This window comes from Quercus robur, chromosome 3 (genome assembly GCF_932294415.1).
Source record: "Quercus robur chromosome 3, dhQueRobu3.1, whole genome shotgun sequence".
Classification (NCBI taxonomy): domain Eukaryota; kingdom Viridiplantae; phylum Streptophyta; class Magnoliopsida; order Fagales; family Fagaceae; genus Quercus; species Quercus robur.
Window position 1 is genome coordinate 63472900 of NC_065536.1, and position 106774 is coordinate 63579673.

At 33.5% G+C, this 106774-nt stretch overlaps 6 protein-coding genes and 1 long non-coding RNA gene across 8 annotated transcripts; 1 reads left to right on the forward strand and 6 right to left on the reverse strand.

Annotated features, from left to right (window-relative positions):
- Window positions 1–14042: 14042 nt before the first annotated feature.
- On the reverse strand, window positions 14043–71720 carry LOC126718830 (TMV resistance protein N-like). Its single transcript, XM_050421184.1, has 12 exons — window positions 71244–71720; window positions 69125–69689; window positions 68409–68926; window positions 65822–66962; window positions 65328–65600; window positions 64292–65221; window positions 63637–64181; window positions 18968–19116; window positions 17663–18189; window positions 16889–17479; window positions 15131–16334; window positions 14043–14943 (listed from the first exon to the last, which is right to left on the reverse strand). The coding sequence occupies exons 2-8, from the start codon at window positions 69680–69682 to the stop codon at window positions 19035–19037; spliced, it is 4047 nt and encodes a 1348-aa protein (XP_050277141.1). The 5' UTR covers window positions 69683–69689; window positions 71244–71720; the 3' UTR covers window positions 14043–14943; window positions 15131–16334; window positions 16889–17479; window positions 17663–18189; window positions 18968–19034.
- Window positions 19091–26900, reverse strand: LOC126718831 (disease resistance protein Roq1-like). The gene is made up of 4 exons (XM_050421185.1): window positions 26266–26900; window positions 20351–21449; window positions 19876–20148; window positions 19091–19782 (listed from the first exon to the last, which is right to left on the reverse strand). The coding sequence occupies exons 1-4, from the start codon at window positions 26775–26777 to the stop codon at window positions 19387–19389; spliced, it is 2280 nt and encodes a 759-aa protein (XP_050277142.1). The 5' UTR covers window positions 26778–26900; the 3' UTR covers window positions 19091–19386.
- On the reverse strand, window positions 50391–52039 carry LOC126718839 (uncharacterized). 2 transcript variants are annotated; one of them, XR_007653113.1, is made up of 3 exons: window positions 51880–52039; window positions 51456–51608; window positions 50391–51250 (listed from the first exon to the last, which is right to left on the reverse strand). It is a non-coding gene; the product is annotated as an uncharacterized LOC126718839 (long non-coding RNA). The 2 variants fall into 2 exon arrangements; XR_007653112.1 differs by lacking the exon at window positions 51880–52039 and having other exon boundaries at window positions 51456–51860.
- A 7024-nt stretch (window positions 71721–78744) lies between the features above and the next one.
- LOC126718841 (ribonuclease 3-like) lies at window positions 78745–80382 on the reverse strand. The gene is made up of 2 exons (XM_050421192.1): window positions 80204–80382; window positions 78745–79359 (listed from the first exon to the last, which is right to left on the reverse strand). Exons 1-2 carry the CDS (start codon window positions 80363–80365, stop codon window positions 78934–78936), a joined length of 588 nt encoding a protein of 195 aa, XP_050277149.1. The 5' UTR covers window positions 80366–80382; the 3' UTR covers window positions 78745–78933.
- A 3610-nt stretch (window positions 80383–83992) lies between these two features.
- LOC126719923 (uncharacterized) lies at window positions 83993–84793 on the reverse strand. The gene has a single exon (XM_050422422.1). It carries the CDS (start codon window positions 84791–84793, stop codon window positions 83993–83995), a length of 801 nt encoding a protein of 266 aa, XP_050278379.1.
- A 455-nt stretch (window positions 84794–85248) lies between these two features.
- Window positions 85249–85908, reverse strand: LOC126719925 (uncharacterized mitochondrial protein AtMg00310-like). Its single transcript, XM_050422423.1, has one exon. The coding sequence runs from the start codon at window positions 85906–85908 to the stop codon at window positions 85249–85251; it is 660 nt and encodes a 219-aa protein (XP_050278380.1).
- Window positions 85909–95262: 9354 nt separating this feature from the next.
- On the forward strand, window positions 95263–98239 carry LOC126718842 (ribonuclease 3-like). The gene is made up of 3 exons (XM_050421193.1): window positions 95263–95476; window positions 95579–95734; window positions 97546–98239. The coding sequence occupies exons 1-3, from the start codon at window positions 95375–95377 to the stop codon at window positions 97966–97968; spliced, it is 681 nt and encodes a 226-aa protein (XP_050277150.1). The 5' UTR covers window positions 95263–95374; the 3' UTR covers window positions 97969–98239.
- Window positions 98240–106774: the final 8535 nt, after the last annotated feature.

A 106774-nucleotide genomic window follows, 5' to 3' on the forward strand; every position in this document is an offset into this window, starting at 1 on the left:
CAGTTGTCCTGTTTTGTCCTGTAGTGCTCCAGCTAGCATGACTGTTCATCTTCCAGCATGCTTGGCACGTGTGCAGCTTCTGGCGGCTTGCAGCCGCGAGTCCACCCGCGAGTCCCAGCCGCGACACTCTGTTTTCTTGCACACTCTTGAGCAATCTTCACACTATCTCACTCACTACCCTTACAACAATCCCACCTAAATACAGGGTTACTAAATGCTGAATTACAAGCAAATTTGGCACGGAATAAAGCCAATTAGATGGTTGAATAAATTCAACCTTACAATCTCCCCCTTTGGCTATTCCGTGACAAAACCCTAAAACAAACTCTAGACTTAACATGTGAGTTGGGAACAGTTGATCAAAACTCACTCACACCTAATTCTAGAAGCTGTGAAGCACTTGAATCATATGAACATAAACTCCTGAAACACAACAATACACCATGATCATTGTAAGCAGAAAATTATTAATGCATATGAAACAGGCAAAAAGAGATCAAGCATAAGATGGAGTTAATGAACAAACCATGGCTTGATCAACCAAGTGAACACCACAAAGTAGTGATCACAGTGTTCATTCACACTTGGAATGAACACAAAGACATACAAGTTAACAAGCACAAGGCAAGACACTTGTATGCTCAACACTCAACCAATGCATAGCACACATGGCATATGCATCTAGGAACAATCCTACAAGGGCACAAGAGTGACAGTACATAAACCACAATGCAGAACATTTAGATTTAAAATACTGATTTCACATAGCATAAAGGCTGCACTTAAGCATGGTACATACCACAAAGCCTACAAACTATGCATAGAACATAAACCCTCAAAGCTTACAAAAGCATATGGGTACAAACACAAAATATCCTGAATAACATCAACAACATATATTAAAGATTAAACCAAAAGTATATGAAATGAGTTATGAACAGTTATACACCAAAACCCAGTGTATTAAAACCATAAAAACCATAAAAACACTAATTACTCCCCCTCAAGAGCTGCTTGTCTGCTTCAATTATCAATGAACTTTCTCCCCCTTTTTGACATGGAATGGCCAAAGGGTCACTGGTCATGCTGAGTTGTGAAGCTATCAAGTGTAGCAGCCAAGACATCAATCTGGTCTTGCATGGCTCTCATTCTGTCAGAATGCTCAGTCTGGACTGCCCTGATCCCATCAAGCATTTCCACCTTAGGTAAGGCATCATCAATCTTGACATTTATGGATTCCATCACAGTCTTTGTTCTCTTGTTGAACACTCTATATGCTCGACTTGTAGTAGAGTAGCCAAGAAAAATACCCTCATCACTTCTTGCATCAAACTTCCCAAGATTCTCTCGATCATTTAAGATATAACATTTACTTCCAAATACCCGGAAATACTTCACTTTAGGCTTCTTCTCATTCCATATCTCATATGCAGTCTTCTTTGTACCAGCTCGAAAGAAAATCCTACTGCCAATGTGACACGAGGTGTTGACAGCTTCTCCCCAAAAATTTTGAGGTATTTGCTTATTAAGCAACATGACTCTTGCCATCTCCTGAATCACACGATTTTTTCTCTCTACCACTCCATTTTGTTGTGGAGTTTTGGGAGCTGAAAACTCTCTTTTAATACCACTCTTCTCACAGAAGGACTCGAATCTTGCATTCTCAAATTCTCTCCCATGATCACTTCTAATCTTGGCTATTGGAATCCCCTTTTCATTTTGTAGTTTCTTGCACAGAATCTCTAGCCTCTCACAAGCTTCTGATTTTTCTCTAAGGAATTCAACCCAAGTGTATCTTGAGTAGTCGTCCACAATGACCATGATATATCTTTTTCCCCCTAGGCTTTCAGTTCTGGTGGGCCCCATCAGATCAACATGAAGTAGCTCCAAGCAACGAGAGGTGGCTATCACATTTACCTTGTGATGGCTTGCCTTAGTTTGCTTCCCCATTTGACATGCACCACAAATGGTCTTCTCTACTTTTCCAAACTTAGGAAGTCCCTCGACTGCTTCAAGTTTGGAGACTTTGGCTACTTGTTTGAAGTTGGCATGCCCAAATCTGTGATGCCACAGCTCCAACATATCTACCCGAGCACTTCTACATGATATTGGTGCCGTGGGAACTATTCCATAACAATTATCCGTAGTCCGATTTCCTTCCAAAACCTAAATCCCCTCTTTATTGATGATCAAACATCCTTTCTTGGAGAATTGTACCAGAAAGTTGTCATCACAAATTTGAGTGATGCTCAGCAAATTTGCCTTCAGCCCTTTTATGAACAGCACATCTTTCAACAGAGGCAAACCGGGTATCTCAATGGTTCCTTTGCCTAGGACTTGAGCATGGCTTCCATCCCCAAAGGTCACATAGTCACCCACCTTTTCTTTGAGTGACTTAAACAGTGACTTATCCCCTGTCATATGGCGAGAACACCCACTATCAAGATACCACAGACAAGCATTAAACACCTTTAAAGAGGTATGCACAAATAGGTTCACATGTGACAGACACTCTTGACCTTCAAACACAAACTCATCATCAGATTTCATGCTACTTTTAGATTGATTTTTCTTTTTCAGATTCTCAATCATTTCACACAACATTCTATTCTTTCTTTTATATTTCTTAATCAATGATTTTGATTCAGATATGCTACTGTGTAAGACAAGATTCTGATTCTCAAGAAATTTCAGCATGTGAACAAAAGCTCTAGCATGTTTCTTAGTTTTTAATAACTCTACAAGGTCATCAGTAAGACACCTTTCAGTCATGTGCATAGAGACATTTTCACAAACACTTGAGCTACAATTCAACATGGTATAAACAAGAACAGCAACCACAACACAGGGGTCTAGGATCACACAAATGGTAATGACACCAAACAGCTGTGTACCCGCTCTGATACCAATTGAAAGTTCAAAAACGTGTACAAAAACACTTTTGAACGTTTAGACCCCCAAACACTAATTTAATCAACACACGCAATATGTTAAACAATAGTGTGCGGAAACTTAACATATGCTATAACATGGTATTGATTAAACAACTATCTAAGCCACAACAAAATAAACCACAGCAGATAATGTAAAGGCAGAGATAGAGAGGAAGGAAGATGCAAACACAGCGATAACACCAGATATGTTATCGAAGAGGAAACCGAAGACCTCGGCGAAAAACCTCTCCGCCGCCCTCCAAGCGGTAATCAATCCACTAGAAAATACAGTTGGGATACAAGGACAGCAATAGACCCTCCAAGCCTAATCTACCCAATGCACCTAAGCCCTCCAAGCTTCTTGCTCCAACGAGGTTGCGCCGAACCTTTTTCTTTTCTAGCTTTCCGGATTCCGCTACTACACCGTAGCATCAACCAATGAATATTGGCTCCTTCCTAACTGCTTCCCAGAACTCCAAACGACTGTCTCACAGAGATGATAATGGTGAGAACCAGGTTTGGTATAATGGCCTCTCAAGGATTTGACAATGGAGAGGAAGAGAGTGAGGGATTTTGATGAGACTCTAAGGTAGAGATTGTGGGTAAAACAATCTGGTTTTTTTTTAGGGTTTCTCTCTCAAAATTCTCTCCGGAAGCTCTCTTTCAATCGTGGGTTAAAAGGGTATTTATATTGAAGAGGAGTGGAATGCGAAACGTCAGGTTTTTCCAAAACAGGGGTGGCTCGCGGCTTGACCTCGCGGCTTGACTAAGTCGCGAGTTCCAGTCGCGAGTTAACCGTATGGCCAGTTGTCCTGTTTTGTCCTGTAGTGCTCCAGCTAGCATGACTGTTCATCTTCCAGCATGCTTGGTACGTGTGCAGCTTCTGGCGGCTTGCAGCCGCGAGTCCACCCGCGAGTCCCAGCCGCGACACTCTGTTTTCTTGCACACTCTTGAGCAATCTTCACACTATCTCACTCACTACCCTTACAACAATCCCACCTAAATACAGGGTTACTAAATGCTGAATTACAAGCAAATTTGGCACGGAATAAAGCCAATTAGATGGTTGAATAAATTCAACCTTACAATCTCCCCCTTTGGCTATTCCGTGACAAAACCCTAAAACAGACTCTAGACTTAACATGTGAGTTGGGAACAGTTGATCAAAACTCACTCACACCTAATTCTAGAAGCTGTGAAGCACTTGAATCATATGAACATAAACTCCTGAAACACAACAATACACCATGATCATTGTAAGCAGAAAATTATTAATGCATATGAAACAGGCAAAAAGAGATCAAGCATAAGATGGAGTTAATGAACAAACCATGGCTTGATCAACCAAGTGAACACCACAAAGTAGTGATCACAGTGTTCATTCACACTTGGAATGAACACAAAGACATACAAGTTAACAAGCACAAGGCAAGACACTTGTATGCTCAACACTCAACCAATGCATAGCACACATGGCATATGCATCTAGGAACAATCCTACAAGGGCACAAGAGTGACAGTACATAAACCACAATGCAGAACATTTAGATTTAAAATACTGATTTCACATAGCATAAAGGCTGCACTTAAGCATGGTACATACCACAAGGCCTACAAACTATGCATAGAACATAAACCCTCAAAGCTTACAAAAGCATATGGGTACAAACACAAAATATCCTGAATAACATCAACAACATATATTAAAGATTAAACCAAAAGTATATGAAATGAGTTATGAACAGTTATACACCAAAACCCAGTGTATTAAAACCATAAAAACCATAAAAACACTAATTACTCCCCCTCAAGAGCTGCTTTTCTGCTTCAATTATCAATGAACTTTCTCCCCCTTTTTGACATGGAATGGCCAAAGGGTCACTGGTCATGCTGAGTTGTGAAGCTATCAAGTGTAGCAGCCAAGACATCAATCTGGTCTTGCATGGCTCTCATTCTGTCAGAATGCTCAGTCTGGACTGCCCTGATCCCATCAAGCCTTTCCAGAATGATCTGGAAAGCATCTGGAGGTGCATCTGCAGAAGTTGAAGCTCTGGACCTCTTGCCACTCCTCCTTGGTGTTGAGGTGGATGCATGCCCTGCTGCCTCTGCATCAGTCTCCATTGGGACTTCCTCTCCTTCATCACCTTCATCTTCTTCTCCTGGAAGCCTAACACTGATCCTTTTGCAGGTAAGTTTGTTGATTGCAGAGGGTGTGGACATGTGACTGATGTCTTGAGGAATTTGAACACCCTTCCTTCAAAATATCCTCATTAGGAGACTGGGAAAGATCAGTTTTGGTCTAGATGTTGTTCTTGTCTCATCCACAATGATGTCAAAGATGTGGGAACTTATATCTATGAAGTTCTTCTCTTTGAGATCCATCAGAAAAATTGCTCTAGCACAATTGATTGTGGTCAACTTCCTAATAGGATAAAGGTTAAACATCATGATTATGGTTAGAACCCTCATGTCCACTGGAAAGGCAGTGGTATTCAAACACTTCCCTTCTCTCTGCCCACCTATTCTCTGTTGAACTGTTTCAATAGAGACACTCCTATCCTTGAAATTGACAAACTCCTCATCATCCAAACCCTCAAGCCCTAGTACATCATCTATGACATGTGCATCCAAGATGAATTCTTTCCCTCTAACCCAGCAATTTAACTCATTCTCCTTTATCACAGCATTTGAATAAAATTCTCTAATCAGGGGTTCACACACCAAAGGGAAATCACTTAAAAGTTTGTCCCATCCTCTTCCTTCAAAACAACTGGGAATAAAAGTTTGCCTTAAATCATCCAAATCCACAAATCTCTCTTGAATGATTCCTGCATTCAAGAAGTTATCCTTGTATCTCTCAAAATGGTGAACTGACCTAAACAATCTAGGATCCATCTTAAGTCTTTTGTCAGCCTTCTTCGCAGTAGATTTCTTCTTCTGAGGTGAAGGAGCCATCTGTGAACAATCAGAAAAGGCCACAACAACATATAACAATATATGCGCATAACCAGTCAGTACCATGTAGTTAACAGAGAGAGATATCAATCAAACAAGTGAACTTCAAACACTTAAACAGCAAGCAATTTAGTTCAAACATATGGATAAACCAAGCCTAGGATAGGAAACACATGAACAACATGGTGAAGCTATCCTGAAGGCAGATGAAGGACATTGAGGCAGATTTAAGAAAAAAATGATATGACAAACAAACAATATATTGAACGTAACAGAGTCTTCCCACAGAATATCAATCTAAGACATGCACATCTTGCAAAGGAAAACTCACAACCTCAAACAGAACCAATAGTAACATCTCAACAGCTCAAAGTTCAGATTGAAATGAAAGGAATACTTAGCTAAGCACAAGAGCAATAGGACAATGACTATCATTAACACAACCTATAACAACAGAATCCACAAGCTAAGCAAGAACAAAGAGCAGAGACCGAACCACAAACCCATTTCAAAAACACAATCAAATGCGAAAAATCAAGGGTAAAAGCACAAAATCAAGTAGAAAAGAGTGAAAATCAGAAAACCCATACCTGGAACTCGACGATTTTGGGCTGTAAGGATGCAACACAAGAGATTGGAAAAGGGAGCACGGAGTGTTTGGGAGGGAGAGTGTTTAGAGAGAAGATGAACAGTCACAAAAATTCGAGGGAAAAAACTGAAAAAGTTTAAAAACTGCTCCTGTTTCTGCAAAACACGCGATTTTCGCGACTGGTTCAAGTCGCCACACAGTCGCCAGCTCAAGCCGCCAAAGCACTCAAGAGGAAAATTTTGAAAAATTTTTCTAAGTGTTTTTCGCGACTGGAAGGTCTACCCGCGAGTGAGTCGCGAGCTGAGCCGCGAAAATCTCTGAGTGAATCTCGCGACTGGACCTTCCACTCGCGAACAAGTCGCCAAAACTGACCAGCGAAGATGCGACTGAGGATCGCGACTTGACACACCCGCGACTGAGCCGCCAAAACAGGGCAAAACTGTATTTTTGAAATTTTTCAGATTTTTTTCAGCAAAACACTTTCCAAAAACACCTAAAACACTCAAAAATCTTTTTGTGCTTGAATTAACAAAGATTGAGCATGTGAAAACACATTTTATCAAGTACAATCACACAAATGAATACGGCATTTATCAAACATAAACTTGTGTGTTGTGTGTGGATATCAACAATGAAATAGTCCTTTGTCTAATGTGAAGCTTCAATGATCAATTCAACCAAGGCATACACAATTAGCACTAGATCATGTGACCAATCTCAATTATAGAAATATGAATATATGACTTCCCACACAACTTGATAACATAACTTGGAGCCTTTCATTTGACTCCACTTTCAGCCATAACATTTGATCTTTTGAGGCAATCATCTCTCATTGTGAGAGGGATAGACAACACTTTTCTTTGAAGAACAGGCCTTTGGCCTTTTTGAAAGAAATTTTACTTTTGATATAAGGTCGCTTACCCTTTTTCCTAGTCAAATACTAGAATGTGCGACAGGCTTTTGCAGCTCAATATCTCTTTTCATTTTGAGATTTACATTTAGTGAGCTCTTTTTAGCAAAAAAAAAATAAAAAGTGGGAAGAGATATAGACACAAGTCTATGCATGTTTCAAGATCAACATAACCATTCACTAATCATTCATGACAAGTTTGAAGATCTATTTACAACAATCACATAGATTTCAAAATTTTTCCCATAGTGATATGAGTGCATGAAAACAAGTAATGTTCGAAAATGCACAAAGCCATTAGCACAAAGGTACACGGCAAAACGAGTTTTAAGACAAAAACTCAACAAAGTCAATCAAGCCTTTTGATTTTCAAATTTTTTATGTAATTTTGGATTTTTGACTCAAGAAACAAAAAGATTGATAAAACACAATTAAGAAAAATTCACAAACAAACAAACAAAATCAAAAACAACAAGCATATCAAACAACCATAGTCACAAAGCATAGGAAGTATTAATGCATGGACATGTTGTAATGCTTATGCATGAGTACCCCTTTTCACCCACACGACACTTGCGTTTGGGGTGATTTCCTTAGAGGATTGGGTACGGGAGTTAGGGCTTTCAAACCTTCGTGAGAAGCTTTCCAAGCAGTTGGTGAATGCACCAATCATCTTCATCACGTCCATCATTCCGGGATCTCCATTTTGCTCTCTAGGTTGATCCCCTGCCCAAGTTCTCCTATCAGTTCTTGGTCCTCCTGACCTTTGAGGAGTAGCACTGTTCATTGCCCTCAGCTTTTGGCAATTTGGTCGAGTGTGCCCTTGAAGTCCGCAATAATGGCACACATACATTCCTCTAGGACCTCTTTGTGGTCGTGGACGTGACTTGGCACGAGACTCGGACCTGCCCATAGACTGATTCCGATGATTCAGCATCCGTTGGTCCACCACATTCTTCTTTTTCTCCACCTCGAGGTTCACACTCGTAGAGTCAGCTACAACTGGATCTTTGGACTTCACAAACTTCACTTCTTTGGTGACATTTCCAGTTGAGCTACTTCCTCCGGTATATCCCAGTCCGGATTTGTCTGAGAAGCTCTTTTGAGATGATATAACATCATCAAGCTTCTTGGTGGTGACCCTCTCTATTTTTGCATTTGCTTGAACAACCTCATTCTCAAGGAATCTCACTTTAGTGTAGGCTTCGGACAGCTCACCATTAAGGGTTTCAATCTCGCATTTGGCCTCCCTATACCGGATTAGGAGACTTTTGTAGTCCTCCTCAGCCTTCTTCATCTTTCTCACAGCAGCCTTGGCCACCCTTGTGTATTCGCCAGATTTCTCCAAAAGTGAGTTGTAATTTTCTTGAAGAGTAGCTGTGCTTTCTTCTTCTTCAGCTTCTGATTCTTCAACAATTCCTAGTGAGTCATCCTCACTATGTTCTCCAAGGTCTTGAACAAGCAAATTCAATTCATCCGAAGACTCAACATGAGCAATAGTCATGAAAGCTGAGTAGTTCCCTTCTCCATCACAGCTCTCCTCAGATTCTGAGTCGGACGAATCTGAATCACTCAAAGTCGTGGCGTACACCTTGCCTTTTGATTTCAAATAGTTAGGACATTCCCTCTTGAAGTGTCCATGCCCGTTGCATTCAAAACAAGTAACACCTTGTGTGGATTGGGATTCTTTTCCATCTTTCCTCTTGAAATCCCTCTTCTCCCTTCCAGAATTTTGGAAATTTCTCTTATCATCAAATTTTCCATTGTTTTTGAATTTCAAAAACTTCTTGAAATTTTTAACAAGATAGGCTACATCCTTGTCAACCATATCTTCTCCTGACGAGCCTTAATCTTCTACCTTCTCATTAACGGTCTTTAGAGCAATGGATTTACCCTTCCGTTGATTTGGCAGCGACATTTCATAGGTCTGTAGAGAACCAACCAGCTCCTGCACCTTGATGTCGTCAAGATCCTTGCTCTCTTCAATGGCTGTCACTTTGGCACGGAAGCTTTCCGACAATGATCGAAGGATCTTCCTTACAATCTTAGAATCCTCCATCTTCTCCCCCAAGTTAAACTTGCTGACAACCACTTCATTTAACTTCCCATAGAACGAGTCGAAAGACTCATCCTCACTCATCTTGAGCTCCTCAAACCGAGTGGTCAGCATTTGTAACTTGGTATCTTTCACCTTCTTCGTGCCTTCATAAGTTGTTTCCAGAATCTCCCATGCATCTTTTGCAATAGTAATGTGAGAAATCCTGTGAAATTCATCTGGAGACACACCACAGAAAATAGCATTTAGTGCTTTACTGTTAGCATTAGATGCAGCAAGTGCTGCCTTATCCCATGTGGATTTGGCTGCCTCAGGTTTGGCCCAACCAATCTCAACAGCATCCCACACGGATTCATCAATAGAGCATAAAAAGGCTCTCATACGAACCTTCCAAAATGCATAATTACTTCCATCAAAATATGGAGGTGCATTAAGGGATTGAGACCTATCCATCTCAAAAGAAAGGGAGTCAAGGATCACACAATGGTAATAAAACCAAACAGATGTGTACCCGCTCTGATACCAATTGAAAGTTCAAAAACGTGTACAAAAACACTTTTGAACGTTTAGACCCCCAAAAACCAATTTAATCAACACACGCAATATGTTAAACAAAAGTGTGCGGAAACTTAACATATGCTATAACATGGTATTGATTAAACAACTATCTAAGCCACAACAAAATAAACCACAGCAGATAATGTAAAGGCAGAGATAGAGAGGAAGGAAGATGCAAACACAGCGATAACACCAGATATGTTATCGAAGAGGAAACCGAAAACCTCGGCGAAAAACCTCTCCGCCGCCCTCCAAGCGGTAATCAATCCACTAGAAAATACAGTTGGGATACAAGGACAGCAATAGACCCTCCAAGCCTAATCTACCCAATGCACCTAAGCCCTCCAAGCTTCTTGCTCCAACGAGGTTGCGCCGAACCTTTTTCTTTTCTAGCTTTCCGGATTCCGCTACTACACCGTAGCATCAACCAATGAATATTGGCTCCTTCCTAACTGCTTCCCAGAACTCCAAACGACTGTCTCACAGAGATGATAATGGTGAGAACCAGGTTTGGTATAATGGCCTCTCAAGGATTTGACAATGGAGAGGAAGAGAGTGAGGGATTTTGATGAGACTCTAAGGTAGAGATTGTGGGTAAAACAATCTGGTTTTTCTTTAGGGTTTCTCTCTCAAAATTCTCTCTGGAAGCTCTCTTTCAATCATGGGTTAAAAGGGTATTTATATTGAAGAGGAGTGGAATGCGAAACGTCAGGTTTTTCCAAAACAGGGGTGGCTCGCGGCTTGACTAAGTCGCGAGTTCCAGTCGCGAGTTAACCGTATGGCCAGTTGTCCTGTTTTGTCCTGTAGTGCTCCAGCTAGCATGACTGTTCATCTTCCAGCATGCTTGGCACGTGTGCAGCTTCTGGCGGCTTGCAGCCGCGAGTCCACCCGCGAGTCCCAACCGCGACACTCTGTTTTCTTGCACACTCTTGAGCAATCTTCACACTATCTCACTCACTACCCTTACAACAATCCCACCTAAATACAGGGTTACTAAATGCTGAATTACAAGCAAATTTGGCACGGAATAAAGCCAATTAGATGGTTGAATAAATTCAACCTTACAATATTGTAATACACCAAGTTCATATATGAATGTTTGTTAAAGGAATTTTATTTGGTGAGATTTTGTTGGATTGAATAAAGTGAGAATCAAACACTAGCACGAGAGAGAAGAATGTTAGGCCGATGGAAGAATTTATTTGTCTAATGATGGAAGGCTCATGCTTCTTTTGAGCACTTTGTTGAGCCTTCCCACCTAGTTTCTATCTGTTTTAATTGTTCCAATCCATGTGGCTAATAGCTTAGAGAAGTTGCAACATAATCGGGTGGGACAAATGAAGAAATCAAATTTCACTTGTTTGAATGAAATTGGTGTACTCTGTGAAGTATGGTGAGTTGTTTGGGGTAAGCAAACTGAGTGTCTTTTTGTTAGAAAGCATATTTCACTTTCCAAATCATTGAAGACCAAATCAAGACATTGATTTCAAGAGAAAATTATATAATTGATTACAACAGAAAATTGTTGGATTGAGACAATTAATATGCAATTCAAATTCAAGTTCAAATTTTTTATTTTTTATTTTTATTTTTGTACGCAATCCCATTATAACAATGGATTCTATTGTAACGTATTATCCAAAAAAATGTACAAGAAAATTTGACTTTTTAGGCTCTTGTCCCATGAATATAGGCCACAAAGTCAAACCACGTACACTATTATATTTACTTTCTACTTTTTTTTATTTATCATAATTTCTGCACATATTTAACTAATCTTTGTTGAATAAATGGTCTTAAAGTTTTGTTAGGAGGGAAGGGATAAAATTTGGAGACTTGCAATTATGTTAAAAATATAGAAAGGCTTAAAGTAAATGGGCTACTTAGGAGATATGCAGGCCATATAGAGTAGTTTTTGGAGTAGTATTGAGTAAGAGAGCCAATTTTGTACTAAAGGCCGTTTTGATTTGACTAGGGGAACAAAATATTTCGGTACCAGTTGATATGGATGTTTTGTTTCAAGTTATTACTCTTTGTATACTTATGCACGCGTGTATATATAAAGGTATATATATATATATATATATATATAATATCAAATCCATATATTTTATAAGCTCAAACATTAGCCTAAATACACTAACCCAATGCATTAGCTTAAATAATATTTTCTATGACATTTTTTTATTTTAAAATATCTTTTATTGTATCAATTGAAATATCTATTTTGGGAAAAACACTCGAAAATTGCCAGTACGACCTTATATTTTATCTGATGATACATTTTAGAGGAGTAGCAACCTATTTGATGGCCAATGCAGTATATATTGTCGGTATAGCTGTTACCGGTACAATATTGACTTATTTGGTATTAGGTTTGTTCTTTGCTTTCGTTAATTTGGGATTAGAATTAATATGAGGATTAGGTTTTGCTATAATTTTTTATGCTAGGAACTAAATTTAAACTATGTGTTTCCTAATTTGCTTTTGATTGCCAAGAAGGAAGATGCTTTTGTGTTCTATAATCTTGCCTTGATTCTAAAGAGTTGTTAAGACTTTTTTTTTTTTAAAGAAAAATGAAAAAGAGAGTTGTTAGACTTAGAATCTGTTTAGGAACATTTTACTTAGCTGAAAGTACTGTAAATAAAACTAAAAGGTAGCTGAAATAATACAGTGAGACCATGAATAATACTAAAAAGTGCAATGAGATCCATGAATAGTAGTAAAAATAAACTAAATAGTAAAAAAAACTGAGTTTTTAAGTCAATGCTTAACGCAACCTTAGACTACGCGTTTGGAATCTCAAGTTTATTCGAATTTCGAACCTTTTATGATTGGGAGTTCGAACTTGTTGATTTTCTTATAAACTATGTATTATTATACCTTGTTGCTAGTGAAATTGATTGTATGAGATGGTAGCTAAATAGTAATGGATAATTCAGTGAAGAACATAATGTTAGTATAATATATAAGAGGGAAATAGAATAAAAGTAAAATTGGTGCCTATGAAGTAGAAGCATGAAGCTAGTGGTCCAAATATTCACCTTGATTTGAAAACAATATTCAAAACTCATGGTACCTAAAATTGGACTTGGCTTGGTCCAATGTTCTAGACCGTCAAGATCATGACACGTGGTTAAAAGTGGACACGTGTCATAATTTTGACGAGTCACTGCACAAAGCATTGGATTCAATCTTTATCTATTAATTTACTATGGATGATACACTTGGAAAATGTTAACTTTTATAGGTACATATTGTTTTTCTCTATTATTTTTTTATAATAACTTTTTGTGCCAACACTTGAGAGATGTGTGACAAATTACTTATTAGTTCATCCATCTTCGATTTAAGTTCAAATGAATCAAATCTCTCCTCCAATCAAAAGCTTTGTAGTTCGGTGGTATTGAATGATCTCCTTTATGAGAAGAACCATAATTCAAATCCTCATTCCCTCACTGGTTGTAAAAATTATAAATAAAAAAAAAAAATCCCCTCTCGTCCACTTGGTAACAATTGAATTATTATAAAACTAATTCGAAAAAAAAAAAAAAATTGTCCACCTTTTCTTCCAAGCACAATCTTCTATCCACCATTTTACTTTCCTTTCCCTTCTTATTATTATTATTATTATTGTTTTAAAGCAAACAATAAATTGTTGTTAAAAATCAATAACAATGAACAAAGGAATTTCTTTGGTATTTTCACTATTCGGAAGCACTTATTTCTCAGTAAATGCCTATGCACCTAGGCTACTAACAGAAACCTGACTAAGTGAACAGGCTCCAAATGTTCTTTAAGACGACAACCGTATCCCAATCAGCTACTATATACAAATCCAATTGAGCCTACCTTCTTAACTCTGTGTGGGCAATTATCCCCTTACAGAAAGTGTTTCCAACATGTGTAGAAGACACATTTTATTGTTTATGATAATTTTTTTCTACTCAATTATCTCAGCTAGAGATCACTTTCTAGTGATTACTACATGAACATGCATTTATTCCCTTAAAACGAAGAAAATGTGCAAACAAGGAGTTCATTTTTAATCGTTCCTTCCAATAAAATTCAAGCATATTTTTAACAGCTCACTATTAGTGACAATGCCTTTGTTGCCTCCTATTATTGCAAAAACTAAAGATAGTGCTCAGATTAGTCCAAGGAACAAGATACTTGAGACCAATATTGAGTTAACTAAGCAGCAGAGATTATGAGTGTACAGTTAGATTTGTAATTGAGAACAGAAGGGAGAACCGCTAAGAAAAGCAGCAGAACAATAAGAGGAGATGCTATTCTAGCACATGCTTGCCTTTCTCTTTAAGCATGGAGAGGTTTTGCTTATTTCTTTTTCTACTGTGAGCCGTCAAATGAAGGATGAGACCCCAATTGTTAGACAATGAGGCCAAGCCGTGCATTGTAGTTTGCTTAAACTCTTCCTCATCATTCAGCAAAGAAAAAAAAAAAAAAAAAAAAACTCTTCCTCATCATGCTGATGTACAAGACAGAATCCACACTTCACTGTCAAGTCTGGGCAATTGCTAACAATTGAAGCCTCAATGTGATTACATTGATTCGACCAATCTGGAAATGAGCTACGTGGTATATAGGATAGCCACATGAATCCACCTAGATGTAACAACATGACATCGTCTTTAGTAAGGCAATAGGCATGGAGAGGTTCCAAAGAACCAACATTGCTTTCCAAATGGCAATAAAGATGATGGGCATTTTCTGAATTAAGAATGTCTAGGATGGCAGTAGGATCCTTGATGTTGACTGAGAAAGAAACACATAGAGCGAGTCCCCTCCAAGTACTATCATCATATAAATTTGGAGGTAGATGGATTGTCACTGGTGGCTTGCCACTACGATGGTTGAACCACTCAAGAATTTCACTTGGAGGAAAACAAGAATTATATACCAAACTTCGATCAAATTCCTGTAAAATAGGAACATGATGTTCAATGAGAGAATTTTTCCGAAAATTCAAAATTGTTAAAATCAGTAAAAGAGGGGGTGATTCAACCATGGCTCTCCTTATAAGGGGGATCAGACAATGCCACTGATGACTGAACTAGAAGGGAGCTTAGTAGTAATTTGAAAGGAAATACACATTAATTTGTTACCTGTAAATCACTTTTGCTGAGTTGATTATCAGGGTTTTGATCTTCAAGATAGATGCTATTTCTACTGCTTTGCTCTGGGTAAATGGGTCTTCTCAACCTTCCAAGGTTTGGATCCTTGTATGAACAACCAGCTTCATTCTTTGGCTTATCATTTGGAGAATCACTAGCTACTGATTGATGGATGAGTTCCATATTGTAAAAAGGCACAGTAGAGCACTTAATGATCGTTTGCTCAAACTCTTCCACATCTTGATGGTATAAGAAACGTTGCCCACACATTCACCATCGTGGCACGAGGTATGTAGTATAGCCAAATGAATCCCTGTATATTTAAACACGTGAAGTTCTCTTCAGTGATTTGATAGAGAAGGGGAGATTCTAGGCTACCTTTCTCAGCATCCAAATGACAAATAAGGTGGTGGGATATGTCTGAATCCAGATTATCACTTGTGATAGTTGGATGCTCATGGACTGAAAATGAAGCACATAAAACTAGTCCCATCCAAGTACTAGCATTACTGAAATTTGAAGGTAGCTGGATAGACAGAGAAGGGCCTGTACTTTGATGCCTAAACCATTCTGGAATTTCACTTTGAGGAAAACATTTATTCATAGAGAATGTTTGATTTGAGGATGCTTTTGAGGATGATTTTAATGGTCGGTGTTACACTAAATCTTCATGAATGATGTCCCAATTGTCATAAAGTGAAGTCCTCAAGTGGAATCGAATTTGCCAAAACTCTTGTTCATCTTGTAGGTACACAAGACGAAGTCCACACTTCCGTACAATCCAGCCTGGCCAGTCGCTTGCAATTGAGACCTCTATGTGGTTGCATTGATTTATCTTATCTGAAAGCCACCAATATGGTATATAGGATAGCCAAATGAATCCATGTAGCTGTAACCACCTGAGTTCTTCTTTAAAGGTGTTATATACATGGAGAGGTTTCAAACCACCTATATCCATATCAAACAGACAACTAAGGTGGTGGGGAATTTCAGTTTCCAGATTGTCAAGAAACTCAGTTGGATACTCTTGGACTGAAAATGCAACACATATAGCAAATCCCAGCCAATTAGAATCATTATGCAAATTTGAAGGTAACTGGATTGTCATTGAGGATCCATAAGCGTAATGGCTGAATAACTCTGGAATCTTAGTTGGAGGGAAGCAACGATCACATGGATAGTATAAATGAAATTCCTGTAAAATTGATATATTGATAACTATTCAGTAACACATACAATGTTGGGAAAATTTCAACAAAATATAAATTTGATAATTATAGACTTATAGTAGTCAATATTTGATAAGCGTTTATCAATTGATGGGATAAATATAAGAGGTTTATAAAGAATTTTTATAAAATTTAAATTCAATTAAAAAATACATATTAGAATAATGACGTGGAAAAATATGAACTTCCAAAACGCAAAACCTTTTGTAAAAAAATTTGGACTTTCAAAAATTTATGGGATTATATCAGAATTATAATAAAAAAGCTCTTCACAAGTGCAACATGTGTATTCAAAAGCTAGATGTTTGAAGTTCATTATTTTTTATTTGATCTTATTAGTTTAAGTTTTTTAAACTTATTATAATTAATGTATAAGAGTATTTTGGATCATTTAAAAAATAGACACAAAAAAAGTTGTGCTCTCTTTAACAATGGTATAGAAGGTTATAGATGGTGTAAAGTGTAAATGAAAGTCTTGTAAATTAGACATATAAAGGTCATGAGAGAAACAGAGAGGTACCTTAGAGCGTTCTCAACGCTGACAATAATGGGTTGGCCCCCCCAGCATCAATGAATTTTTGATAGCAAGTTGCACAAACTTTTTCCTGATAATGTGGCACTCTCAATGTCCCATTAGATCCACCAGTTCCACTGGTTTCCCCCTCAACATTGTCATCATCATGGCTCTGCTGCTTTGTTCTAGATTGATGAGCAGTAAATTGATGGATGAGATCGGAATTATCAAAAAACATGGTTGAGCATTGGACTAATGTTTGCACCAACTCTCCCACATTTTGCTGGTACACAAGAATGTAACCACAGTTCTGCACCATCAAGTCTTGGCTATCACTACCAAATAAAGCAGTTAAGAGATTGCTACAATTCAACTTCTCTGAAAATCGAGCATGAGGTACATGCATGATCTTACGTTGCTTTAACCAAATAAATTTGTTGTGTTCAGACTCAGTGATGTAATGTTTATTTGACACTGTCCAGTTGCCCATGTCACTTCTCAAAGAACAAGAAAAGCCATGAGAAATTTCTGTAGCTGAATTGTCAAGAATGAGAGTTGGATGCTTGTGCACTGTGAATGTAGCAAATAGAGCAATTCCTATCCAGTCAGAATTAGTATAAAGATTTGGAATTAGCTGGATTATCAATAAAGAACCACTTTGATGGAAAAACCATTCCGGAATTTCACATTTAGGAAAACAATCATTATAAATATAGCGTTGACTAGAGTAGCCCTGTAAAACAGAAAATATGGAGCTTCATGAGAGAGTGAGAGATAGACCTGAAAGTTGCTTTGAAACCAATGCTCAAGTCCTCTATTGATACAATTAATAAGTTCATTCTCATCCAATACGCTTAACTGAATAGAACTGAAGTTTGAATCTCTTGTAGCACCCCTGATACCTGAGTCTATTCCAGGTAAAGCACAAACCCTCCTTGTTCTCATCAAATATGTTGTTGATGCAGAAAGTTGAATTGAAGCAAGTTCTTAAATGGACAAATGTCTATGGATATTATTTACCTGAGGACAAGTATGCCAAGAGGCAATTCTTTGAGTACTTGAAAGGTTTGTCACTTCTTCCAACTTGAAGGAAACAAAATGTGTCATCCTGTATTTGTAATGCAGCCAAGTCTGGGTCTAAGTGACTTCATCAATGTGCAGAGAAGGAGCTTCAAGTTTACCTCAGTGTAGAGGGCTCATCAAAAGATTTTTTTTTTTTAAAGGTTCCACACAAAATTTGCTTCACTGCCCTTGTCTTCAGTTCACAGAATGCCATGAAGTTTGAGATGCTTATAGCTCATAACCTTCTGCAGAATTCAGAACTGGGTCAACCTATTAAATGCTGATTTTCATTTTCCAACTATCTTTACTACTTGCATAAGACTGACTAGAAATTGAAGCTTTCCTGTTAATGCTTGTCTTGTATTCTCATGGCATTAGGGTGACTCAAACTACTTTGAAAATTTAGTTTGACCTTTAGAGATTTGGCTATAAAATGTGGACAAAGGATCCTAAAGGATAGAAAGATCATTTTAAATGCAAAAACTTAAAAGGAATAAAAGAGTTATAATAGCCACTACAGTTGCTATGCCAACAATAATGAAATCGTGGCCCTGCGATCTTCACTATATCAAATATTCCTATTAATAGAGAGAGAACAAAAAATATTAAAGACCTTCAACCAGCTCTTCAACCAGTCAAATACAAGCTATATCCTTCCAGAGACCCAACCAAAGACATTAAAATGCACAGCCATTTTAATTTTGGGTTAGCATGTCTTAAATGACCAGCTAACCTAGTAAATGATTATAGACCATTTAGGTGTGATGCAAATCATTTACGATTTATCCCAAACAATCTTGTACACAGCCAACAAATTTGATGTAGCTTCTAAAATTCAGAATGATACACATTTTCTACAAAAGTCAGGATTCTAAGCGACTGGTGTACATAATTTTTTAAATCAAGAAACCGATTAAGTCCAAGCGAATGAATAAAACTAGGAAACAATTGCAAGATCTTTCTTCACCATGGTAAGCTAAGCAGAAATTTGAAAAATCTGATCAAAAAAACACAAAATCATACCAGACAGAGCCTGCCAGTGACTTCAACCGCAACCATCCTAGTCAACTGCATATTTCTTCAGAGTTCATCAACGTGTCCTCTGTTTCTTCGACCCACAACCTTTTATAGAATACCCATAATCAACAGCTTCATCTTCTTGAGGAGGACAGGTGCATTCGACGTGGACCCCCCACATTTTTATAGGATAGGTGTCATCTGACTTATATCTAATTGAAATCTTAACACGATTCTGGTCAGTTGGATTTGATTCATTCAAATGACTCTGCAGCAGAGACCACTGAGTTAGAGAATATAAATATTCACGATTTTCATAACCATTGATGGAAATTTCAACAAAGCCATGAAAGCCCTCTGGTCCAGGAACAATACGGACAACCAATTTTGGAAAATTGCGACCAACAAAGAAAAATATGGAGTTATCAACACTTCATTTCTAAATATAAAGTCTGTAAACATTTCATTTCTGGATGAAAATTAGGGAGCTTCTCAAGCCTTGAGCAGCCAGAAAGATAAAAATAATCAAGAGATTTCAACTTGAGCTGGCTTGGAAGAATTTGAAGTTTACTACAACCCCAGAGACCCCATTTTTTAAGCTTTTCAAGAGATCCAAAGCATTCATCAATCTCAACTAAATTTTCACAAAAAGAGAGGTTCAAGTGCTTTAAATTTTGGGCCCCTAATTCAGTTAATTTAACTAAATTTTCACAAAAAGAGAGGTCCAAACTCTCTAAATTTGGGGCCCATAATTTAGGTAATTTCGCAATAAATTCACAACCACTGAAATTGGCATTTATCAAATTTTCTAAGGGACGCTCCTTTAGGAAAAAAAAAATCAAAAGTTAACTACAACAAAATTTGAAATAAAAAATTTAACAAAAATCCCAATTTAAAAATATACATAATCATACCTGCTTGATTAGCTTTGGCAATCTAATGCGACTACCTGGCATCTCAAAAACAACAAGTTGTTCAGGAAAATATTTGAATGGCCAGTGAGAAGGATAATTGGGCCACTTAAGATATATTAGACTGTGGGGAAGAAATTCAAATGGTTCACAAATATGTACATTCTCAACTATTAGAAATTTGAGATTTTCCATCTTTTTAAAAGCTTCCTTGTGTAGTTGCACTTTTACTGGTTGGGGTGAATGCAACATTATGCCTCGAATTTTTCCTGATCCCTAATTGGAGAAGCATCAAGTCAACTCATAATAGAATTTTCCAAATGTATAATGATTTTAAAATTTTAAGCAAAAATAATACCGATGAACTAATATTTTATAAAATGATAGAAAAAAAAAATGAAAGAAAAAATACAATACATCTACCTAGTGAAAAAGATCAAAAAAAAATAAAGAGAAAAATTCTACATAATTAACTTACTGTGTTATTTTCCAGTACATGAAGGACATCATCCTTGAGCCACAACCTACTACGACTACCAGGTTGTTCAGGGGATTCACTATGAACAATTTGCCGACCTAATTCTTGCAGTAAACCATGCATCCACAAATAATTCATGAAGATGGTTATGAGAGATTTTTCCACAAGAACATCTATATCAATGCTTGGCTTGTAACGGGGAGTTTGTAGTATATTTATTACGCGATCTTTATCTTCTCCTTTGAAGAAACAAGCAATATCTAAAAATATTTTTTTCTCTGTTTCTTCCAAGCCATCAAAACTTATCTGGAGTTTATCTAGAATTTTTTTTGGAGGAGCTTCTTTTAGTCTATCTAGGGCACTTTCCCATGCATCAGGTTTTCTACATTTCAAGAAGGAACCCAGAACTTCAAGAGCCAGAGGAAGGCCTCGAGCATAACATATCGCTTTCTTGGACAACTCCACATAACCTTCTGAAGGATGGTCTTTATTGAAGGCTTTTCGACTAAATAATTGAAGAGCTTCATCACTATTCAATTGCTCAGCCTTGTATATTTCAGCTTCAGCCACATCATGTTTGATCAATAGATGTTGATCTCTTGTTGTTATAATGACTCTACTCCCTCGACCAAACCAAACTCGCTCGCCTGCTAACGCTTCTAATTGATCAAGTTGATCCACATCATCAAGAACGATAAGAACACTTTTATAACATAATCTTTTCTCTATCACATTACTTCCCCATTGAACATCTGAAAAATCAATATTTCTTTCAATCAAGATATTAGAAAGAAGCTGTTTTCGTAAATGAACTAAACCATGTTTTCCACATTCTTCTCTAACATTGGCAAGAAAGCTGCTACCTTCAAAACGATGACGAAATTTATCATAAACAACTCGTGCTAGAGTTGTTTTGCCCAATCCCCCCATTCCCCAAATCCCTATAAAGCGAACATCATTCAACCCCATGCCTAATAAATTCACCAGTTCCTCCATACGAGAGTTTATTCCAACAAAATCCTTGTGAACAATTGAGTATGTAGAAGTCAATTTATCCAATATCTTTCCAACTATTTCTTCAACAACTTTTGCCTCATGTCTGCAACGAACGTAGGACAATAATTTTGTTGAGTTAGCAAATGCCATAAAGATAGAAAATATTCAGCAAATCAGTTGTCCTTGCTTATCAAAGCATTCCTACACACACGCACACATATATGTGATCTGAGTAGTGGTCTCATAAAAAAAAATCTACATGGTGGTATTGGGTGAGAATGGTTAAAATATGCCAACATCCTTAAATATGAAATTAATAACCTTCAATAAAGCCTTTGAAATTGAAAATATAATTGCAGTTGTTCTTGGATTTTTTCATCACAACATGTCAAAATTAGACCAGGCAAAATGGGACTTGAGCTCACTAACCTGATTAAACTTTTAAAAAAAAAAAAATATATATATATATATATATATATATAAATATGGGTCGGGTTTTTTTGGACACATAAAAAGACGAGTCAAGTCAATCTTGTGAAAGTCCGGGTCAGGTCGACTTACAGGTTGACTATTTTTTAACAACACATGAACTTTTTATTTTGAGTCCTTTTTTGTCCTTTTTTTCTACTTTTTTTTTTTTTTTTTGTCACTTCTACTTATTTAATTCCCTTTATAGAATAGTCATAGTTATAAAAAATATAGTTCTTTATTGACATGTGTTTATTGAATACTTATTTATATTAAAATTTTATACTGGAGTTGAAAATATTGACAATATTACTCACCAACTTGGTGTACAATTCTCAAGTAAATTGAGATGTAATTCGTATTAATTATTTACTGATTTTTCTTTTCCCCAATATGTTATATTTTATTCGTAACATTTTATACATTTAGTTATCTTTGAAGATAATCTAAGTTCATTTATATTTTGGATGCAATAGGTGCACCTAATGAGGTTGTTAATGTGATATGGTCCAAATCTAGTGTTTGTTTATTTGTTCTTGTGTAATGATGATAAGATTAGTAAACAAGTTTGGACCCTATAACTTTAAATATTTATGTATTATTTAATTTGGACTATGTTCATTTATGACTTTATGTATTATTCAACTCTGTCCAAAAAAAATGATTTTATATGTTATTCAACATTTATTTTTAAGTGATTTTGTTTGTAAGTTCTCTTATTTGTTATAAAAGGAAGAGAAGATAGAATGATTGATTTTTTTTCATTTTATATATATTTTTTAATGTGAAAAGATATGGGTGATATCGGGTCGACCTAGCCCTCAAAAGACTGGGTTAGACATAGGTTTTGTGACCCATTTAGGACAATTGTTTCTAACCCGAAACCAATTTGACCCAAACTCAACTAGGTTGAACCCAAACCTGATCAACCCACCTTGTTTGCCAGGTCTAGTAAAATAATATATAAAAGGATGGGTTCAAATTACATGTTATATGGTTTTACAAGAGTTAAACATTTTCTAAACCCTACAATCCTATTATAGATTTATTGATGAAAATTCAATAGATGAAAATTCATTATTTGTCATATTATAAAAGAAGACTAAATTACAATTTGCATCATCTAACTTAGACCAAAATTCAATTCATTTCTCTAACTTCACTTCCATTCAATTGAGTCCTCTAAATTTTAAATTTTCATATTTATTCAATTAAGGTCTTCAGTTAGGCTTTGTTTGGGAGTTCATAGGAGAATAGAATGGAATGGAAATGAATAATCATAAAGAAATGGAAATGAATGAAATGTATTTAAGTAAGGGAAAGGAAATGAATGAAATTGAATTAAGTAACCTTGTTTGGATATTTTAAAATAAGGGTACGTTTGGTACACTGAATAGAGATTACAACAGGAATTGTAATCTTTATTACTAGTAATAAAGTGTGTTGTAATGTAATAACTAAACATATTCATTAGTTTGGCTGTGAGTTATAACATTAGAATGAAACTTAACATTTATTTTAGGAAATATCTTACTTATATAATTATATCTCCTTAAAAATTGTTATTTTTAAATTTAAGAGAGATATTTGTTATTTTTTATTATTTTTTATTTTTATAATTGTTAGATGTATATGGAAAATTTATTTATTTGGAAATATATTAAAATTTGAACTTATTGCACATACTGAGGAATAACTAATACCACCTTTTAAAGAGGAATAGTTATTCCTCATTTTGTAGAATAGCTATTCATAAGGAATAACTATTCCTTGTAATAAAAACATAACCAAACTAAAGAATAACTAAACCATATGAATAACTATTACATTACAACGCCTATTACAGTCTACCAAACATGCCCTAAATGAATGGAAATAAATGGAATATAAGTAACCTTATTTGGGAGTAATATAAAAGGAAAGAAATGGAATCATTTTATGAAAATATTACGATTAAACCCCTATTTCAAAATAAATGGCTAAATATATGGGAGTATTTTGAGAGTTTTAGTAAAAAAATTAGAATGATTACATTCCCTCCATTAAAACTCTTTCAAATAAAGAAAATGAAGAATATTCTAAAATTATTTTTTTCACTCATTTCCATTTAATTTTATTTTATCCTCCTAAACGAGTGCTTAAGATCATGTTGTTATTGTCACCAAAAACATTTTTTAAAATTAAAAAATCTAAAAAACTAATACAAACTTTTTAAAATGCAAGTGACATCTACGCGATGAAGGTGGTGGACAAGGAGGCTTTGGTGAAGAAGAAGAAGAAGGTGCAGAGAGTGGAGATGGAGAGGAAGATGCTGGACCATCCATCCTTTTTTGCCTAAGCTTCATGCCGAGTTTGAAGCCTTGCATCTCTGTTGCATTGTCATGGAGTTTTGCTCCAGCGGTGACTTGCATCCCTTGTGCCACAAACAAATTGTTGGTGACGAAAAAGGGTGTAATGTGTGGAAGTTGTTTGTTTGTTAGGAAAATTATGGAAAGGTAAAGAAAAGTTGTTTGAGAAAAAATATTGTACAGAAAATTTGTTGGAGTTTTTTTTTTTTTTTTTTGGGGTTAAATATGTATAAATTTTTGTTGCATTTATGTATTCTAGATGGGATTTAAAAAAAAAAAAATTCCTTTCCTTTTTTCCTCTAATTTGGAAAAGAAATGATAAATATTTTTTCCCTGATTTATAATTTTTTTAATTAAAAATTTTCAAAATAACAAAACCACATATTACTGAGCATGAATTGTAATTTAACCTATAAAAATGAGCTATTATTTTGTGTAATTTTGTCTGTAAATTAATTTGGGTCAAAAAATGTAAAAGTGAGTCTTTACACAGACATATCTTTTTTGTAGCATAAGCAATAAGAATGTAGGGCAAGTTTAATACTATAATGGGCCCAAGCCCAGTAAGCTAACATGTATACACTAACAACTGACATGGATAATCTATCCTCACAAATCTAAAGTAATCGTTTAGGTAATTTATTAAAAAAAAAAAAAAAAAAAAAAAAAAAATGATTGATAAAGAAAATATAGTGTAGATGTAAGTTATAGCTTCTTTTTTTTGGTAATTGGTTTCAATTTCTTATTTGAGCCTAGTATTAGAGGGTTTTTTTTTTTTTTTTTTTGGTACAGCACCTAGTAGTATTGGAATTAGTATGACGTAATTGTTATGTTTAAACTACATCATAATTTAAAGCTGACTATAATATATATATATATATATATTTCAAAGAAGTAAACATATAATTTTTTTTTGAGAAGATGTAAAACATATAATTTGAATGCTTAAAAGTGAGATGAAAAATAAATTAACTTGGAAGTATTAATAGTATGGTCATATATTCAAAAAAATTTAAATGTTCTATGTATGTCTTTGATTTTTAACAGTCCTTTAAAAACTATATCGCAATGTACAAAAATGTTTTAAAACAACAAATAAAATTCAAAAAATTGGTTAGAAAAAATTGTGAAAACATACCATGTCATAAGTTTTATGCTACAAATAAGAATTTTTTTTCCTTGATTATATTGGGAGAGTTAAAAGACTAAAGTATATAGCAGTTTCAAAGAATTCCGAAAACAACAACATATAAAAATTGGCAAATTGATTAGGGGATATTGCGATAATATATCATGTTATAATTTTTTTTTTTAAGATAATGACAGAAATTTAATTCAATGTGAATGTATATCATGTTATTATTTTAAGGTTACAAATAATATTTTTTTTGGTATTTTGGAGAGTGTTATATTTTCAATTAAAAATTTTAAATTAAGAATATTTTATACACACAAAACTAAAATCTCAATTTTTGAGAGAACCTGAGGGAATTTAGGGGTGGGGTTGGGGGCAATTGCGCCCACCCTGCTGGTCTGGCTCCACCCCAGATGCAACAAATAAGTTCATCGCCTCTTATAACAACACTTTTATATAATGGAATATTCAATTAGAAAAGTAATGATTTGAGGGGAGATTAACTTATTTGTATTTATAGAATTTCAAGAAAGAAAGCGTCATATCTTGAAATGTTTGGGAATGAGTGTCATCTTGTGAAACCTCAAAGAATATTGGTGCATTACTTTTTTTAAAAATTAAAATATTAAGAATAGGCAAGTTTAGAGGGCATGAATGGAATACTAGCTGTATTTTCTACAATGGAATTGGACAAGAATGGTGGACTTGTGACTTGCTATCTTTAACAAATATACATAAAGTAACTTATTTGTGATCCATATAATATTTTTTACTTGAAAATTTATATGAGAAACTGAAACTCATCAAATTCCCTTTGAAGTGTAATTGAATACATACAAACTTTGCAAAAGTTACTCAATTATCAAAGTTGGAATTTGATTGACTTAAATATCACCAGCCAGTAGAAAATCAAAAGCAAAAAGACGAGAAAAGAAAGTGATCGTATGGTGAAGTGAAGAAATTCTTACTTGTCTCGTAAATCCCATCCAGCAATTTTAGCAACCTTTGTCAAAGCAGCTTTCCATCTATGTACTTCCTCTTCCTCTATGTTATCTTTGTCACGCTCTTCATGTTTAGCAAAGGCGTCTCCAAAAGTCTTTCTCAAATTCCTCACATCACTAGGATCTATGTAGTGAAAAACAGGCAAAATTATAAGCCTCTCCTTTTCCATGCGCTCAACAATCTTTGCTAGTTCAACCAAACACCAACTCGATGAAGCGTAGTCCTGTGAGATAATGACAATAGCAAATCTTGACTCTTCTATTGCTCTCAAGAGCTTTGGAGCAATGAATGTTCCTCGCTCAAGTTTTTCATCATCCCTGAATGTGAATATACCTTTTTGATTCAGAGCAGCATATAGATGGTCTGTAAAAGTTTTACGAGTGTCACTGCCTCTGAAACTAAGAAAGACATCATATTTAAATCCAGATACGGTAGAAGAAGAAGATGAGGATGCGCTTTCTGAGCCCATAAAAGCCATCGGATGTTAATTTGGTGATTCTTGAACTACAAAACAGATATGGATCAAGTATAATGAAGCCAAAAACAGGGAGAAAGAGAGAGAGAAGGCGAAGGTGTCACTGCCGGCTCCCCCGTAGTTGAATTAGCGCTATATATATGCAATTAGTTCCCCGCGTACGCGTTGTGGTTAAAAAATAAGTGACTTTTAGGTAATTTACTTAGTTAAATGCACTTTTTATTTCGAACATTAGAAAATAAGCTAATAGAAAAAATATATAATTGTTCATAAAATATATATATATATATATAATTATTATATATATTATATTATATATATGGGAGGGTATCATAATAGTACTCTCACACTGACACAGACAAACTTTTCTTTACTAGTTTTTGAGGTGGGTCACAGACACAAACCTGACAACCCAATACCTTTCTTTTTCTTTTTCTTTTTACAGGAAAAACAGTAGAGTACAAAAGACTCCTCCTTCCAAGAAGGTAACACTGTAAAGGACGCTTCTAAAGACATATAGAGAAGAGAGTGTGAACGCATTGAAAAAGAAGAGTAGTGGGTTTTCTGTGTCAGTGTAACAGGCGTTTTCCACGAAGTTACTGTACAGTTGTCTCCTCACTTTCCTCTAATTTTCCACAATACATGCCAGAAACTTTACCACTCTTTCTACAGTACATGCCTTCTCTTTTTCACTGAAAATTATGAACACAGTGTGAACGCATTGAAAAAATATATTGCAATCAATTCCATGTCATTTTTTTTTAAAAGTAAATCAAGTCAAGTAAATATTTTTATATTAAATTTCTATTTGTTGAAGATATCTAACTATAAACAAACAAAACACAAAAAATTGATGAAGAAGTTTGCCCACAAATTGAAAAGAAAGTTCAAGAATCTTTAAGTTGTCCAATACGGTTCTTATAAGTCATCACATGTCGAGAACACTTCTACATCTCCAAAATACCAAATTGAAAGGAAAGCACCTGCTTTTACAAGTTGAAAATAAAAGTTTTGATAGGTAATACATAAATAGAGCTTATAAGATAGAGCTTATAAGATGACACTTTCCCCACATCCACAAAATACCAAATTTTGGAGCTTCATATGCATGGTGCATTTTCTTTGCCATCCTCACTTCATTTTTTATTATTATATATGCCTCCATGTATATATGTTTTTGTAAGTTCAAATTATCGTGTTAATGATAGGTGTAAACATTCCATTTCATTTTGACCTATGCCCGAGCCCCTCAATACCAATGATAAGAAATCAATCTGCTATCAAAATTATCAGCATTGTGTGTGGAGTCTAATGAGCAAATTAACCCAAAAGTGGCCTAATACAATCTAAACTCAAGCCCAACTAAGACCCAAGAACTAAGCACAAAAACCCATTTATGACTTAATTTGGACGAGGCTTACAGAAAGTGCATACTCTGGGTATATGATGCGTATGCATCCAATCTATGGGGTACACACCTTCAGTAATATTTATAGTCTAATAGCAAATATCTCTTAGATATATATATATATATAAATAGGTAAAGTTGAGAGAAAAATCCAATTAGATTTCAAGTTAAAATTCAATTAGAGTCTAATTTTGGGCCACGTGTCCCATCTAATCCAAGCTTTTAAATTTTTGTGTCAACTGAGTTAATTCAATGCCAAAATTGGATTTCAATTAGAGTTTAATTTTGCGCCACGTGTCCCATTTAGTCTAAGTTTTTAAATTTTTTTTGCCAAGTGAGTTAATTCGGTGTAAAAATTAGATTTCAATTAAAGTTTATTTTGCTCCACATGTCTCATCTAATCTAAGTTTTTTTTAAATTTTTGTGCCAAGTAAGTTAATTCAGTGTAGAAAAAGATGAGTTCAATATAAATAAATTATAAAAAACACTTTTTTTTTTATAGAATTATAAAAAACACTTAATCATATATTTAACTCTATATATAAAATTAGAGGAAAAAAGAGTTTGGATGATTTTATATTTATGGGCCATTTTTTTGTGTAACTAAAAATAATTCAAATTTATAAGTTATTTGTGTAATATACCATGACTATATACGGTCCATTACTAACTAGGTAATGTGTATATATATTCAATTAGAATCAAATTGGATTTCGTTTTTGTTAGCTTTCCATAAAAATTAAATTGTTTAGATTTTTTATGTTATTTTTTCTCTAAACTAATGAACATATTTTTTATACTATTGTTTATTAAGATATTTTGTATGCAAAGATCTTGAACCTAAAAAATTGTAATTAAACTAAACGATCTCATGCACCTATCTCCATTAAATTTAGGAGATACTATTGAACTAATCCATTTTCTTTTATTTTGAGTTGTATTTAGTAGAATTTCACGTACAATAATTGCAAATTGATATTGTATATGTAGTATCCAATAATTCAAAATTATATAGATAATAGTAATGTAATGAGAAACTTGACATAACTAATATCATGAAAATTGCAAGAAAAAACCATTTTAGTACCTCTAAATGTCCTAGTCGAATTAATATCCTATATATTTAATAACTCAAGCTAACATCAATAACCACTTTAATTTATGCACAGGTTACATACTAGTAAGTTATAAAAAATATACCAAATCAACCATGTTTTTCACTACTAGTTCTTGTAGTCTCGCCTACAATACTAGTAACAATTCTTACAAGGAATACTTTTACTTTCGGTCTTTTCTTTCTATGTTTCATAGCATGGGATGTAAAAGTAAAAAATTTTCCCTTAAAAACAAGTAATTTATTTCTTAAATTATTTAATTGTTACAATTATTGGAAAATGGGAGTTTGAACTTTGGTTCTTTTCATAAGGAAATTAGTAAATATCTCTAAACTATAAAACTCTTGAAGTTGCAACTAAAAGTAAATTATTAATGTGACATAAATCAATATAATTTATGCCAATGATTGCATTGTTACATAATAAATCAATTGTGATGAGTGACGACTTTATTTTACGTCAATAGTTATCGACCAAGTGAATCATTAAAATTCTAATTGAGTATTTTTTTTTAAAAAAAAAAAGTTCAAGCAGCTCTTATGATCTAGCTACCAACAAATAGTCAAATTTATACTTACCCTTTTGTTGATTTCATGTTGAAATTAACAGGCTCATATCTAAACTAAATAATTAAAACCTCAATGAGTTGGTATAATGGTTCTTAAAACATCACAAAATCCATGAGGTGTTGGGTTCAAAACCCCTAACCCTATCTCCTAAAGGATTCCTCCAATTAATTAAGCTAATTTATTCTAATTTAGATTGGGATAAGAATAAGATTAACTCATATTTAAATATTCAACTTTCTTTCAATTTTTATCAATTTTTACCAGCAGAGGACCAAGAAATTATTTGGCCTTGTACATCTGTAACAGTCACAATGGTATTGTTCCCATAAATAATAATAATAATAATAATTAAAAAAAAAAAGATAGTTCCTAAAGCCCTAAAATTAAACATTCGATATTTTAAAAACAAAATGTTAATTTAAACATATCAAGAAAATCTATTTTGTAAAATATATGAATGAGTTTCCTATAATAAATAAAATACAAAATATTTGGATTTAAATATTAATTCTAAACACCCCATCACATCAAGAAAGGGGATCCGAATCTTAAGGATTTTTTAATTGTGATCTTTTTTGGAGATATCAGGACTAGCCTCACACCAGATTCCTTATGATCTTTTAGGTAATTTACTTAGTTAAATGCACTTTTTATTTCGAACATTAGAAAAATAAGCTAATGGAAAGAAAAAAAAATATATATATAAATTATATTATATATATGAGAGGGTACCGTAATAGTACTCTACACACAGACAAACTTTTCTTTACTATTTTTTGAGGTGGGTCACAGACAGAAACCCAACAACCCACCGCCCTTCTTTTTCTTTTTCTTTTTACAGGAAAAATAGCAGTAAACAGTGTAACACGCTACTAAGGTAACATGTACCTGTTTGGTTTCAGCTGAAAGTGGCGTCAAGCGTTTTCAGTTTTTTTTTTTTTTTTTCACATGAACAGTAAAATTACATGATTTTACTGTATAGAAGACAAAAATACTGTCCACACACTGTTCATATACTGTTTATGTACTATTCATGTGTTGTCAAGTTTGTGTCTGTGAGTACTACCATGATACCATCCCATGTATAGATATATTTTTGTTTTCTAATATTTGAAATAAATAGTGCTTTAAAATAAATGGCTGGCTTACTTAAAAAAAAAGAAGAAGTTTATTTTGGTTATTTTTTATTATTATTAAATGGTGAGATAAATAGATTTAAGCACTTAAGCAAGGGAATACAAAGAAATGCACTAAAGTTGTTATGAACCTAATTGGTGCATTGGTTGCTTCGAGGGAACTAAGACCTCTTAATTGATAAATAGGTGTGCGTTTGGATGGTGCTGAAAAGCACTATCTTGCGTCTGCATTTTTTTTTTTTGAGAAGTCAGTTTTCTTGTGATTATGCACTATTCAGTGGGTCACATGCACTGTTCACGGAACTCACAAACCTCTTTTTGTTCAACAAAACTTTTATTAAAAATGGATCTCACGGCACTATTCACACATTTAAAAATTATTTTGCTACAGTGTTTTCAGTTTTCAGTAAAATAAGAGATATCCAAACGGACCCTAGATTACTTCAAAGCAGTCTAGCTAACAATTTATCCCATCATTATCTAATTAACCAATTCTTCATAACAGTCTGTGTTTTGTATCCAAGAGTTAAACCCTTTTGGATATACAATACAGTCAGTTTTTTTAAAACCTTCTTCTCTCTTCTCAAGTGTGTTAAAAATACTTAGTATTCTAAAAAAAATCCTAATAACAAAAATAAAATCTTAAATAATAAAATTAAATAAAAACTAAGCACATAATAGAAGTGCATTAGCTTTAAGAGGTTTTTAAAACAACTTTAGAGGTTAAAAAAAATAATTACATTTTTTGGTTTGTCGTTTTTTATATAAGATTATGATAGTTTAAGATTACAAAATACTTCACATTATTCTAATCTCATCACCTCATTAAATGTTGGTAATCTTATATGGGTCCGATTAATATATGCCTTTTAGGGCATACATTAACAAATCCGTTTTTGGAAAAATTTTATCGGAAATTGAAAAAACTGTCAAAATTTTTTTAATTTTCAATAAAACTTTTTTCAAAAATGGTATACTATTGTGTGCTCTTAAGGCACACGTTGGTAAAATCCATCTTATATTACTAATTGGTGAAGATAAAATAATTTATATTAAAAAAATTGTACATACTAATAAATTTATTATACTTATAAAAATGATTAAAATACAAAAAAAAAAAAAAAAAAAACCTAAAATACATCAAAACCACTAAAAAGAGAATGTCATTGTTTGAAGTAAACTGTAAACTGCAATGGTATGTAGCACTGTAAACCCGTGTTTTCCACGAAGGTACTATAATGTACAGTAATCTCCTCTAATAATTTTCTCGCAATGCGCAATGGATTTTTATCAGTCATTGTCAATTGCCCATACATTCATTCAAACGTACAACAGAAGCTTTACCACTGTTTCCACAATACATGCCTTCTTCTCTTGTTGACTGAGGATTAAGATTAAGAAGAGTGTGTGAATGCATTGAAAAAGAATAGTAGGTTGTCTGTGTCAGTGTAACATGTGTTTTTCATGAATGTACTATACAGTTGTCTCCTCACTTTCCTCTAATTTTCCACAATACATGCCTTCTTCTCTTGTTGACTGAGGATTAAAAGATTAAGAAGAGTGTGAACGCATTGAAAAAGAAGAGTTGTGGGTTGTCTGTGGGAGTACTACCATGATACCATCCCACCCCATATGTGTCAGTTGTCTCCTGACTTTCCTCTAATAATTTTCTGACGGGTCCGGCTCCCCTCCCGTTTCGAACTCTCATGTTTTCTCCTGTTTTAACATAGATGAAGGACACTTGGCAGACCAACAATCCAAAGGCTAAAAAAACCCCACGTCATTCTCTTTCAATTTTGTCTCTCTTTCTCTCTCAATTACTCAGAAGTTTTCACAGCCCAAGCAAACCCACTAGGCACTAGGCACTATCATACATACACCCAACACCATTGGCAAAGGACTGCAAGGAGTTGTCGAAAATAATGCCGGAGACACCATCTGAGACGCGTGGCCAGCACATCAAGATCGCCGCTGCGAATACTTAGAAGCTCAAAAAAATTTTCTTTGATTTTATATTCCTAATTTCCAACGTCTATGTCTCTCCCTCTTGCTACTGATTTCATCACTGCTGCATGATTACTCCTCTCTTTTTGTTTCTAGCACTTCATTTTGTGATATATTTGATGGATGGGTGATTGATTATGGGTACTGGTATGTAGCTTAAATTTCTTTGATTTTACTATTATGGGTTTTGCAAGGTTATTCTTGGGGTTTCTTTTTGAGGGAGATAGAGAGACAAATTTTTAGAGAGTTCTTGCTTTACCTCTTATGGGTTCTTTGAATTTGTCCAAAAAAATTTGTTTCCATCTGGGTGATGCTTTCTTCTCTAGCAAGATCTGGTCTTAGCTCTAATACCCGGTTGACAGTGATGATATTGGAGAGAGATTGGAGCAAGGAAAGGGAAAGAAAGACAAATTATAAAGAAGAAAAAATTGTATTTAACGTGTTGGGTATATGAGTATGACGGTGGGTTTGCTTGGTTTGTAATTGAGATAGAATGAGAGAGAGAGAGAATGACGTGGGTTTTTTTTAGCTTTTAGATTGTTGGTCTGCCAGATGTCTTTCATCTATATTAAAACTGGAGAAAACATGAGAGTTTGAAACAGGAGGGGAGCCGGACCCATTTTCTGACAACGCGCAATGGATCATAAACTTCAATGAATTATCCACGATACATGCCAGAAACTTTACCACTCTTTACACAATACATGCCTTTCTCTTTTTGACTGAAAATTATGAACACAGAGTGAACGCATTGAAAAATATATGTTGCAATCAATTGCATGCCATTAAAAAAAAAAAAAAGTCAAGTCAAGTAAATATTTTGATATTATATTTCTATTTGTTGGAGACTTGGAGCAATCTATAACTATAAACAAACAAAACACAAAAAATTGATGAAGAAGTTTGTCCACAAATTAAAAAGAAAGTTTTGAATCTTGAAGTTAATTGCCATGAAATTTCCCAAGAGTCCAATATGGTGCTTATAAGTCATCATATGTTGATGACCACTTCCACATCCACAATATACCAAATTGAAAAGAAAGTACCTTGCTTTTACTTGATCATAAAAGTTTTGATAGGTTTTATATAATAGAACTTATAAAATAACATTTTCACCACATCCACAAAATACCAAATTTTGGAGTTTCATATGTTATAACTTATAACTACTTCTATCTCTCTTAATTCCTTGGGTTGATATGCATGGTACTTTCTCTTTGCCATCCTCAATTAATTTTTTATTATTATATATGCACTAGCGGCTACACGTAGAGTGCAGGGTAGTCACAGGACAACTTGACTTGGAAAAAAATTAATTATTATATGTAAATTTTAAAAATTTTATAATTTTTTATCCCTAAAAAATATTTGGGACCACCCTAAATTTTTTTAGGGTCAACATAATTATACTTTGGACAAAATTTAGCAACAAACTTAGTTGTAGATTAAGACTACAACTTCACTCAATCTTTTTTTTATTAAATGTGAATTTTGGCAAATTCACTATTAGATTACATTTTTTTCTTGAATCCTCCATGCAAAATTTCAAAAAGCTCAAATATCAATAGTTATGTTATTACTCAAATCGTTAAATTTCAAATTTTTGTTATCTAAAATTATACATAAAAAAATAAGTTTATAGATTAAATAGTAAATAACTTTTGATTGATAAGAAATTTGACATGTGTTTTAAGAACATAAAGAACATACAATTTAACATTTAAATTTTCAAAATATGTAACCATGTTAATTTGTTTAGTGAGAGTTGTAGCAAAAGCCTAAGAAAATTTTTATGAAACTAAAATTTTGAAAAAGATATAATTTGCAGCATTGATAATGAGATTATCATGCAAAGATTTCAAAATAAGAAAATTCAAAAAGAAAATTGTAAGACTTATGTCTTTGTGTTTGTATGTGTTTTTTTTTTTAAAAAAAATTATGGTCAATATATGAAGTTCTATTTTTATTAAATTTTGTATAATTTAAGTTTCTTAATGACCACCTTGAAAAATATTCTTGGAGCCGCCACTGTATATATTCCTCCATGTCCATGAGTTTTCAGATGTCCAAATTATCATTAAGGATAGGTGTACATATAAAGAGAGTTAGAGACAGAAAAGGTTATAGGGTATGTGTCATTTGGAATAAATGTGACAAAAGAGGTGAAATGTGGACATGGAAGGCAGCAGGGAGTTTCGGGTTCACATGACTCAATATTTCCAAATAACCAAAAGGGTTCAGGTGCTCGTATATATATATATATATATATATATTTATATTTACATCTATAATATTTTTACAATAAATTATAGGTAGTAAGTTGTTATTAGCGTAGTTGTAAAAATGTGAATTGTATCGTGAATCAATTTTTTATTTTTCTTTATCATGTATCGTATAGTATCGTGTATCGTAAGATACACAAATACTTAAATAAAATTATTAAAAAGATTATAGATGTTTATATATATATATATATATATATATATATAAAGGGTATGTTCATTATAAATTTTGAATATATTCAACCAATGACTAATTTATTCATAACTTATGTAATAATATTTAACAAGTTAACTAAATAAATCAAACTAGAATGTATTTATAACATACACATTTAAATTGCTTAAATTCAAAAGTTATAATATATTACAAATGACCCAAAAATAATAAATATTTTCATCATATTCATCATACTGCCTAATCAACCTCATCGAAGTCAATGCTACCGTCACATTTATCATTTTGCAAACTTATTTCTTCATTAAAACCGTTTTCATCACTATTGACATATACTATCTCTTCTTGTTCTTTTTATTTTAATAATTTTTTTCAAAAATATTTCTTCTTGGCATTCTAGTTTCTTGGACTTATAACAATAATGACAAAAATAAAAAATAATTATATTATCAATTAATATCTTATTTATAGTATATAAAATATATTTGTAAATATTAAAGTAAAGTGTAAGTGTGTACTGTGTAGTCCAAATTTTGTAGGAGAAAGAGAGGGAAAAAAAAACTTATGAATATGTTATTTTATTAGGCTAAATTATGTAACCTAATAATTTTCTGTTAAAAACAAGTCTAACAACTTGTTAGACTCAAATAAAAGTACAAATTTTAACAAAAAATCTCATTTTAAAGCATTTGTCTATATATCGTACGATACATACAATTCTACAATACGATACGATTCTTACAATACACACATTGTATCATACGATTTATAAGCACTTATGATACATCAAATTGCCCCTAGGTCATAATGAAGTGGACAGGTCAAACTCCACAATCAAAGTAAGACTATTTATAAATATGTTATTTTATTTGGCTAAATTATGTAACCTAATAATTTTCTGTTAAAAACAAGTCTAACAACTTGTTAGATTCAAATAAAAGTATAAATTTTAACAAAAAATCTCATTGTAAAGCATTTATCTATATATCGTACGATACGTACAATTCTACAATGCGATACGATTTATACAATACACATATTGTATTGTACGATTTATGAGCACTTATGATACATCAAAGTGCCTCTCGGTCATAATGAGGTGGACAGGTCAAACTCCACAATCAAAGTGAGTGCCTATTTATTTCAACGTTTTCAACCCAAAAAGCCCGTTTTGAAATAAGCAAATGTCCAAAGCCCATTTGGTGAGTTATAAAACGCAACTTTTTGGAAAAAGTTGCGTTTTGGGCCAAGGCTAAGAACGCGCAAACCATAAAGGAGCTCTAAGGTCCATTTTAGAAAATGTCCATGCGCGTTGATCAACTATCCGTTGGACTCTTCGAGCAATTACCAAATTACCCTTCAATAAATCATGCTCATGTCCTCAGTTCTTACGCCTGTTTCTCATTCCTCTCATCTCTTCTCTCTGCTCTGCCCTCTCCGTGTTGCTACAAACACAGCACCACCCAACTATCACCGGTTTACCACTACAATCAACAAAATCAACAAAACCCATTTCAACATTTGATAATCCAAACACAAAATCAACAAAACCAAACCAAAAATAACTCAAAATCAACACAAAACAACTTAAAATCAACTCAAACCCCATTGGAAAACCCATCCCAAACCCAACTCAAAATCAAACCCAAAATCCACAGAAAATCAACTCAAAATTAAACCATCAACTGAAAACCCATAACCAAAACCCAAACCCAAAATCAAAATCAAATACAAACCCAATGGTGGCAGAGACTTAAGGGATCTGAGAATTAAGGAGAGAGATGAGGGATTTCCTTATGTTTCAATCATCTTCATCTTCTTCATCATCATCTTCATCTTCTCTCTTCCTTGTAGCTTTCGAACTGTCAAAAAGAAAAAAGAAAAAAAGAGAGAGCTCTGTAGCAACTGGAATGTTTTGGAGGAAGTGGTAGGGAAAAAGGGGAAATAAGGAAAAAAAAGAAAAAGAAAAAGAAAAGTGGGAACGTTCTGGAGGTGGTAGGGAAAAAAGAAAAAAAGAAAGGGGAATGTTCTAGAGGAAGTGGTAAGGGAAAAAGGGAAAGAAGGAAAAAAGAAAAAAAGAAAAAAGAAAAAAGAAAAGTGGAATGTTATGGAGGAAGTGGCAGGGAAAAAGAAAAAGAAAAAAAGAAGGGTACATGTGTGGAGGAGAAAAAAAGAGGGAAAAAAAACCCATAAAAAAAAAAAAAGAGGAAAAAGAAGAAGGAAATATGGATGAAAAAAAAAAGTAAAGAAATAAGGGAAAAATAAAATAAAGAATGAGAAATTAAGATTGAGAAATACTATCACAATATTTGCACAATAAATCTTAAGTGATAGGTTTTTATTAGTTAATATTGGTGAGAAAAAAATAATTTTTTTAGAAACTTTGAAAGTTCTTTTTAAAATAATTTTTTAGAAAGTTAAAAAAAAAAAATTAGAAAGTATTTTCACAATACTTTACATATACATTGTCTTTTTTGGTAATTTATCACTCAAACCGCAACTTTTATAAGTGCTAGCCAAACACTCAGCTTTTTCAAAAAGCACTTTTTAATAACTTTTACTAAATACTCAGCTTTTAGAAAAAACACTTTTTCATTATACACTTTTTGAAAACTCCACTTTTTGGAAAAAACCCAATTTTAAAAAACTAAATCAAACTTACCCTGAGACTGTTATGAGATGCACTAACTATTGTCAGGGCAACTTTGTTTTAAGGCATAGACCAAAAACAATTGACTGCCCAATGCAAATTACCTAGTGGCCCACTACTACCATCATACCCTCCCACTTTTATTTATGCTAAGTTAGCAAATCTTCGTGTGTAATCTACTTTTCAGAACAATGTGTAATTGCATGTTGTATGATAATGTGCAATGGATATAAACTTTATCAATTATATATAATAAATGGGTAATGGGTTGTAAAGTTTGTGTCTGTGACCCACCTCAAAAAAAAAGAAAGTTTGCATCTGAGACTGTACTACCATGATTGATGATACCATCTCATTTTATATATATTTGCTTATTTTCTAATATTGAAATAAAAAGTGTGTTTAAATAAATTACTGGCTTACTTAAAAATAAAAAACCTACTTTATTTTGATTTTAGTAAGGGAATAAATAAAATAAGTTGTAAATAATTGGTAAATCTTTGTGTAATCCACTTCTGTGTAATCTACTTTTTAGAACAATGAATAAGTGCATGTTGAATGATTTTACGCATACATTTATAAATAAAAATTACAAGCTAATCTTAGGATGCTAGGTTTTAGTTGGTGCATTCCGTGTATAAAATTGTATACATATTTATTTTTCTTCTATTGTGGATTATTACACTATAAGAATTAGATTATAAATTTAAGGATTTATGCATTATTCAACTTATATTGGGTTGATTTTTTTTTTTCTTTTTTAATTCCTTTATATGTACGGAAAGAAAGAAAGAAATAAAAGATGATAGCACTATGTTCAAGTTTTTTTTTTTTTTTTTTTTTTTTTTTTTTTTTTTTTTTTAAGTCTCATGGTAGCATGTGAGCTGATTGGTTGGCCTTGAGGAGTTCATGGTGGTGACTCAAATACACAATGGATATTGTAAGGACATGATTCGTAACGAACCACAACAGTATTGGGCTCGCTCGTAAAAAGGCCCAAACAATATCATTTGTAGAGCATGGGTTTGAAAGGCTAGGCCTTGGTCACCAGGCGGTGGGTTTTTCGTGATATCCGTACATGATTAAGTCGTCTTCGCCCCTGGAGTCTTTCTCTTGGAGGCGGGCTGGGAGGCTATGGTTTTTGGCCATTTTTCCCAGCCTCTTCTATGAGTTACTTACTTTTCCTTTTATACTAGCATGTGTTTTTTTATCCTTCATCCACGTGTAGGATCGACATTCCAAGACTGATACTTGTCCCATCAGCCCATACCCGGAGTGGTTGGGGGTGGTTGAAAAAGCTGAAGAGTATGGCTCCGTCAGGTGCAGAGTATTGAATGGCAGTAAGGGCAGCTTTCCTCGGTCGTTACACTTTCCAACATACCCCTTTCTATTGGTACAGATATTTTAGATTTTTTCCCAAGTTGTTTCTATACCATTTTTGCCTTTTCTTCCTAGGAGACTTCGGACAGGCCGAGGACTGAATCGTCCTCGGCTGTATCCCCATGCTATTTTGTACTTGCATTACTGTGCCTGGGCCATAACCTTCCTCGGCTTGGGCCTTTGGGCTCCAACGAATAAATGGAGCTGGCCCAAAAATTGTTGGGCCCCACAATAGCCCCTCAAAACCTTGCTGTCCGACCTCTTGGTTGGAGAGGAGGGTTTTGGTAATTCAGCCTTTCATTAATGTTGGCGGTTCTCCATCTACCCAGGAAATGTACCGGTCTACGAGACATTCTTTTGAATTTACTCCTGACGCGTTCTCGTCGTTTAATTATCCGAAACGCGCCTTTAATGACTTCTATTTACGAGACTACTTAAATTCGATGGTTTGTTTGATGATGTGGGGAAGTGGAACGGGTACATCCTCGTTTTACAGATTCTCTTGGAAATCTGGATAAATTAAATACCTTCCGTTTTGCCCTTCATATAAGAAGAAAAGTAGGAGGCTATTGCTCTTGTACAGAGACCCTTTTTATCTTTCTGACATCTGAAATCCTTAGCCTCCTCTAGAGTTTACTTTACTCGCTAGTTATACATTAAATTGTGATACGTTCGCCATAATAATAAGTAATGAAGGAACCATACCCCTCCCAAAAACACCATGTTCTAATAAAGCTCAAAATGGCTCGGTCAAGGCAGGGATGGCGGAGACTCAAGATCTTTCTAACCTTCTTTTCAGCCAAAATCCGAAGCAGGAGCTCGTCACGTCAAACTTTTGACGTGACTGAGCCGAGGACGCCCATTATCAGTACCAGCCGCTCTCTCATGAGCATAGCTAACATGGCACCAGTGTGTTAGGAGTCAGGACTGACGCAGGGACTAGGTGCCCCCGCTTCTTCCTCTCTTTGTTCACTGGTGCCTCCTTTTGCCTCTCTTTCTTCTTCTTTCCACCGCCAGATCCATCCTGGCGCTTTTCCTTCTTCCTCTTCTTCTCCTCCTTCTTTCCTTTCATCTCTTCCCTCTTCTTCTCCTCCTTCTTTCTCTTCATCTCCTCCATCTTCTTCTGAAGAAGGTCCTCCTCTCAATATGGGCGCTATTGGGGCAGAGTTCGGAAGGACTTTGAAGACGAGAGAAAAGGACATCGGACTGTTTACTTGTTATATTGTTGTTGTTTTTCTTTTATTATTTTTGTAATCCACCTTCTGTATAGGCTTGTTTAAGCCCTTATTTGTACGTTGTAATACCTCTTTATATTAATAAAAATTGTTATTGCTTTATTTCATATGTTCTATCTCTTTATTTCCGAAATGATTACGCCGTGAATAGATATACAATCTTGTAAATTCTTTTTATTTTTACACTTTGACCGACATCTAGGACCGAAATCCTAGTTCATAAAAAGATCTTGTTTTGTGTTTATAGAAACTATCCGACTTAATAATACTGAATCGAACAAGTGATACTTAGGGCTGAAACCCCTATTAGGAAGAAAAAGAAAGGACATTATGATGAGCTTATTGAGTCGGCCTGGCACAACACCGCCGACCTTAGAGCACAAGACTTAGGGCTGAAATCCCTTATCAAGGAAAAAGGCGCTGTTATGGACTTTACGAGTGCTGTTCGGCACAATAATGTAAACTTGAACTAATGACACTTAGGGTCAAAAACTTTTGCTAAGGAAAAGTTATTATCATGAATTTAATCAAAGTTGCTTGGCACAACACTGCCGACCTGTGAAAACAACACTTACCCCAAAATAGCCGAGATGACAACTGAATGCTATGTGCAGTGCAGGAGGTAATCATCCGAAGACATATAACCCGGAAATGAACAGCCCCTCCAGGTTGCTGAGTAATAGGGTGTTTTATCATCCTCCTAACAACTTTAATAGCTTTAACCTTTTATAGTATTTGAGCCGAGGATGAGCAACTTAGAATCTTTATTAAGTAGCTGACCTTACCATAGGTTTGAGCTCATCTAAGTAGTTAGTTTTCCCATAGGTTTGAGTCCGAGGACCATACAATACCTTGGTTCTGTCCAAAACTCAGTTTTCTCATCCAAGTAGTTGGTTTCCCCATAGGTTTGAGTCCGAGGACCATACAATACATTGGTTCTGTCCAAAACTCAGTTTTCTCGTCCAAGTAGTTGGTTTCCCCATAGGTTTGAGTCCGAGGACCATACAATACCTTGGTTCTGTCCAAAACTCAGTTTTCTCATCCAAGTAGTTGGTTTCCTCGTAGGTTTGAGTCCGAGGACCATACAATACCTTGGTTCTGTCCAAAACTCAGTTTTCTCATCCAAGTAGTTGGTTTCCCCGTAGGTTTGAGTCCGAGGACCATACAATACCTTGGTTCTGTCCAAAACTCAGTTTTCTCGTCCAAGTAGTTGGTTTCCCCGTAAGTTTGAGTCCGAGGACCATACAATACCTTGGTTCTGTCCAAAACTCAGTTTTCTCGTCCAAGTAGTTGGTTTCCCCATAGGTTTGAGTCCGAGGACCATACAATACCTTGGTTCTGTCCAAAACTTAGTTTTCTCATCCAAGTAGTTGGTTTCCCCGTAGGTTTGAGTCCGAGGACCATACAATACCTTGGTTTTGTCCAAAATGTTTTTTTTTTTGCGTGGGACCTTGGCTTTAGGGGAATTAGCTCCTCGGCCAAGCCCCTAGAACCATCCATGCGATTGACGCTACCAAGCGTAGCCCCTAGTCAGGAATCATAGCCCCTAGTGGAACTTAACACTAGAACTCTATAACCAGCTGTTAGAAATGACAAAGGAACTCTCTCGACCTACCGCCTATGCCAACACACAAGCCTCCCCACAGACGGCGCCAATTGTAAGGACACGATTCGTAACGAACCACAACAGTGTTGGGCTCGCTCGTAAAAAGGCCCAAACAATATCATTTGTAGAGCATGAGTTTGAAAGGCTAGGCCTTGGTCACTAGGCGGTGGGTTTTTCGTGATATCCGTACATGATTAAGTCGTCTTCGCCCCTGGAGTCTTTCTCCTAGAGGCGGGCTGGGAGGCTCTGGTTTTTGGCCATTTTTCCCAGCCTCTTCTATGAGTTACTTACTTTTGCTTTTATACTAGCCTGTGTTTTTTTATCCTTCATCCACGTGTAGGATCGACATTCCAAGACTGATACTTGTCCCATCAGCCCATACCCGGAGTGGTTGGGGGTGGTTGAAAAAGCTAGAGAGTATGGCTCTGTCAGGTGCAGAGTATTGAATGGCAGTAGGGGCAGCTTTCCTCGGTCGTTACACTTTCTAGCATACCCCTTTCTATTGGTACAGATATTTTAGATTTTTTTCCCAAGTTGTTTCTATACCATTTTTGCCCTTTCTTCCGAGGAGACTTCGGACAGGCCGAGAACTGAATCGTCCTCGGCTGTATGCCCATGCTATTTTGTACCTGCATTACCGTGCCTGGGCCATAACCTTCCTCGGCTTAGGCCTTTGGGCTCCAACGAATAAATGGAGCTGGCCCAAAAATTGTTGGGCCCCACAGATATCATCTTTGTGTAACAGTGATTGCACAACACACACTCAATTAACGAGGAACTTTAACTGTGACTACACTAATTCTTTGAACTATAAGCACAAACATGACTAGTATTTTCCTTGAGTCATGTATTAATTAATTGAGTATAAGCACAAACATAATTAGTTCTAACAATAATCAGCAATGATAACTAATAGCTACATTGGTTTGGTATGCTTGTTACTGCAATGTGTGGTCGTGACATGTTGGCCCACTTCTTTAAGCATTGATATTTAGGGGTGCCCCATGGACAAGGCCGAAAGCAAGAAATTATCTTTTTGTGTTTTCCAAAAGCAAAAGCACAACAAGAAAAAATTGCAATCAATTGCATGCAAGTATGCAACTTAAAAAAAAAAAAAAAAAGGTAAGTCAATATCCTAATATTAGATTTCTATTTGTTGGAGCTATCTAACGAAAAACAAAAAATACAAAAAATTGATGACAAAATTTGTCCACAAATTAAAAATATAGTCCAAGAACCTTCAAGTCAATTGTCATGAAATTTCCCAAGAGTATACGGTACTTATAAGTCCTCATATGTTGACGAACACTTCCACATCCACAAAATACTAAATTGAAAAGAAATTACCTTAACTTTACTTGTTGAACATAAGAGTTTTGATTGGTATTACATAATAGACCTTAAATACCAAATTCATATGTTATAGCTACTTCTATCTCTCTTAATTCCCTAGATTCACATGCATGGTACATTCTCTTTGTCATCTTCACTTAATTTTCAATCAATAAATATGCCTCCATGTCTATGAGCTTTTGTAGGTCCTAATTTTCATTTACAATAGGTGTAGACAATCCATTTCGTTTTGACATATACAATATCCGCTACCAAAATGAATAGCATCGTGTGTGGAGCCCAATGAGCAGATTAACCCAAAAGTGGCCTAATACAATCTAAGCCCAATTATAACACAAGAACTAAGCCCAAAAAATCATTTCTAACCTAATTTGGCTGAGGCTTACAAAAGGTGCATATGTCAGATATATGATGTGCACGCACCCAATTTGTGACGTATACACCTTTTGGACAAAAAACTCATATCAGTCCATTTCTATTTTGATGAGATTCTAGGGCAACTAGCCTGATCAACTAGCTACACAAACATCTAACCTAACCTTAGAATACTAGTTCTCCTATAAATACCCCAATTTTCACCATCCAAAGAGGCTAAACTCTTCCACCTACTAAAACCAGTGGTGGAGCCAGGATCTGACTTGAGGGGGGGCAAAAATTACATTTGACATCACATTTACGCATGTGCAAGCAAACACACACACACACACACACACACACACATATAGTATATGAGATCAATTTGCAAAATAACAATTCATTTATGTGTATATTAAGCAATGTTTGAATGCAAGAAAATTCAAAATAAAATAACATATTCATTATATTATTTATCTATTAGGGGTTTATTTACATAAAAAATCATTTTGAAATTGTAATCATAAAAAGTGTTATATCATGAGGGTTTTGGTTTAAAAAATCATCTTATTTATTAACTATTTATTTATATAATTTTAAATGCATTTATTGTATTATATAATATAATAGATGAAATATTAATAGATTTTTTGGGTGGGGCTAGGGGAGGGAGAGGGGGGGGGGGGGGGGGGGGGGGGGCCAAGTGCCCCCCTCGAACCCCCCCTAGCTCCACCCCTGACTAAAACTATGCTGAAATATCACTTGAAACCCTAAACCAAAGGGTTGAAGGCTAGAAGGGCAGAAATAGTGAGTATTTGATTGATCTTCAACCATTCTTTAGTTAAAAGATAATCCCCTACTCGCTAAGATTCTAAACTTTTAGTTGGTGTTACATTCAAAGTTTGTTAGCAAATAACCTAGGGTCATTCAAAAAATCCTAGCCAAATCATTCCAAGTTATTTTGCTCTATAGACACAGTTTGGTAGTGGGTTTCAGCCAAGGGGTTGGTCATCAACAACACTATAAGTTCCATGAGGAGGAGATGTAGATCTTTTCTATGATCCATATTCTCATCCTTGACTCTTGTTTATTTTGTGTTTTTGAATTATTTTAATTCATTTCCTTTTTTATTTCATCAGCTTTTAATTCTATGTTTCACTATCTTTTCTTAACTGTTATGTTTTCTTTTAAATACATATCTTCTACCTTGTTTTATTTCCTTTTGTATCACATGTAATAAAACTCAAGATACCTAGCTAAAAGATCTTTCCTTTCTTTCCTTCTTTGAACCTAAAACCTAAAATATCTTATCTTTTCTCTCTCATTAACTTTAATTTTGATTTCAACCTCACAAGGTAACTAAAAAAACTAGAGATAAATAAGGAAGACATTTGACTCATAAATGAAGGTAACAATAATTAACTGGGTTTCACTCCCTTTTGGAAGTAAATTGATTTTTCAAACATAAATGAAAGTAACATTTAATAAGATTGTTTTCAAGATTCAAGCGATAATTCAATTAAGGCTTAATTGGAAGAAGACATCTTAAAAGCTCCAAGATAATTGAGATATTTGATTTGAACTTAAATGGAAACATAAAAGTCAAATTAACTCTTCCTCAATTAATCAGGATTCAAGTTAATCCTTAAAACATGCAAGATCATTAAGGACAAATCAAGATCATTTAAGTTTATATACCCAATCATGCATGTGTCTCATACACATGCATGATTGGGTATATATATATATATATGCACACACTTGAGTGTAGTTGATATGATGTTCTCCATGTCTATATGTAGGGATGAACTTAGGATTTTAAGTTAAAGGGGGCCAGAGTATAAATGAAAAAAAAAAAAAAAAATTTCCAAATAGGCATCCATATAATATTAACAAATTATAAATACACAAAATCATTATTTCTTAATACATTTATATGCAATTATCTGCCAAAAAAAAACTAGGATTTTTTACTACTAGGCTAGCTAGGATTTTTTTTTTTTTTTTGGTTGTTGAAGTTATTCACAATACTTTATTTATTTTTACTACCTCACTTTACAATACATCCAACATCAATATTCTATTTTTTTACCACTTCATTTAAAATAATAAGGAAGAGAGAGAATTTGAGTTTTTTAATTGAAGGAAGAGAGATCATCTTAATAAAATATTGTCTTTTATTTTTAACAACTTGCTACAGTCAACTAATATTTATACTAGTTTACTGTAGTTACAAAAAATTTAGCTTTAACTTCTTCAATAACACATGGTTTTTTGGTTCTTTGATGGTAAATTTTTCTTTTCTTTTTTTTAATACTAAAACACAATCACCATTGTGAATGCTTTTATTGTTTTTGTTAAATTTTTAGGTTGAATAGTTGCTAATTGTGCTAAGCTGGTTAGACTGATTGGGGAGGAGGAGAGCTTAAGATTTTGGAAAAGGGGGCCAACAACAAAAAATGAAAAATATCATTTAAAAAAAAAAAAAGGGGGCTAGGGGGGCCCAGGCCCACACCTAGGTCCATCCCCGCCTATATGTTGATGATTTGAGCTTGATGCCACAAGTTGTTTGTCTCTTTATTTGTATATCTCTTCACATGTTTTTGTGGTAACTTGTTTTATCTTTCTTTGTCTACTTCATAGGACACGTCGACTGCTCTTTAGGCTTTAGATATAGATGCATATTTGCTTGAGTCTCCAGGATAATTTATATTCCATCCAGTTTGAATAACGATATATGAAGGCTAGTTACGGCTGGGCAAACTTGGGGTGCCTAACCGCTTCCCATCCTATACCCTAACTTTTATCCTAGTTTGGTTGAAAGACATTCATGGAGTCATGTTTTGGTTCCTAGACCTATAATCAAGTGGCGACACCTTCATCTCTTTTTAAGCGGCTCTGTGTACTCCCAAGCTTACGCTAGCTTAGATTTTAAATCTGCTTTTAGGGAGGTTAAGTATCGCGTATCCTGCCTTTGCAAGGAGGAAACGATATGTCGATGTGTCATAAAAATGGGACAAGGTTCATAGAGCTTATGATCAAGGACGGAACTACATACAGACAGAGGGGGGCTGTGCCCCCCCCCCCCCCCCCCCCCCAAATTTTTTTAAAATATTAAATAGTAGGTATATACTTAAAATTTTAGAAAATAAGCCCAAGAAAAATTATATTTGCCCCTCTCGACTTCGAATCCTAGTTACGTCCCTGCTAATGGTAGGTATAGTAGTTGAGATTCTACTTCTAATTCATTACATGACATTGAATGGTCAGAGCGGGATCAAGATCGTGCTATTTTAGGATTCATGTGTCTACTTATTTGCTAAATTTCAATTGATATTGTTTAATGTGGATCTAGGTTCATATTTTAACTTCAATTTTTTTTTTTTTTTTTGGAATTATTATATCTTTGTTTAATCTTTTCTAGTTCTTATTGTTAATTTGAGAACTACTGCCCTGGACGTAAGCTTTTTGATAGCCTTTTGCGCAAAAATTGATATGATAGCATTCTCACTACCCAACTGCTCATATGATATGCGAATCATTAGTGATAAGAATAGCCAACCTGGGTCATCAATAAAAACCTTTTGATTTCTTATCATGTACTTAGGTAGATAATTTGTTTCAAATACTTAACAATTCATGATTTACATGGTGGAAGAGTACTACTAGTTTCAAACTCTAAATTATGCGTGCCAAGTGGCCTGTAAGCAAAGATTGGTTAGTGATCTCCAAATATCATTATGTAAAGTCTGATTACAGCTTCTCCATGTCTTATCTTATCATATCTTGCGTGTATATTAATATTCCAATATTTAACCTAAGGATTTGATGAAGAAGATAATTTCATGTTTGAAATGAAGAGGGAAGCCAAAGAAGAGACAGAGACACCATTTATGAAGAATGGAAAAATGTTATTAGAGGAGTTAATTGCCTTTTGCAATGGAGAAAGAAATCTTATTCATGTCTTCTTCTTTGCTAAAGAGCTCAGAAGAGCAACATACAACTGTGACCCACTTCAAATTTTTTGGATGCAAATGGCTTTCACTTTTACAAGGGTTTTTTTAGAAGATCACTTATTTTTAGTTAAAAAGTATGGCAAAAGATCATGGGCTATACTTGGAGAGATGTTCAAAGACATTGTCATTGGATCACAAATTAATGAGTGTCCACCAAAATGTTCTAAAACTCTTAGGATGTTGCTTAGAGACCAAAAATCTGATTCCAGCGTATGAATTTGTAAGGGACATCATTCTCTCCAACTGTATTTGTATCCCATCAACTAAGGGACTTAACTCTGAGCCATTACCATTGAAATGCAAATTAAGGATTGCAATGGGCATAGCTAATGCAATTGCATATCTCTATATTGCATTTTCAGGCCTGTTATCCATACATATATATTCAGCTGGGTAACATTATATTGGACGAGAACAATGTTGCCAAATTAATTTATTTCTCACTCACCATGTCAATTCCCGAAGGTCAATGGCATGTACAAGTTTTTCATATTCGTGGAAAACTTGGGTACACAATGTCAGAATATGCGCATATGGGCTATTTAACTGAGAATGCTGGTGTATATAGTTTTAGCGTGCTTATACTAACACTTTTGGCAAGATGAGGTTCATGTTTATACAGTGAATATGATAATGAGGCTAATAATCTAGTAGATTGGCCAATGCTTTGGTATAATGCCACTGAAAGAATTATCTTGAATGTTCCTGGCGAAAAAGATGTTTAAGCAATCAATCAGGATCAATATAAGTTGCAAAGTGCAGCAAAGAATAGCTATTGAGAAACCTACAAGTCAGTAGAAGCAATAATAAAGAATGGCAACTAGATTTTTGAGTGTCTTTTTACCAATAAGCCTGTCCAACTCACAAAATAAACCAATAATAAAAAGAGCATATTTTGACACTCCAGCCTTGAATGAAACAGTAGGAAGATATTCAAACATTTCCCTTTGATCTTGGGTACATGCAAACATGCCCATGATGGGAAGATTTTGCATCCTTGGTTCAAGGGAACTCATAGCAAGACTGCCTAATAATACAGGACCTTACTGGAGTTGTTTATGACACAGATTATAGAGCATTCCCTTGACAAGGGAGCTCCAACTATATTCACTGGAAACATTATATTAAAAATGAATAGACACCAGATGGTTTAGATGAAGGCGGAGTGTGATTCGTTTGTCAACATATATAAGCTTATTTGACTTTTTGCTGGAAAGTGGACCAAAGTATATTTGTGCTTTGAAAAAGGAAGGAAAAAAAAAATTAAGGTAAATGAAAAGGCTATACTTAAACAAGAAAAACTAAAAGCTAAATGTAAAAGCTAGTAGAAAATGGACATGTATCTACACGGTTTTTCCCATTTCCCAAATGAGTACGATATTGAAGGAGTTCAAATTATGGCAGTGGGGAGAGTGCATAAATGATTGTGATTTACAAATACTGATACAACAAAAGAAAATGACCAGATTCAACAAAAAAAATTTAAATACCACAAGCCAAGGGTTGATTCAGAAACTCAGGCTAGGTAATTCATAAATGGTGCCCAAAGACCTTTGTTTTTTCTTTTTTTGGAGAAAGGAGATCAAAATTTCTGATGTACATAGTAATGAAGTAAAAATCAACTTCAATTTTTGAGTTAATGCTAATATATAAAATTTTGTATCAGTCAACTGCAACTTTTGTCATAATAACATCCCTAGTTTCAACTACAAAAATTGCACAACATCCTCCAAAATAACTTTAATTATGCAATTGTTCACAAAAGAGATCAGAACCATCATTATACAGGCAATAAGACATTAAAAATTTAAATAAAAAGTATCCATTCTGCTAATTGGAACCCCTGCATATGGCAAAGATGTAAATAGAAAAAGTTTATGATATTGAACCCTGTATCAGCCAAATGTACAACAGTGAATATATTAGTTGTCACGAGACATCCCCAAGATCAACTTCACAAGAACGTAAAAAAGGCTTTCGGATGCTAAGCAATAATGTGAGTGCATCACAGAATTCACTCAAGTAAATAAAACTATAAGAACCAATGGAGTTATATGAAAAATCCATATTTATATGTGTAATATCACCATGAATTCAGGACTGCAAAAATGTAATAATTATATAATATTCTACTTTAAATGTGTAAGAGAATTAGTTTGACTAACAGATAGACTACATGGCTCTAATTGCTTCGAATTCTTCCTCAAAACTTACTAAGATCCATATCTTGGATTCAAAGAAGTCAAACTTTGAGAAACATGGTTAATCATAAGCACAAAATTGATTGAATTAGATAAAAATAATAATGTAATCTAGTTCTAGTGTACAAGGCAAAAGAAAGCTGTGCTCCAATACCCTCAAATTATAACAACAAAACAGAAAATGAAAAGTTACAAGACTACATGAAAATCTGATTCACTGGATCAAAGGAAGCAACTACACCCAACAGATTTTTGCATGTATCCTCAAAAACAACAAGAACAATCAAATGGACATAACTGGGTATTTCCAGCATCAGACTTATCAATACCCAATTCCTCTTCTGTGTAAATAGTAAATGGCGTAGCATATCTAGTTTTTTAACAGCCCAATGCTTAAAACTTAAATTGCGCAATGAACTCTTCAAATGAACTACTACAAGAAAGAAGACCAATTTGATGGTTTAACCTGGAAAAAAGAAACAGTTGCCCTTCCTGTTACTATATAAACAAATATAACGCCTAAGACAGAATAAAGAAGAAACCAGAATGTTACTATATAAACAAATAAAAGTTGCCCTTCCTGTTACTAAACAGTTTCACCCTGAATGTTATTGAAGCTGACTTCCCTAAAGAAGAAACCAGAATAAAGAATTAAATAAACAGTACAGGTACTATTTCAACAAGAGCTAAATATAACAAGGCAGTTTCAGTTACAGGTGCTTCAAATGATGCAGGTTATTAAGCTGGCCTCCAATCCACCCAGTGAGGTTTAGTCCTTGAATTTTACTGCGTAAAATTAGTAGAGACCATAGAAGGGTAAGGTTTTGGGCTTCTATGGCAATGTGGCATTGTTAGTAGAAAAAATAGGTTAGCTAAGTGGATTACAGGTGTATAACAGATGAATCAGAACATGACACTCCTGTTCATGACTCTCCACCCTTTTAGCATTGGTGGGTCGTTCAGGGACCTGTATAGGTCTTGAAGAGCACTGACTGCACCATGTAAGCAAATGAGAGCAGAGCAGAGCAATATATGAACTCAAAACAAATATAGAGAGAAGCAACAAGAACACTACTATAGTACCCAATAAAAATTGAGAAACAGTAGTGTTAAAAAACTAGAATAGCGAACGTTATATCACTCATACTAGAATAATGAAGAAACATATTATTACACTTCTTTTGCAGCAGACTATACCTCATAAATGCTCTCTTTGAAAGAAATACATATTATAACCCCAAAAATGAGTCAAGGCCTGAATCTTTGTGAGGTATTCTATGATAGCCTTGAAGCCTTCCCAGGTTTTTTTGATTGGTATCCTTGTACCCAAGATTCCACATTCTACTGAAACTACAAGATTCACAACAAGAACACGTTTATTCCAATAGAATGCTACAATCAGAGATGGACTCTTCAATAACAAACGATTCAAAGTTTTAATTCTCGTTTAATATTTGTTCCTCTTTACTTTTCCTTGAATTTTTTTCTAGGGTAAAATTGTTGCTCTTTCTAAAATCAAAGGCATATATATAGACATAAACCACCAAGCTTCCACATAAGCATGATATTTTTTTCATTCATTTTCTTGGTAAACAAACAGAGAAAAAGAGGGAGAAGTTACCTTGAGCAAAGTGAGTTGCCCCAAATTCACTGACTCCACAGTGTACTTCACAAACAAAGAATCTATTGAATTCTAACAAAATTCGGCAAAAATGCCCTTTGGAAGAGCCCAATGTGGAATGCTCTAGTATAAACTCTGGCCCAAAAAAAAAAAAAAAAAAAAAAAAGCTTCGGGTTTTTATCTTTTTGGGTCGTCGAAAAAGGCCCAACTAGACTATAACACAAACACCTGAGATAGCGAAATTCTGGCCATTGGCATTTCTCGGAGTTCCAACATATAAAAAAAGAATTCATGAAGGGATTAGCTTTAATGTTGTCGGAATTTCCATAATCTTCATTTTGCTAAAAGTTCTTAGTGATTACATATGTATTATCTGTAACCGACACCATTTTACATTCTTTAGCAAGATTCTGCCTGTCTTGTACACCAACTTTTTAGTTTTTACACATTGTCGACCAACACTCTTCATTTTATTTATCTTTTATTTATTTCTTGTATCATCATAGAATACAAAATTGAATTGAACTCATATTCAACTAAGCCAATGAAAATTTTCCAATACCCTTATGATATGTCAAGTTTGTCGTACTGTTTATCTGCATGGGGGTTGTCTTGACTTCTCAGAAGCTAGCTTGTTAGACGGCCAACGTGTCTGTATTCAACCGGTGACAATTGCGTCGTCGCGCACGTGGCAAAGCATGTATGGCAAGAAAAGAAAAAAAAGGAATAATCTGCGTGGTGAGGGGGACAAGTTGGAATATCTGTAATCATTGTTCTTCCTTAATCATGCTTTTTTTTTTTTTTTTTAACAACACTTTAATATTGTGCTCTCTCTTTGGATGTTACAAGGCATGGTAGCTATGTTGATAATGGCATGATGAATTTGACTTTGGAAAAAAACCTTCTATTGCTAAGTGGACTCTTTCTTTTAAGTGGCATGCTTGATCCCTTCAACCTTCTTTATGCTTGAATAACCTCCAACACCACCAACCCTCTACAAAAACAAAATAGAATATGCCCATTCCATTCCTTTAAACAACAGTAACAAAAGCCTTTTCAAAAGTTTCACTTACAGTGAAAGAGCTTAAAAATCCCTTCATGAATTCCTTCCTTCCTTCCTTCAAACCCAAAATGAAGATTATGGAAATTCCGACAACATTAAAGATAATCCCTTCATGAATTCTTTTTTTATATGTTGGAACTCCGAGAAATGCCAATGGCTGGAATTTCGCTCTCTCAGGTGTTTATGTTATAGTCTAGCTAGGCCTTTTTCGATGACCCAAAAAGATAAAAACCCGAAGCTTTAGTCTTTTTTTTTTTTTTTTTTTGGGCCAGAGTTTATATTAGAGCATTCCACATTGGGCTCTTCCGCGCGTCAGCTAGTCGTTGGAGACTGAACGAAAACTCATTTTTATGCTTTGATTCTGGGCTTTGGGTCTTTCATAGCATGGGACTTAAAAAGTAAATTTTACTTGTTTCCCTTTAAAAAATAAAAGTAATTTCTTTCTTAAATAATTGAATTGTTACAAGAATTGAAAAATGGGAATTTGAACTTCGGTGCATTTCATAAGGAAATTAGTAAAGATCACTAAACTATAAAGCTTATGAAGTGGTGACTAGAAAGTAAATTATTAATATGGCATAAATAAATATATTTTATGCCAATGATTACATTGTTACATAAAAAATCAGTTGTAATGAGTGGTGAATTTATTTTACATCAATAGTTATAGGCCAAGTGAATCTTTAAAATTCTAATTAAATAAATGTCAAATGTCCTGTGTAAGGACACAATTTTGATCCTAGGCCCAAAAAGTAAATGGATCTAGGCCCAATGAGCCTAATACAATGATTGTAGAGAGTGAGTTAGAATACTAAGTTATAATGAGTTGGGTGACAATTACAATGGATCCAGATCACAGTAAAGCAAAAGTGAACAGGTATTATCTTAAGAAAATCGTCCTCGACATAGTCCGAGGAGATCAATTCATGTATATATTACTTGAAGTTGATTACAAATACAGTGTTAATGGTTACAATCTTTCTTTCTTCAATTTCTCCCTCCTCTCCCTTCTCTTAGGGTTTCCCTTCTAATTTATACTACTTCTCACCTCCCATCTTTACCCTCCTAGATTGCTTGGGTTGATACTTGCCCCATTAGCACCCTCCTAAAGTCTTTGGGGGTAGCTGTAAGGTTGAAAAGTACTGTTCAGATATCATTTCCTCATTAATGCGGCCAAAGAGTTAGCTACAGAGCATTCAATGCAGTAATAGTAGCTTTCTCTTAGATATTTCTTAGTTCTCACCCCTCTTGTACGTTTGTAACGCATGTCCTTATCAGTGGAATTTCCTGAAATGCCACCTTGGATGATAGGATTTACACTTTGATCTATACTTCGTTTATCCGAGGAGGTTCCCTAACCTTCTTATTTGTAACTTACTCATTGGGCTCTGAGTCTTACATCATCACTACTGTTTATTTGTCCTCAGACCACCCAACGCCCTTGGCCAAGGCCCAAGGCCCAACATATAATTTTGGGCCCCTTATCCCTACATCTATGACTAAAATTTGGAGAAAATTGAAGGATTTAATGGGAGGGAATCTTATCCCAACATAATTTTTTAAAAAGAATTTTTAAACTTATTATCATTAATTTAAATACAAATTTCATTGAAAAACTAATTAATAATACATTATTATGTTGTTCCTTTACAGTTGATTTTTATTAATGGAATCAATTTTAGTGACTTTTTAAAAAAAAATAATAATAAAATTTTTATTAAAATCAATTGTACCATAAAAACAAAATTTAAATTTTGAAGTAAAAACTAAGCATATTAATGGAGTAGTTCAATAAGCTACTTCTACATTCTTTTTCTTATCAAAAGGGAATAATACATGATGAGCAATTTGCATGCTCAATTAACCGGTAGCCTTACAATGAGTTTTTCATGAATTGTAAAAAAGTTAAAGAAAATTCTAAGATAATACCTAAAGTTCCCATAAAAGAAAAAGATAATTTTTTAGCCATAAACATTCAATATATATATATATATATTTTTTTTAAAAAGGTTAATTTAAACATATCAAGAAAATCTACTTTGTTTAATATATGAATGAATTTCATATAATAAATAAGGGTTTGTTTGGTAGGAGGATTTTTGTTTTGTTTTAAAAAAAAAGTATGAAAATAATTTTCAAAAAATTGAATGTGAAAGAGAAAGTGAAACTAGTTTTCAAATAATAATTTTTTACATTATACGTGTTTGGCTCCTACATTTAAGAACAATTTTCAAAATATTAAAAAAAAATAATGCTTGGGTCCTTTGGGAGACCAGTTCTACTTTGAGATTTAAAAAAAAAAAAAAGATTGTTCTATAGAAAGTAATGTGTAGATTACATTTTTTGGGGATAATGATAAGTTTCAAAATTGAAATGTGGGAATAAAACAAATGTACTTTTTTTAATTTTTATATATAATAAATTCAAATTTGTGATAAAGGTAAGCTTCTTTAACTAAATTCAAATTTGTGATAAAGGTAAGTTTTTTTACTTTTTTTAACTAAATTAAAATTTGGGGCCTTCTTTATACTTGGGGCCTTAGGCGATTGCATCAATTGCATTTAGTATTAAGCTGGTACTAATTCGAACCTTTTATGATTGGGAGTTCGAACTTGTTGATTTTCTTATAAACATATGTGTTATTATACTCTGTTGCTAGTGAAATTGATTGTATGAGATGGTAGCTAAATAGTAATGGATAATTCAGTGAAGAATTAACATGACGGAAGTATAATATATAAGAGGGAAATAGAACAAAAGTAAAATTGGTGTCTATGAAGTAGATGCATGAAGCTAGTGGTCCAAATATTCACCTTGATTTGAAAACAATATATAAAACTCATGGTACCAAAAATTGGACTTGGCTTGGTCCAATGACAGTCAAGATCGTGACATGTGGTTAAAAGGGGACACGTATCATAATTCTGATGGGTTCGTTGCACAAAGCATTGGATCCAATCTTTGTCCTCTAATATTAATTTACTATGGATGATACACTTGGTAAATGTTAACTTTTATAGGTACATATCATTTTCTCTATTATTATGATTTTGGGTAAATTACATATTTGATCTCTAACCTTTATGTTGAATGTCAATTTGGCCTCTAACCTTTCAAATGTGTCAATTCGGTCCCTAACGTTTTGATATTGTGTCAAAATGGTCCCTACCATTAAATGGTAGATGAAAAATGCTGACGTGGCTAATGTTCAATATAAAATATTGATTTTAGGCCACATAAGACTGCCACCTAGACTGCTCTAACATAAATTAAACAAAAAAACACCCCAGTTTGGAAAACTCAATATTTCAACTCTTAAATTTTTATTTTGTTCATTATTTATTATTTTTTCTTCATTTGTTCAGTGTTCCTCTCCGACCCAAATCAACTATGCCTTTACTATTTTTCTTCCTCTGTCTATGTTCCTTAAAACCCAAGTCGTCCCACTAATTTTTTTTCTTCCTTGCTCTTTCTCCAAAATCAACCTCTTCACATACATGATGATGATACAGCCCAAATCAACATCAACAAAACTTAAACCGAGCCAAACAACCCAAATCAACTCCACCTCTCTTCCAATTAAAAAATAAGCAACCAAATGACCAAACAACCATGGACGACAACCAAATGGCCAAAGGATGAAAACCATCTCGTTGATTCAAGGAGATGGTTGTGGCGGCCAAACGGCAAAATTGAGACGCGAGCCTTGTTGCCAGAGAGAGAAAAAGGTGGAGGAGAAGACCAAACAGCAAAAGAGAGAGAAAGCGGCCAAACGGTGAAAACCATCTCACTTATTCTCTCTCTCTCTCTCTCTCTCTCTCTAAATCTATTCTCCTCTTGGACTCTGCCGCTTTAATTGCTAGCATAGACTCAAGATAGGATGGAAGATTTGGGTGATTCATCTAATGGAATAAAGAGTCGTGGGCACGTATTTGTTGAGGTTTTGTTGTGGGTTTGACGGGGTTTTGCAACAGTAGTTTGAGTGGCGGCGAAGGGTAATTTTTGGTTGGATTTGAGGATTAGGCAACAAATTTTGAGGATTATAGTTGTGGGCTTTGGAATTTATGGGGTTGATACGATTTCTTGGTGGTGACATAGCTGTTGGATTGTTTTAAGAATTCATGGTTGTTGAAGAACAAACCCAGCCTTTAGACTTCAATTAAACAAGCATGTCAATCAGAACCAAACCAAAATTAAAAATAAAAATAAAATGATGTTTTTAGAAAATAGAACTGCAACAACACTAAAGTATAAAAAGGACAGTCAGCAAAAATAAAAAAGAGATTAATAAGCCTCACGTTATTTTTTTTTTTTTTAGGCTGACATGGCAATCCAAATGGCAATCTTAGGTGGCCTAAAACCAATATTTTATTTTAACCGTTAGGCACGTCAATATTCTCCATCTACTACTTAACGGTAGGGAATTTTTTGACACGATATCAAAAGGTTAGGAACCAAATTGACACATTTGAAAGGTTAAAGATCAAATTGACATTTAATGTAAAGATTAGGGACCAAATATGTAGTTTACCCTATTATTTTTTAATAACTTTTTGTGTCAACACTTGAGAGATGTGTGAAAAATTACTTATTAGTTCGTCTGTCTTCAATTTAAGTTCAAATGAATCAAATCTCTCCTCCAACCAAAAGCTTTGTAATTCAGTGGTATTGAATGATCTCCTTTATGAGAAGAACCATAATTCAAATCCTCATTCCTTCACTTGTAAAAATTTATAAAAAATAAATCTCCTCTCCTCCACTTGGTAACAATTGAATTATTATAAAAATAATTCCAAAAAAAAATTGTCCATCTTTTCCTCCAAGCACAATCTTCTATCCACCATTTTACTTTCCTTTTCCCTTCCATATTATTATTATTATTATTACTATTTTGAAGCAAACAATAAATTGCTGTTAAAAATCAATAACAATGAACAAAGGAATTTCTTGGGTATTTCACTATACGGAAGCACTTATTTCTCAATAAATGCCTATGCACCTAGGCTAGTCACAGAAACCTGACTAAGTGAATAGACTCCAAATGTTCTTTAAGATGACAACCTTATTCCAATCAGCTACTATATACAAATCCAATTGAGCCTACCTTCTTAACTTCTTAACTCCGTGTGGGCAATTATCACCTTACAGAAAGTGTTTCCAACATGTGTAGAAGTCACATTATTGTTTATGATAATTGTTTTCTACTCAATTATCTCAACATAGAGATCACTTTCTAGTGATTACTACATGAACATGCATTTATTCCCTTAAAATGAAGAAAATGTGCAAACAAAGAGTTAATTTTTAATCGTTCCTTCCAATAAAATTAAAGCATATTTTTAACAGCTCACTATTAGTGACAATGCCTTTGTTGCCTCCTATTACTGCAAAAACTAAAGATAGTGTTCACATTAGTCCAAGGAACAAGAAACTCGAGACCAATATTGAGTTAACTAAGCAGCAGAGATTATGAGTGCCTAGTTAGATTTGTAATTGAGAACAGAAGGGAGAACTGCTAAGAAAAGCAGCAGAACAATAAGAGGAGATGCTATTCTAGCACATGCTTGCCTTTCTCTTTAAGCATGGAGAGGTTTTGCTTATTTCTTTTTGTACTGTGAGCCGTCAAATGAAGGATGAGACCCCAATTGTCAGACAATGAGACCAAGCCATGCATTGTAGTTTGCTTAAACTCTTCCTCATCATGCTGATGTACAAGACGGAGTCCACACTTCACCACTGTCAAGTCTGGGCAATCGCTAACAATTGAAGCCTCAATGTGATTACATTGATTCAACCAATCTGGAAATGAGCTACGTGGTACATAGGATAGCCACATGAATCCACCTAGATGTAACAACATGACATCTTATTAAGAATGTCTATTAACAACATGCCCATTGTCTTCAGTAAGGCAATAGGCATGGAGAGGTTCCAAATAACCAACATTGCTTTCCAAATGACAATAAAAATGATGACCATTTTCTGAATTAAGAATGTCTAGGATGGCAGTAGGATCCTTGATGTTGACTGAGAAAGAAACACATAGAGCGAATCCCCTCCAAGTATTATCATCATATAAATTTGGAGGTAGATGGATTGTCACTGGTGGCTCGCCACTACGATGGTTGAACCACTCAAGAATTTCACTTGGAGGAAAGCAAGAATTATACACCAAACTTAGATCAAATTCCTGTAAAATAGGAACATGATGTTCAATGAGAGAGAATTTTTCCAACAATTCAAAATTGTTAAAATCAGTAAAAGAGGGGGTGATTCAACTATGGCTCTCCTTATAAGGGGGATCAGACACTGCCACTGATGACTGAACTAGAAGGGAGCTTGATAGTAATTTGAAAGGAAATACACATTAATTTGTTACCTGTAAATCACTTTTGCTGAGTTGATTATCAGGGTGTTGATCTTCAAGATAGATACTATCTCTCTACTGCTTTGCTCCGGGTAAATGGGTCTTCTCAACCTTCCAAGGTTTGGATCCTCATAAGAACAACCAGCTTCATTCTTTGGCCTATCATTTGGAGAATCACTTGCTAATGATTGATGGATGAGCTCCATATTGTAAAAAGGCACAGTAGAGCACTTAATGATCGTTTGCTCAAACTCTTCCACATCTTGATGGTATAAGAAACGTTGCCCACACTTCTTCACCATCAAACCTGGGAAGTCGCTTCCAATTGAAACCTCAATCTGACTGCTCTGATTAAAAAAATCTGACAATGATCCACGTGGAATGTAGTATAGCCAAATGAATCCCTGTATATTTAACCACGTGAAGTTCTCTTCAGTGATTTGATAGAGAAGGGGAGATTCTAGGCTACCTTTCTCAGCATCCAAATGACAAATAAGGTGGTGGGAAATGTCTGAATCCAGATTATCACTTGTGATAGTTGGATGCTCATGGACTGAAAATGAAGCACATAAAACTAGTCCTATCCAAGTACTAGCATTACTGAAATTTGAAGGTAGCTGGATAGAAAGAGAAGGGCCTGCACTTTGAGGAAAACATTTATTCATAGAGAATGTTTGATTTGAGGATGCTTTTGTGGATGATTTAAATGGCCTGGCCAGTCGCTTGCAATTGAGACCTCTATGTGGTTGCATTGATTTATCTTATCTGAAAGCCATCAATATGGTATATGGGATAGCCAAATGAATCCATGTAGATGTAACCACTTGAGTTCTTCTTTAAAGGTGCTATATACATGGAGAGGTTTCAAACCACCTATATCCATATCAAACAGACAACTAAGGTGGTGGGGAATTTCAATTTCCAGATTGTCAAGAAACTCAGTTGGATACTCTTGGATTGAAAATGCAGCACATATAGCAAATCCCTGCCAATTAGAATCATTATGCAAATTTGAAGGTAACTGGATTGCCATTGAGGATCCAGAAGCGTAATGGCTGAATAACTCTGGAATCTTAGTTGGAGGGAAACAACAATCATATGGATAGTGTAAATGAAATTCCTGTAAAATAGATATATTGATAACTATTCAGTAACACATACAAATTTGGGAAAATTTCAACAAAATATAAATTTGATAATTACAGACTTATAGTAGTCAATATTTGATAAGCTTTTATCAATTGATGGGATAAATATAAGAGGTTTTTATAAAGAATTTTTATAAAATTTAAACTCAATTAAAAAATACATATTAGAATAATGACGTGGAAAAATATGAACTTCCAAAACGCAAAACCTTTTGTAAAAAAAAATTGGACTTTCAAAAATTTATGGGATTATATCAGAATTATAATAAAAAAGCTCTTCACAAGTGCAACATTTGTATTCAAAAGTTAGACGTTTGAAGTTCATTATTTCTTATTTGATCTTATTAGTTTAAGTTTTTAAAACTTATTATCATTAATGTATAAGATTATTTTGGATCATTTAAAAAATAGACAACAAAAAAGTTGTGCTCTCTTTAAAGTGTAAATGAAAGTCTTGTAAATTAGACATATAAAGCTCATGAGAGAAATAGAGAGGTACCTCAGTGCGTTCTCAATGATGACAATAATGGGTTGGCCCCCTGGCATCAATGAATTTTTGATAGCAAGTTGCACAAACTTTTTCCTGATAATGTGGCACTCTCAATGTCCCATTAGATCTGCCAGTTCCACCGGTTTCTCCCTCATCTTCATCATCATCATCATCGTCATGGCTCTGCTGCTTTATTTTTTCCCGAAGCCCTCTCAATGTCCCATTAGATCCACCAGTTCCACTGGTTTCCCCCTCAACATTATCATCATCATGGCTCTGCTGCTTTGTTCTAGATTGATGAGCAGTAAATTGATGGATGAGATCGGAAAATCAGAAAACATGGTTGAGCATTGGACTAATGTTTGCACCAACTCTCCCACATTTTGCTGGTACACAAGACCGTAACCACAGTTCTGCACCATCAAGTCTTGGCTATCACTACCAAATAAAGTAGTTAAGAGGTTGCTACAATTCAACTTATCTGAAAGTCGAGCATGAGGTACATGCATGATCCAACTGAATTTACGTTGCTTTAACCAAATAAATTTGTTGGGTTCAGACTCAGTGATGTAATGTTTATTTGACACCATCCAGCTGCCCATGTCACTTCTCAAAGAACAAGAAAAGCCATGAGAGATTTCTGTAGCTGAATTGTCAAGAATGAGAGTTAGATGCTTGTGCACTGTGAATGTAGCAAATAGAGCAATTCCTATCCCGTCAGAATTAGTATAAAGATTTGGAATTAGCTGGATTCTCAATAAAGAACCACTTTGATGGCAAAACCACTCCAGAATTTCACATTTAGGAAAACAATCTTTATAAATATAGCGTTGACTAGAGTAGCCCTGTAAAATAGAAAATATGGAGCTTCATGAGAGAGTGACAGAGAGACAGTGAGAGTGTGAGTATGAAAGAGAGAGACCTGAAAGTTGCTTTGAAACCAATGCTCAAGGCCTCTATTGATACAATTACTGAGTTCATTCTCATCCATTACGCTTAACTGGATAGAACTGAAGTTTGAATCTCTTGTAGCACCCCCGATACCTGAGTCTATTCCAAGTAAAGCACAAATCCTCCTTGTTCTCATCAAATATGCTGTTTATGCAAAAAGTTGAATTGAGGAAAGTTCTTAAATGGACAAATGTCTATCGATAATATTTACCTGAGGACAAGCATGCCAAGAGGCAATTGTTTGAGTACTTGAAAGGTTTGTCATTTCCTCCAACTTGAAGGAAACAATGTGTCTCATCCTGTATTTGTAATGCAGGGTTAAGCCAAGTCTGGGTCTAAGTGACTTCATCAATGTGCAAAGAAGGAGCTTCAAGTTTACCTCAATGTAGAGAGCTCATCTAAGGATTTTTTTTAAAGGTTCCACACAAAATTTGCTAGACTGCCCTTGTCTTCAGTTCACAGAATGCCATGTAGTTTGAGATGCTTATAGCTCATAACCTTCTGTAGAATTCAGAACTGGGTCAACCTATTAAATGCTGATTTTTATTTTCCAACTATCTTTTCTACTTGCATAAGACTGACTTGAAATTGAAGCTTTCCCGTTAATGCTTGTCTTGTATTCAAATGGCAATAGGGTGACTCAAACTACTTTAAAAATTAAGTTTGACCTTTAGAGGATTGGCTATAAAATGTGGACAGAGAATCCTAAAGGATAGAAAGATCATTTTAAATGCAAAAACTTAAAGGAATAAAAGAGTTATAACAGCCGCTACAGTTGCTATGCCAACAATAATGAAATCATGGCCCTGCGATCCTCACTACATCAAATATTCCTAATTAATAGAGAAAGAACAAAAAATATTAAAGACCTGTGCTTTTAGATTATATCTTTGAAAATCAGCTCTTCAACCAGTCAAATACGAACTATATTCTTCCAGAGACCCAACCAAAGACATTAAAATGCACAGCCTTTCTAATTTTTGGTTAGCATGTCTTAAATGACCGGCTAACCTAGCATGTCTTAAATGTCTTAAATGAAAATAGTTTACGATTTATCTCAAACAATCTTGTACACAGCCAACAAATTTGATGTAGCTTCTAAAATTCAGAATGATACACATTTTCTACAAAAGTCAGGATTCTAAGCGACTGGTGTACATAATTTTTTAAATCAAGAAACCAGTTAAGTCCAAACGAATGAATAAAACTAGGAAACAATTGCAAGATCTTTCTTCACCATGGTAAGCTAAGCAGAAATTATGCATCTCAATTTGAAAAATCAGATAAAAAAAACACAAAATCATACCAGACAGAGCTCGCATCCAAGGCAAAAGGAAATCTGGGGCCTGCCAGTGACTTCAAGCGCAACCATCCTAGTCAACTGCATTAACAAAAAAATAAGACCAACTAACCAAATTACAATTTCTACGTTCAGAAACTTATTCAGTACCCTTTTTTTTTAATATAGAAACACAATAAATACTCATAAGTTGATATGATATCCATTTCCATTGTGTAACAGATGCAAATGAAACAGTGCTACCAAAAATGGAAACATACCTTGGCATCAAATGTAAAAAGAAACCGGTCAGAAACGGCCGAGGAGAAACAGTTTCAATGTGATTTTTTGATTGAGGCATATTTCTTCAAAGTTCATCAACGTATCCTCTGTTTCTTCGACCCCCAACCTTTTATAGAATACCCATAATCAACAGCATCATCTTCTCAAGGAGGACAGGTGCATTCTACGTGGACCCCCCACATTTTTATAGAATTACAGGTGTCATCTGACTTATATCTAGTTGAAACCTTAACAAGATTCTGGTCAGTTGGATTTGATTCATTCAAATGTCTCTGTAGCAGAGACCATTGAGTTAGAGAAAATAAATATTGTGGACATGAATTTCCTGAACATGAATATCGTGTATCTCCCTCTAGATCAATAGACTGATATTCACGATTTTCATAACCATTGATGGAAATTTCAACAAAGCCATGAAAGCCCCATGGTCCAGGAACAATACAGACAACCAATTTTGGAAAATTGCGACCAACAAAGAAAAATATGGAGTTATCAACACTTCGATGATTAAACCATTTCAGCATCTCAGTTCCCGAAAAACTAATAGCACAATGAAAGCCATCAAAGCTCTCTCCCCAAAATTCAGTATCCCAACCACATTCTCTATTTGGTAAATTATTGGAGAACTGCAGATCCATTAATTTGTTGCTTCTTGCCCTACCACATACTCTATTTGGTAAAATCCCAATAATTCCTATTACCTGCATGCAATTAGAAAATTCAATATTTTTCATTTAGCAGATCTCGTAAAGTATTTAGATAAAGTAACAAAAATTGTTTCTTTATATATATCTTAAAGAAAGAGAGAGACCTGATTAAATAGCCCGCTTGGTGAGGTATTCAACAACATGGAATTATTCACTTCAACCCAACTTATTGATTGTGGAAGTCCTTGAATTTCACGAAGAAGCTTGCAATTCCTAGCAGAAAGTTGTATTAATCTGCGAAATTTGCTAATGCTTTCAGGGATGGTAACAATATTGGTAGAAGATAGAAATATACTTTCCAATGCGGGGAAGTAATCAGGCTTCATCAAAAGATCTAATTCAATTATGCCTTCACATCCATAGAGATTCAAATCTGTCAGGTTCACAAACCCATATCCGGAAGAGCCATCAAAAGAATCGCACGTCGGTCTCAATTTGCCAGTAGGGATCGACAATACCCGAAGCTGTTGCAATTTATAAATGCTATCTGGAAGATCCCGAAGGTTTTCGCACTCTAAAAGGAATAATTCCTCAAGCTTAGTGAGATGCTCGATTGATGAAGGCACCTCTCTAATACAACTCTCATCTAAATATAAAGTCTTTAAACATTCCATTTCTGGATGAAAATTAGGGAGCTTCTCAAGGCTTGAGCAACGACAAAGAGAAAAAGAATAAAGAGATTTCAACCTGAGCTGGCTTGGAAGAATTTGAAGTTTTCTACAACCATTGAGAACCCATGTTGTAAGGTTTTCAAGAGATCCAAAGCATTCATCAATCTCAACTAAATTTTCACAACCTGAGAGGTCCAAATCCTCTAAATTTGGGGCCCCTAATTCAGTTAATTTAACTAAATTTTCACAACGAGAGAGGTCCAAGTACTTTAAATTTGGGGCCCCTAATTCAGTTAATTTAACTAAATTTTTACAGCCACCAAGCTCCAAACTCTCTAAATTTGGGGCCCATAATTTAGGTAATTCCGTAATAAATTTACAACCATTGAGATTGACATTTATCAAATTTTCTAAGGGACGCTCCTGTAGGAAAAAAACAAAAAAACAAAAAAACAAAAGTTAACTACAACAAAATTTGAAATAAAAAAATTTAACAAAAATCTCAATTAAAAAGTATACATAATCATACCTGCGTGATTAGCTTTGGCAATCTAATGCAACTATATGGCATCTCAATAGCAACAAGTTGTTCAGGAAAATATTCAGATGGCCAGTGAAAAGGATAATGGGGCCACATAAGAAATATTAGACTGTGGGGAAGAAATTCAAGTGGTTCACAAATATATACATTCTCAACTATTAGAAATTTGAGATTTTCCATCTTTTTGAAAGCTTCCGTGTGTAGTTGCACTTTTACCGATTGGGGCGAATGCAACATTATGCCTCGAATTTTTTCTGATCCCTAATTGGAGAAGCATCATGTCAACTATAGAAAGTAATATAATTTTCCAAATGTATAATAATTTTGAAATTTTAAGCCAAAATAAAAAATACTGATGAACTAATATTTTCTAAAATGTTAAAAAGAAAAAAAAATAAAAGAAAAAATACAATACCTTCACATAGTGAAAAAGAAAAAAAAAGAAAAAAAGAGCAAAATAATTGAAGAAAAAGAACTTATACCTTATTTCTAGTTAGTACTTCAAGCGAATCCTTATAACAACATAACCTACTACGTTCTCCAAGGATTTTTGGTGCTTGTTGTCGAACAACTTCCCTGCCCATTTGTTGTATCAAGTCATGCATTGACAATGTACCATATTGATCAATGGTTATGAGACATTTATCAACAAGTCTCGGAATACCATAACCTGGATATAATTCACATGCATCTAATATCTTTTCAACATAACCTTTGCCCCATCCTTTGAAGAAACATGCAATATCGAGAAAAATATCTTTCTCAGTGTCTTGCAATCCATCATAACTCACTTGAAGTTTCTTTTGAATGTCCTCCTTGGGAATTTTCTTATACATATTTAATGCACTTTCCCATTCATCTTTAGGTCTTCCACACAAATCACGACCTATTATTTCTAGAGCAAGTGGAAGGCCATTAGCAAAATCTATGAATTTAGTTGCAAGTTTAGAATAATCTTCATCATGAGGTTTGTTTCTAGGAAAGGCATGCTCTTTAAAGAGTTGAAGAGCTTCGTGTTTGTTTAATTGCCCGACCTTAAATTCCTTGACCTTGTAAGTTGTACAAACATTTTCTTTAAGGGCAGTTAACAAGTGTCTATCTCGTAATGTTATAATGACTCTACTTCCGGGAGCAAACCAATTACATTTTCCAAGAAAATTTTTTATTGGTGTCGAATCATCGACATCATCAAGAATTAAAAGAACCTTTTTGCAGCGAAGTGTCTCCTCTATCAAAGTGATTCCTTTAGAATTGTTGCCCACTTTCCATTTTCCATCCCTTGAGATGTCATTAAGAAGTTGCTTTTGTAGTTTGATTATGCCAACATTTGTCCTTAAATTTTCTCTAACATTCTCTAAAAAGCTGCTTCCATCAAAATGTTTAGCAATTTTATTATAAACAGCTTTTGCGATTGTAGTCTTTCCTACTCCGGGAAGGCCATACATCCCTACCATGCAAACTTCATCTAACCCAATATCTAAAAGTGACTCTATGGCCTTTGCACGAGAATTTATTCCAACTAGGTATTCAGCAACATATAATGGCATCCAATTTAATTTAGCATTTGATATCTCTTCAACAATGTTTTGGATGAAGTCTGATTCAGATTTATATGGAGCACAACTGACAATCACATAGCATAAGAAAACATATAATTAGATAGATTAGCAAATGAACTACGAATTCAAGATATCTAGTAGTGAATTATAGCACACAACTGTCTTTGATATTAACATCATATTAGAAATATAAAAATACTTGGGAGAAACTTGAAATTGGACCTTGTTAGATTAATTAACTTCGTACTAGATCAGTGGTGGCTTCAAGAATTTTTTTTAGAGTGGTCATTAAAAATTTAAATAAAAATAAAAGTTAATAAAAATAAAACTTGAATATACGTATTGACATCACAAAAAAAAAAAAAAAAGTCTCAAATGCTTGAAGTTTTTTATTTTCCTTTCACAAGTTTTTATATTTTGAAATCGTTGTATGATAGTTTTACTATAATGCTAGCAGCTACATCTTTTTCAATGTACACAGCTAAGCAATCATTAAATTATTGATCTCCTATTCAATTACCCATATATTGCGCATTGACATCACAAAAAAAAAAAAAAAAAAAAAAAAAAAAAACACACTCAAATACTTGGAAGTCTTTAAATTTCCTTTCACAAGTTTTTATATTTTGAAATTGTTTTATTATAACTTTATTATCAATGCTGGCAGCTACATCTTTTTCAATGTACACTGCCAAACAATCATTAAACTATTGATCTCCCATTCAATTACCCATATATTGCTTAAATAAGTAACAATATAAATAAAATGCATTATAAAATGTATCACATAAATCCAATATATTCAGCTAAAGACTAAAGCAAGCACTAACAGACTAGCTAATGAAAAATGTGCATTTAAAAAAAAATAATAATAATGATTTTAAAATATGCCCTTTGTCAACACAATTTAAAAAATTACAATTAAATTGATTTGGGCTTTAGGCTAATTTTTTTGTTTGGGCAATTTTTGAGAAGTATTACGTCTACAACATTTTTGCAACACTTTCACAACAAAGCCTATAAGTAGTAAATTTATACTGGTTCTAATTTGAACCTACTACTGCAATTATTTTTTTGTCCACCGGTAATAACCCGCAACTTAGGATTTTTTATGAAAGTGTTGCAAAAATGTTATGAACATAACATTTCACGCAATTTTTTGGTTCAATATTCAATGAACTAAAATTTTGGAGAGGTTGAATTCTATTTTTAATGGGCTCAAATTTTTATTTAGAGTGTTCAATTTTTTTTTTAAGAGTGGTCAAGATTTTTTTCTAGGTGGTCAATGACCCATGGTAATTTAAAATTCAAATTTTTTTAAGGTATATAAAATAAATTTTCAAGGTCAAGGTGGTCATGTGACCACCCTAATTAACACTTGACACTGCCCTGTACTAGATGATATGATCAAAATAGAATACTTTTGAAAGCGGTGGTTATGACAAACCAGATTAGCAGTATATAAAATTAGTAAACTCATGAATCATGATGTCAACAATTAGATACATACCCTTTCTTATAATGCCATCCAGATGCATTAGCTGCTTTTTTTAGAGCATCCCTCCACCTCTGCACCTTGTCCTTGTCCTTGTTATTCTTGAACTTCTTTTCATGATTAGCCAGTGCAATTCCAAAGTTTCCATTTTGATTTCGTATTTTTGATGGATCAACATTGTAAAAAATTGGACGAATTTGAACCTCCTGGTCCTTTTCTCTACACTCAACAATCTCAGCAAGTTCATCCAAGCACCATTTGGACTCTGCGTAGTTTTCAGAGAAGACAATAACCAAAATCGATGAATTTTTGATGGCTTGGATAAGTTTTTCCGAAATTTCTTCTCCTTTCGGAAGATCAATATCGTCGATGAAGGTGTTAATGCCTTTGTTGCACAAAGCCATATATAAGTAACTAGTAAAACCTTCGCGGGTATCTTCACCTCTAAAGCTCAAGAAGACAGCATACTCCCATCGGCGAGTGGAAGAAGAAAAGCTGGCTCCTTCATTGTTCAGGGAAGCCATTGATGGGATCTATAAACGGAAGATTAAGAAAAGAGTGAATTGAATCAGAGAAAGAAATAGAAATCAGATTAGTGCAACAGGAAATGTGTTTGGAATGCAATTAAAGAGAAGAAAGTATTTGAGTGGGGTGTAGGTATAGGAAAACGAAAAATGCATATCTTTTTAAATAAAAAACAATGTAGAGTAAAAACACTAGTGTAAACACACCTGTACATTTGTTCTTCGTTCCATATTTGCCCTAGTATTTGCAGAGAATGACAAGGCAGGAAATGTGTAGGCAGAGATTGTGTTCATAATGTTCTGGACACTAATAGCATTGTCTGCATCAGTTTTACTACAGTCATATTGAGCATCTGGAACTGTGACTTGTAAACTTGTGATTGTTTGTTGGATTCCCTCGGCACCAACTTCTGCACGCAACTCCAACTTTATGTACAACTCAATAGCACTTAGTTGGGTTATCCTTTCCATCTTGTCAAACATGATCTTCACATGTTTGTCTGCTTCTATCGTCATATACTTGTAATTAATCCGATCCTTGAGGACTTCATGTGGAGAACGAAAAATAATTTGTATGTCGTACAAAGTAGGGTTCACACACAATTCTTCCATAACCATCATCTTTAAATCATTAAGGGTCTTCAACCTATGATCAATTTGAGTATAATAGCACTTTATACCCGGTCCTTCAAATGGCAATCCCTCGTTCGCATTGACATTGTTAAGCGGACCACCGTAGTATAGGATTATATCAATTACAGTCATTGTGAACCTATTAGAGTCAATTGTAATATGTTCGTTACAAAACATTTTATCTAGTCAAAGTACAAATTCCAATTCATTCAAAGGGCATGACTTTCATTACACATTCTTACGTTAGACAAAATATGTCTTCAAATTAGTTATGATAAAAAAATCTATCTATATAGCCGTTTCATACCCAATACAAAAAAGCCCAAATCCTTCTTGGGTCATGCTAAGACTACCTATTTCATACCCAATACCCAAAAAAAAAAAAAAAAAAGAAAGAAAGAAGGAAGCCAAAATCTTTCTAAGGTCATGATAAATACACACTTTTGATAAGAGCCTAACATTACTAAAGATGCTGAATAAATTTTGCTAACAAAAACCATACAAATAAATACTCAAAATTTACACTAACAAAACAAAGTTGTATATATTCGCAATATCATAGTATCTTAACTAAGTTTTTTTTTTGAGAAAAAGTATCTTAACTAAGTTATGTTAAGTATTTACCAAATAAATAAGCAAAGTAAAATGCACACCCCAACAATAAATAATACCTTACTACAATGGCAATAAAACCCTTATCTGAAATGTAAATTTGTTGAGAGGGAGGAGCAGTGATAGAGAGAGGCCATGTGGTGTGAGATAGAGACAATGTGATGTGAGACATGTAGGTGTTATGGGTGAGTGAGCAGTGAGGCAGTGGGTTTGTTCTAGGTTTGAATATTTCAGTTTTCTGCTGAGTGTGCTACGTGTTTCAATTTTATGCTAACATAAATCGAGTCTTATAAACTTGGGTTTACTTTTTAAAAACTCGAGTCTGTAAGACTCGAGATCCATGAGGCAAAAAAACCTCCACATCAGCAAGTGGAACTTGAGTCTCTGAGACTCAAGTTTTATATGGAACTCGAGCTATAAAAACTCAAGATGTTACTTTACTAAATCATTTTTTAAAGCATGCTAACTAACGACATACAATCCAAAATTATGCTAGCCTACAAATTACACCCACGTGTATACATTAGTGAGTGCATAATAGAAAAAGTGATGAAATTTACCCAATATTGCTCAAAACTCACTCACATCAAACTATGTATTATTGTGTAAATATGCAAGTTAGCTGCAATAACCATGTAAATATACACGATTATTGTAACTTTTTATAGCTTTGTATTTTAATTTTTTATTATATTTTCTCTTCCCTCTCTCATCATGTTATCTCTCTTCCTCTAACTCTATTCTTTGACTATCTCCTCTTGAATTCCAGCATCTCTACAAATTCACCAAAATCATCCTAAATTTAGATCTAAACTCATTAAACCCATATACAAAAATTTAGATCCCAAACTTATCAAACATATAGAATCATTATACCCACAAAAAAAAAAAAAAAAAAAAAAAAAAAAATCATCAAACCCATATACAAAATATATATATATATATATATATATATATGAATCATCAAACCCATATTGCACAAAAGAAGAAGAAGAAGTAGAAAAGAAGAAGGAGCACCAGCAGCAGCAGCGGCGAAGAAGAAGAAGAAGAAGAAGAAGGCGTAGCGGTGAAGAAGAAGAACCAGTAGCGACAGCTGGGCGGCGAAGAAAAAGCAGAACAGCGGCAGCGGTGGCTGTGAAGAAGAAGCAGAGCAGCAGCAGCGGTGGCTATATGGCTGAGAGAGGGGTGAGAGGCCAACCTCAAAAAAAAGTTTGTGTCTGTGTGAGTACTACCCTGATACCATCCTATGTGTAAGTGGAAGTGGGAGTGGAACACGCGTTTTCCACAAAGGTACTTTACAGTTGTCTCCTCCTGACTGTCCTCTAATACCAACTTGCCAAGTGAATGCCTCTCTTTTATTCTTTTCTTTATACCATGCGGATTGCCCTTATACCTTTTCTCTATTTGAGTACTACCATGATACGGATACCCATCCCATATGTGGAAGTGGAAGTGGAACACGCGTATACAGTTGTCTCCAACGCGCAATGAATTTTCCACAGTACATGCCAGAAACTTCTCCACTTTTTTCCACAATACATGCCTTCTCTCTTTGACTGAAAATTATGAACACAGAGTGAACGCATTCAAACGTACGTCAGAAACTTTACCGTTCTTTCCACAATACATGCCTTCTCTTGTTGACTCTTTGAAAAAGTGAGAGTGAACGCATTGAAAAAAGAAGAATAGTGGTTGTCTGTGTGAGTACGACCGTCTACCATCCCATACGTGTAACTCGCGTTTTCCAGGAAGGTACGTCTCCTCCTGACTTTTCTCTAATTTTCTGATAACTCGCAATGAATTTTCCACCATACATGCCAGAAACTTTACCACTCTTTCCACAATAAATGGGATTTTTTTTTTTTTTTTTCTATTAGCTTATTTTCTAATGTTCGAAATAAAAAGTGCATTTTAATAATTTTTTTCTTCTATTAGCTTATTTTCTAATGTTCGAAATAAAAAGTGCATTTTAATAAATTATTGGCTTAATTTTTTTTATAAAAAAAAAACTAGTTTATTTTGTTTATTTTTTAATTATTAAAGGGTGAGATAAATTTAGGATCCGTTTAGTTGGGCAAATGAAATAGTGAGGGGATAGAAAATAGAGAAGGAATGGAAAAGTGGGAGAATAGAAAAAAAAATTTATTTTCCCTTATTTGTGTTTGGTTTGAGGGATATAAATTTTTTTGTTTGGTTAAGAAGAAAAATGAGAGAATAGAAAATGTAATTTGTAAAAATTTACAATCATGTCCCTATTAGATAAAACACAAAATAATACTATTTTATATTTTTATTACAAAAAATATGAATGACCACTTCATTTAAAAAAAAAAAAAAACACAAGAAATTCAAGAATCCAAAATTGTTTATTAAAAAAAAAAAAAAAAAACTAATGAAAAAAAAATCCAAAACAAATAACACCTAAAAGCAGCGCCCCCCCCCCCCCCCCCCCTTCCCCAAAAAAAAAAAGCAAAACTTGAACAACAGAAACGTTGGTAAGGGAGCATTTTAGTCCAAAGCTTTGGACAACATTTTCACTCCTATTTTCTCCCCCATTTTGGAGAGATTGAGTTTTGGTAGATCAGAAGAGAAAACAACTAAACCCTACTATTTTTCTCTCCCCCTCTCCCTCCCAACCCTCTCACTCATTTTCTTTCCTATTTTTCACTCATTTTTTTTTTCATCTTCCCTCAAATCCACCCAACCAAACATAAGTAAATAAACAAGGGAAATTATTAAAAAAAAAAAACAAAATGTCCGAAGTTCTTATGAACCCAATTAGTTTGTTGGTTGTTTCAAGGGAGTCTAAAGACTCTAAACCTTCAAAGTAAATACTCACTCAATAATAAATAATTTTTTAGCTTTCTTTATTTAGTTATTAATCAACATTGAGTTATATAAATAGATAGTTTTACAAGATAAAACTAACTTTTAAATTTAAAAGAAATCTAATCTTTATCTACTACAAGTAGATAAGAGTTATTCAAATACTAAACTAACAATTTATCCTATCATTATCTAATTATTGAACTCCTAAAATGATGTTAAGAACACTGTTAAAGTTTCTCTTTTCAAGCCTTATGGCTGCTTAGGTGGCTGTTTTTGGATTGTGATTTGGGCCAATTGGTTGGACTTGAGGATTTCATGGTGGTGACTCAAACACATGAGAAATTATTTGGTCCATCGGGAGGATTTTTGAAGTGGTCACCCCAACCAATTAAATAATGTCATTTATGTAAATGTGTGACTCAAATTCTTAATTAGCACAAGAATTAAAAATAAAAAACCACCAGGTGATGTCACATTTGTATAAATAACAACTTTTTATTGGTTAGAAGGACCTGGAGGACCATGTTAGCAATCCTCTCGATAGATCTAATAATTTCTCCAAAAACACCATGGATATTTAGGATGTTTGACGTGGTGATGCCCCATAGACATGGCTGAAAGCAAGAAAATACATTTTTGTGTTTTTCAAAAGCAAAAGCACAATAAGAAAAAATATATTGCAATCAACTGCATGCCATTTTTAAAAAAAAGTAAGTCAAGTCAAGTAAATATTTTGATATTAGATTTCTATTTGTTGGAGCAATCTAACTATAAACAAATAAAATAAAACAAAACAAAAAAATTGATGAAGAAGTTTGTCCACAAATTGAAAAGAAAGTCCAAGAACCTTCAAGTCAATTGTCATGAAATTTCCCAAGAGTCCAATACGATGCTTACAAGTCATCATATGTTAAGAACACTTCTACATCCACAAAATACCAAATTGAAAAGAAAGTACCTTGCTTTTACGAGTTGAAAATAAAAGTTTTGATAGGTATTACATAAGAGCATTAACATCCGAGATGCCAAAAAAGTTCTATTTTACACCCTAAAATCCTACTTTATCTATTTTGTCATCTTATTTTACAACTCTCCCAAAATCTCAGTTTCTATTTTACATAAATCAAAGTAAAATAATATAAACTTCCTAATAAAATAAAAGCATGAATTATTAAGGACATCATAGGCAATCGAAACCTAAAATCTACTAAACTAAGTGTTACTTAAAAAAACAAAGTACTAAAGTATTGAAAATTGAATTTACCTGCACTTTTAAGAGCTTTGAGGAGGTTTGTCTTCCCTTTCAAACTGAGAGTTGTATCGAAGTATCCATGTTGGTTAAGTATAGACTCTAAGCATGTCCCATGTTTCTCCCACTTGTGTGTCCAAAATTGTATACAATTGCTACTAGGGCAAGCTAGTGATGGCCAATTTTTTTGCATATTGCTTATGAGGTCTGATATCTATAGCCATGAAACAGGAAGATTGAGAATCATAGTTCAATCTAGAAAAAATTATAACAATATTGAACTAATTTAATTGAAGTCTTCCCATAAAAAAAAATAATAGTAGCAATTGAAGCCTAAACTCTAAATGTTTTTAAGATGAGCAAGGTTTGGGTTCAGTTCAATGCAACCTTTGCATAGGACCAAATATGATACAGATAATTGAATCGTGACATATAGAGACTTGTGGTTGTGGCAAGAACGTATCAGGTCTAGTGCACAAAACTGAAAACACTTAGACCCAAGAGTTGTCCTTGCAAAATACTACTAATTTTCATGATTAAAAAACTATGCAATTTCTACCCTTTTGTTTTTTAGCCCAATGCAGTTTCTACCCTTTTATTTTGTGTTTTCAAAAACGGAAGCACATGTTATGGTATTGGTAACTCATTTAAGCCGTTACAATAAGCGCGCCCATGATTTAAGGAAATTATTTATATGGGCTTTGGTTCAAGTAGCTGGGTAATAAATATAGAATTTGAATAGTTTTTATTTTTATTTTTTCCTTCTTCCTAAATAATACTCTGTAATAATTCTTATATATATATATATATATATATAAATAAATAAAAAACTCCGTAATAATAATAGAGAAAAGTCAACATATTCCCGCATTAGTTTAGAAAATATGTTTAGAAACTTTTAATAGAAAAAGAAATAAATAATCAACTTTTTGACGACTTTTTTATAGTTTTCCTGAAAATGGTATTAAAAATTCCATAAAATAATTGTATTTTTGTTAACTAAACCTATAGTAAGTGAGAGATGCTACGTTCATAACATTTTTACAATATTTTCACAACAAATCACAGGTGGTTAGTTGTTAAAGGTTCAAATTTGAACCTAACACTAATATTACTTTTTTACCCCAACAATAACAACTAGTAACAACCTGTCACTTAGGATTTATTATAAAAATGTTGTGAACATATCATTTGTCATAGTAATAAGTAAAGGATGCCATTTCTCTTGCCATGAATTAAGGAAGGAGAGAAACAAAAATGTTTTAGATATGCATTCACCTAAAAAAGAGGGGGGGGGAAATCTAAAATGGGAAATTTTATAAAAGTAAAAGGACAGTTTTCTCCTTGAGAGTTGGCATTATTAGTTGGTTTATACAAAGTAATAGTATACAACTAATAGTCTAGTTTTTTTTTTTTTTTTTTTTTTACAAGATAGAATTTATACTCTAGCCTAATCTAAACGTATATGTGTGTGAAGTTCCCTCCTGGAGACTTAAACCTCGGCCCTTTCCCTCCACACCCCGAGTGACCATCACACCAAGGGTGCGCGGTGGTTAGTCTAGTCATTTCTTAAAAACAAAAACTATCCAATTTTAAAATAGTTTCCGTTAATTATGTGGCCAGACTTGTAGAAATTGATGGAATTTCATAGCTAAATTACACTTTGTTATACTTGTGATTGGTCATCTCAGAACTATTGTTTCTTCTAATCCAATAAAAAAGGATTCACAAAAACATTAAGAACAAAATTTACTATGATTTTGTTGCCAAAAGACAATGATATATGAAAAAAAAAAAAAAAAGATTTCAAGTACCTTTTCCTGATTGAAGGAATTGTTAGGATCACAATTTGAAGGGTAAGAACCATCCTTGTAATTAGGCCAAGCCCATGAATGCCAAAATCTGTAATTAGGTCAAAGCCCATAAAAGCCTAATACAACAATTTATGCTTTCATATTTGGGACAACTAAGATTGACATTGGACCATCTTCTCAAAAAAAAAAAAAAAAAAAAAGAAGAAGAAGAAGAAGAAAAGATTGGCACTGGACCTCTGGTAAGATTAGGATAAAGACATGCATAGCGCACACACCTAATGTAAAAATGATTGGATTCTGATTGGTTTGAGAACCAATAACTTTTTTTATTTATGTTTTTGGGTTATAGAAAATTAGAAACACATTTTTCTTTCATCAATTACATCTCAAAATGCCTTCACATTTAAAATATAGCCAGACTGATAATTGATAAGTCCTACATACACAGCATGGACAGCTCAATGCAATGAAATATTCTTCTATTTAAAGATTATTCTTTTGAAAAATGCCCTTGAAATTTGATAGTCCACAACCTAACATTGAGTTCATGTTTAGTCTGGTGTGAATGCCATAATGAGAGTCCAATTTATGGTACATCTCTTTGTGGATGGAGAGAAGAGAACTGAGTTTGGGAGAATGGGTTTTCAATGACTCTAATTATTAGGGTTTATTATATTTGAATCTTTGGTAAATGAAAAATATAGAATCTAATAGTTTAACTCAATAACATTATTTGATATTATAATTTGATTATTTTTTTAATGGGGAGAACTTAGATTTGAATTCCAACCATACTCAGAAAAAAATAATAATACTGTAATGCACTAAGTTCATATGTCAATGTTTGTTAAAGGAATTTTATTTGGAGAGATTTTGTTGGATTAAATAAAGTGAATCAAACACTAGGACTAGAAGGTTCATGTTTCTTTGAGTCTTACGTTTGAATGAAGAATTAAAATTTCACTTGTTTGAATGAAATTGGTGTACCTTTGTGAAGTATGATGGGTTGTTTGGGGTAAGCATATTGAGTGTCTTTTTGTTAGAAGACCTCCCCTCAAAAGGAGAAAAAAAAAAGGTCATTGAAGACCAAATCAATACATTGATTTCAAGATAAAATTTATAGGATTAATTATTAAAGAAATTTGTTGGATTTAGGGAAAAAAAACAATATGCAATTAAAATTCTATTTTTTTTAAACTTTTGTATGTAATATTATAATCCTATTGTAAATATATTGTAATGTATTATCAAGAACAATGTATGAGAAAATATAGCCCTTTAGACTTTTGTCCCGTAAATATATGCCATAAGGCCAAACCACATAAACTCTCATGTTTTCTTTCTTCTTCTTCCTTTTTCCTTTTCCATCACAAATTTTTGTACTTTTAGTTTTAACTACTCTCTGTTGAATAAATGGTCTTAAAGTTTTGTTCGAAGGGTCAGAAGAAAAATTGGAGACTGCAAATTGTAATTGGTCTTAAATTATCCAAAAAGATATGTTGGATAGTGACTCTCTTTTTCTTTCTTTCTCTTTTTTTTTTTTTTTTTTTTTTTTGAGAAATATTTTTTTTATTAAGCTTTATTTAGCTGTTTTGTTTCACCTCCACTACCAGTCCATCGCAATAATATTAATGCATTTATTCTCTTTGTCAAGAACTAGATTTTAGACTCATGTGAAACTCATATACTAGGAGTGTAAATCGATTCTCTAACAAGCCCATGCCTAGCTATTACAAAGCCCAAAAGTACATGTAATATACGCATGAACCTTTGGAACTCTATGTACTATGTAAAGAAAACACAATGGATTCTCTAACAAGCCCATGTCTAGCTATTACAAAGCCCAAAAAGATCCCAATTAAGATTGTTTGACCCATCTCTTCTACTTCGGAAGAATCTCACACAAACTCAACTTTCCAGAATTCTGTCTAACGAGAGAAAATTATTCAGACAAAGAGAAGCAAATAATGTAGATAGCTTCAACTGGTGATCTCAAAGTAGCATCTTTTGATATAGAGATCAGTCCTAAATTAAATTGATTGGAATAATCTACAACTTCCAAAACAATGACTTTTAACCGATTTTTTTTTTAATTTTTATAAACATCTTTTAACTTATTTAATTGAAGATTAAAGTAAAGATATAGACCGTATGTATCTTCAAACAATTAAACTTCAGGAAAAAAATTAAATCCTTATTTCCTAGATAATAGAGTTCATAAATTGATGAAAGATTTTCCTTGTTATTAAGAAGATGAATGACAATTTTTATTTTTATTTTTTATTGAAGACTTGAGAAGCTACATTAAGTCCAAAGGGGATTTCATTCAATTGATAATGTCTTCTAGTTCTAGGAGTGGCATATATAGATTCCTAGTTGGAATCCTTTGAACATGACATACACCTTGTTCAAGTGTTTGTTTGAAACTATTGGAGCCTTTTTTGGGTTACCGAAACCCAATCTCCTTATTTAGGATTTATTTAGGATTAATACGCACAAATCCATATCCATTAGCAGCCAAAGGTGATAAAATTCTTCTTCTTTATTCTAAATTAATCAATAAACAATATTACTACTAATTAGAAAATAAAATATCGTGCCTATTTATTCTAATTAGTAGTAATATAGTTTATTGATTAATTTAGAATAAAAAGAAGAATTTTATCATATCTTTAAAAAAATAATTAAAATTTTATAGACCAATACAGAGAAGATATGACTTATTGCTCAAATTAGAATTATGCATAAGCTTGCCATCACTTTATTATAGAGAAGGTGACAAATTATAGTAATTTGTTCCAAGACTAAACATAAACAAATTATAACTAGTAAACAATGATAAGAGATATATTCCTCTAGCTAGTACTCAGCCACAATCTTTAGAACTTAGGAAACTGGACTTTATTTGAAGCACATCTTCCTTTTGAGGGCACTAGACACTCAATGATTTCTGACCCAGAACTGTCCACACAGAAGTAGATTTGGTAAAGTTGGCTGTTACCATGTGAATCTTTATTGCACTCTATCCTAGGAGTGTGCCCAATGCCCTTTATTATTGCTCTTACAATGTTGTCTAAGCTGTAAAATCCATCATCTGGTTCAATTCTTGCAACCCTGAGTATTTGTAGCAGGTTTACTTTTTTCTTTAGATTGAGAGCTGCTTCAAAGTAGTCATGTTGGTCAATTTGAGATTCTGAGCATGTCCCATGTTTTTCCCATTCATGTGACCAGAACCTAAAGCCATTGCTACTTGGGCAGCTAAGTGATGGCCAATCCTTTTGCAGATTGGTCATGAGGTCTGAGAGCTACAGAAACCATCATATATACATGAATCACATGCATAAGAAAATTTAAGGCAAAATATGTACTGTATAAACTGATCAGACAGACTTATAATTAACTTGGGCAAAATGTCCTAGCTTGTGAAGTACCAAAATCAAAAGAGGCTGAAGTGCATGACAATAATTAGAATTCTCCTTTTTCATAGAATTTGATAATTACAAAAATGAGGAAGAGAAGACTTGAAAATGGTTTTAACAATTCTGATGTGGGATTCAAACCTAAGTTCTCCTTATAAAGAGAATTAGATAATATCACCAAATGACAAAGTTCTTGATAATAGTGTGCTTTACATTTGGTCTTTGAAGTGGATAAGAAAATTGGAGTGCATGAACATGTCCTTGTTCTTATACATACATATATATATATATATATATATCTCAGGGCAGGGGTTTCACATTTTACACACTGCATTTTTACATGATTTAATTTAGAGTGGCCATATAAAATGTGTAATGAATTTCCATATGGGAGCTCTAATCTTGTATTCAATTTGCAAAAAATGAGAAGACAAACTTTTTGTTTTTTGAGTGGCCATGATATAGAAAATAATTTGAGATGTTTGAAAGCATTTACTTTCTCTTTTTCCAATGAATGGAAAATATTCTTAGCAAGTTCTTGGGCAATTGATCGAGGCATAGACCTGTATTTTTTCACTTATAGATGCATGCATGGCATTTGTAATAACAGATATAAAATAACCCTAGAAACTATGTGCCTAATCTTCAAATGCATGTTATTATATATGATAAGCTCAATTCAACTTCCACTAATCATTTATAAAATCATAGTACTAAAAATTATAAGTACCTGAGATTTCTCGAAGACACTGTTAGGATCACAGTTTGAAGGATACGAGCCATCCTTGTATTCAGGCCAAAGTCCATGAATGGTGAAATCAGTCGCAGGCTTTCCTGTCTCAGGATAGCAACAACTGTACTTTGAGTCACAGTATGCTCCTGGCCACTGCATACATTCACATATGATGTTTGAAACAATAAAAGAAAGTTTTTAAGTTTTGTAAACCCCCATATTAATTTAGAGGAGAAAAACGTTTATGAAAATGATATCAAACACCAAACTTACCTGTAGAACGAAGTAGAAGAAATCAAAATGCTTTGAAAGGCAAAGAACAGATAGATATTGTAATATCAAAAGCTTTATCAAGATTGAATAGTAGAGCCTCATCTTAATTTTTTTTTTTTTTTTGGGTTCCCTTTTTCCTTTAACAACTTTGTTGGATTGCTTTTTCATTTATAAAAGAATGACAACATAATGGGGTAGGTTTGAGTTTGAAGCTGAATTTCTGGGCAAAATGTAAATGTTGTGAACTGAATAACTCGGAGGATGGTTACAGTATATGCTCAGGGATTAGCAGTCTTATTAGTTTATCGCATTGTTTGCGTGTGCGCCATGACTGTTATGAGTTAGCTTCCCTTCCCAATTTCCTGATAAATTCATGACATTTTGTTCTCCTTGATAAATCATGCTAGTACTGAGGTGGGAAATCTGAGTGAAACCAATTCTTGGAGTAGAAGCCAAATAATCTTGGTTCATTATTATGGTAGCCATAGAAAAGAAAATCCATCAACCCCATAACTATATATATGTAGTCTAGATAAGGTCTTTTTCTTTGGCATTGCCATGTATTGGTGCTTGGATTGGCTTCACTTTTAGTTTTAGACCAAGGTTCAGAATGGATGCTGAATTAGTTCACTACTCTTGTCAACACGTATCGTGGTGAAGGCTAGTGCTATTGCCTCAAAAATTGCAAACAAAAGCGTTTACTTGCAAATAAAATGAGTAATAGCACAAATACAACACCACTGCTATTACTATAACTTTTTTTGTTGTTGTTGTAGTGTGATGATAACAATCATATGTTAAGAAAACTTATGTGGGGTCATCAACAAAATCTCCAATGATGAATCGGTGATACATGCTCTTTGGAGTTGAAAATTAAATGGTAGATTTATCTTTAAAATTTAAACCTAAGAAATATAGTACTTGATCCCCTTCAAGAATTAAAACTAGTCCCCGCAAAAACTAAAATTAGCCCAAATGATCTAAAAATAAAATGGCCATGTTGGCCTATTCTTTGGTCCGTGCCCCTAACAAACCCAACTTTACAAATCAAAAATCCCTAACTGGCATGTGTATCATTGGCTGTGAAGTTGTGTGTATAGTTATGTGGTGCATGATAGTGTGTTAATTTGATTAACATTTTGCTTTTTGCTATTTGACTGCACCTAATTTTTTTTTTTTTTCCCTTTTCTCAAAACCTATTTTTTTTTAGTTAGATCAACATTGAACATATACTGAAATAATAATTTTTTCTTGATTTGTAGATTATGTGACAATTAACTACAATTTAGCTTCAAGAAGAAAATGCAAATATTTCAAAAGTCAATGCTATGCAATATATTTTATTTGTAGATTAAGTGAAAGTTAACTGCAATTTAGCTTCAAGAAAAAAAAATGCAAATATTTCAAAAGTCAATGCTACGCAATATTGCAACCTCTAATGCCAATATCTCAATCTCTAAAAATTCACAAACAAAATTTTATAAAGAATTTTTTTATTATGGAATATGAATTTTTAACAGGCTCTTCATTTTGTACTCTGAAAAAGAGAGTGCTACTAAATTTAATATAGAATCAATCATAAATGATTTTAAAGGAATGTCTAGTTTCATTTTGATATAAGATTTCGGGTAAATAGCAAATTACACCCTTGAAGTTTGGGTTGCTTGGACTTTACACCTCAAAGTTTCAAAACTTTGATTTTATACCTTGAAGTTTGGTTCCGTTAGCAATTCACCTCTACGGTTAGTTTCTGCTGTTAAAATAAAAGCTTACCTAGCACCATCCAAACGGTACAGTTTTGCCCAAGCTAAAATACAAAACTCCAATCCTAAACTATATCGTTTCAGTCATATTCTAAAATCCCAAATCACTCTTATCATCACATCAGCTACTCCCAAATCGCATAGCAGACCTCAACATGAGTTACTTGAATCCTATTACTATACCCACCCTGGCCCTTTGGGTATGTCCCTGCCTGTACTATCTTTTTTTAAAAAAAAAAAAATGGTCGGGTTAAACGAACCCAAAAAAAATCAGAAAGTCGGATTGGGTAGTTCCATTCCCTTATATATATATATATATATATATATATATATATATATATCGGATGTCCCCGAAGGGACATATATATATATATATATATAAATTCAAAACCATAATCATCCTCAAATTCTATTACTATACTCACACCCAAATTTTATTACAAAAGGCCTGCTGCTAGTAAAGTCATGGGTAGTCGACTTAGTCTAATTGGGGGATTCTGAATTAGTGTCTATATGATATATTTTTCAAACTCTTGTTAAAACTGTGCAGTGTAAGGACATGTTGTCTCATTTGTTGGCACCTTTCTTTTATTGTTTACTGAAATTCATTTAGTTACATTTAGTTTTTCATGTTTGAAAATTTTAAATATTAGCTTATAGATCATAGGTATCTTTAAATTTCAAGAAAAAAAAATTCATAGGTAATAGAGTTCACAAATGGATGAAAGAAAAAGCAAAATTTTCAAGAAACCCATAGACAATCAAAAATCCTATGCAACGTTGGTTGGCTCAGCAGGCAGGGCTTGGTTATCTGGCCCCTGATCCAAGCAAAAAGTTTGAGCCATGGGGCTTGGGCTCAGCAGGATGTTTGGACTTTGGTTGGGCTCAGACTGGCATTACCGATTGGTGATTAGCTTCTGCTCTTGTCCATGGTGGATGATGGGCTAGTTGTAGAGATGCCCATGGTTACCTGAATTGCCTAGCTCAATTGAACAAACAATTTTTTTTTTTTTTTTTTTTCATAAAAAGAGAATTACTTTTCATCTTTCTTGAATTTGAGTTCAATTATGTTATAGTAATTCCTTAGAGGGTGTTTGATTTGAGAAAAAAGTAGGTGTTTTATGTATTCATTTTTAGTTTTTTGTGAGACCCACCACTGAAAAAACTAGTATATTTTTACTTAGTTTTCATTTTTAGTATCTTAAAATTTGGATATGAATACACATTTCCAGTGTTTTTCATTTTAAGTGAAAACGAGTAGAGTGGCATTCTCGTTAATTTCTTGAAAATGACTAGAATCCACCAATTATTAAGTCCTTTAAAGTCTGACCTACACAATAATTGAAGTGACTTGTGTAAGTAAAAACAAAAAAAATGTGCTTTTCTCCTAAAATAGAGAACGATAGCCAAACTGAACTCAAATTATACATTCAAAACTGATTTCCAAATAGACTCAAATGTGAAAATGAGTCTTTTTTTTTTTTAATATTCAAATTCTTAAAATGAATATAGAAAAGTGAAAATGAAAGTGAATACACCATTTTTAAGAAACAATGATCACCTTAAGTTCTCTGTTTTTCCCTCATGTAAGTAAAACTGGAGGGCACTTATATTCTAACATACCGTTAATTGTACCGATATCTAGAAGTTGTTCAAGGGACACTAACTTTTTGCGTTTGATAATATAAGTGAGCTGATGTAAAAACTGGAGGGCACCTTTTTTTTTTTTGTTTTGTTACCACCAAATAAATCATATCCAGGCAAGCCTTGTAAAGCATACTGTTGCCATGTTTGCCAATCCCTGAACTTCTTGGAGCACCAGTTGAGGAGCAACTTGGACGTGAATATGTTTAAACATCTTTTGTAATGTCGCAATATCTTCCATGATCGGGACGTTCTCCAAGCTAGTCAAGCGATGTGTCTGAGTTAGCTTTACTCCGTGATTTGATTGTAGAAAAAGGATTACCTCCCTAAAACCTTGTTTCCACGCCTCATACAAAGCTTCTCTAATTGTGGACAGTAGGTTGGTTTCATCATTGCTGGAATGCCAGGAATAACAACCTTTACGAATGGACTGGCCTAAACGATTTTTGATCACAAAGGCACCTCCATTCCAATTAGCCTCGCACGAACGCTTTTTTATATCTACTATAATTATTGCTTGCCAATTCTGAGATCGGCATGTAGACTGGTTTCCAGCAGTTTCAGTAGTTGTTGAACCAATTTGGAGATAGTCATCTAACTCTATTCTCCATTCTGTCATGAAGTAACTGGTGCTTGAGATGGCTTGTTGGACGTCAATAGTTTCATTTTCAAACAGAACCTTATTTCTATAAATCCAAATCACCCAAAGAGTGGCACTAATATCTATAAGAACATTATCGTCCTGTCCATTACCTGCTTTATATTTCTCAAGAGTGCTTATCAACCAGTGCCGGATAGATGGGATAGCATTAGAACGAAAGTTCCGTGGCGAACCAAACCATAAAGCTCTAGCAAAAGGACATTTGAGGAAAAGATGGTCCAATGTTTCTTCTTCTTGTTCACACATTACACATTTGGTGCTATCAATAATTTGTCTTCTGTTTAGTTCCAATCTAGTGGGTAGCCCATTATGTAATAATTTCCATAAGAACAGACATATTTTATATGGGATTTTTAGTTTCCAAAGGTGTTTCCAGCCATGTCTATTCATACCATAATTAGTTGTCCCATCTTGCCCCTTAGTAATCAGTTTGTATCCTTCGTTCACTTTGTAGGTCCCCTTCTGTGATTGCAAGCATAAAATTTTATCCGGAGCTCCAAACTTTGAGTGTGGGGTGTTTAAAATCTCTTGCGCAACCCTCATTTCATATATATTTGCAATGAGTTCAACCCTCCAAGTGCCTATTTCAGTATCCATAAGATCTCTAACTGTGCCTTGGTCCAGTCAATATTCCACCAATGTTGTTTCATTCTGAGGTCTATACCATAGTGGATCCCTTAATTTGATTCCATTCCCCATACCTACTTGCCATTTGCTCCTACCAGTAGTGTTTCTTTTGTCCTCCAAATTCCTTTCCATATTTGGGATGCAGTGGTTGGACATCGTTCCATATCCCAAAGGTTTTGAGCTTTTGGAAAGTACTTCCCTTTAAGAGTAGTGGCTAGTAGTGATTGTGGATTCTGGGTTATTCTCCAGTACTGTTTGGCTAAGAGGGCTTGATTGAATTGTTCTGTCTTCCTAATACCCACACCTCCTAATTCCTGAGGTTGGCAGATTGTATCCCAAGCTATGGTATGTAACTTCCTCACGTCTGCAGTGTTTCCCCACCAAAAATCTCTAATGATTCTATCAATTCTATTGCAGGTATCTTTTGATAATCTATGGATCGACATAGAATATATTGGCATGGCTTGCATAACCGATTTAATAAGAGTTAGCTTCCTTGCAGGTGATAAGAGTTTACCTTTCCAAGTTTGAAGTCTACTTTGTAGCCGATCAATGATTTGGTTGCCAATTTCTCTTTTAGTTGTTCCCGGGTCTACTGGGATCCCTAGATATTTCCCAATCTTTTCTGCAATATTTACTTTTAACGTTCTGGCTAAGTCTTCTTTTATAGCTTCATCATAGTTAGGACTGACCACCATGACTGATTTGGTGCCATTTATCTTTTGGCCTGACATTTCACAAAAACTTTGTATAGTTTGGCTGAGCTTGTCTGTATTCTGTTTAGCAACTTTGAAGAAGATGATAATGTCATCCGCAAACATGAGATGTGAAATAGAAAGCAAAAAAACTGGAGGGCATTGAAATGGAACTATTTATCACTACAACATGGCATATCTTTTTCTTTTTTTTTGGCAGCATGGCATATCTGGAGTCAAAGAAATCACTTCATACATAGGGGACTTCTATTAGACCACAATATCATACCATAATATGCCAAGAAGTATTTGTAGGAATATGAATCACTCTAAATAAATCTACAGCATTTACAGAGAATAGAATGGTGACAGCAAAAAATAAAAGTTATATTTGCTATCAAATGATACCATGTTAGCGGTATCTATACTACTATTTAAGGGGTTGCCCCTGTTTGGACCGGATTTTTTTTTGTTCCTAAATACCCCTACAGCCTATGTTTAAGTAGGGGCAAAACTTGGTAAAAATGTTTCTTTAACTTCCACGTAAAACACTATTTACAAAATAGGACCACTTACTCCCACCTAAAATATTTCCTACAAAATAGGAATTCAAATCAGCCATCCCTCAATCCCCTTATCCAGTTATCCCACTTCCAATTTTTTTCCCCTAAATTATCCAACTTACAATTAGGGATGGCAATGGGGCGGGGCTGGGCCGAAGGATGGGGTCTTTGTCCCCGCCCTGCATGGTTTTGTCTTGCCCCATCCCCGCCCCGCCCCGCATGACGGGGAATACTTTCTCACCCCATCCCCGCCCCGTAAAACTCTACTTTTTGTTAATTTGCCCTACAACTAGTACAATTTTTTTAATAAAACTTATTTCATTAATAAAAATATACTTGAAATTACAAATTTATCCCATCAAATCAAATCAATTTTTAGAAAAAATTGAATAATATATCCAAGTGTTTAACAAGACAATCATAAAAATAAAATAAATATCTCATATTATAACACATAACAAAATAAAGATAGAGAATCACATTGGATAGAATAAAATATGCTAATATTAATATGTTTGTTTAAATAGTAGGGTTTTAGGGTATGAAAAATTTACAATTATAACCCTTAGTAATGCGGGGCGTGGCGGGGACGGGGAGGGGCGGGGCGGGGCGGGTCTAAAAAGTCTAAACCCATCCCCGCCCTGCCCCATGGTGCGGGGCTAAAATCTTGTCCCATCCCCGCCCCCATTGCCTTTGCGGGGCGGCGAAAACCCGCGCAGGGTGAAGCGGGGAGGGGCGGGTTAAGCGGGGCGGGGAAAAATTGCCATCCCTACTTACAATTAGTTTGTCATCCACGTTTTAATAGACAGTTACCACTCTTTCTCATAATAGTTTATTTTTTTTATATTGCAAAATTTTAATCTATACTGCTATTCAAGGGGTTGCCCCTGTTTGGACCGGATTTTTTTTTTGTTCCAAAATACCCTTACAGCTTATGTTTAAGTAGGGGCAAAACTTGGTAAAAATACTTCTTTAACTTCCACGTAAAACACTATCTAAAAAATAGGACCACTTACTCCCACCTAAAATATTTCCTACAAAATAGGAATTCAAATCTACCATCCCTCAATCCCCTTATCCGGTTATCCCACTTCCAATTTTTTTCCCCCTGAATTATCCAACTTACAATTAGTTTCTCATCCACGTTTTAATAGACAGTTACCACTCTTTCTCATAACAGTTTTTTTTTTTTTTTTCAAAATTAAAAAAAAAAAAAAAAAAAAACTCCTAAAACATTATCCAACCAAGCTACCATTTTCTACTATAAAAGACGATTACAGTATATCAATCAAAATTCAAAACTAAAAGTCTTTGCTTATTTGAAGACAGAAAAAGGGGTAAGTTTTTGATGAATTACTCCAGTGCTAATTTGTTACAAAATCTTTAGGTATTTACTTTATGATTTTGATGTGTTTATTAGCCGGTTTTTATAAATATTTGCACTCCCTCTTTTTCTTTGTGATAAAGTCAAACTGTGTAGTTGAATTGCTTCTCTATTAAAAATCTTGATGTGAAAAATTTTCAAAACTGGGTTGTTTCTATCTGATTATTAGCGGGCATTTGTTGAGATTTACTTTTTATTGTTAACATCTTCTCTCTCTGTTACAATTTCTTAGTCCCTATGAAGCTCTAAAAAGCAAATATGTTGAATTGAAAGTATTGTACTTTGGGAAAAAAAATTGGAAGAGCTCTTAAAAAGCAAATATGTTAACTGCATCTGCAAGTTTATTTAACATTTAAGAATTGAGGCTAGATATTAGTTCAAGTTTATTTAAGATTTAAGTAAAAAAAAAAATAAAAAATAAATAAAAAGTAGTAAGTTGGGTTTGAAAGATAAGGGTGATGTGTTTGATGTTCAGTGCACCAATCCTTTAAATCAAGATACTCATAATGATTTGGTTCATAATGATATATTTTTAATTAAGTTTACATTGATGGCACAAATGTTCTTTTTTTTTTTTTTCTTTTTTTTCAAAACTGGGTAATGTTTTTTTTTTTTTCTTTTTTTCAAAACTGGGTTGTTAGACATGCATAACCCATTTGTGGCCTCTTTTCTTGAATTATCTCGAAGTCCAAATTTACATAAATGTAAAGTCCTCATCTTAAGTAGATAGTTTTTTTTTTTTTTTTTTTTTTTTTTTTTTTAATGGTAATTAAATGACAATTTTTCAAGTCCCAAGCTAAAGTAGAAAATTTCACATATATAGAGCTAATCAATATCATCACAAGGTAAGTTCAAATATTCCTTCCACAAGTATATGCTTCATATGTATTGTACCTATCATTGTTGTGTATGTTTTAAAGTGTCTATTACTAAAAAAAAAGTAACACATTTTGTATTTCTGCTCATAGGTTCATGGTAAATACTGCTAAAAAGCAATTAAGATGGGCAACACAAAACAGTGCTCCACCAACTTCTCCACCATAACCCACATAATTTTTAACAATATGACCAATTCCATGTTTCTAATGTAGTGAATTATTTTTCAATTTGACCTGATGTAAATATTTCAAGTTTCTACATTGATTCATCAACTTTTTTATGATAGCTTTTATAAATTTTTTCACTTTATGGAACTTTATAAGATTTGCTCAGATGATCTTTTTTTTTTTTTTTTTTTTTCTCCCCCTAAAGGTTAATATTGAATTATAGCATTATCCTCCAATTATCAAAACATTGATCACTACATTAACAAAATTGCCAAATAATGATGATAATTACGGAATACTAGTCTCTAAGCACGTGCTCACGCGCGTGCTCAGAGGCTCTTCTATTTTTTTGGTAAAAATTAATAATTTGTATTCATTATAAATTGGGTTACTACATTTTTCAATCACAAAAATAACTAGGAGTGTGATGAGTGTTATGTATAGAGAAAAGTTAATAATTTTAATATTTGGTATAAATGCATAACACTCATCACACTCCTAGGTATTTTTGTGATTGAAAAATGTAGTAACCCAATTTATGATGAATGCAAATTATTAATTTTTACCAAAAAAATAGAAGAGCCTTTAAGCACGCGCGTGCTAGTCAAAATCTAATAAGTGTGAAATATGTCAACAAAAAATAACTACTCCACTAACAAATGAAAGACAATTCCAAATCTAGGTTATCACAATCAAACAATCATATCATGCAAAATAGTGGAAATATAAATAAGACAATGATATGATCACCCAGGAAACCAAACCGGTAAAAACCTGGGGAGGATTTAACCTAACTATCCTCAAGGTAAACCTGAATCCACTATGAAAGAATCGAAGTTTTACAATAGGACTTAAACCACTAACATCCTATTGCTACCCACCAATAGAAACTTACTGACACGACCACGTGCAAGCTCCGAGACCACGGACTCCTTCTTTCTTGGATTCTCCAGCAAGTACAAGCACACCCGCTTGTGTTTCTTCAAGTTCTTATGGCAGCAACTGAATGATCATCAAGTTCTTGAACGAATCTCCTCTTGATAATCCTAAGCTTGTGTAAAGGAAAGCTCCTCACAGATCTCACAAGAGATTTACACAAATAGCAATATGAGCAACATTAAAACGTGGCTAGGGTTTGCCTTATATACCTAGGGCAAAACACAAAACCCTAAACGTTTTAAATGAACTGGGCTAAGTTGGAATTCTGCAGAAAAACGTATTCTGCCCAATTTTCGATTGATCGAGCCTAAGCTTCGATCGATCGAACCAAGCCGAAATATACTATTAAATCTGCATCAGCTTGAATCCAACTTTACATAAGTGTCACAACTTTGAGCAAGTCTAAACACGACTAAACATCTTGTTTTGATTATGGTTTGCCAACAATACACATTAGAGCTCTAAATAAATAAGTTCCTAAGTCTTTAGAACCTAACATATATTAGTGGGTAGTTATTTTTATACACATATCTCTAATTTATTGGGTTTTGATATAAATGAGGTGGTATCATTTAATACAAAATATTTTTTCTTCCTAGAGATTTCTATAATATGAAATGCGAAGGTTACCCAACATTGTGTCAAAGAGGGAAATTGGTCTATTTATCCCAATGATTGCAACTGTTGGTGTATGGGTTGAGGAAAGCCCAAGTTTTCTCGCCAAGAGCTTTACAAAATGATGTTGATACAACTTTTTCTTTTTCTATTCTTCTATTTTTAGAAACAAACATGCACACATGAGAGAGAGAGAATGAGATTCTACACAAAAACATAAAAAACTTCTACTCAAAAGCTACCTCTATTTAGAGGAGGGCGTGACAAATTATACAACACAGTACTTTTTGGTTTAATGAAATGCGTTATCCTCTTTTTTCTTTTTCTTTTTCTATTTTTTTTAAGGTGTTATAATAAATAAACTTTGCCTAATTTTAAAGTGCTTAAGGGTTAAGGCTTTCAAGCTTTATCTTCGATGAGGTTCGATACATAAGTCTCTAATGCACAAGTGCAATCATGATTTTATGCATAAAATCAAATGGAGGACCAGGCTGGTAGGTAGAATTAACGTGCAAGTCAAAATTATTTTGGTTAAGGAACACCTACCTTAATATGTGCATTACTGTCAACGTGAAGTAGAACCAAAAGTTTCAAACTGTTTGGAGGGTGATTTATTAAGTTAGGAGAACCACTTTCTTTCCTTAGGGATCTCATCATATACCCATACATGTCCTTTCGATCAATTACCATCACACAGTCACATCGGGCCAAGTTGCTTTCAACGTTTCACATTTGATAAAGCTTTGCCATTGAGAGAGAGAGAGAGAGAGAGAGAGAGAGAGAGACCAAACCCAAAGCATGAAGATGATGGTTTTCATGCAAGTTTCGTGCCATGTAATGTAATGAAAGAATATCAACAAATTTAGAAAGTAACAAAAGGCATAGAAGTCACGTTATGCTAATGATTCGTCCACACGACCATACCTAGCTACCACAAAATGCCAATTCTAGAACTATTTCACGTAGCAATAAGTCTAACAATTTTCGGTTTCAGTTAGCTCAACTGGTAAAATCTTTGATGGTTGAATAAGAAATTTGAGATTTAATCTCCATCTACACTAAATACTGATTGGTGTTTTGGTATATGATGATAAAGAACTATCATCAGGAGTGGGACGCCATAAGTTGAAACTTTCTCAAAAAAAAAAAAAGTCTAACAATGTTCACAAATTATTTCATATAACTATCAACGTGACAATTTATAAATTGTAAATAAAAAAATGATATTAATGATAGATTCATATGAAAATTAATATAAGCCTGTTAACTGAAATTTTATGAAAAATTTTGTAAAAATTGTTGTGTCCTAAATTGATAATGATATCTCTCTTGCTTCCACTAAATCAAGAGGTTATTGTATATTAGAAATCAATTATCTTTTTTTTTTTTGTCTCCCCTTTTTTCCGTACAATTATCACTCTGAACAAACCTTGCTCGGATCTCTAGATATGCCTATTTAATAAAATAAATGTCCCAAAGTTCTGTAGCTGTCCATAATAATTGCAAATCATCGTACCACTTCAAATTTAAATTTAATGTTCACCTAAATTCAATTTACTATAGTAGCAAATTGTGATCTTGATTTGTTTGGCTCACACAAGCAAACTTAAGTTCATAAATTATAGATCACTAGCCCAATTCTAATTGTTGGCACTCCCTATCGAAATTCCTCGCAATACTATTTCTATGGAATTTTAATTTCCACACGCAATAATTTATTTAAATTTGTATTTGATGTATAATTTTAATGATTGAGATATGAAATATTTATGAAAAGTTTAAACTACTGATTAATCAGGATTTTTTGGAGCCATTTTTGGTCCAAGGTAAAAATGAAAACATTTTTTTTTCCAAAGCCGAATTCCCAAAGTAAAATCCAAAGTAGCCTTATAATAATGAATTAAAGAAAAAAAAATGCAATCTTGGAGTTCAAACTTGGGGTTATTGGATTAATTTGCGGAACAAATTCATGAATCAAGGGTCTATTTTCAAAGAGAGGTAATAATAAGTTAACAATTAATCAGCATGGCACCTCATGATAGAGACATATATGCTCATAGTCCTAGAGTTCTAATTAAACATCTAACTTTCTTTTTTGGATCAAGTTAAATTTGAAAATATGCATAACTATTCTTATTCTTGTTGACCAAAAAGGCCTAGACATAACTTAGAAAGTGTACGTCTTGGTCTTGTTTTGTCTAAAAGGAGAGGTCAATTTTCAAGATTTGAATTTAAAAACAATCTTTAATTAACTCCAAGAGTAATCATTCCGAGAGAGGGGAAAACAAAATCCATGATAGTTTTCAATTATGAGAGCTTACAGGGAGTCAATACCGTACCGGAGGCTGTATCGGTTTGGCCAACGGTACGATATATTTCAGATACCGGTCAATACCGGTGTACCGTTTCGGATTTACCGCTATTTTTTATATTTATAAATAAATAAATAAATATATATATATATATATGTATGTGTGTGTATATATATATTATAATAAATATAAAAGTTTACCATAAAACATTTCTTTAATTCAGAACTAATTATTCATGGTTTTAGACTTTAGTATCAATTAAAAGAAAGAAAAAAAAAAACAATATAAAAAATAGAAAGCTTAAAAGTTACCATTGCATATTAAGAAAACAAATAATACTAATAAGTTAATGCAAATAAGTTATCATGCTGCCCTAACGAAAATTCAAAAATTACAAAACTTTAAAAAAAAAAAAAAAAAAAAAAAAAACTTTTTTCTGTACTGGTCGGTATTGCCCGAAATTGGCCGGTACGAGGCCGGTATTTTTTCCGGTACGAAATAGGGGGGTCGAACGTACCGGATTGCTGACCGGTACGGCATATTCCAGCCGTACTACGGTACGGAATCAACTCCCTTGGCTTACACCCGAAATGTTAATTGTTTCTTAGTGAAAACAATTGCATGAGAATATGAGATTCCAGGGGAAAACCCGCATCGTCGTCCAATGTTTGTATCCAATTGGCATTTACGAACATGTCAAGAGATTAATAGATTTGATGCCAAACAAAATTGACTTGCACGCAATGCTGTGAAACCAGCCTGTTCATCCACATATATAAAAAGCATATAAATTGATATAAATGCCTAGTCAGAATAACGTATCGAATCATTCGATACAAGAAGATGAGCTTGAAAGCTTTCACAATTCACATTAACTTGAAGGAAAGTCTATGGATAACCATTGCTCACTTATGAATTTAAAAGCAATATATATAGTGCATTTTTATCATTAATTAGGTTCTCGAAAGTCCAATTTAGAGGGGACAATATTATAAATGGACCAGGATAGGCACATGGAATTTTCCATTAAGATGTGGAAAATTTTAAAATGAAACTTGGAGGAGGGTTGCTTGCTTAATTACTTTAATTAAGTTAGCATTAGTCAGTTACCATACGAATATTCGTTTGTAACTGACTAATGCTAACTTAATTAAAGTAAGATTTATCCTATTGATAACCTTAAGGAAAATTACACAAAACCCCTTCCTCTAAATCTGGAGGGTTCTAGTTTTAAAACTAAAACCCTCCTAGATTTTGATCTTAACTCTTAATTCTTTGTAGTATATTATTTTATGTGTAAATATTTGATTGTGCAACGCTTAGCTCTCTTGAGTTTTTGAGTATGATACAAATTTAATAATAAAAATAAAAAGAGAAAAGGGTTTGTCTTCAAACATATTTGGATCCCTAGATTCCAACCACCTATAGAAAAATGACATGTGTCTTGTCATTTTCCTATTGATGGTTAAAGTCCAAAACTCCAAATATGCTTGGAACCAAATTTTGTCCATTAGGAAAAAAAGTATTACACTCAAAACTAACGTAACAATGATTGTTAATGGTGTCATCTGAACAATCCACATTATAAATTTCTTAATTATTATTTTTTTTAATGTTTGACACATTAAATTTTTTTTTTTTTTTTGAGAAAAATGTTTGACACATTAATTTATAAAGCCTATATAGTTAAATTTAGAAAAATTTATATTTTAAACCTTATAATTATAACAAATTTTACCTTATAATTCCAAATGTAACAAATTAAAATTTCAACCATACTAAATCTCAAATGCACAATTAAATTGATGTATTGAGGTTTAATTTGTTACTTTTGAAATATTATCATTTAATATATTGAGGTTTAAATTGAATTTTTTTTTTTTTTTTTTGAGGGTGAAAACTCGAAATGCTTTAAATTAAATTGGCTAAATCAGCCTGTAAAACAACTACAAACTGTGGTGGAACATCCTCCATCCACACAAGGAAGTCTGGTATGTCTACTGCATATCTAGCTAGACTGTGAGCAAGCCTTGTATGTCTACTATTGAAAATATTTGATTTAATTTGTTATACCCCAAAACTATAGACTTTAAATGTAATTTTCGCTTTGAATTTATATTCAGTAACATCACTCTTGTTTATGAAATGGGGTATTGTTTTGGTTGGTTGGATTTATTTTCACCCAAGAGGTAAGAGATCATGAATGAGGTAAGCCATCAATATTCACATTTATGATTTATCCACCGGATGATCGATAAAACTAAGGCTTCTCTTCCGCCTCCCTAGCTAGCTCTTCATTTTAGCATTGAATATGAAGGAAAATACCATAGACATTGTTATTAAACAATTAACTTCAAAGCAAATACAAAAAGGGTAAGACATAACAAACGTGAGAACGATACTCACGTAAGGCAAGACAATAAATTAATAATGAAGATCGACAAGCTACAAGCATATACTGTCTCGGATATTCTATCCTTAAGGACCTTAACCTTTCCTTTTTTCCCTATAAATAAAGCCTAAACCTACGAACAGCTAAAAGAATACAAAGCTTTAAAGTCTCTTTAACCTAACCCTAGTACATTCTCATTATTCCAAAGCTCATAAACCAATCCCCAAAGAGTTGTTGAAAAGAGAGTAACAAACATGGAGCTCAAATGGTCAATATTGATCAAGCTTCTGATAGTGCAATATCTATCAGTTCTTTGTGTTTCCCAGGATTTTGATTTCTTTTACTTTGTTCAACAGGTTAGTTTGGTGTTGCTCTCACTTTAACATAGTTCTCTTCAACGTAACAAGTTCTTTTCCCTCTTTTTTCTTTTGGTTTTGAAAAATCTTTTGTTGACACAGTGGCCAGGAGCATACTGTGACACAAAGCACACTTGCTGCTACCCTAAGACTGGAAAGCCTGCAGCAGATTTTGGCATTCATGGACTCTGGCCTAATTACAAGGATGGATCGTACCCTTCAAACTGTGATCCAGACAGTGTCTTTGATAAATCTCAGGTATATTACTTTCATTTTTTACTGTGATCTGATCTCTTACAAATGATAAAAATGGTTGAAGTTTAATTCAAATGATCAAATGAAATAATGACGAAGACAACAAATCTACAGTTTAAAAACTTTGGTGTCACTCCGCAAATTAATTACCGTTAACATGTATTCTTTTTCATCATTTTATTTTATCAAAAGTTATGCTTTTGATTTTCTCTTTTATTAATATATATATATATATATATATATATATTTTAAGTACTTTTAAAATATGAGTGAGACCCTTAGTTTTTAGGGTTAATTAAGCATGTCACAAAGTAGCTGAAAGGTACGGATATATCTAGACTTCGATCAAATATCCAATATTTGAAAATTTTCATCCATCGTTGAAAGAGATAAAATAAATCAGGATGAGACATTTTATCTTATAGATAAATGTCCAAATCTAAGTAGAATGACATTTTATTATTATTATGGTCGGTAATATATATAAGATGAAAGTTTTATCTATTCTTTATATATTACTTTACTCCAATCTTCATAAAGTTGGGCAAGACGACAATAGCAAGCAAATCCCATTAGTTTGCTTTGTGAACATCATAGGCAGCAGGACCACACCATTCCCTTATAAGTTATATTGTCACGTAGCAAATGGAAATCACCCAACTAAGCTACCAAGTAAAAGTTTGATTGGGTGTCCCTATTAGCTTTTTGTATAGTCCATATATATTTTCTACTTATATCCGAAGGTAAATTTTTATAATTTATTTGACATTCTCCATGGTCCATTTTGGGCAATTCTGATTGTAAAAATATAATACATGATTAGATAACAGAAAATGGTATTTAATTTATATATATATATATATATATATATATTACAAATTAAATCTATCCTGCTTCAGGAGATAGTGCAAGATTTGGTATATGTACATGAGGTTCGAGCTAGATTGGGTTTAGAGTCTTTTTGAACCCAACCCAACCCGAAAGTTTTCTAACCCAACCTAGCTAACTCATGGTTATTTTAAAAGTCAACATAACTCAAGACGTGTGAATTAGTTTAACCGTTCTCTTAGAGTTACTTTATCAATTTTAATAAAAAAAAGAAGGGTCTTCATTCAACTATTTAAACTCATTATTTTATAGATGATTAGAGTTTACATAATTTGGTTTAATATTATTTCATCAAAATTAAGGCTCAAACAACAAAATAAATCAAATTAACAAATGTAAACTAAATCCCAAATTTCAAAATAAATCAAAGTCCAACGAATTTAATATATATAAAACCATTAACAACATATGTTAGGTTGGATTAGTCAAGTTGAAATTTTTTTTTTCTATTAATTTGATATATTTTATAAATAAATTAAATTAAATAAATAAAACCAATTTAACTCAACCTATCAACCCACTAAAAAGCAATATCAAAAATCGAATTGGATTAGTTTGGGTATAGTTAAATCGGGTTGGTGGGTTGAATGTACATCGATCCTTAAGTAAAACCTGTAGTGAGTAAAATGTGTAATCATCCCCTCCCCAAGATTATGAATAAAGCTAACTAATGTCAAATGGAAGCCAATTTTCTTATCACTTTCAAGAACCCAAATGAAATACATTTTCATACCAAAACCATTAGTAACAAAGAAATCGTTACAAACTGGCATGGAACTTGAACACCCCTCCACTGGCACATTTTGCCACAAGTGTAATTTATGAGATATTGTTTATTTTGTCTAGTCACGACTCACGAGTTTAACACAATTCTTAACTTTCCATATATTGTTTTTCATGTTTTCTTGGTATAATGTCTGATGCAGCTCTCAGAAATCATGAGCAGTCTGCAAAAGGATTGGCCATCACTTAGCTGCCCAAGTAGCAATGGCTATAGGTTCTGGTCACATGAATGGGAAAAGCATGGGACTTGCTCAGAGTCTGAACTTGACCAGCGTGAGTACTTTGAAGCAGCTCTCAAACTGAAGGAGAAAGTAAACCTCTTACAAATCCTTAAGAAAGCAGAAATTGTACCAGATGATGGATTTTACAGCCTAGACAGCGTTTTAGAAGCCATAAAAGAGGCCGTAGGTTTCACCCCTGGGATAGAGTGCAATAATGATTCAGCTGGTCACAGCCAAATTTACCAAATTTTCTTGTGTGTGGACACTTCTGGATCTGAAATAATTGAGTGCCCTGTCCTTCCAAAGGGCAGATGTGCTTCAAATGTCCAGTTTGCTAAGTTCTAGAGATTAGAACTAGAGATTGTGGTCGAGGAGAAGGTATTTTGTGCATCCGGTATATGCATCATCTCTCTCACAACATGTGAGTTCCACAATTTTAAGTTGTCCACATGATGTTAAAGAAATCATGCATATGCCAGATGTATGAGATAATTATTGTTGGCTAAGTTATCTGAGAAATAACTCTCCTCAAAACATTTACTTATTATCATAGCTGTTTAATTGAAAAGAACTTGACGATCAAGTTACTTTATGTAATAAATTAATTTTCACATAATTCTCTCTGCCAAAATTGTCACTTTATGATCAAGATCCTAATGTTTGAGACATGAATCGTGTAATAAATTATTGATTAATCAAGATTTTAGAAGCAATTTTCTCACATTCAGGTTAGAAATTAAAACAATATATGTTTTTAAAAAGCTAAAGTAGTGTAATTAATTCAAATAGAGATGCTACGTCAACAATATTTTTACAACAAATCACAGGTGGTTAGTTGTTATTGGTTCAAATTTGAAACTAACACTAAGATTACTTTTTTGCCCTAACAATAACAACTTGTAACAACCTGCCACTTAGGATTTGTTGTAAAAATATTGTAAAAATATTGTAGACATATCATTTCTCATTCAAATAACCAATTGCTCAAAAAAGAATTTCGAATATCCAATATTTTAGGCTTATAATAAATTGAAGAACTGTGCAATACTGAAGTTTAAGCTCTAGGGGTCTTATCACAAAAAATAAAAATAAAAAAATAAAAAGCTATATGGGTCTTACAAGGTTACAACTAAATGACATTTCTTGATTCTCTCTAAGTGGAAAATCTAGATTCAAATCTTCTCTCCCTCACTTATTATGTTATTAATTTTGAATTAAAAAAAAAAAATGTTTAAGCTCTAGGATGCCAATGCGCAAGAAAATGAATTCACGAATCTATGTCGTAGATTCTTGCGGTGAATAAGGAGATTATGTCTACACTCTACACTATTTTTAGCCCTATCTTTGGCTGGTTTGGATGTTGTATTTTAGAACGTCAACAATTAGGTCGGATGTTGTATTTTAGAACGTCAACAATTAGATCAGATGTTGTATTTTAGAATGTCAGCAGTTAGATCTGAGTTTTTTAGGATGCTCGAGTCTAAAATTCACCCTAATGGGTCACTCGTTGGCCGCTTCTTTTTTTTTTTCTTCTTAAACAATAAAATAATGTAAGGAGTGAGAGGAGTAGAAAATAATTTGAAAACACATTTTTTAGTGAGAATTATTAAGCTTTAAAGTATTTAGCAATAGATTAATGTTTGGTAAATATAAATGTATTCAATAGAATGGCAGAGAAAATCATCTTGGTTATCATATCGACAAAGAAATATCCCATTTTTCTCTTTGCCAAATATGAAAATTTTACTCTATTGAATATTATACCTGTGATGATTTTTTTCTTTTTTTGAAATCATACCAGTGATGATTTTAAGAACTAATAAATGAGAGAAAAGTTCCTCAGCAACGATTTATTTCTGATGCTCCGCACCAAATGAATATTCGTGCCCGTGTAAGATCGTGGAGCCCAAATTTGTCACAAGAAAGATATGTGATGGTTACAACTTACAAGGGCTCTTTTATTCCTGCCATATCAATGTGATAACAGAGAGAGGGTGAGAGGAAACTAATCATAATTAACAACTTACATTAAGGAATGAATAATGAGAGAGGATAGGAATTCAAAACTTTCTTGTACCACAAACTAAGCCACAGTTTTTACCACAAATATTCACATGTGTAACTGTGATTAGTAGAGGAAAAGTTGTGGTTTTATGTAAAAATGACCGGCAACCTGTCATAATCTACCATATAAGATTGTTATAGTAAAAATTGTAGTTTTATTCTTAGTACTAGAATTACTCAAGAATTAGATGAAAAGCGAAAAAAAGGGCATTCCGTTTGTGCTGCTGAATGAGGGAAGAATCAGTGTTGGACTTGCTGATGATAAAAAATGAAAGTTTTTTTATGTGCAAAATTAATTGAAACAGAGAGTTTGGTAGGGATGAGTTAAGGTTAAAGTTTTATGCAATCTTAGTCATTGCCCTTAGGATATTCTATATTAGTAGAATTGGAGTCTTTGGACAGTGAAATTCATAGGAGATCCAGTTGCATTTGTTTTGTGCTAAACAAGTCAATTTGGTTAAATTGGTTAAATTTGTTTTATTGCTATAAAGGAAAGGACAAAGTTTAATTACAAGTTACAACTTTACTCAATATTTTTTACTGGGATGCAAATTTTGACAAATAAATCATTGGATTACATTTTTTTCTTATATCTTTATGCTTGCAATATTTTTATAAAATCAAAAATCAATAGCTATGTCATCAATCAAATGTTTAAATTTCAAAATTTTAAAGTCTAGAATTATGTATAAAAATTATATTTATGAACTGAATAGTAAATAACATCTTCTTAGAACGAAATTTGACATTCTTGTTAAAAACATAAAAAACGTGTAATCTAACCATTAAAATTTTAAAATACATAGTCATATTATTATTATTAGTCGCTAACCCGTGCGATGCACAAGAAAGCTGTTAAGTTATCACTTATGACAGTGCTAAACAGCCTTAAAACCTAAGACTAACCCATGGAATGGATTTGAAAATTTTTCACAAATAAAGAAAGTGTTACATGAAGTTTTGTGAATATGATACCTTCCATTTTGTGAACATGAGAGTCATATTTGATATATTTAAGAAGCAAATAAATATCTAACGTACGTAATACTAATAGATATCTAACTCTTATCACAAAAAATGAATGTTTCACGTTAGGATTACAATCTCAAAATTCCCTATCCTATAGTCAATACTAAACATTCAATTACTAAATGAAAAATATTAATTAACCAAAAATTACTTATTTATTTATATAAATAAGTAAACATTGATAATTATATTATAATAATATAAGAATTAAAAGTACTTAAGATATTTGTTGCATGTCAATCGATTTGTGTTTGGGTTAGGATTAAAAATTAAAATTATTTCACTATTTAACTTATTTTTGCTACAATTTATGAACTTTATTGCATTTTTTGACACTATTTATAAGCTTCACTGTACTATTTTAATTAACTTTTACCTTTATTTATAGTACTTTAAACAATAATTTTTCAATTTCAACAAAATAAATGGTATCCAAACACACCTTTAATTAACATCATCAGTCACTACACGTCTCACATCACATTGGGCTCAAAGCTAAAAAAAAAAACTAATGGCTTTGCCCCATCTTTTATTCAAAAATTAAAACCTTTCTACTTTCCCAATGCAAGTCACATGGAGGCTTTTTTTTTTTTTTTTTCTTTTTTTTGGGTAAACATCATGTGAAGGCTTTGGAAACATAAAAAAAAAAAAAAAAAAACAAAAAAAAAAAAAAGGAGTACAAAATGTCAAAAATAGAAAGAGAGAAACTACAGAGACTGGAGACAGACAAAAGAAAGAGGAGGAAAAGAAGAAAAAAGAAGAAGAAACAGCCCCTGCTGCGTCATCTTCTTGTTCTCTGTTTTTTTTTTTTTTTTTTCCCCTTACAAATAAGAAATTTATGGAATGAAGAGGAAGATGATGAAGAGAGAGATGAGATTATTTTGGTTTTGGTGATTTATGGGTTTGGTTTGTGTTGGGTGTGTATTGTGTTTGAAGAAATTTATGGGATGAGGAGGAAGATGACGAAAAGGGAGATGGGAAATTATTTTGGTTTTGGTTTGGATCTATGCTCATATCTATTGTTTTGGTTTGTGTAAACAAAAAGAGAGAAACTACAGAGACTGGAGACAGACAAAAGAAAGAGGAGGAAAAGAAGAAAAAAGAAGAAGAAACAGCCCATGCTGCGTCATCTTATTCTTCTCTCTCTTTTTTTTTTTTTTTTTTTTTTACCCTTACAAATAAGAAATTTATGGAATGAAGAGGAAGATGACGAAGAGAGAGATGAGATTATTTTGGTTTTGGTGATTTATGGGTTTGGTTTGTATTGGGTGTGTACTGTGTTTGAAGAAATTTATGGGATGAGGAGGAAGATGACGAAGAGGGAGATGGGAAATTATTTTGGTTTTGGTTTGGATCTGTGCTCATATGTACTGTTTTGGTTTGTGTTGGGAAAGGCAGAGTATCGGGCTTTAGAAAACTGTTGTTACGTAATTTTTTTTTTAATGTTATTTTTTTTAATAATATGCTGATGTGGAAATTTGTGGGAGTTTCAAAAGTTTCGGTTATATATATATATATATAAATTATTATTATTATTTTAAGTGGAAATGAGTTTCACAACTCTTGTGGATGTTAAATTTGTGGGTTCAGGACAATGAATATTAATTATAATTAAGCCAAAATTAAATGCAGATTTAAAGCCGTGGGCCTAAGCTTTTATATCCGACAAGTGTATGAGTCATCCTCGTGCACTTATCTTTTTTACACAACATAACTATCATGGATTAATGGACTTGCAAAAAACCCAAGTCCATTTCCAACCTCATTAAACCCTTCCCCTCAAAAAAAAAAAAAAAAAAAAAAAAAAACCTCATTAAACCCAAATTAATTATGTGAAGAAAAAGTCCTCTTTTTCCCTTCAAGTCACAACTTCCACGATTTTCCTTGAATTTAAATATGGGATTATTCCATACATTTGGATTTCATCTTTGTGGTTGAATAAGATTCGTAGCTAGGCTGCATGACATATGTGGCTCAAAAAAAGTGTCCTCAACGTACTCAAATTCATCACTGGCCAAGGTAAATATGCCCATCACCATGCATGCTCAAGTGCTCAATTATATGTGTACTTTGGTCGTGCATAATTTGTCTAAGCATATGCATATCCAAGTTACAGTCGCCAGAAGCAACAGGTTTTCAATATGGGCCCTTATCCAGTGCTCCTCCATTTGCTGTCCAGCTACTTTAACTGGGTACCTAGCTACAGTCAATTGGTATGTTACCAGTGTATAAGTATTAACTTAGAGGACTTAGGATAAATACTCTTACACACACCCTGTTACACAAAGTTGTGTGTGAAATTTTTTTAATCAAGTGTGCTACTGTAAGTACTAACTTAGAGGACTTAGGATAAATACTATTACACACACCTGTTACGCATAAAGTTGTGTAAAAAAATTTTAAACTAAAATCGTGACTTGATTAAAATTTTTTTACATACAACTCTGTGTGTAATGGGGTGTGTGCGTGTAACAAAAGTTAGAAAACACTACTCAAGGACTAATTACTAAGTTGAATGCACTTCCTAGAAAATTCATTTAGTGTAATAGTTTAATCATGAAATCGTAGGCCATAGTTATTAATTAAACTAGTCGCAAACCCGTGCTATGCACGGGAATCTATCTGTTTGTGTGGTAGACTAAAATAATTATATAAAATTTTAAATTGATTACGAAACTATACCATTAATTGCATGAATTTCTCCTGTTTCACTTCAATTTTTGTTACAATTTGATAAAGAAGTTATTGCTTGAATGTGTAATATCTTGTGAAAAATCTACCAATTGGTTTCAGATATTAAAATTTTTGAAAGGCCAAAAAATATATATAAAAAAAAAAAAAATCAAAAGATTCACTGCCTAGAAATTTTTGAAACAAAAAAAAAATTATATATATATATATATATGACTACACAAAAGAGAAATATAAGAGAAAAATTGGTTATCTTCAAAGGAATATATGATTCATGGTAAAATCGTTGAAATCTGCTAAACATGTTCAGATATTGCAATAACTAATGCAAAAATGTAGATGTTAAAACTTTCAAAATACCAACAAATAAAATTAAAGAATCAAATGATTCAGAGCCTATAAATTATTGAAACAATACAAATATATATATATATATATATATGACTACACAAAAGAGAAATATAAAAGAAAGATGAGCTACCCTCAAAAGAATAATGCATAGCTATAATTGTTAAAATCTGCAAGACAGTTTCAATTGTTACAAAAATCAAACAAATATATATATATATATATATATATATATATATATAACTACACAATAGAGAAATATAAGAGAAAGATGAGTTACTCTCAAAAGAATAATTCATGACTAAAGCTATTGAAATTTGCTGAAAACATATGCCAAAGAAAAAAAAAAATCAGATGTTAAAACATATGTGGATACAAAATAGAGAAATATAAGAGAAAATTTGGTCACCTTCTATTGAAATCTGCTACAAATTTTAAAACTTTCAAAAGAAAAAAAAAAGAATTAGAAGATTTAGAGCCTACAAATTATAAAAAGAAAAAAACTATGACTACAAATTATATATATATATATATATATATATGATAGAAAATTATATTATTTATAATATGATACCAACAAACTTATAAGAAAAAGCAACAAATCTATAATTTTTATTGAACAAATCAAATAACCCTAACCTTGATGCATTGACCGAAGAAGGAGAGGAGTCCAATACATAAGTGGAATATGTGAATTATGAAGCATGAGCCGCCCTCAAAAAAAATCTTGAAGAAAAATAAGTTTTAAGGAGAAAATTGTGTTGCGGCAAAAATAAGTTTTTGGGGCTTAGGTTTTCTACGCAAGCAATTCTTAAATAGGAGAGAGTAGAGGCGGTGGGAGAGTGTCCTTATTTGGCTAGAAGTCTAATTTGCATTGGAAAAGGAAAACAGTGATGAGGTGGAAAATTTAATTTAATTTAAATTTAATTTAAATATTGTACTGACGTGGAAAATTGTGGGAGCTTCAAAAGTTTCGGTTTTATATATATATATAGATTGGCAAAGGCTTTACAGTAAATCCTCTGTAACCAGTGGGCTGCAACAAATCAATTACTCTTATACAGTTGCCATACCTAAATCTTTTTTTCTTTTTCCTTTTTCAGCAGTAATTTGCTGCTTGGATTTAAATTTTTTTTTTTTTTTAAATCTAGGACTATCTTGGAAAGAGAAAGAAAAAACAGAAAGAATATTTGTTTTTAATTTTCTATTTTTGGGTCTGTGGAGTCACTGGAGTGTGGAATCCAAAAACAAAACAAACAAGAAGCTAGAGGACATAGGAAAGCAAAGTAGATGATGATAGACATCGTAAAAGCCAGGTGCTTGGGTCATGTAAATCCGGGGTCTTGTAATTTTTAATCTCGAAAGGCATTCTTGAAGTTAAGTTTGTTGAGTTTATGTATAAATGTCACGATTTATGTCATTGTGTATGTATTGCTTGTGTGGAAAGTTAAGATTTTTGTGAGAATGGTATACAATATTAGGAGGGACTAGCTAGGGTTCTTAGGGTTCCTAAAAATTTATTTGACTCTATATGCATACACGAGTGAATATGATGCATATGTATCTTTTGTGTATACACACTGAGAGTTTGCTTAGCAAAAAGCCTGAAAACGTACTGTAAGGACAGAAATTGGATTGGTCCCAAAACAGGATTGGGCTCAAACCTAAGCAACCCAAAAAATAAATTTGTAGAGCGTGGATGAAAGAACTAGATCTATCTCAGAAGAAAAACAATTAGATTTAGTGGTTCTAGACTGTAAGACACACTTCAGATTAGAAAATCTATCCTCGGAATAGTCCAAGTAGTTCGTGTCCTTAGGTTTTGTTGAATAATCAAATTGAACAAGAGTTACCATCCTCCTTCCTTTTAGTACATCTTTCCATGTTATATATTCCAGCCTTGGTATCGTCCCTACCACACACGTATAGGTTAGATTTGGAGAACTCGTTCCTGTCCCATCTAGCACTTCCCAGAACCATCAACTAGTAGTTGTAAGGCTGCTTGATCACTGTTCAGGCGTTACTTCCACATTAATGCGGCCAGAGAGTTGGTTGGGAGTCATTTAATGCGGAGATAGCAACTTTTGAAGATATTTATTGTCCTTCTCCTTTCTTATCCTTTGTCTGACGTCTAACCCTCTGTGATGATGTAACTCCGAAGTAAGTCTGTGATGATATGGCACTCAGATCGACCTCGGACACATGTTGCTGAGAGGGCTTTTGTCCTCGGACGATTGTTGGACTTATCTCATATTGTCTCTACTCCTCTCTTCATTCCGTTCTCCTTATAATCTTATCTGGACCTCCTTGGATGGACTAACGTCCTCGGATCGGGCCATAGGCCCAGTTAACACTGTCTTAACAGTACTTCCTAATTAATTGACCCCCACACGTACATATATCCTTGAATGTTTATGTTTGATTATGTTAATTATTTGATCCATATATCCTAATGTGTACATGATTTCATGATTCTTTATTATAGTTTTTTGTCAATAGCATTTTTTTGTGAGGATCCTACTTAATAAACCCTTCTCTAAATTTGTACATACTAATGAAGGTTAATAATTCGATCAAACATGAGATGAGATGATTAACACCTTCTCATACTACATGACTCTGAACCTAATTATTTTGGCTATTACGTAAAAGCATAATAAATTCAAATTGTGTCTTTTAGATACATAAATTTGCATATAAATAGAATTAACATCAATAATTTAAATTTTTGGTTAGAACTTACACATTATAGTATAAAATAATAGTTTTAAATATATATATATATATATATATAATGTGTACAAATCAATTAATTTTAGATAATTTGAATATAAATGTCACGTTTATATATCTTTACATATGCTTGTAAAATAAGAAAATAATAATAATAATAATAATAATAATAATAATAATAATACTAAATAAAAAATTTCTTTTATTTTTAATTGACAAAATAGAACATGCCCCAAATTTGCAACCATGAAAAATCATAACCTTTTTTATTTTAATTGAAAAACAT

Excerpts from the sequence above, each read along its gene's own strand:
- LOC126718831 (XM_050421185.1), bottom strand. The coding sequence starts at position 26,777 with ATGGCTTTTATGGGCTCAGAAAGCGCATCCTCATCTTCTTCTTCTACC. Across the intron at positions 21,450-26,265 it reads GGATGGGATTTACGAGACAA|ACATGAGGCAAAAGTTGTTG; the intron begins GTAAGAATTTCT and ends CGTTCGTTGCAG. Across the intron at positions 19,783-19,875 it reads TGCCAAAGCTAATCAAGCAG|GAGCGTCCCTTAGAAAATTT; the intron begins GTATGATTATGT and ends TTTTTCCTAAAG.
- LOC126718830 (XM_050421184.1), bottom strand. The coding sequence starts at position 69,682 with ATGACTGTAATTGATATAATCCTATACTACGGTGGTCCGCTTAACAAT. Across the intron at positions 68,927-69,124 it reads AACGAAGAACAAATGTACAG|ATCCCATCAATGGCTTCCCT; the intron begins GTGTGTTTACAC and ends TTCCGTTTATAG. Across the intron at positions 64,182-64,291 it reads CAAGCGGGCTATTTAATCAG|GTAATAGGAATTATTGGGAT; the intron begins GTCTCTCTCTTT and ends AATTGCATGCAG.
- LOC126718841 (XM_050421192.1), bottom strand. The coding sequence starts at position 80,365 with ATGCAGTGGCCAGGAGCATACTGTGACTCAAAGTACAGTTGTTGCTAT. Across the intron at positions 79,360-80,203 it reads GTGTCTTCGAGAAATCTCAG|CTCTCAGACCTCATGACCAA; the intron begins GTACTTATAATT and ends TGGTTTCTGTAG.
- LOC126719923 (XM_050422422.1), bottom strand. The coding sequence starts at position 84,793 with ATGTGTGAACAAGAAGAAGAAACATTGGACCATCTTTTCCTCAAATGT.
- LOC126719925 (XM_050422423.1), bottom strand. The coding sequence starts at position 85,908 with ATGTCAGGCCAAAAGATAAATGGCACCAAATCAGTCATGGTGGTCAGT.
- LOC126718842 (XM_050421193.1), top strand. The coding sequence starts at position 95,375 with ATGGAGCTCAAATGGTCAATATTGATCAAGCTTCTGATAGTGCAATAT. Across the intron at positions 95,477-95,578 it reads TCTTTTACTTTGTTCAACAG|TGGCCAGGAGCATACTGTGA; the intron begins GTTAGTTTGGTG and ends TTGTTGACACAG. Across the intron at positions 95,735-97,545 it reads GTGTCTTTGATAAATCTCAG|CTCTCAGAAATCATGAGCAG; the intron begins GTATATTACTTT and ends TGTCTGATGCAG.